Source organism: Scardinius erythrophthalmus (genome assembly GCF_964197995.2).
Source record: "Scardinius erythrophthalmus genome assembly, chromosome: 7".
Classification (NCBI taxonomy): Eukaryota; Metazoa; Chordata; class Actinopteri; order Cypriniformes; family Leuciscidae; genus Scardinius; species Scardinius erythrophthalmus.
In genome coordinates, this window is record NC_138227.1 from 30474380 (window position 1) to 30618558 (window position 144179).

The window sequence follows — 144179 nt, forward strand, 5'->3', positions numbered from 1 at the left end:
CTGAAATATAAATCTTTTGTAACATCATAAATATCTTAACTGTTATTTTTCATCAATTTAATGCATCCTTGCTTACAGTAACATAAATAATTTTACCTGTAAAGTTGTTCTAAACTTGTGATCCAGAACTTTTCTCCAAAACTCTCCAACAACAAAGAACCATTAAAACAGTCCATAAGACTTTTGCCTGATATTACAGGTCTTATGAAGCCATATAGCAGGTTTAAATTATGGAAAAACAGTACTAAATGTGTCATATATAACAGAACTTTAATTTCAGGTGAACTACTCCTTCAAAGCTGCTTGTATGTATCTGTGTGTAGATTTGACTCGGGTAAAGACGGCTTCATTGATCTGATGGAGCTGAAGCTGATGATGGAGAAACTTGGAGCTCCACAGACTCATCTGGGGTTGAAGAACATGATCAAGGAGGTGGATGAAGATTATGACGGCAAACTCAGCTACAGAGAGGTGTGCATGTGTCTTTTTCATGCTATAGTTACAGTTTTGTTAAGTCTATCATCATCCCTACATTATATGACCTATATTAATACAAAATCGAGGTTTTGTATTAACAACTATGTCTCTATTTGTACAAAATGCTGCACATTCATTTGATTCTGTATTTTGCACACACAAGTTGTATTGTAGCTATTAGTTTAAATGTAGTGACGCACATTTGTGAATTTGTCAAATAGATGGGTAGTTGTGCACACATTAATAATTAGCACCAGACCTTTTCATTTGTAGTTGTTTGTGTGTGGGTTGTGAAATGCTTAAAAACTGTGAAAATAAAGTCTCAAAATCCAAATTTTAAAGAAAAGATGTCAATGAATGCACGCGTGTCACCTGATCCACACATACACATCTTCTTTGTAGTCACTTGGACTATTTTAACGATCTCTTTACTAACTTTTCTGGGATGGCAGATATCGATTACATAGCAGCCTATGAAGAAGTGAGCCAGCTCTCAGATTTCATCATAAATATCTTTATTTGTGTTCCGAAGATGAACGAAAGTCTAACAGGGTTGGAACAACATGAGGGTGAGAAATTACTGACAGAATTGTCATTTTTGGGCGAACTAACCCTTTAATTAACCTTAGTTAGGATGATTATAAGGGCCCACGCACTTTTGCTCAAATAAGAGTTAATTTACATCACATTAACATTTATTTATATAGCAGAGTCTTTTATTCAAAGTGACTTACATACATGTGGAATACAAATGATAAAGTACAGACTCGAACACAGAGACACAATGTCAGTCTCTTGAACTTGATGAGCAGCGACTGGAAGCCAGTTAAGACGGATCAATATCTAGAACTACATTCATTAGAAATAACCCTTGCTCTAATATGTTTATTAAGGCAATATAAACGTTATTACCACAACATTGCAATATTTTAAACATTTCAATTGAATTATTCTGGTTTAAATGAACCAGTCTACATTAAAGATATGAATACATTCATTTTAAAATTATCATAAAAATAAACTATGACACAGATGTTTCACTTTTTGCAAAGTGATCGTCAGTTTGTTTTATCATGAATCGAGTCATTTACAAAACATCTTAATGAATCATCAGGATACGGTCCAGGATCTTCACCATATTTCAGATCTCTTGTCTCTGATGAACTGCTTTCTGTCTCTGACTTTGTTTCCGAACAGCCTGAACACACAAAATTGACCACAATATGATATAAAGTCATGTGATGTGAAAAAAGTCAGGACCTTCAGTCAACAAGTTAAAGTATTCATCATAAAGTATTCATTAAATTATATTTGGCTAAGATGTGCACAAAATATGTATTCTAAACTGAACCACTGACATTTATGTATATAACAAGTAATTTTAAATACGCATTTTTATATATCAAAACTACAGACTTAATCATATTTAAATGCTTCAAAAATGCTTATTTGGCCCTTCAACCATGTGGATCTAAAACGTACTCGGTTACTAACGTAACCTCGGTTCTCTCTAGAAGAGGGAACGAGTACTGCGTTTTATCAAAACGCTACGGGAAAAGTCTCTTTTCACGAAACACTGAAGCAAAAAATTATCCTTTAATTTTCATATATGTAAAACGCGTTGCGGCAGCAGCAGTCAGCTATGGCGAGACGGCTTGCTCGCTCATTGGCTGCTCTGCGGCAACTGCTTAAGCCTATCGAGCGAGGCCTGAGATGACATCAGGCCAATGAGGGCGCTTCGCGCCCTCCTCGCCACTTCCCGCCGAAATGGGCGTGGCTTACCTCTATAAAAGGAGCTCGAGAAGGCTGATTCACTTGATTTTGATCGCCGAAGCGAACCAGAGTGAACCGTACACACGGCAGAGAACGCAGTACTCATTCCCTCTTCTAGAGAGAACCGAGGTTACGTTAGTAACCGAGTACGTTCTCTTACGAGAGTCCTCTCGTACTGCGTTTTATCAAAACACTACGGGAACCCCTTGCAAAACGCCGTGCGTGCTGGGATAAAAACACTGATCACCGGAAGCTATTTCAGGCATACAGTGCATAATCACCAGATTGACTCACACAGAGTCAGGGAATAAGGGTGAGAGCCTTAATTCCCTATACTGTAGCGTCGTAGAATAGACATGTCCACAGACGCAAGTATAACATCACATAGACAGGGTAGGGAACCTGAACTAATGTGGAAAATGTGGGTCTTACACAGTTCTGCCCAAAATAGTCGGTAGCGCATTTCGCATGGGTTTCAGCGGTCTGACCAGATGGCTGAACAGGTTACACCGACAAAAGCTTAGCCTGTAAGGCGGGAACCTCTACGTTATAAAACCTGATAAATGTAGACGGAGAGGCCCAGCCCGACGCCGTATATATATTAGGGCTGAACGATATATCGTTATTGTATCTATATCGAGATATGAACTTTCAAGATATTATATCGAAAAAAGCAACGATATAGACGATATAGATTTTCCCTCTCCGCGCTCGCCCTGCATACAACTCTGGCAGTCACAACAAACATCAGTTTTACGAGTGCCCTTGAATGCACCGCTAAAGCCAGCGCGCGCACACTACCAGGGACGTGGGAACTATATTGTGAGAGGGGGGGTGGCGTTTCCATGGTGACGCGTCATTGCTTGTCACGTGACACACCGCAGCAGCAACAGCGCTGAATGAATGATGATCTGCTTTTATGTCATTTTTCCTTTTTTATTCAGAATATTCACAAATGTGTTAGCTATGGCATGAAATATCTGATATTCCGATTGTCAAATACATGCAAGTGGAAGTATATTGTTGTTTAAACACCTTTATAACGATCGCGTTAGTTGAGCTGTATGCGCGATGGGCGCCGCCGTGCTAGTTTGTGCCGCAGACGCAGTTCAGAGAATCGGATCTGTTGGATTTACAACCTCTATGTTTACAACACGTGAATTCATCCACTTCTCCCGAAATACTGAAAAGTAAGTGGCTGGTGAACTGGGAATAGAATAGAGTAAACATTGAAGTTACTTACACAATGTGTATCTGATATGAATAAAACGTGTCGAATTATAATGGAAAGGATTATTATTACCTCTTCCATAGACATCAGTGTGTATTTTACAAACTCTAAATGTATTGTTTTTTTAGTACTTACGTAGTCATATCGTATTGTATCGATATCGAGATATCTGGCATGAAAATCGAGATATGAAATTTTGTCCATATCGTTCAGCCCTAATATATATCCTGTAGGGAAATCCCGCTGGACCAAGCCCACGAAGAAGCAACGTTTCTCGTAGAGTGCGCTCTGACTCCCAACGGGCATGGAATGCCCTGGGCAGTATAAGCCAGCGCTATGGCGTCAACTATCCATCTGGATAGACTTTGTTTCGAAACAGCCATTCCTTTGGAACGTCCGCTGAACGATACAAAGAGCTGCTCTGTCTGTCTGAAGACAGCAGAGCGGGACATATAAGCTCTTAAAGCCCTAACAGGGCAAAGAAAACTCGAGTCCCCTTCCTCACTCGATGCCGGCAGGGCAGCCAGGGAAATGACCTGAGCCCGAAAAGGCGTGTTGAGGGATTTCGGCACATAGCCGTGCTTAGGTTTGAGTATGACTTTAGAATCATTAGGACCAAACTCCAAGCACGCCGGGCTCACAGAGAGCGCGTGCAGGTCGCCTATGCGCTTCACTGAAGCGAGAGCCATCAAAAACACTGTTTTGAAAGACAAATGTTTGAGGCTAATAGACTGGATAGGCTCGAAAGGGGCACCTTTCATGGCCGCCAGGACCGTAGAAAGGTCCCACATAGGGACTGAAGGAGGTCTGGGTGGATTCAGTCTCCTAGCTCCCCTGAGGAAGCGGATGACTAAATCATTCCTTCCCAGCAACTGACCCAGCGTTGAACCAGAGAACGCTAAAATAGCCGCCACATACACTTTGAGCGTGGAAGGGGATCTGCCCTTATCCAACAGCTCTTGTAGGAAGGACAGAACCTCCGTTACCTCACATTCGAGGGGTGAAAGGCTCCGAGCTGTACACCAGCAGGAGAAAACCGACCACTTCGAAGCATAAAGCTGCCGAGTCGACGGCGCACTAGCCTGAGTGATGGTATTCACGACTCCCTCTGCGAGACCAACGGGTATCCGTTGAGCGCCCACACATGAAGGGACCACAGTTCCGGGTGTGGGTGCCAAATCGAGCCCCCGGCCTGCGAGAGGAGATCTCTCCTCAACGGCAGTGGCCATGGAGCGATATTTGCCAACTGCATCAGAACTGGGAACCATGTCTGGTTCTCCCAGAACGGAGCTACAAGCAGCACTGGGCATTTTGTTTTCCTGACCCGTTCCAACACCTGTGGCAGGAGGGAGACGGGGGGAAAAGCGTATAACGGGCAGCGCGGCCACCTTCGGGACAGCGCGCTGTCGGTCTTTGAAAAGAACGCGGGGCAGTGCGCGTTTTCGTGGGACGCGAAAAGGTCCACCTCCGCTCTGCCGAATCTCTCCCACAACAGCTGGACTGTTTGTGGGTGTAGAGACCATTCGCCCGGGGGAACATTGTTCCTGGACAGTCTGTCTGGGCCCACATTCTGAAGCCCAGGTACATGCACTGCTCTCAGCGAGCGTAAGTTTTGCTGAGCCCATAATAGGAGGCGTTTCGCCAGCCTGTACAGGGATATGGATTTCAGACCGCCCTGGCGATTTATGTAGGACACCACAGCCATGTTGTCCGAACGGACTATGACGTGTTCGTCCTTGATGTGGGACAAAAACGCGTCATCGCGTTGTGCACTGCCAGCATTTCTAGGCAGTTTATGTGTTGGAGCTTTTCTCGTTCCGACCACAGGCCGAAGAACGGTCTGCCCTCGAGCAGCGCTCCCCATCCCGAGGTGGATGCGTCTGTCGACACTATCCTCACTCTCGAGGAAGTCCCCAGGCTTACACCTGATCGGTACCAGTCGTCCGCCGTCCAAGGCGCCAGGGCTGAAACACAGCTTTGATCGACCTTGAGGCGTAATCGACCGGTCGCCCACGCTCTGCGCGGTACCCGCGCTTTCAACCAGAACTGCAGTGGGCGCATGCGGAGCAAGCCCAGCCGGAGAACTGACGATGTTGAGGCCATGAGACCCAGCATCCTTTGACACTTCCTGAGCGGGGTGACAGCGCCGCGGCGGAAAGATCTCGCCGCGCGCTGAATGATCAACACGCGCTGTGGTGACAGCCGCGCTGTCATAGACTGTGAGTCCAGAACGACGCCCAGAAACAAAATCGTTTGACTGGGGTTCAATGAACTCTTTGTCCAGTTGACTGTGATACCAAGATTCTAGAGGTGATCGAGTAGAATGGTTCTGTGCTCCACGAGCTGTGATCGTGATTGAGCTAGGATCAACTAGTCGTCCAAATAGTTCAGCACTCGCATGCCTCTGAGTCTGAGAGGAGCGAGCGCTGCGTCCATGCATTTCGTAAATGTACGAGGTGCCAGGGACAAGCCGAATGGCAGGACTGTATACTGGTATGTCTGACCCTCGAAGGCGAATCTCAAGTATCGCCTGTGATGTGACGCTATCTGTATTTGAAAATACGCGTCCTTCAGATCTATCGACATGAACCAGTCTTCTCGGCGAACATGCGCGAGAATTTTGCTGGTTGTGAGCATTTTGAAACTGCGTTTCACTAATACTCTGTTCAGCCGTCTTAGATCCAGTATGGGTCTGATACCGCCGTCCTTTTTGGGGACTAGAAAGTATCTGCTGTATAGCCCCCCTTCGCTTAGAGCTGGGGGAACGCGCTCTATCGCCCCTTTGCTTATCAGTTTTGATATTTCGGCTCGAAGTAGGTGAGCTACTTCCAACGAAACCGTAGTTTCGACGCGCGCTATGAAGCGGGGAGGGCGTCGACAAAACTGTAGCGAGAAGCCTCTCTTTATAATGCCTAGCACCCAGTCCGAAACCCCTGGAAGCGCTGCCCATGCTTCTGCATGGCTGGCTAGGGGCTGGATACGGAGCGCGCTCTGATCGCCGTGCGACAGAGGCGCTTCGGGGGATACAAACATAGGCGTTATGCCTGTGGCATTTGAGGCGGGGCGCGCGCTTAATACAGCGGGCGAAACGCTCGTCCTCGACCTTACTACAGTGCTTAGCTGAGTGAGGGAGGACTGAGAAAGTCTCATAGGACCCATGTGAGCGAGTAGATGTGGGCTGGGAGCGGGCACATTTACTGCTTTGGGCGCGGCGTCTGCCTCAGCAGAGCGCGCGCTCACAGTTCTCGTTTTTACAGAGAGCCTGTGATCTGTTAGACATAGTGTTCGTGGGCACTGGGAAGTGGGCACTCTCACTATGCTGGAAGCGCAACTGACCTGAGTCGATTTTATGTGCGCGGGCCCTAAGTGTAGGGCTGTGCTTGTGTGTAGTGATGGGCACTGAGGAGTGGGCATCGAGACTACATTTATAGCACCATCGGCCGTGGCCGGGAATCTCTCCCACAACAGCTGGACTGTTTGTGGGTGTAGAGACCATTCGCCCGGGGGAACATTGTTCCTGGACAGTCTGTCTGGGCCCACATTCTGAAGCCCAGGTACATGCACTGCTCTCAGCGAGCGTAAGTTGTGCTGAGCCCATAATAGGAGGCGTTTCACCAGCCTGTACAGGGATATGGATTTCAGACCGCCCTGGCGATTTATGTAGGACACCACAGCCATGTTGTCCGAACGGACTATGACGTGTTCGTCCTTGATGTGGGGACAAAAACGCGTCATCGCGTTGTGCACTGCCAGCATTTCTAGGCAGTTTATGTGTTGGAGCTTTTCTTGTTCCGACCACAGGCCGAAGAACGGTCTGCCCTCGAGCAGCGCTCCCCATCCCGAGGTGGATGCGTCTGTCGACACTATCCTCACTCTCGAGGAAGTCCCCAGGCTTACACCTGATCGGTACCAGTCGTCCGCCGTCCAAGGCGCCAGGGCTGAAACACAGCTTTGATCGACCTTGAGGCGTAATCGACCGGTCGCCCACGCTCTGCGCGGTACCCGCGCTTTCAACCAGAACTGCAGTGGGCGCATGCGGAGCAAGCCCAGCCGGAGAACTGACGATGTTGAGGCCATGAGACCCAGCATTCTTTGACACTTCCTGAGCGGGGTGACAGCGCCGCGGCGGAAAGATCTCGCCGCGCGCTGAATGATCAACACGCGCTGTGGTGACAGCCGCGCTGTCATAGACTGTGAGTCCAGAACGACGCCCAGAAACAAAATCGTTTGACTGGGGTTCAATGAACTCTTTGTCCAGTTGACTGTGATACCAAGATTCTAGAGGTGATCGAGTAGAATGGTTCTGTGCTCCACGAGCTGTGATCGTGATTGAGCTAGGATCAACTAGTCGTCCAAATAGTTCAGCACTCGCATGCCTCTGAGTCTGAGAGGAGCGAGCGCTGCGTCCATGCATTTCGTAAATGTACGAGGTGCCAGGGACAAGCCGAATGGCAGGACTGTATACTGGTATGTCTGACCCTCGAAGGCGAATCTCAAGTATCGCCTGTGATGTGACGCTATCTGTATTTGAAAATACGCGTCCTTCAGATCTATCGACATGAACCAGTCTTCTCGGCGAACATGCGCGAGAATTTTGCTGGTTGTGAGCATTTTGAAACTGCGTTTCACGAATACTCTGTTCAGCCGTCTTAGATCCAGTATGGGTCTGATACCGCCGTCCTTTTTGGGGACTAGAAAGTATCTGCTGTATAGCCCCCCTTCGCTTAGAGCTGGGGGAACGCGCTCTATCGCCCCTTTGCTTATCAGTTTTGATATTTCGGCTCGAAGTAGGTGAGCTACTTCCAACGAAACCGTAGTTTCGACGCGCGCTATGAAGCGGGGAGGGCGTCGACAAAACTGTAGCGAGAAGCCTCTCTTTATAATGCCTAGCACCCAGTCCGAAACCCCTGGAAGCGCTGCCCATGCTTCTGCATGGCTGGCTAGGGGCTGGATACGGAGCGCGCTCTGATCGCCGTGCGACAGAGGCGCTTCGGGGGATACAAACATAGGCGTTATGCCTGTGGCATTTGAGGCGGGGCGCGCGCTTAATACAGCGGGCGAAACGCTCGTCCTCGACCTTACTACAGTGCTTAGCTGAGTGAGGGAGGACTGAGAAAGTCTCATAGGACCCATGTGAGCGAGTAGATGTGGGCTGGGAGCGGGCACATTTACTGCTTTGGGCGCGGCGTCTGCCTGAGCAGAGCGCGCGCTCACAGTTCTCGTTTTTACAGAGAGCCTGTGATCTGTTAGACATAGTGTTCGTGGGCACTGGGAAGTGGGCACTCTCACTATGCTGGAAGCGCAACTGACCTGAGTCGATTTTATGTGCGCGGGCCCTAAGTGTAGGGCTGTGCTTGTGTGTAGTGATGGGCACTGAGGAGTGGGCATCGAGACTACATTTATAGCACCATCGGCCGTGGCCGGGACACCAGTAAATACACTCTTTTTGAGATTTATCTGGGTAGCCGTGAGAACGGCTTTTGTGTGCAGGCAAGCGGGCAGCAGTGCGGACTTGCTCTCCGCAGAAAACGCTGGAACAGTCGCAAATCTTGGGACTGAAACAGCGGGGCGCTTGGGTGAGAGGCCGGCCGCAACGGGACTCACACACCTGCGCTTTCCTAGGCTTGCTAGGACTTCTTCGGGACTTCCGGTTTTACCACAATCCTCGATCGCGGCCCGCGCGAAGAGGGGCGCCGGGTGCTGGGCCGAGAGCGGGGCCTCGAGCTGTGCTGTTGTGGCTGCTGCGAAGAGGCGGCCGAAGGTGGGGGCTGAGGCTGAGAGCTCCGCGGAGTCCGTTTGTCACGACCCGCTGCAGAACCGGAGCGCTTCGGCAGGAAGTGCTTGAAGGCTTGAGACGCTTTCTGGGCCTCGGTAAATCTCTCCACGAACTCGGAGAGAGAAGAACCAAAAAGGCCAGCGGAGGACAGCGGGGCATCGAGAAACGCGGTGCGCTCGGAATCGGCCATCTCCGTGAGCGTCAGCCATAAGTGCCTCTCAGCGACAGTGGCGGAAGCCATACACCGTCCCATGGCTTGTGCGGCGGCTTTAGTAGCTCGGAGCGTGAGATCTGAAACGCTCCTTAAGTCCGCGATGCAGATAGCGTCAGGTCCCATCTCGTCCAGCTTACGGAGGAGATCACCCTGGTAAATCTGCAGCGTAGCCATGGTGTGTAGCGATGACGCGGCCTGCCCAGCGGCGGAGAAAATTCGCGCGAGCAGCGTCGACGTCATGCGGCAGGCTTTCGAAGGCAACACCGGTTTAGTCCGCCGTCCAGCAGAGGGCGGGCAAAGGTGGGTCGCTATCGCCTGTTCCACCGGCGGAAGAGAGAGGTAGCCTCGGTCTTTGGCATTATCCAGAGAGGAAAATGCTGGTGACACAGATGAGCGCGTCCGCGCAGAGTAGGGCGCGTTCCAGGCCTTCGCAACTTCTTCATGCAAGGAGCGGGCTTAGATTCCGGAGAAGTGCGCTCACCAGGGAGGAAGCTACCATCCAGCCGGGTTCGAGAGGGGGGCTCCGGTGCAGACCACTCGAGGCCGAGGCTCGCCGCGGCCAGCGCGAGTACTCGTATGAGCTCCGTCTCGATGTTGGCTCTCGTTGAGGGCTTGCGGGCAGGAGGCGCGAGATCCTCAGAGCTCGCCCAATCCTCGCTGCCTGAAGCTAGCAGAGAGCAGGAATCCTTCTCCCCCGACGCGGCCTCTGAAACGACTTCCTCTGATGAAGCGGCGGCAGACTGCGGGCGCTGAGCATCAGGAAGTGATTCGAGAGAGGCCGGTGAAGCTGGCGGGCGAACCGGCGAGCTTGGTCGGGCTGGAGCGGGTTCCGGGACCCGCTGCGAGCGGCGCTTTTTACGGCGCGGCATCGCGGCGGTGAATGCAGGCTTAGAGAAGGATGCCAGGCGAGTCCTCAGAGTCACCATCGGCAAAAGCTCGCAGTGAGGGCAGCCGCCGTCAGCGAGCGCGAGCGCTGCATGGTCCTCACCCAGGCAGGAGACACAGATGACGTGCTTGTCTCCCTCGGTGAGTGGGGCTCGGCACGAGCCGCAGGAAGGCATCTTTGAAAAGACGCAGCTCTTTTAGGGGTGAGTGTTGCAGCGAACACACACACACACACACAGAAAAGCAATAGTAATAAAGGATATAGGCGTCGGAAAGCGCAGCAGGTACGGCTGTAGAAGGCGGCGTTGGCCAGCGGCTTCGAGGGCTCGTCCCGCTGAAGTGCTTGCTTCAAACGACGCTGCTTCCGTGATCCAGCGATGCGTGCGCTTCGCTGAAGAGATTAAAATCAAGTGAATCAGCCTTCTCGAGCTCCTTTTATAGAGGTAAGCCACGCCCGTTTCGGCGGGAAGTGGCGAGGAGGGTGCGAAGCGCCCTCATTGGCCTGATGTCATCTCAGGCCTCGCTCGATAGGCTTAAGCAGTTGCCGCAGAGCAGCCAATGAGCAGTGTTGGGGCTAGTTACTCAAAAAAGTAATATATTACATATTACATATTACTCTCAAAAATAGTAATGCCTTACTTTACTTTATTACTCCCTGGAGAAAGTAACTAGTTATATTACTAGTTATATTACTAGTTACATTTTTTTTCTTAATTGCTCTATAATTGCCTGAGATGCATCAGATGGAGGGAGAACATACAAAGGAGGAGTGTTCTTTAGGGTCTTTATTACGCCAACAACAGACTGGCACTGTCTAGCACAAATAACTACAAACAACTGTACTTGTACTTGCCGTTGTTGACGCTTCCATTTTTCCCCATCTGTCCCAATAATATCTGTCTGCAGAGCCGCAGAGCCACAGTTTCACCACAGCAGTTTTACCCGCGCATGCGCAGTTTCAGGTTGTAATTCAAGCCCTATAAATAGTCATTTATATGCAAAATTGTCTATAAAACACAACCGGTCTTCCGACCTTTTACTATATGCGCGAGGGAGAGAGAGCAATACAGCGCTCGTGTTGTTTGAAGGCGGTGAGAGTGAACGGGCTGCGCGCGCGCGTCCGGGGCGCTATATTTTTTTTCCCAGGATGGTAGGGGAAGACTCATGAATATTCATTAGGGAAGTCATCCCTGATTGGCCTTAACTTCCGCGTGTCGACCAATCGGTGATGGTAAATGATAGCTCGTGCCAAACCCAGACCAATCACTGTTCCATTCACGCCCTCCTCCCCTTCCCTTCTGTTCTCTGTGTTGTGTGCCTTGTGTGTGATGAAGGTGCTACTGGCAAATGTAACGCAAGTAACTAGCTCGGGAAAACTGTAATAATATTACTATTTTCAGACGAGTAATGCCTTACACTACTAGTTACTGAAAAAAGTAATATTATTACAGTAACGCGTTACTTTGTAATTTTTTACTTTGTAACGCGTTACACCCAACACTGCCAATGAGCGAGCAAGCCGTCTCGCCATAGCTGACGCAACGCGTTTTACATCTATGAAAATTAAAGGATAATTTTTTGCTTCAGTGTTTCGTGAAAAGAGACTTTTCCCGTAGCGTTTTGATAAAACGCAGTACGAGAGGACTTTCGTAAGAGAACTAGCATTGCTTGCATTTTTTTAAACTGGTAATTTAATAATTAATTTAATCAGATTAACAGAAAACAGATATTTTATATAACTTTATAACGTAAAAATCTAATGATTTATGTTTTGTTTAGTTAAATCACTAAAACTTCCCTGTTTTATTAATAAATGATGTGGGCCCATAGAGGGTTAATAAACATACAGAAATAAAACACTGATCACACACACACACTTACCGCACAGTCTGGATATTGCTGTGAGTGGAGACGAGTCGACGCTGTGGATTCTCTCTGCTGATTCATCTGTGATATTATTGTGACTCACACTATAAGAAGAAATGAGACAGAAACAATAAAATGACAGAAATAAACACGTTTAGTGTTTGTCTATTGCTGCCGTGTCTCTGTAACTCACTCCAGAGTCTGAGTTTTGTGCAGATGTGGCATCAGCGGCTTCATGCAGTGATCAGTGAGTTTGCAGTGACTGAGATCCAGTTCTTTCAGCCCTTCAGAATATTCCAGAAACAGCGCCAGCTGTTCACAAGCGCTCGGGTCCATCTGAGTGTGACTGAGGTCCATCTCTCCTCCCAAGGCCTGTGAAAGAGCCTCAGTTGTCCTCGAAGAGCCTCTCTGAGATCCATCTTTAATACAAGCCAGAAACTGCAGCAGCAAAGCTTTACTACAGCTGATGAGAGACAGGAGAACACAACGACAAACATGACAATAATATACAGGGAGTTTATATGGAGATACATAATTGGACTGTGTGATATCAGTAATGAAAGGGATCTGTCAGGTTTCTCACCTCAGCCGGACTCGAGGCAGGATTGACCAAAGTTGTTTCAGGGCCGTATCAGAGATCTCACAGTCCTGTAAAATCAACTTCACAACACTTTGGGTTTTCTGAAGCACAGATGAGATTATTTTACAGTCTCTATCGGTGAGTATCAGATGTTGTTGATTTTCCAGTGTGTGTGTTAAATCCAGAGCCGAGCAGCAGGAGAAGTCCAGTGTGTTGTGAAGAGCAGAGAGCAGAACAGATGCTGTCTCCTGCTGGAGATCAGAGGAACTGCAGCAATGAAGCAGCTTCAGCAGCAGCAGCCTGTCAACACTACACACACACACACACACACACACACACACACACACACACACACACACACACACACACACACAGTTAACAAAGAGATTCTTGAGCAAAACAACAGCCATTATAATACCAGTGCTTTAAATCTGCTAACCTGAGTTGTGTGACTCTGCTGAGCAAAGGCAGAAAGCTCTCCAGCTCCTCCTCTGGTACGGAGGTCCAGAGCAGATTGAGTTTAACAGTGTTGCAGTTCTCGAGAGTGAAGCGCAGGGCAGCGCAGTGAACAGAGTCCAACACTCTGCCGCTCAGATTGATGTCATTTCCTGCTGAACTCATCAGACTGGACACATACTGAGGAGAGCGAGGCTCATAAATCTCCATAATGATGGACAGAGTAAAGCTGGGGCTCAACCTGTGGAGAATAAGATCATCAGTAAAATCGTCAGCCATAAGTGCCTCTCAGCGACAGTGGCGGAAGCCATACACCGTCCCATGGCTTGTGCGGCGGCTTTAGTAGCTCGGAGCGTGAGATCTGAAGCGCTCCTTAAATCCGCGATGCAGATAGCGTCAGGTCCCATCTCGTCCAGCTTACGGAGGAGATCACCCTGGTAAATCTGCAGCGTAGCCATGGTGTGTAGCGATGACGCGGCCTGCCCAGCGGCGGAGAAGATTCGCGCGAGCAGCGTCGACGTCATGCGGCAGGCTCTGGAAGGCAACACCGGTTTAGTCCGCCGTCCAGCAGAGGGCGGGCAAAGGTGGGTCGCTATCGCCTGTTCCACCGGCGGAAGAGAGAGGTAGCCTCGGTCACTGGCATTATCCAGAGAGGAAAATGCGGGTGACACAGATGAGCACGTCCGCGCAGAGTAGGGCGCGTTCCAAGCCTTCGCAACTTCTTCGTTTAGCTCAGGAAGAAAAGGAGCGGGCTTAGATTCCGGGGAAGTGCGCTCACCAGGGAGGAAACTACCATCCAGCCGGGTTCGAGAGGGGGGCTCCGGTGCAGACCACTCGAGGCCGAGGCTCGCCGCGGCCAGTGCGAGTACCCGCATGAGCTCCGTCTCAATGTTGGCTCTCGTTGAGGGCTTGCGGGCAGGAGGCGCGAGATCCTCAAAGCTCGCCCAATCCTCGCTGCCTGAAGCTAGCAGAGAGCAGGAATCCTTCTCCCCCGACGCGGCCTCTGAACCGACTTCCTCTGATGAAGCGGCGGCAGACTGCGGGCGCTGAGCATCAGGAAGTGATTCGAGAGAGGCCGGTGAAGCTGGCGGGCGAACCGGCGAGCTTGGTCGGGCTGGAGCGGGTTCCGGGACCCGCTGCGAGCGGCGCTTCTTACGGCGCGGCATCGCGGCGGTGAATGCAGGCTTGGAAATGGATGCCAGGCGAGTCCTCAGAGTCACCATCGGCAAAAGCTCGCAGTGAGGGCATCCGCCGTCAGCGAGCGCGAGCGCTGCATGGTCCTCACCCAGGCAGGAAACACAGATGACGTGCTTGTCTCCCTCGGTGAGTGGGGCTCGGCACGAGCCGCAGGAAGGCATCTTGAAAAAGACGCAGCTCTTTTAGGGGTGAGTGTTGCGAAGAACACACACACACACACACAGAAAAGCAATAGTATGAAAAGGATATAGGCGTCGGAAAGCGCAGCAGGTACGGCTGTAGAAGGCGGCGTTGGCCAGCGGCTTCGAGGGCTCGTCCCGCTGATGTGCTTGCTTCAACGACGCTGCTTCCGTGATCCAGCGATGCGTGCGCTTCGCTGAAGAGATTAAAATCAAATGAGTCAGCCTTCTCGAGCTCCTTTTATAGAGGTAAGCCACGCCCGTTTCGGCGGGAAGTGGCGAGGAGGGCGCGAAGCGCCCTCATTGGCCTGATGTCATCCCAGGCCTCGCTCGATAGGCTTAAGCAGTTGCCGCAGAGCAGCCAATGAGCGAGCAAGCCGTCTCGCCATAGCTGTCTGCTGCTGCCGCAACGCGTTTTACATATATGAAAATTAAAGGATAATTTTTTGCTTCAGTGTTTCGTGAAAAGAGACTTTTCCCGTAGCGTTTTGATAAAACGCAGTACGAGAGGACTCTCGTAAGAGAACTGAAGGTTCTACGAGCTGAGCGGACTATAAATATCTCCGAAACCAAGTTATTGTTTGTAAAAACTTTAGATTTCGATTGTAAAACTAATTAAAATATAAACTAATGTTTTAAAAATGTGTTATTTGGCAAGTGACCATGGTATAAGCGGGTTAATGCCCTTCGAGGTGACCATTGTCAGGTATTAATGGACTTCGGCGGAGGCAACTGTCCTCCGCTGTTCGCCGTCGTCCATTAATACCTGACAATGGACACCTCGAAGGGCATTAACCCTTACTTATTTAATAAAGCAGCAACATAGAAAAATGAAAATAAAGGCTGTATTTTCAGCCGCTATATGATCTGGGCTTCTCCATCTTCAGACAAAGCCAGCTTGCTGCGTTGGTGAAGTCATGAGCGCACACACACCACAACGATTATGAAAATGGATAGTGATGATTGGATTTTTGAATTTCAAATCATTAGCAATTGTGACAAAAAAAAGAAGATATTAGTTACACTACTAGTTACCAGAGAAAGTAATATTACTGTAACGCATCACTAGTAGGCTAACTAGTTACTGCCCAACACTGCACAAGAACTAGTCTGACTCTGAACAACTAGCAGTTAGTTAGGGCTAATCAGATTTACTTTTCAGATTCAAATTACATAAATATACATCTTTATTAAACTCTTTTAAAACAGTTATGATCAGCCTTAATTAAAAAAATTATTAGATGACTAACTTGTAAGACTAGTCTAAGAAGTTCATGCAACTTAGTGTTTTCAATTCTGGTTCACATATATATTGTCTTACTAACATACACTTTACATTCATTTCATTAATTTATTGTGAGCGCTGAATACAATAATCAAGTATGGTTGGTCTGTTCCTCATGAGACTCTCACCTGAGCTGTGAGATGTAGGGCAGACACTGGAGGAATCCCCTCACTTCACTCTCTTCATCTGTCCAGTCTCTCAGCTCTACTGGTTTCTTCTCTGTTTGGAGTTTCAGCACTTCTAGGAGGATGGAGCTCTTTCTCTCTGAGAGCTTTATTCTCCAGACTGCAGGAGCTGACTGATAAACTGGCTGTAATGCTGGAAGGACACTCCTGCCTGTTTGAGTCTCATAGTCCTTCACATGTGAACACAGATCCAGCAGGAAATCACACTGATCAATCTGATACTCAATTTCTTCATAATAATCCTCATCACAGGGGAAAGATGTGTAGCTGCACACAGATGTTAATAGTTCAGTGTAATTTTCTTCTGTATTTGCATCAAACTCTGATGCTGAAACAAACAGATTCAGCAGAAACTTTACAGCAGCTTCTCTCTTCATGTAGTCAATGTCCCAAAATCTGTGGAGGCACACATAATTATCACTTTATTGTCCAGTGTAGGAGAATAAAAATGAACTGGTATGACTATTACCATACAGCATAATTGAGTCAGAAGACTGAAATAAGAGGTTGAAATGAGATCAGATCTAGATGGATTAAGCTGTGATAAAGCATTCCTGTTAATTTTTGTACATTTTTTATTGAATTTGAATGTTACGCGTAACAAAATGCTTTCTCTGTATTCAGGTTTGACTGTAGTAAAAATATGTACACTTCACACCAAAATTTAGTTGTATTTTTTTATAAACCTAGACAAAAAGTATTATTTGAGAATTTAAAAAAAATACATTCAAATCCACATCTTAAAAGTAAGTAATTTTGTCCAAAAACAACTAGAGAATTCACAAGCCTCTCCATAGAGCTATACAGGCATCTAGTGGTAACACCATGAAATTACACGTTTTATTTTATATTCTATCAACAGATGGCGCTAATCTGACTTAAAGAATTGGATTTAAAAGGTCTAGTCTCTATATTAATCTGAAATACTGCTTTAATTGAAAAACATATTTTAAATAATTAGATTTTTAAAATTACATTCAATGGCAAAAATTAACCATAATTATTGCATAAATATTAATAGTACCATCAAATCCTCTCAAAATTCAAAAGAAAAAAATATTATTGCATTCAATTTTATATGTACATATTACATTGGTTTTACTGGGGTGGAAAAAGTTTCATTTTCAGGTGTCCGGTCACTTATAACCGTGAAGATAACAAGTGTGACTACCAGATGAGCACCAGAGGGCTAGTTCATGTTCACATATAAATTATCTACCCAACATATACATTCATTTCATTCATTTTATTGTGAGCACTGAATACAATAATCAAGCATGTTTGGTCTGTTCCTCATGAGACTCTCACCTGAGCTGTGAGATGTAGGGCAGACACTGGAGGAATCCCCTCACTTCACTCTCTTCATCTGTCCAGTCTATCAGCTCTACTGGTTTCTTCTCTGTTTGGAGTTTCAGCACTTCTAGGAGGATGGAGCTCTTTCTCTCTGAGAGCTTTATTCTCCAGACTGCAGGAGCTGACTGATAAACTGGCTGTAATGCTGGAAGGACACTCCTGCCTGTTTGAGTCTCATAGTCCTTCACATGTGAACACAGATCCAGCAGGAAATCACAGTGTTCATCCTGATACTCATCATCATCATCATCATCATCATCATCATCATCATAACAGAGAAATGATCTGTAGCTGCACACAGATGTTAAAAGCTCAATGAAATTCTCTCCTGTAGTTGTAACACACTTTGAAGCTGCAACAGTCAGATCCAGCAGAAACTGGACAGCAGATTCTTTTTTCTCAGAAGAATATTCATGAATTCTGTGGACAGAGACAAAATGAGAATGTTAATGTCCAGAGCTGGATAAAATAAAATACTGCATGTGATCCACCATATAAATCACCTTATTTCTTTTAGACATACTTTCAAAATGATTTAAGCCATTGAGTTTTTACACTGTGCTTGTCTGCTGACTATCATGACAGTAAATGCTTTATCTAGAGCTTTGTTAAAGTCAAGTGTTTGTCCTGTGTATGATCACATCAGTAATCACGTTCACATGTACTTTACATGTTTGATTTCAGGCGGACTAAAACTATTATTCATCTTCTAATGTCATGCAAATGTCTTAGTCTGAATAAAATTGCACCAGTTCGGTTTTTCTAAAGACAAACTAACAAACCTAGATAATTTGATTGTAGTTTTTCTTCATGTTACAGTAATCACACTACAATTGGCTTCATCATTGTACACATTCTCTGAAAGACAGAGGTAATGTACTATGTGTATTTAATTCTGCAAATATATGATTATGTATTGCGTCAGGTTTATTTGGATGGAGAGATGAAGATTGTAGTTTGACTATGGAAAACCACACGTCAATGTAGTGTTTTCTTTTTTTGTGTGATGACGTGTAGCAGGGTGACTGAATCCACTAATGAGGATTTCATTCACCTGTGCTTAATTTAAGCCCCTGCCCCTTTCTTGTTTGATATAAGGGATGTGTGGTTGCCACATGGCATGCGTCTTGGTATCGGCCTTGTGACGTCATCCGTGGTTGCTGCAGGCTTGGACTGTAAGCTGGCTTCCTCGTCTGCTGTGTGCTGGCTGCCCACGCCTCACAGGTATGAGTAGATGTTTTTATATAACAAGAAGAAATTGACCGCGGCTGATTATTTACATTTTTTTTTCGGTGGCATTGATAGCATGTCATTGATAGCATGTGTTCCTGACTGAGCTGCTGTACTGCAATATGGTGCGCGACTGCGACGCGGTTTGTGCGCCGGGATCATTCTGCGGTAGGTAAGATTAGTTATGTGTGTTAATTTGTTTCTGTTTTTAACATTATCTTTTGGCTCGGCAGGCCCCCCCCCCTGCATAACTGAGGGTCTCTTGGGCTATTCGTGAGAATCAAGTATTAATGCTGAACTGTGATTGTGTATAATTGCGACTGCGTCGCTGTTTTGCCTCGACATCCATCAGGATAGTAACTTTTAGTTGCTGTGTTTCTGTTGCACGTACGTTGCTTGTGAAGACCATGCAATTCGACTGACTGCGGGCGGGCTGTCTTCTCTGGCTGCCACCTATTGAACTCCATTGATTCATATCTACATGTATGATTATTTGTTTTCGTTCTTTCTTTTTGTTTATTTCGTGTTGTATTTTTGATCACCAAAACCGAGTGAACTTGTTTTCAGGAGGGATTGTGTGTCCTAATTCTAGGTCAAGTGGTTTAAATCCTTGACGTATTTGACATCTTATCATCTTGGATTGTGTTTATGTTTGTGTTTCTCATTGTTTTCTTTGTTGCAGGAGCTGGGGGTTTCTGGAGGGTGAAAGCGAAGCTGCCATTCGTGTGGTGTTTACACCTAGTGCTGTGTCTTCTGGCATTTAACCTTCACGTGTGTGTTTGGGTATTTGTAGTGGACTATTGGGGGGTTTATTTTCCAATTTGGCAGCTAGCCCTTACCTCCAGATACCTCTGCTCTTGGTTGAGTTTCTTTACATTGAGTGTTATTTGTTGTGTGTGTATTTGAGTAGATTCTTATTGATGGTGTTCATCATATCATATGCCAGTGTAAGAGTTTTAACTTTGAATTCCCAACTATTTATTCAACATTGACAAAGAAAATAAAACTATTTATATGCCTCGTGTCCTCTCACCCACCCACTCAAAACGAACCTGTGTGCCCTTAGGACTATTTCTCTGGTTTTCTGGGGTGGCGTAGTTGAGCATATATTGCCATTTCTGTTAAAAGTGTGGTAAATCTTTCTCAACTCTATTACCCTCGCACTGCCAACGCTACACATGCAATTCAATTCTGGTTCACATTCATGTTGTTAATTAATTATGGTCATTACATTAATTCTATTGTGAGTACAATAAAACAAGCATGGTTGGTCTGTTCCCCATGAGACTCTCACCTGAGCTGTGAGATGTAGGGCAGACACTGGAGGAATCCCCTCACTTCACTCTCTTCATCTGTCCAGTCTATCAGCTCTACTGGTTTCTTCTCTGTTTGGAGTTTCAGCACTTCTAGGAGGATGGAGCTCTTTCTCTCTGAGAGCTTTATTCTCCAGACTGCAGACACTGACTGATAAACTGGCTGTAATGCTGGAAGGACACTCCTGCCTGTTTGAGTCTCATAGTCCTTCACATGTGAACACAGATCCAGCAGGAGATCACATCTCTCATAATTCACAGATGACAGCAGTTTCTTCACAGTTTCTTCTATTGTCTCTTTCTGGTTAACAGCAGCTTGCAGACACAAATCCAGTATTAATAATCTCTTTCTTTTCTCCCATGATTCAGATGATTTATTCTGTGGTTCAACAAATCTAAAGAAATAATGAACAAGATTCAGTTAGAGATGACAAAGGAGACAAATAAAGATTCTTGAAATTAATCAGAGTTTGTCATATAATACCTAAGGTCAGTGTAATTGAACAGTGAAAAGTGATGAACAGATGTTTTTATAATTATCCTTAGTTTTGCTCTGAGGTGATATTGCCTTTTTTTCTGGCAAAATATAAAAAATGATATGGGTAAGTGGAGCCACACTGGTTAAAATCAATTAAATTTAAAAATAAATAAAAAAACAACAACTGTGAAACATTGAAACAAATATAGTAATTGAAATTTTTTTCTGAAACCACAAAATGTAAATGGTGGTTAATTTAATTAACAGATTCAGTTGCTGTAAATGTAAATCTTTGTCAGACTTTGGCTGCATTTACACTTTCAACCAATTCCATTTTTTCCCCAGATATCTATAGAAACCAAATATATTCACGTATCAGTTGTCAGTCTCGTTGTGTGAAAAAAACAAAACAAACAAAAAAAAAAAAACATTTTGAACAGAGGCACGCTTAACCGCTGATCACAAACAGACGTGAAGGGGTGCACTGGCCAGATGCAGTTGTTAGTCACCACAACACAAGACCAACACGTTTCAGAAGAGGTATTGCCTAGCTGAGACTTCTTGTCTAAATCATACATTTCTAGTTACCAAAGTCGATATTAGTAGGGCCACATTTTTCCCTTTTCTCTGGTGAATCAGCCACAGTATTATGTTTGTTGACCAATAAAGCATTTATGGAATGAGGAATCACATTTTCTTTGATCTTTTGACATATAAGATAAAACTTATAATAAAAAAATAATAAAACTTTTCAGACCCCACAAAAATTGTCATAAGTTGAAATCAAGCTGCCAAATGACTTGTTTTCTACTTCCTCCACATTGTGACATTAGACTCTAGAAGATATTTTCATCTGACCAACTCCACAACAACACATCAATGCCTACTTTACCATTTTGGTAACCTGTCCAGCAGTGGAGAACAATGGAGAGACAAGAGAAAGAGAGAGCCGGTCACGCAAGGCTATAGAGGTGCTCATGTTAACAGGCTCCTGAAGCTTCCTGCAAGTTTTAAACTAGTTCAATATTAAGATGTTAGGGAAGATCTGCACAGCCTTCTGAAGGACTCCAGCATTAGGAACAAATGGATGGTTTATTATTAAACAATGTCTAGGGTCATGTTGGAAGATTATGTTTGTTCTGACCATTTCACTGCAGACTTGATTTTGTAATCAGGCACAATTTAATGTAGAGTTTACAAAGAAACTTTTATTGAAATATAGAGCAATGCTAACTCTACAGGATTAGTTCTGACAGCAGCACATCACAAAGCGCAAGTAAACAATTTCATAAAACAAATGTAAACAAATTCATAATGCTTTGCCTGTAAATGACAGTTTTATATTTACGGATAATGTTTTTGACTCAAGTGCAATATTGGAGGCTCTGATACTTTTTCTTATTAAATGATCTTAGCCAATCATAACAGTGGCCGTTTATTGACAAGCCTTAAAGAGATGTAGCACTTAAACCGAATGTGTGTGACAAAAGGTGGAAATAATCTTTTTAAACATATGACTGTATTTAAAAGTTAACCTGAGTGAAAATATAAAAATAATTACAAACATCATGTCAAGACCACCTAAATCTACAGTGTGGTCAAGTGCACAAACATGAAATATAAAATTGGTTGGTTTAATTACTTTTCTGCTCTCAGAATCAGTGTGTTTTGGCTCAGTATTAATGTAAATGCAGTCAGTTCCATCTCAAGTGAACGTAAACAGTAGGAACAAAAACAAATCTGTCTCTGGATCAGTCTTACAGTATAAATGCAGCCAAGATCTTCAGCTACTATATTAAAACAACAAAAAATAAGCTTACATCACTAATGGATCTGACATAAATATATTTCAAATTAATCTAAATTAACAACATTATTTATTAATGCATATAAATGACATTATTAAAATAAACTGAATCAAACTATGAGGGGAAAATAAGTGAAATATGAAAATGATCAACTGACACTGATCTACTGAAACAGCTTGTCAAATATAATCTGATACGATATGTGATCAGCAGGAGACAGAAGAGTATTTCAACCTCTGAAGTTTGTGGTGAGAATCAGCATGTCACTCTGTCAGGTTTATTTTGTGATAATGACCAGCTGACTGTACATTATCTCTTACAATTTAATTATGCAAGGCTTAGTAGTAAATATAGTAAATATATAAAATTGTGCTGTTGTAATAATGCTCCAAATCTTTGATGTAATTTGTTCAGGTCAAAGTTCACACTGTATGAAGTATGTTTACAAAATATATTTGTCAAAGTAAGCCTAAATTAAAATTTGTCTTAAAATATATATATTTTTTTTAAGACTGTGACGAATTTGATATATGATATATATATATATATATATATATATATATATATATATATATATATATATATATATATATATTATATTGTAGCTTTTGTGCTATCAAAAATACACAGAGGCAGGATTGAAGTGTCAGAACAACAACAGTTGTGTTTTCTATGCGTCAGAAAAACGTGCATTAACCCAACCCCCAAACTCTCATGAACATCTTCTTAAAGGGGACATGTCCAACATGCGTGCGCCTTGGTGATATGTGAATTATGTCATTAGATCAGTGATGTGTGAGCTTGTATCTGCCGCTACACAGCTCCCCCCAGAATTCACAAGCACCGGCAAAAGCAGTTTGGTTGGAGCTCGAACTAGTCTCCCTGAATGTGTAAAGTGATGCGAATTGGCAGAATCTTGAACCTCCTGAGCAGTCAGAGATTCGTTTTTGGAGGCTGATTCCTTGTTGGTCGGTGGACGACCTCTCCTTGGAGCCTGTGCCGGAACCAGGGCCGGATTAACAATTTCCTGTGCCCTGGGCAACAAGACTCAAGGCCCCCCGTAGTTAGGCCTTAGGGGGGTTCGGGGGCATGCTCCCCCGAGAAAATTTGGATTTCTCTGACCTACATATGTGCAATTTAGGACTTTTGAAGGCCAAAAAATTATAAGAAATAGGCTAGCTTTAAAACCTTGTCATTAAATTATTTGTCTGCTCTCTCCTCATCTTCATATTTCTTATTCTAGCCATTATACTGGCCTATTTCTACCTCTCCTAAAGCTGAACTTTGACTGATAGTCTTTTCATTTTCGTATGTGTCAATGACGAAAATAAACATCTCAACTGATATTTATACGTTTTATGAATCATTTTCTTAGACATGTTAATTTACTCAAGGCTACCAGGAAAGCTGTATAGCTGTAAAGTCAGTATTGACATTAGGAACCTTCTGCAAGCTTTGGAATTTGAAAACGTCTGTTTTTAAATGTGCGCTGTGGAAACGCGTCAAAACATTCTCAGGTATAATTATGCAGCATTATCGCACGAATGATTTTGAACGAATATTTCATCATGTCGATATACAATGGTCACATAATGTTAAAACTAATCTTGCTATTGATATCTTTGTTAGACTACCGACCCTATAGAACAAATGTCCGGCTAATATCGAAACTGAAACGAACTTTACCGCGCTCAACCAGCGGGAGTGCATTTCACGAATCTCTGGCGTTCAGCGGGGAGGGAGGAAAGTCGCGTGAACCCGCGTAGATGCACTTTATGCAGTGAAGAAGATCGTAAAGAGTTTGATAACTTTATTACATTTCTGTGTATTTCCTACCTGTCAGGGCCCCCTAGATGTCATGGGCCCCTGGGCAAGTGCCCAGTTGCCCTAATGGTTAATCCGGCCCTGGCCGGAACCATCGGCTGACCAAGCTCCACATGAGCAGCTTTGAGTCGATCGACAGTGACTCGTTCTGGGCGTCCACCTATATCGACCAGAAAGGTTTTGGCTCCAGCTTCCAGAACCCGAAACGGTCCATCATATGGGGGTCTCAGAGAATGCTGATGAGCATCATGACGAATGAATACAAACTTAGCCTCAGATAGGTCTTTCGGTACCCAAGCCCCGGCCAGCCTATGTTGAGAGGAAGGAAACGGTTTAAAAGCCTTGACTTTGTCTAAGAGCGCAGAACGGTCAGAAGATGGACTCCAGGGCTTTGTGCTGTCTAGAATGAAATCTCCAGGGACGCACAGACTCTGACCGTATACTAATTCTGCCGAAGAAGTTTGCAGATCCTCCTTGGGAGCTGTCCGCAGGCCCAGCAGAACCCAAGGTAGCCGTTCGGTCCATCTGTCATCCGTCAAACTGGCCCTGAGTGCAGCTTTAAGAGAGCGATGGAAACGCTCACAGAGGCCATTTGCTTGTGGATGAAATGCTGTTATGTATGATGAAGCTGCACCCCTAGTATCCGAGCCACCTCTGACCACAGTTCAGATGTAAATTGGGTGCCACGGTCTGAAGATATATCCGACGGTGTGCTAAAACGTGCAACCCAAGTATCAACAAAAGCCCGTGCTACATCTGCCGTTGTCGTTGAGGTCAAAGGTACTGCCTCTGGCCACCTGCTGGTTCGATCCACCATAGTTAGAAGATGGGTAAACCCCCGGGATGGCGGCAGTGGTCCAACTAGGTCGATATTGACATGGTCAAAACATCGCTCTGGTACCTCGAAAGTTTCCAGTGGTGCCTTGACGTGTCTTTGAACTTTAGCCCGCTGACATGCTACACAAGCTGAAACCCAGTTTCGGACATCCTTCTTGAATCCATGCCACACAAACTTTGACGAGACCAGTTTTTGTGAAGCTTTCCGTCCGGGGTGTTACAAACTGTGGACCTGGTCGAAAACAGCTCGCCTCCACTGTCCAGGCACCACTGGTCGCGGGTAGCCCATGGAAACGTCACACATCAGCGTAACTCCTGCTTCCGTAAAGCGGACATCGGCTATTTTCAGACTTGAAACGGCTGTTCTGTATGCCTGTACCCCAGGATCAGAGTGCTGGTCAGCTGCTAAACGAACAAAATCTATACCTAAGTGCACCGCTTGCACTGTGGCCCTGGAAAGACAATCTGCCACCACGTTGCTTTTCCCTTCGATGTGTCTGATATCTGTCGTGAACTCAGATATGTAAGCCAGGTGTCGCTTTTGTCGTGTTGACCAGGGTTCATAAACTTTAGACATGGCATGAACCAAGGGTTTGTGATCTACAAATGCTGTGAACACACGTCCCTCCAAAAAGAAACGGAAGTGTCTCACTGCCAGGTACAGTGCGAGTAACTCTCTGTCGAATGCGCTGTACTTTTGTTCATTCGGGCGTAGCTGGCGACTAAAAAATGCAAGTGGCTGCCAAACCCCGCCAACCAGCTGTTCGTGTACAGCGCCAACAGCACGGTCTGAAGCATCGGAAGTGAGAGCAATAGGGGCACCTGGAACTGGATGAGACAGCAATGTGGCTTGTGCCAAAGCGAGTTTAGCGCCTTCAAATGACCTAGACATCTCCTCGGACCAGGAAATCGTTTTGTTTTTGCCCTGTCCTTTGAGGGCCTTGTACAAAGGATGCATGAGCTCAGCTGCTCGAGGAATGAAACGGTGATAGAAATTCACCATCCCCACAAACTCTTGTAGCCCTTTGGTTGTCTGTGGAACAGGGAATCGTGTAATGCTGTCGACTTTGTCCGGTAAGGGAACTGCCCCTTCGCCTGTGATTCTATGACCAAGAAAGTCGATAACGGCCAAGCCAAACTGACACTTGGCAGGGTTAATTATCAAGCCATGCTGGCTGAGGCGAGCAAACAGCAATCTCAGATGCGCCAGGTGTTCTGATCTAGAGGTACTGGCAACTAAAATGTCATCTAAGTACACAAATAAAAAGTCCAGATCCCGTAGGATTGAGTCCATCATGCGCTGAAATGTTTGTGCCGCATTTTTGAGTCCAAAAGGCATCCGCAAAAATTAAAAAAGGCCAAATGGTGTTATCACAGCTGTTTTCGGGATGTCTTCGTGGAATACTGGCACCTGATCACTGGAACAAGATCCACCTTCGAGAAAATAGTTTTCCCAGCCAGGCGGGCCGAAAAATCCTGAATGTGTGGAACCGGGTATCGATCAGGGGTTGTGATATCGTTGAGTCTACGAAAATCCCCACAAGGGCGGCAACCACCGTCTGCTTTGGGAACCATGTGGAGGGGTGAGGCCCAAGGACTGTTGGAGCGTTGCACTATACCCAGTTTTTCCATGTTAGTGAACTCTTCTTTGGCAACTGCCAGTTTAAATGGATCCAGTCGACGGGGCCGGGCATGTACTGGCGGTCCAGATGTAGAGATATGATGCACGACCCCATGGCTGGCCAGTGCTGAGGAGAAAGTGGGCTTGGTGAGGCTGGGAAATTCACCGAGCAGCTGGGAAAACCTGCACTCGCCTGTCAATGCGCTAGACAGTGTGGTTGTGGGAAAAGTGCTCCTCGAACAGGGTAAGACATTAAAATCTTCTGCAGTGACTAAACAGCTATTTTTGACATCAACCAACAGTCCATTAGTGCACAGGAAGTCTGCACCCAGGAGGGGTCTACTCACATCTGCTAAGACATACTCCCATGTATAACGCTGTCCATTAAAGCAAAGCGGTACTAGCCGTTTCCCATAGGTGCGTATCTTGCCCTGGTTGGCCGCCTCGAGCGGTAAGCCGGTTTCGCCCAGGCGTCTGTCCACTGGGGAAGCGGGGAGGACACTAACCTGTGCCCCTGTATCACAGAGGAAATGTCGGCCAGATAATGAGTCCGTGACAAACAGTAGATAAGCGTTGTCATTAGCCACTATGCTACTAACTGTTGGCGTGTTGTGGCTCCCCTTGAATGTACATGGTGGACGGCACCTTTTGGCTTTTGCCCCGAAACGGGCATGAAAGAAACATAGCCCTTGTTCTGCCGACTGTCGTGCAGCAAAAGTTGGCCGTTCGTCTGAACCTTGTGCAGCAGCTTTCATAACCGGATACACAGATGCAGCCACTGAGTCAGTAGTTGTACACTGGTGTGATGCTGCCTGATAAACATCTGCCAGTTGTGCTAGTTCTCTGTAGTCAGTCACTGTACTATTTGCAAGAGGGGTACTCTACACTCTTTGGCAATTGTTGTAAGAACAACTCTTTAAACAGAAAACATGGTTTATGCTCACCCAGCAGCGCTAGCATGTGATCCATTAACTCAGACGGCCGGGAATCTCCGAGGCCCGGCAGTGAGAGCAAACGACGTGCTCTTTCAGTCTCTGATAAATTGAAAGTCTTTAATAGATACGCCTTTAGTGTATCATATTTATCCCGAGCTGGGTGATTTTCCAGAATGCTGATCGCTCGCGCGGCCGTGGAGTTGCCAAGGGCGGCAACAACATAATAATATCTCGTGTCGTCCGCGGTTATTTCCCGCAATGCAAACTGAGCTTCGGCTTGAGCGAACCACACGGTCGCTTGTTGCTCCCAAAACTCCGGCAGCTTCAGAGATACAGCATTCGTCGACATCATGCATTAATTGTTCTGCATCGGGGTCACCAATGTAGCTTTTGTGCTATCAAAAATACACAGAGGCAGGATTGCAGTGTCAGAACAACAACAGTTGTGTTTTTTATTAACTCTATGCGTCAGAAAAACGTGCATTAACCCAACCCCCAAACTCTCATGAACATCTTCTTAAAGGGGACATGTTCAACATGCGTGCGCCTTGGTGATATGTGAATTATGTCATTAGATCAGTGATGTGTGAGCTTGTATCTGCCGCTACAATATATATATATATATATATATATATATATATATATATATATATATATATATATATTAGGGTGCATCAAATTTGAATGGGAAATTTTAATTTCAAAATATCAATTTGGCTGGCATTGCATTTTGTTCCAATTAACATAAAAATGACTTTTGCAAAGTTTTGAGGAATTCCATTGAGATTTAGGGGTGCCACCTAACACATGAACTTTGGCGAAATTTCAAAAAATGTGCAATTTTTAGTCTAATTGCCAAAAGGTTGACCTGGAAATGTTGAGTACAGTGAACTTTTATACAGTAACATGTTCTATAGGGTTATCAAAGTAAAAGTTGTTTGTTTGAACCCTTTGGGCAACTTGGGCATTTCTCAGAATTCAACTTTCAAGATTCTCCATTCATTTGTCCTATAGACAAAATGAATGGAGGTCAATGGGACATGTTCACGTGGCATTACCCTGTTAATTTACTGTAACAATTACAATGCTACTCTCAATACACATGAGACATCTACAGTGGGGAGAACAAGTATTTGATACACTTCAGATTTATCAGGTTTTCCCACTTACAAAGCATGTAGAAGTCTGTAATTTTTATCATAGGTACTCTTCAACTGTGAGTGATGGAATCTAAAACAGAAATCCAGAAAATCACATTGTATGATTTTTAAGTAATTAATTTGCATTTTATTGCATGTCATAAGTATTTGATACATCAGAAAAGCAGAACTTTGGTACAGAAACCTTTGTTTGCAATTACAGAGATCATACATTTCCTGTAGTTCTTGACCAGGTTTGCACACACTGCAGGAATTTTGTCCCACTCCTCCATACAGACCTTCTCCAGATCCTTCAGGTATCGGGGCTGTCGTTGGGCAATACAGACTTTCAGCTCCCTCCAAACATTTTGTATTGGGTTCAGGTCTGGAGGCTGGCTTGGCCACTCCAGGACCTTGAGATGCTTCCTACGGAGCCACTCCTTAGTTGCCCTGGCTGTGTGTTTCGGCCCATCTTCAATGCTCTTACTGAGGGAAGGAGGTTGTTGACCAAGATGTCGCGATACATGGCCCCATCCATCCTCCCCTCAATACGGTGCAGTCGTCCTGTCCCCTTTGCAGAAAAGCATCCCCAAAGAATGATGTTTCCACCTCCATGCTTCACGGTTGGGATGGTGTTCTTGGGGTTGTACTCATCCTTCTTCTTCATCCAAACACAGCGAGTGGAGTTTAGACCAAAAAGCTCTATTTCTGTCTCATTAGACCACATGACCTTCTCCCATTCCTCCTCTGGATCATCCAGATGGTCATTGACAAACTTCAGACGGGCCTGGACATGCGCTGGCTTGAGCAGGGGGACCTTGTGTGCGCTGCAGGATTTTAATCCATGACGGCGTAGTGTGTTACTAATGGTTTTCTTTGAGACTGTGGTCCCAGCTCTCTTCAGGTCATTGACCAGGTCCTGCCGTGTAGTTCTGGGCTGATCCCTCACCTTCCTCATGATCATTGATGCCCCACGAGGTGAGATCTTGCATGGTGCCCCAGACCGAGGGAGATTGACCGTCACCTAGAACTTATTCCATTTTCTAATAATTGCGCCCAGCCTAGCATCCCAGCCTTGTGCAGGTCTACAATTTTATCCCTGATGTCCTTACACAGCTCTCTGGTCTTGGCCATTGTGGAGAGGTTGGAGTCTGTTTGATTGAGTGTGTGGATGGGTGTCTTTTATACAGGTTCTGAATTTTTGTTTTAGATTCCGTCTCTCACAGTTGAAGTGTACCTATGATAAAAATTACAGACCTCTACATGCTTTGTAAGTGGGAAAACATGCATAATCGCCAGTGTATCAAATACTTGTTCTCCCCACTGTATACTCTGACTCTGAATATGTCATTGTCCACTCTAGAATACTGTTGATGTTAAGCTTAATAGTTTAGCTAACATAGATAGCTAACTGTGGTTAGCAAACTGTTGCTAGCTAATGTTAGCTAGATGTAATGAGCACCAAATACCTATAAATATGACTTAAATGACTTATGATAAATAAGTATACAAAGACAAAATTACAGATAATTATGTAATAATACATACCCAACACAGAAAGATCACCTCAAACAGAAAGATAATCTCAGTTTTCTTGAGCTGTAGTATTGTTTACCTCAGATCTGCATTGTGACCATTGAGCACTGTTAAGCACTTTATCCAACGAAACCAGATGTGCGGTGGCACCCCTAAATCATCATGTACTGGAAAAATATTTTGCATGTGTTGTTTCTACATATATTGGAACATTTTTAGCACCCAGCCATATCAAAATTCAAGAATTGTGTTTTTTGATGCACCCTAATATATATATATATATATATATATATATATCAAATCATATTTAGGTCACAACTGTCAAAAGTAAAAGGGCTATTTAAACCCACTGTAATGCTTGAATGTGAACATGTCCACATCACCGTCTCAATGGGGTAGGTTTTAGGTAACCCTCCTCCCCCATAAAATAATATTACATTAAAATAACGCAAATTAATGCCCATGCATCTTCCCCGCTGCCACAATTGTTCAAATTATATAAAACTAGCATGTTTGCATAGCGTTCATTTTAAAATGTTATGCATTTAGCCCTATGTGAAGTCTGTTTTTTATAAGTCTGTCTTTGTCAGCAGGCATTTTGTTTTTCTTCATTTTTAAATACATTTAGTTTGTTTCTCCTCATTTGTTTGCGCACATGAAGTAGCCTATATCAGTGACCTACATTGATTATTTAATATATTTAATGTTTTGATAGAAAATGAAAAGTAAAAATAAAACGTTTCGGTTACTCACGTAACCTCTGTTCTCTCTAGAAGAGGGAACGAGTATTGCGTAGTTGCTTACGCTACGGGAAAGCCTTTCTTTCTCGAGATACTGAAGCCAAAAATTATCCTTAATTTTTATAATCTTGTCAACGCAGTGCGGCAGCCTGCAGACCTAGGGCAAGCTAACTAGCGTGCCCATTGGCTGCCCTGCGGCAACTGCAGCAGCCTACCGCTGAGCCCTTGGCGTGACGTCACGACCAATGAGCGCGCTTGGCGCGCTTAATGCGTCACAGCCCGCGAAAAGGGGTGTGGCTTAGCGTATATAAACAGGGCTCGGAGGCTGCTTCTCTGGTTTCTGTCGCATGAAGCGAAATGAGCTCGTGGCGCGAGCACGGCGGGCTACGCAATACTCGTTCCCTCTTCTAGAGAGAACAGAGGTTACGTGAGTAACCGAAACGTTCTCTTACGAGAGGTTCTCTCGTATTGCGTAGTTGCTTACGCTACGGGAACGCCCTTGTCAACGCCGTGCGCGCCCAGCATCCACTGAATGAGTCCCAGGGAGAGCCCGGGGAACGTGATAGCGGAGAGCCGGGCAGCCCGAAGAGGGCTAGCGCCGTACATAAGCACACTCTAGGGGGTTAGGAGCGGCACGGCCGGTCCTAACTGACAATTCCCTGTATAGTGCAGCTCAACCAGTAGAGCTAAATCACACAACGTAGCCCGCGCACAGATAGTGGGCTGGCATACGCGAGACTTAGACTGATAAGACTTTCGCCTTCAAGGCGGGAACATCCAGGTTGTAAAACCTAACAAACGTGGAGGGGGAGGCCCAGCCTGCCGCTGCACAAATGTCATGAATGGGAATCCCGCTGGACCATGCCCACGACGAGGCCATGCCTCTAGTGGAATGAGCTCGAACGCCCAATGGGCACTGCAGGTCTTTAGACGCATAAGCAGCAGCAATAGCGTCCACTATCCATCTGGACAGGCTGTGTTTCGAGGCGGCGAGACCCTTGGTGCGCCCACCAAACGAAACAAAGAGCTGATCCGAGCGCCTGAAAGCGGCGGACCGTGAAATGTAGTTTCTCAACGCCCTGACCGGGCAGAGGAGATTACTATCGGCCTCGCTGCCGTGCGTCGGCAGGGCTGAGAGGGAAATGACCTGTGCTCTGAAGGGAGTGCCCAAAATCTTTGGAACGTACCCATGCCTCGGTCTGAGAATGACTTTGGAGTCATTAGGTCCAAACTCGAGGCACGCGGCGTTAACAGATAACGCGTGAAGGTCTCCCACTCGTTTGACTGACGACAGAGCTATCAGAAAAACGGTTTTGAGCGTGAGGTATTTCATATCCACAGATTCCAAGGGTTCGAAGGGATGCGCTCTCAGGGCCTCCAAGACCAGAGAGAGATCCCACATAGGAACCGAGGGGGGTCGCGGGGGGTTCATCCTCCTGGCTCCCCTAAGGAAGCGGATGACGAGCTCGTTCCTTCCTAATGCGCGGCCCTGCTCAGAAACCGAGAGCGCTGAAATGGCCGCAACATAGACTTTGAGCGTGGAGGGGGACCTGCCCGCGTCCAGTAGCTCTTGAAGGAAACACAGTACTCGCGATACCCCACATGTCTGTGGATCGAGCCCCTTAGCAGTGCACCATGTGTTAAACACTGACCATTTCGACATGTAGAGCCGCCTCGTAGAGGGGGCTCTAGATTGTATGATCGTGTTCATGACCCCGTCTGGCAGATTAGCGTGTAATCGTTGAGGCTCCACGCATGCAGAGACCAGCGCTCTGGATGGGGATGCCATATCGATCCGCGTGCTTGAGAGAGGAGGTCTCTCCTCACCGGTATCGGCCAGGGGGCTGAGTCTGCCAGCTGTATTAGATCCGGGAACCAAGCTTGGTTCTCCCAGCATGGGGCTATGAGGAGCACTGAGTGGCGCGCTTCCCTGATTCTCTCGATGACCTGAGGCAGCAGAGAGACCGGGGGAAAAGCGTACAACGGGCCGCTGGGCCAGATCTGGGCCAGCGCGTCCTCGTTCTTCGAGAAGAACTCTGGGCAGTGAGCGTTGTCTTTTGACGCAAAAAGGTCGACTTTCGCTTTGCTGAACCGTCGCCACAGTGACTGGACTGTTTGGGGGTGTAGAGACCACTCCCCAGGGGGAACGTTGTCCCTGGACAGTCTGTCGGGGCCCTCGTTCAGGTGGCCAGGCACATGCGCGGCTCTCAGCGAGCGCAGAGAGTGCTGAGCCCACACGAGGAGGCGTTCCGCCAGGGTGCAGAGCATCTTTGATCTGACACCGCCCTGGTGATTCACGTAGGCCACTACCGATGTATTGTCCGTGCGGACTAGAACATGGTGACCGTGGAGGAATGGGAGGAAGTGTTTGAGCGCTTTCTCGACCGCGAGCATCTCTAGACAGTTTATGTGTAGGAGATTCTCCTGGTCTGACCAGCGGCCATAGACCGGTCTGCCTTCGAAGAGCGCTCCCCAACCTAGGTTGGAAGCGTCTGTCGAGACAACTTTCCGGTGTGAAATCACTCCCATAGTCACTCCTGTGTGATACCATTCGGCTGCCAGCCAGGGCTGCAGGGCTGAAATGCATCCCTGATTCACTCTGACTCGCAAGCCGCCGGCCGCTCAGGCTCGGTGGGGCACGCGCATTTTCAGCCAGCGTTGGAGCGGGCGCATGCGCAGTAAACCCAGCTGGAGCACTGCCGCAGCTGAGGCCATATGCCCCAGGATACGCTGGAATGTCCTCAGCGGAACCCGGCTGCCTATTTGGAGGGATGCGGCGAGGAGGCGGATGCGGCGCGCGCGCTGCTCCGACAGTCTGGCCGTCATAGCCACCGAGTCCAGTTCTATTCCAAGAAAGGAAATTGACTGACGGGGTGATAGCGAGCTCTTGGTCCAGTTGACCGAGAGACCCAGCTCCTCCAGATGGCTGAGAAGCGCTGTTCTGTGAGACACAAGTTCCGTCTCTGACTGCGCTAGAATAAGCCAATCGTCCAGATAATTCAGTATTCGCATTCCCTGTTTCCTCAGGGGAGCGAGGGCCGTGTCCATGCATTTCGTAAATGTACGGGGTGCCAAAGACAGGCCGAACGGCAGGACTGTGTACTGATATACTCGACCCTCGAAGGCGAATCTCAAGAATGGCCTGTGACGGGGAGTTATCTGGATCTGAAAGTATGCGTCCTTTAGATCGAGAGAGATAAACCAGTCTCCTGGGCGAATCTGCGCGAGGATTTTTCTGGTTGTGATCATTTTGAACGGCCGTCTCATGAGGGCTTTGTTCAGATGTCTCAGATCTAAAATAGGTCTGAACGCTCCGTCCTTCTTGGGCACGAGGAAGTAGCGGCTGTAAAAGCCCGACTCGCTCAAAGAAGGATGAACCTGTTCTATAGCCCCTTTGCGCAGCAGCTTCGCTATTTCTGCTTGAAGCAAGTGCGCAGCTTCTGAACTCACTCTCGTCTCCGTCTGTGCTGTATAGCGCGGAGGGCGACGAGCGAATTGAAGCGAATAGCCGTGTTTTATAGTTTTCAGCACCCATTCTGACGCGCCCTGAATCGCTTCCCATGCTTCCGCATGCATAGCTAGGGGTCGAATGGTCTCTGGGCTCAGATCGCCGCGCTGCGCGGGATGGGGAGCCTGTATCAGAGAGAAAGGCGCGGCGCGCGCGCCGCTGGTGCTCGAACACGGGGGCTGGTAAACAGTATTGGCCGACTGTACAGCGTTCAGTAGCTCGGTCCCATCGGATGGAGCGTGATTTGCTGTCAAACATCCCAGGCGCGAGAGAGGCGTGGGGATTATAATGTCTACAAGTGAGTGCGCGTGCTCGTGAGCGGGCGCAGGGTTTACACTTATGACACGGCCAGTGTTTGGGAGCTTTAGAGGGTCCGTGACCCAAGGTAACTGGCTGGCAGAGCGAGCAGCGGGTAGGTGTGAGCACAAGGCTGTGGGCACATTTCCTACATTTAATACTCGAGCGGCTTGCGACCGCTTCATGAGAGAGCGCTCTGTACGCGTTACCATGGGGACCCTGTTTGTGTGAAGCAGTGAGCACATGGGAGTGGGCACATTTTCTACACTTATAACACCCTCGGCTTGAGCCGCTGTTGCCCGGGGTAACAGAGTGGCAGAGCGAGTTACAGGTAGATGTGAGCACAGAGTTGTGGGCACATTTACTACACTTATTACTCGAGCGGCGTGTGACCGCTTTATGAGAGAGCGCTCTGAACGCGTTACCATGGGGACCGTGTTTGTGTGAAGCAGTGAGCACGTGGGAGTGGGCACATTTTCTACACTTACAACACCTTCGGCCGGAGCCGGAAAGCCCGAATTTACACTCTTCCCGAGATTTATTTGGGCCGCCGTAAAAACGGCGTTAGTGTGCAGGCGAGCGAGTGGTATTACTGGCTCGTTGGCTGCGGTGTAAGCTGCTGCAGTAGCCTGCACTGAGGGGACTGACAGAGCTGGGCGTTTTGATGGCGGTCCGGCCGCAGCGGGACTCAGCCATCTCTTCCTCCCTGCGGGTGCTAGGAGGACTTCGCGGGCTCAGACTTCAGCGTTATCTTGGGACGCGGACCCCGGGGGGGCGGCGGTCTGTGACGGCTGGTCGAGCGCGACCTAGGGCGGCCGCCCTGGCGTCGCTGCGAAGTGGTTGGTGGCCGAGACGAGCGCTGTGTGGAGCTGCGCGCAGGAGGCTGAGCTTGAGAGCGGCCTGCGGCTGGGCTCGAGCGGCGAGGCAGGAAGAGATTCATAGCCTGCGACGCCTTCTGCACTTCAGAGAAGCGGTCCACAATCCCGCTGACCGCAGGGCCGAAGAGGCCGGTGGGCGAGAGCGGGGCGTTGAGGAAAACAGCGCGTTCTGACTCACTCATATCCGCCAGCGTCAACCATAAGTGTCTGTCGATGACGGTGAGCGCGGCCATAGATCTGCCGATGGCTTGTGCAGCGGTCTTGGTAGCACGGAGCGAAAGGTCCGTCGCGCTGCGCAGATCTGTTAAGGCTGTATGATCCGAGCCCTTCTCGTCCAATTCGCGGAGGAGGTCGGCTTGCAGGATCTGAAGAACAGCCATCGAGTGCAGGGCAGAAGCAGCTTGGCCGGAGGCGGCGAATGCGCGGCCGGCGAGAGCTGATGTGGTCCTGCAGGCTTTAGACGGCAGGGCAGACTTTGAGCGCCATCTAGCAGACGGCGGGCAAAGGTGCGTTGCCACCGCTTCCTCAACGGAAGGGATGCCGGTATAGCCTTTCTCGGCGGCCCCGTCCACCTGGGAGAGAGCCGAGGAGACAGACGAGCGGAGTCTAGCGGAGAAGGGCGCGTTCCACGACTTCGATAGCTCCTGGTGGAGCTCAGGCAGGAAGGGTGCTGACCTAGAGGCTGGCGCTTGGCGGCGGCTAGGCAGAAAACACCCGTCGAGTCGGTTAGGCGCGGGCTCCTTGGGTGGGGACCAGTCCAATCCCAGTCGGTCGACCGCTTTGGTGAGGAGGCGGATAAGCTCCGCGTCGACACTGGAGCGGGACCTGCCAGACTCAGGAGTCGAGGAGGCGGAGCGGTGAGAGCCCGACCACTCCTCGCTGTCCGAAGCAAGCAGAGAGCAGCTGTCAGCGGCGTCATCTGCTTCATCCCCTGAGGCGACGGCAGTGCGGGCAGTAGCCGGCCGCTGCGCGTCGGTGAAGGGCGGGGGAGAAGGAGAAAGCGAGGCTCGCGGGAGGGGCTCCGGCGAGCGCTCAGCTATAACCACCGGCTCGGGAGGCCTTTGAGAGCGGCGTTTCTTCTTACGCGGCCCTGAAGAGGCAGCCGGGGAAGGTGGAGGATCGTCAAACATGGCGAGTCGAGCCCGCAGGGTCGACATCGGCAAGTCCTCACACTGTTCGCAGCCGCCCGAGGAGAGGGCGCGGGCTGCGTGGTCGAAGCCCAGGCAGAGAGCGCAAATCACGTGGCGGTCTCCATCGCTGAGCGGGGCTCTGCACGAGCCACAGGATGAGCGAGGCATTTGCAACAACGCCTCGCGCTCTTTTAGATGCAAAAGTGTGTCGCGGGGCGAACACACAAACACATGCAACACAGAGCAGTAAAGGATATGATCGCCGGATAGCGAAGCAGGCAGGGAAGGCTGAAGGCGGCGAAGGCGGCCGGCGTCCTCAGGCTGAGATCCTCGGCGTGCTGGTCGCTTGTTTCGACGGCGGCTTCCTCAGAGAGCAGCGATGCGAAGAGCTTCGCTGAAAAGACAGAAATCAGAGAAGCAGCCTCCGAGCCCTGTTTATATACGCTAAGCCACACCCCTTTTCGCGGGCTGTGACGCATTAAGCGCGCCAAGCGCGCTCATTGGTCGTGACGTCACGCCAAGGGCTCAGCGGTAGGCTGCTGCAGTTGCCGCAGGGCAGCCAATGGGCACGCTAGTTAGCTTGCCCTAGGTCTGCAGGCTGCCGCACTGCGTTGACAAGATTATAAAAATTAAGGATAATTTTTGGCTTCAGTATCTCGAGAAAGAAAGGCTTTCCCGTAGCGTAAGCAACTACGCAATACGAGAGAACCTCTCGTAAGAGAACGTTAATTTTCTTACTTGTAGATCAATACATATGCATCTGCATCCACTAATATTCCATACTGACTAGTGCTGGCTACGTGACAATTCATTGTGATGTTAGACCCAGTCTATGAAGGTATTTTTGGTGCAAATCAACTGAGCGCCTGTGAAAGTGGAATTTGTAGTTGTAGAAAATTGCCACACATGAGTATCAGTAAATTTGAAGTCACAGAGAAAAATGTTTTAAGAGTAGAACTTGTAGATTTTTTTTTCTCTTCCACAAACACAACACAACACAACAGTTACACCTTCTCAAATACATCATTGCATGTGCACAAATCCTATTCTACAAATCACTAATTAAGAAACTCGTACGCTCACATTTTTGCTACAGTTGCTGCAGTGAATATGGTGCAAAACACATTCAAACACCCGCATCAAAAAATGTGAAGTCACGGACTAATTTTGCTCAGCAGCAAATCAGTATGTGAATTCATCCAATGAAAGTTGCACACTTCTACTTGTAGAATATTTTCTCACAAATGTCTTTTTTTTTCTAGCACAAACACAAGTACATAACTATAACTGTTTGAATCAGCTGCGAAGAGTCTCAAACACCGTTTTTTGTTTTCAAGTGAAAAGTTTTGCACGCTCTCACTTTTGCACCATTGATCTATGTGAAATTTGGAGCAAAAGTGACTTGTGCATCTGTAGAGGCAGTGGGCGGAGCCTACATGAATATTCATGAGTTTCCCAGACATGCGCGTAGAACTGATAAATTTAGTTCACGCTCCTCGTTTCTCAGCAGGGTAAATTAATTATTTCAAAAATGTAAGTATGTAAGTATAAAGCAGCAAATGTTAGTATAATGTTAGTATAAAGCAGCAAACTTCAACGAAATGAATGAGAAATTATATCTGACTTATAACAAAAAACAGAACAATGTCTAAAAGCTGCAATGTGACAGGGTGTACAGCAAACAAGCTAAAAAACCCAGAACTAAGTTTTTAAAAGCAGTCGACCCAAAAAAATGAGCGTATAAGGACACAAAAGTGAATACAGGCAATTGAGACAGAGCACAATGTGTCATATTACTCTGAGAACTACAACCCCAAATCAGAAAATCAGAAGTTGGGACACTGTACAAATTGTGAGTAAAAAAGGAATGGAATAATTTACAAATCTCATAAACTTACAATAGAAACAATAGAATATAGATAACATATCAAATGTTGAAAGTGAGACATTTTGAAATGTCATGCCAAATATTGGCTCATTTTGGATTTCATGAGAGCCACACATTCCAAAAAAGATGGGACAGGTAGCAATAAGAGGCCGGAAAAGTTAAATGTACATATAAGGAACAGCTGGAGGACCAATTTGCAACTTATTAGGTCAATTGGCAACATGATTGGGTATAAAAAGAGCCTCTCAGAGAGGCAGTGTCTCTCAGAAGTTAAGATGGGGTAGAGGATCACCAATTCCCCCATGCTGCGGCGAAAAATAGTGGAGCAATATCAGAAAGGAGTTTCTCAGAGAAAAATTGCAAAGAGTTTGAAGTTATCATCATCTACAGTGCATAATATCATCCAAAGATTCAGAGAATCTGGAACAATCTCTGTGCGTAACGGTCAAGGCCGGAAAACCATACTGGATGCCTGTGATCTTCGGGCCCTTGGTTACTTACTGTAATGGAAAACACAACATGGGCTCAGGAATACTTCACTTGTCGGTGAACACAATCCACCGTGCCATTCGCCGTTGCCGGCTAAAAAAGAAGCCATATCTAAACAGGATCCAGAAGCGTAGACATTTTCTCTGGGCCAAGGCTCATTTAAAATGGACTGTGGCAAAGTGGAAAACTGTTCTGTGGTCAGACGAATCAAAATTTGAAGTTCTTTTTGGAAAACTGGGACACGGGGGGCGCAAGTGAGCAATGGGTCGATAGGTCGCACTCCCCTGCAGCTCCCGCAAAATCATTAAAAAATCATTATAAAATTGACTTTTTAACAATAACTTCTACATAAAAAGAGTTTTTCCTGCAAGCTGGATTTGCTGAAGCTTCTTTGATACTCTTCGGCTACATGATGAAAGCGAGCTCGAAGTCACAAGCCGCAAAAAGCAAAAAGCAGAACGAAGCAGGCCTTATCGCACCGACCTCTCCTCACGACGATGTTCCGCCGGGCGAAGCTTCACAACGGTCGGCAGATGCTAACGTTACAGTCCTGGAAGCCATTAACTTGTTACGTTCGGATCTACGAGCTACCAAAGTTGAGATTTGTCAGACGATTGACACGCGCATTGAAGAGATGGCTACAACTATCAGAGGTGAAATATCTGCTCTCAAAACTGAAACTCAAGTCGCCATTCTGGCCTTGCAGACTACGTCCACGCAACATAGTTCTACTCTGGCCGACCTAGAACGCTCAGCAAATCACTCTTCAGATGCCATAACCAAACTTCAAGCGGAGGTGAAACGCCTATGTACTGAAGTGAATCTTCTTACAGACAAGTGCATGGATCTAGAGGGGCGATCTAGAAGACAAAATGTGCGAGTAGCCGGGCTGAAAGAGGGATCTGAGAAGGGCAGAGAGATGAACACTTTTGTTTCAGAACTCTTGAAAGACGCGTTGTCACTAGAGGATTGCCCGCTAGTTGATCGTGCTCACAGGGCTTTACGTAAGCGCCCGGATGGTACTGAGCCGCCGCGGTCGCTTATAGTGCGGCTGCATTACTTTCGGGATGTGACAACGATCCTTAGGAAAGCTGTTGAACGAAAGGATCTTACTTTTCACGGTCAGAGGATTCGAATTTTCCCTGATTTTACGCCTGAGGTGGCAAAGCGCAGAGCTGCGTTTAACAGAGCCAGAGCATTACTTCGAGACAAGCCAGGAGTGCGGTATGGGACAGTTTTTCCAGCGAAATTGAGAGTGACTTTTAATGGCACAGAGACAGTGTTCACAGATGCGAAGAAAGCCGAGGAGTTTGCCGAGCTCCACTTTGGTACGGGCCGTGAGGATGCTGAAGACGGAGGCTGCTGATAATGGCACTGCCGTGCTGGGTAATGAATAACGTTTAATGTTGAACGCTCAAATGTTTACATTTACGGACTGCCTTTAATTTAAGTTTTTGTTCATCTTTATCGAAGTTGGCTTATGGTTTATTTTAAAACAAATAGATGGTCCGTCCTTCCAGATTTTTATTTATCTCTTTTTATATTTTTAATTTGTTAATAAGCTTTCTCAAATCTTTATTATTTCATATTTACATTCTTTTTACTTCAAAATATATGCCTTTTGCGGGGCTGTTCTAAACTTCTAGTGTTAGAAGTGTTTAGTGAGGGAAGTTAGTATGGTACATGTTTATTTTTTTGTATCTTGTTATTGCTGTTCTGTGTTTTGTTTTGTTTTCTCTTGTAACTTCCTTAGTGGGATCGCGCCTTACTTTGAGGGTTCTCCTAGTATAGGCAAGAGTATGTCAAAGGGAGGGTTGCTCTGGGACATCTATACTCAGTATATGATCTTATATGTCACATTGATAGGGTTTATATACATATTGTATGAGCCTACACCATGCAGGATAACTTAACGCAGCGGGATAAGGGGAGGCAACTTACTATGGTCACTTGGAATGTTAAGGGATTAAATCATCCCGTTAAAAGGGGCAAAGTTTTGGCACACCTAAAGATGCTCTCTAGTGACATAATTTTTCTTCAAGAAACACACCTTAATAAAAATGAATATATCAAACTAAGATGTAGATGGATCGGTCAAACTTATCATGCTACGTGTGCAGTTAGATCAAGAGGGGTGGCCATACTCTTCAGAAAGGGCACACCATTCATCCATAAGACTACAATTGCAGATAAGGAAGGAAGATATCTAATTGTTATTGGAGATTTATATACATTACCCATAACACTGGTTAATATTTATGGTCCTAATACAGACTCGCCTTCTTTTTTTAAACATGTTTTCAATCAGGTCCCTGACATCTCGCAAACTAATTTACTCATTGCAGGTGACTTAAATTTAGTTTTAGATCCTTATTTGGACAGATCTTCATCCCGTAGAGCACCACCTTCTAATTCCAGCATTTTCATGAAGGAATATTGTAATAATTCAAATTTGTTTGACATCTGGAGAATTTTTAACCCTCAAGACAGAGCATACTCTTTCCACTCCAATGTTCATAATGTATATACTAGAATTGACTATTTTTTGGCTGATGCTAAATTGGTGCCAATGGCCAGTAAGGTTGCGTATAATGATATAGTGATTTCAGATCATGCCCCTCTTTCATTCTCTTTAAATCTAGCTAACTTGCCTCATTGTGATAGGATATGGAAACTGGACCCACAGCTGTTAAAGGAACCACAATTTTGTAATTTTTTAAGCGAACAAATTTCTTTTTTCTTTGAGATGAATGATCTTCCTGGAACGTCCCCCTCAATACTCTGGGAGACCATGAAAGCTTATATCAGGGGTTGTATTATTTCTTTTCAGGCTGCTAGAAAGAAAAGGAAAAGGGCTGAGTTGGCAGATCTGGAACAACAAATCAATAGATTGGATAAAGAAAATGCAGTGCATCCATCCACAGGGATTTATAAGAAGATCCTCTTATTAAGATTTAGATACAATCAGATTCTTTCAGATCGTATAGCTAAGGGCTTTTTATTTACGCAACAAAACTTTTTTGAATTTGGTGAAAAACCTCATAAATTACTGGCGAGACAAATTAGGAAAATGGAAAGCGATCATACTATAAGTAAAGTCAAGTCGGAAAATGGAGTCATATTAACATCTCATACGGACATTAATAGCAGATTCAAACAGTTCTATGAGGAATTATACTCCTCCAGGGCCTCAATCAATGTCCTGGCTGCTGAAAATTTCTTGGATAGTTGTGACCTCCCCACTCTAGGAGGTCACAACTATCTAACCTGATCCACTTGTGGTAATATTCGGATTCTCAGATGACATTACTTTTCAAAAATCTCAACAACAGTTGTTGTCTTATGGATTCCTTATTGCAAAGAAACTAATACTTAAGTTTTGGAAGGACACCAAAGTCCCTACTGTTAAAATGTGGTTGGACGAAATGGTTAGGTTATTACATCTGGAAAGAATTCGTTTTTCTTTATCAAACAGACTGGATAAGTTCGATAAGATTTGGTCTTCCCTTCTCCGCTACCTTGATAGCGTAAATTAAGTTGGCATGCTTATGTAGGCTGAGTGTGTAGCACTGATTGTCCCATTAGTGTGATATGTTTTTGTCCCTAGGGTGGGGTGGGTGGCAATGGGAACTGTTCTTTCTTTTTGTTTATTGTGTTTTCTTTTTGTTTATTTTATTATTATATGTATATTATTATTATTTTTTATTTTATTTTTATTTTTTTTTATTTTTTTGTCTTATGTTTAAAAGGAGGAATCATCAAAGCGATGTAACAATGATTGTCAAATTGTTGGATTCCCTAATAAATATATTTTAAACGGAAAACTGGGACACCATGTCATCCGGACTAAAGAGGACAAGGACAACCCAAGTTGTTATCAGCGCTCAGTTCAGAAGCCTGCATCTCTGATGGTACGGGGTTGCATGAGTGCGTGTGGCATGGGCAGCTTACACATCTGGAAAGGCACCATCAATGCTGAAAGGTATATCCAAGTTCTATAACAACATATGCTCCCATCCAGACGTCGTCTCTTTCAGGGAAGACCTTGCATTTTCCAACATGACAATGCCAGACCACATACTGCATCAATTACAATATCATGGCTGCGTATAAGGATCCGGGTACTGAAATGGCCAGCCTGCAGTCCAGATCTTTCACCCATAGAAACATTTGGTGCATCATAAAGAGGAAGATGCGGCAAAGAAGACCTAAGACAGTTGAGCAACTAGAAGTCTGTATTAGACAAGAATGGGACAACATTCCTATTCCTAAACTTGGGCAACTTGTCTCCTCAGTCCCCAGACGTTTGCAGACTGTTATAAAAAGAAGAGGGGATGCCACACAGTGGTAAACATGGCCTTGTCCCAACTTTTTTGAGATGTGTTGATGCCATGAAATTTAAAATCAACTTAATTTTCCCTTAACCCTTTCACGCATAGTGGTCATTACAGTGGACAGCTATTAAAAAAACATTTTCTTGAATTTGCACGGGTTTTTATGGCAAAGTTGCACATCAATCTCTTCATTGGACCCTGGTGCATCATCCTATAAATTGCAACCAAGTGGCAAGACTTTGTGTTTCGATTTTTTCCCCCTCCAAACCAAGATTGCCAAGGGTCAGTCAGACATGCCAAGTTGCTCAGGAATATCCACCCATTCCTTCTATCCTAGGAGACTCTTGTAGGTAAAAAAAATATTGCAGCATAAAGCAATATCTAATGAGTCATATCACAGTAAAATTTTCCAAGTTTTGATTTTAGATTGAGAGAAAACTCTGATTAATCACATGTCGACTGTAGTGGACGTCATGCATGCAATGGCTATATTTCAGCTACAATTCATAATTATAATGTGAATATGGTTTTTGAAATTTAAAACTTAAAAACTTAATATGCATTGACTTTTTCTACTGTAAATAAATGTATTTGTATTATTAGAATGTAATTTTCATTGACATCGAAAAAAGTCATGTGATTACATAATGTATGACACTTGTAATGTATTTCTTTACTCATAACATCAAAAAGTAATCTGATTTTATAATGCATGTTATTGTAATGCATTTTTTTACTAATAACATCAAAAAGTAATCTGATTACGTAATGCATGTTACTTTTAATGCGTTTCTTTACTCATAACATCAAAAAGTAATCTGATTACATAATGAATGTTAATTGTAATGTGTTTCCTTTCTCATAACATCAAAAGGTAATCTGATTATGTAATGTGCGTCATTGTAATGCGTTTTTTTACTCATAACATCAAAAAGTAATCTGATTACGTATTGCATGTTACTTGTAGTTAATTACTTGTTAGATCAAAAATTAATCTGATTAGGTAATGCACATTACTTGTAGTTAATTACTTGTTAGATCAAAAAGTAATCTGATTAGGTAATGCATGTTACTTGTAACACATTACTTTACTTGTAACATAAAAAAGTAATCTGAATGGGTTATGCATGTTACTTGTAATGCGTTACCCCCAACACTGATCATTTCAGATGAGATTGAAAAAAACGTATCGCTAGGTTTTCTCAGAGGAGGGCTATGATAGAAATGTGCATGTCCATCTTGAACATAATCAGAATTATCAGCTAATAAGGGTAAATCTCCATACTCTGGTGCACTGGAGGGAGCATCTGAGTGGTTTCCACAGTTGTACCTTGACAGGCTGTAGAAAATTCTGATGGAATCACGTCCTCATGTTCTGATATCATAGATACGCGAAGTGCAACTTGTATGAAGTTGTATGAAGCCTTTGCAATATTTTGCATTCATATTTTTTGTATATATTTTATAGTTTTCACATTATTTGATATAATTGCATTGATTAGTTTGTTAAATTCACATACTTTATCTGTTTGATTATTGTCTTATATTTAATACAGTATATCTTCAGTTTAAACCATAACCGCATACTGTCCACTCAAGTGGACATCTGAAGATCTCTTTGAAAAATTTGTAAAAAAATAAAATAAAAAATCAATTCTTGTTTTTCATGCCCTAAGAGCAATAAAAACACATAGGAAAAAAATCCGGACTGAGGTTATCATAATTCATGCATGAAAGGGTTAAAATGATACATTTTCTCAGTTTAAACATTTGATATGTCATCTATGTTGTATTCTGAATAAAATATTGAAATTTGAAACTTCCACATCATTGCATTCTGTTTTTATTCACAATTTGTACAGTGTCCCAACTTTTTCTGATTTGGGGTTATACGTCCACTGGAGGGGAACGTAATCGGCGACAGGGATAGCTTAGCTTACAGAAATATAATACATAAAACTGACATTTGGATATTTGACTTACCAGTGACAAAACGTTTATGCCACACATAGGCATACTGAGTGTCAGCATCCCACAATTTGCCAATTCTTCTTGCTGATGCTTCACGTATTATTGCCTGTATCCACTTTTGTCTCCTTAAAGGCTGGCTTTTACAGTTCAGTAGCTTATAAAACTTAGTTCTGGGTTTTTTTTTTTACTTGTTCGCTGTACACCCTGTCACATAGCAGCTTTTAGACAGTGTTCTGTTTTTTTGTTATAAGTCAAAAATGACAAGGAGGCAGCTTCACACAGTACAAAGTCAGATTTGTATTGGTTTTCAGATTATGTGGCTCTGTCTCTATGTGGTTGTTTTTGTTTTGTTGGCGTGAGCACATGGCTTGCCCCACCTGTCCTCCCTCATTACTTGCCTTGTTTGCTCCCATTATATTTAATAAATATTCTCCTTGTGTTTGCAGTCTTGTGCGAGTTCGTCGTCAAATGTACCCCTGGTGTCCTGTCCTGCCAGAGCCAAGTCTAGCCTTGTCCAGTTGCTGGTCTTGTTTCCCCCCCACAGGGTAGTTTTAGTTTGTTTTATTTTTATTTTACAATTAATAAAAGCCCTTAACCTCTCGCTTTATCCCTTCACCCTAACTATGACACCCTCCCCCTGTTTTTTGTTTTGTTTGTTTTTTTTTAGCAGTAGGATTATATAAAACATTTAATACAAAATTGGTAACACTATATAATAAGGTTTCAATATTAACATTAATAAACTACATTAGTTAACATGAACTAATAATGAATTGCACTTCTACAGCATATATTAATCTTTGTTAAAGAGGCTATTCACCTTATTTTCCATGACAACAAGGGCGGCGCCATTACGCTCATTTTGTCATTTTACTTCCGGCTGAGCGGGACTTCAACTTCCGGCTGAAAGGACCTACGCTAGTTTCTATGGGGCGCCGTTTGTAAAGAGGCTCACGCTGAAAATAACAGCAACATTTTGTCACATTTAGCTTCAAACAATGTTTAAAAACTGGTATGAATTTTTGACGGTCACTTTTTACCACATTTACAACAATATTTATCAACTTAGAGATATTTTAAATAGTTAAATCTAAATATTAAATGTTACACCTAAATGTTAAATATTAAATATAAATGCTAAATATAAATCTAAATGTTAAATCCAAATCTAAATGTTAAATCTAAATGTTAAATCTAAATGTTAAATATAAATATTAAATCTAAATCTAAATGTTACATCTAAATCTAAATGTTAAATCTAAATGTTAAATCTAAATCTAAATGTTAAATCTAAATCTAAATCTAAATGTTGAATCTAAATGTTTCGGGTGAAACTAAATATTTAACTAATATGCAAATTCAAAATGCCGGTAAGCGGAAGTGCCAAAATAAAAGCTTGAGGTGGTCAGTGTGTGTTTATAGCATGGTTTATAGTGTCAAATAACGAATAAAAACCATCTCATAATAATAACTATAACGATAATAACTACCTAAAATAATAAACACGTTTGGAGAAACTGTAGAGTTTCGTGATGAGAGTAATGAGTTGACATTCAGTCAAAGTGAGCCCCCTAGTGGCTGGCTATTATGGCTCCAGGTCATAAGTCCCGCACTTTTCATAAAAGTGACACTAGCCTACTCTTCAAATACAGTTTCTCCAAACATGTTTATTATTTTAGGTAGTTATTATCACGATAATCCATGTCCAAGAGTCCATTTCCTCGGATGAGATTTTTTTTATTTATTATTTCTTGACACTATAAACCATGCTATAAACACACACTGAACACCTCGAGCTTTTATTTTGGCACTTCCTGTTACCGGCATTTTGAATTTGCATATTAGTTAAATATTTAATTTCACCCGAAACATTTAGATTCAACATTTAGATTTAGATTTAAATTCAACATTTAGATTTAGATTTAGATTTAACATTTATATTTAACATTTATATTTAACATTTAGATTTAACATTTAGATTTAGATTTAACATTTAACATTTAGATTTATATTTATATTTATATTTAGCATTTAGATTTAACATTTAGATTTAGATTTAACATTTAGATTTAGATTTAACATTTAGATTTATATTTAGCATTTAGATTTAACATTTAACATTTAGGTGTAACATTTAATATTTAGATTTAACTATTTAAAATATCTCTAAGTTGACAAATATTGTTGTAAATGTGGTAAAAAGTGACGTCAAAAATTCGTACCAGTTTTTTAAACATTGTTTGAAGCTAAATGTGACAAAATGTTGCTGTTATTTTCAGCGTGAGTCGCTTTACAAACGGCGCCCCATAAGTTTCTAGCATAATTCTATAGTTGTAACGGTAAAATATGTTAAGTATTATATGCTCAGTTAGGGGCTGACATAACAATTGGATTAAGAGGATAAAACAATTTAACCAACGGTGTTACGAACACAATGTAGGCTAAAGCGATCGGAATGTTGTGGTGTACTTTACGATTTACACGTGGAGCACCTGAGGCAATGGCGGAAGGCGCTAAACTTGAAGTGCTCACCCAAGCGCTGTGTGTTCGTACCATGTGTGTTATATGTGTGTTCGTACCATTTTATGGACGGGGAGCAGACTGACGAACGAACACCCTTTTACCCCGAGTAAAGGTTCGGCTACGATGTTCTGGTAAAGAAGTCCCGCCGGGTGCTGAACAGGTTGTCAGATTCAGGTAAGCTACCTAACTGTTGTTACCTAACTTACCTATCTATGTGCTTGTTAGCCTAACGTTAGATGAAGTCCGTTCTATGAATACATTTAAGATTAGTAACGAGCCGTTCACAAAATACAACGAATCTTGCATGATTACCATTGGCCACCTAGGCTATATGTCATATTTCTTATATTTTGTTTACTTTGTTATATGGACCTAAGGGTCTGAAATAAAGAATGAATGAATATTCACGATAGTACAATATATTATGGTACATTACATTCTTACAATAGCTCTCATTATTCCTGTTAGGAGGCCAGCTAGCTACATCTCTCATTCAGATATTGATATTGACCTACATAGAGTTAGGAGATTGTGTGTATACTGTCTCGTTTTTAATGCATCTCTCTTTTTCACACTGTTCTAAGTATGAGTGCCATCATAAATTAATTAATTCTCATGATCTATTTTAAGTACTAATGTAATAATGTTTATGGTTATATTATTTCCATAGATGCATTGATGAGAGTCAGTGTTGCAGTGGACAACTGTGAGGATGATCACAGCCACAGGCCCCAGACCTGTGATGCAGAAACACAATGGGAGGATCCATCTGTCTCTGACCACAACTACGCTCCAAAATCTCAACTCAACCTGAAGCCACCTACATCTGAAATGGTCACACAATGCGTTGAGCCAGTGCCATAGTACATAACTCTGCTGAGAAACGACCACCTTTGTCAGCTCTACACAGGGTCGACATTGATGCATTCCACTCAGTTGCCGAGCACCTTCCCAGTTCACACACCAACAGCTTTCAGCTACACACTTGGTATCAGCTCCTGATGACTCTGATGAAGCTGCGTCTTAAAGGGTTAGTTCACCCAAAAATGAAAATTCTGTCAGTAATTACTCACCCTCATGTTGTTCCAACCCCGTAAGACCTTCGTTCATCTTCGAAACACAAATTAAGATATTTTTGATTAAACTGAGAGCTGTCTCACTCCGAAGATGAACGAAGGTCTTACGGGGTTGGAACAACATGAGGGTGAGTAATTACTGACAGAATTTTCATTTTTGGGTGAACTATCCCTTTAATTTATTGCAGGGTGATCTTGCTGAAAGGTTTGGTGTTTCTCAGTCCATTGTAAGCAAGGTGATTTCGTGTTGGCTTGACATCATGGAGGAGAAGTGTTTCAGAGAGCAGTTTCCAAACACAACATGTAGAGCACAATATATCAAAATATCGCAAATGTATATATTGCAATATGCATAATATATATTTTTTTGCTTTAATAAGCTTTAATATGTTTATATAATTCATACAGTGAAAAACTAAGCAGTGTTTTACTTTTACATTTGATTATTCAGTTTCTGTTGTTAAATAGACCTAATGTTAGCCTAGAAATCTAGACGCACCCTAGCGGCAGCAAAATGTATTTCGCAGCCAGGTTGGTCTAGACACTCTCAATACACCTTCTAGCTGCAAAAACCCAAATTGGGTCAGGCCAATCACAACGCGTTTAGAGTAGGCGGGGCGGGCTTAACATATGACGACAGAGTTGCGACGGCTGCCACTTGAAAACAAAGAATGGCGGCTGCAGCTGGCGAACAGCGGTCCTTCGAATCTGCTTTGGCCGCGACTGGAGGACTTGGAGTTAAGTTTTTCTTTAAGAAAAGAGCAAAGAACGGCACTTCAGTCATTTTTAAAAAAGGAAGATGTGTTTGGAGTTTTGCCGACTGGATACGGGAAAAGTTTAATATACCAATTAGCTCCGCTGGTGGGAAAACGCATGGGACTCAGCCACAACCCGCTTGTGATTGTTGTTTCACCATTGATAGCGCTTATGGAGGACCAGTTAAAGGAGGCTACAAAATTTGGACTTAAGGCCATGCAACTTGGCAAAGGCGACCAGGGGGACATTCGAAGCGGCCGGTGTCAGTTGCTATACGGGAGTCCTGAATCCTGGATTCTTCAAAAGCAATGGCGAGATATGTCAGTAGCACCTCAATGCAGTACACAAGATCCGAGGGGAGGAGTCGGATCTTATATAAGGGGTGGAGATTGGTAGGTTTAGGGGTGGAGATGGGTAGGTTTAGGGGTGGGTTTAGGGATCAGGGGGTGGAGACGGGTAGGTTTAGGTATATGTAAGGTGGGAGGAGTTGGATTTTATCCAACTCCTCCCCCTGGATTTTATGCTCTGCATTGAGGACCATCTCAGATATGTTGTCCACCAAGTTCTTTCAAGACAACATTTTGGGAATTGTGGTGGATGAAGCACATCTCACGTACAAATGGTAAATATGTTTTTGCGTACATAGCATACAGTAATTACAATATAACAACATTGCAATAATAAAAAAATTCCAGACTCACATATCAATGTTATAAATGTCTATTTAAAATTTTGACAGCAGTTGGCACAAAAAATGAGTTTTTATAACGATTGGACTTAAATATCAATAACAAATAAAGTCCAAATTAAAATTCATATGTCAAATGTGTTTATCTTCAGAGGCAAATGCTTGATCTTAATTTAAAATAAAAATGTAAAATAAATAAAAATATGCCTTGGACATCTCTTGTATGGTTTGTTTTTTCCTGTCAACCTACAATTTTTAAAGAGTCTGATGTTACATTACAGCAGTGACATCACATAACAATGAACTAATGGAATAGTTTTATCAGACCTAAAAAAAAAATCAGAAATCTCTTCATCAAACTTTACCACGAAACACTTCCCCATCAACTCTTTTCCGTCGCTCTGACTACGTCACCTTCTTCATTGCTCTGATTGGTTGAAGCGCTATCCTATTGCGTGCAGAGGGATTTTGAGAGACAACCATTTATCCCGCCCCTAGGAGTAAGCCGCGTCTATGGAGAGTTTCCAGACTAAACATCTTGATGTAAGTCTGGCTCGCCAGGCTAACCTAATGTTGGATAACCTGAACCCTGTGGTTTACACTGATGTTAAAATAACACATCTTATATACAGTAAAACACTGATGTTCACTTTCACAAGTTGAAGGGATGTTTTCTTGTTACAAAAAGAATGTGAAACACATATGTAGGTTATATAATTTTAAATCTAATTTAAGTTAATTTTATATACTTTAAGCATTATCGTATCGCATATCGAATATCGCATTGTTTAATGAGTTATCGCATATCGCATTTTTCTTCAATAACTTAATAACTTCGTCCAGGCAATGAAGTAATGGCAGACAGAGGCTTCACCATTACCGATCTCCTCTATGAAAGGAAGGTGAAACTTGTCCTCCTTGTGAATCTTTTTAAACAGATGTTACCTGTTTTGAATGTAGTTATTTTTATAAACCTTTACAATGTGCCCAGATGTTACCTGTTATGAAGTTTTTTTATAAACCTTTACAATGTGACCAGATTTTACCTGTCAGTTATTTATTATAAAACAATATAATGTGAGCTCTGTAGATTCCCCTTAAAACTTAAATGAATTAAGTCTTATAGTTAGAAGGAATAAGTCACGTCAAGTTTGCAAATGAATACCATCTTGGTTTATTACTTATGAAATTTAAATGGTAAAATGTTTCTATACATGAAGGTCAGTAGAAGGTGTCTCTAGCTTCCTGAAAACATCAAACACTTCTTACAACTGATTTTACTCAACTTTAATCGTTCATATAACCAATTACCTAATCTCCTATCCTTAACCCTAAATATTCTAATTCCTTATTATTTACAAATATTTTTTTATTGCTGCTCCATCAACTCCTTCTGACAGGAGGACGTAGTTAAATATTCCCATAGGTTAACGTTACCTCTGGCAACGTTAACAATGACGATGGATGAGACAATGTGAGACGAACTGATAGCTACGAAGTTCCCTTTCAAGGGAACTCCCGTTGCGTCGAAAAGTACGCTATGGGGAACGCTATGCGTGATGACGTCTTGAAGCACATGTAAAATCAGTCCAATGGTGTGGCGGAACGTCAGAGGCGGGTGACGTCACGTACCAGGAAGCTATAAAAGCCGGCCCGAAACAGAAAACGAAAGCTTTCTGAGTCTTCAGTTGCGCTCTGTGTTGAAATCTGTCCTTGTTATTTGGTGTTGTCTGTCTATATATATATATATTCAGTTATGGCGAGCAAGCAGCAGTATCGAGTGTGTGTCCATCCCTGCCCGCGTTATTTAACGGGAGGTGACACACACACTCTTTGTGTTGTTTGTTTGGGAGAGGAGCATGCCCAGTCAGCACTCAAGGGTGGTGACTGTGTGCATTGCTGTGCACTTCCATTGCGTACACTCCGATCCCGTTTGGCTCGGTTCAATCCCGACCACGTTCCCCAGGGCTCTGGTCCCGCTGTTGCCGAGGCACAGCGGCGATCTCAGACCTGGGGTTCGCAAATGGATCTGTCAGTGGATGTTGAGACGGGCTCTGCCTTATCTCAGCAACCGTCTGATAGATCCAGTGCCTCTCATCAGGGTGTGGAAGCACGCGCTGCGGTTTCTTCCCCCCCGATGGAGGCACCAATGCTGCAATTGTCCAGCTCTGAGGAGGTGGACGTTGTTAGTGTTGACGCTGGGTCTGAGGATTCGCCACCTCAGTCTCATGCATTTGAGGAACTGCTCGAAGTAGTTACTAGAGCGGTCGACAGATTATGTATTGAGTGGCCAGAAGATAGGCAGGACGTTCGCTCGAAAAGTAAGCTCGACGAACGCTTCCTGCCATCTCGTGCACAGCCTCAGCGCAGAAGCCTTCCGTTTTTCCCCGATCTCCACACCGAGGTGTCGAGATCGTGGGGGAAACCCATGTCATCCAGAGTTTATAGTGCACAAACATCACACTATTCATCTATCTCTAACTATAAGCAGCATGGTTACGGGGAGATGCCGAAGGTGGAAGAGACGCTCGCGAGCTATCTCTCTCCAGCAACGGCATCCTCCCTGAAGGCATCTGTATTACCCACCAAGCCAGTTAGAATGACTTCATCCCTGGTTAATAAAGCTTATTCCGCCGCTGGCCAAGCTGCAGCATGTTTACATACTATGTCCTTGATGCAAGCATACCAGGCAGAATTATTGGGTGATTTAGATGAGGGCGGGGGAATTGGTCCTGATACAGTCTCTGAACTGTGTAGAGCCACAGATTTGTCTCTCAGGGCCACCAAGGAGACGGCTAAATCCATCGGCCGCTCTATGGCAGCCCTGGTGACCACTGAGAGGCATCTGTGGCTCAATTTGAGCGAAATTAAGGACAGAGAAAAACATTTTCTTCTAGATGCTCCGGTTTCTACATCAGGTTTATTTGGTGATGCTGTAAATAGTGCTGTTATTAAGTCACAAGAAGCTTCTAAGCAGGCAGCCGCACTTCAAAAGCTTCTCCCCCGTCGTTCTTTCTATGAGGCTGCTGAGTGGGAGCAGCCTCACTCATCTAAAAAGAGTGCTGAACACCGTGCCACTCAAAAACAGAGTGTGTCCTCCCGTGCTCCCCCACAAAAATCACAGGGACACGGAGGGCGCGCTCAAACCCAGCAGTCTTCGAGGGGTAAGACGGATCTGCGGACCGTCATTATCGCCAAGAAGGCTGCTGGGAAAAAGTCCTGACGTCCGAGGGCTCAGGAAAAATGAGGGTAGTCCCCCCCGAAGCAGAGCGGTTAACACCTCTTTCTACGGTGCCCGTCTCTCTTCGGTACCCTCAGGGGACCGTTCTGCCAACCCTGCCACCTCCGGTGTTACAGGGCGCAGCGGTCTCCGGCGAGCACATATCTCAAGGACCACCCGGAAACGTAGTGGCCTCGGGATGCCCGCCCCCTCTGAGGAGGGTGTCAGAGCAGTCTGTTCGGTCGTTCCCTGCCGGTGCGCCGTTACAGGGCGACGAATTGACTACTCAACAACAACAAAATCCAGAAACCAGTCTCGAGAGGCTGGTACCTCTAGTAGAATCTTTGACAGCGTGGAAGCTACTGTCAAATGTTTCTCGTTGGGTCCTGCAGACCGTGGAAAAAGAGTATCAAATTCAATCCAAAAGACGCCCACCTCGGTTTATGGGGGTCCTGCCCACAGTGGTGGGCCCCGAGCAGGTTCTGGTTATGGAACAGGAAGTGAACACTCTGTTAGAGAAAGGGGCCATAGAATATGTACCTCCCTCCAACAGGGAAACCGGGTTTTACAGCCGGTATTTCATAGTTCCGAAAAAGGACGGGGGATTGCGTCCCATTTTAGATCTTCGAGTTCTGAACGAGTCAGTCATGCAGCTCAAGTTCAAAATGTTAACATTGAGACAGATCGTGCCACAGATCAGGTCCGAGGACTGGTTTGTCACGATAGACCTCAAGGACGCGTATTTCCATATTTCCATCCGTCCGTGTCATTGGAAGTTCCTGAGGTTTGCTTTCGGGGGCAAAGCATACCAATATCGAGTTTTTCCATTCGGCCTGGCTTTATCACCCCGCACTTTCACCAAATGCGTGGATGCAGCTCTGGCGCCCCTGCGCCTTCAGGGTATTCGCATCATGAACTACATCGACGATTGGTTGATTTTAGCTCAGTCGCATCAGATGGCGGTTCAACATCGAGATGTTGTTCTCACCCATATGAAAGAGTTGGGGTTACGGCTGAACGCCAAGAAGAGTGTGCTTTCTCCACTCCAGAGGACCACTTTCTTAGGCGTGGTTTGGGATTCAGTGTCGATGCAGGCGCGCCTGTCACCGCCACGTATAGAGTCCATCCTTGCAGCTGTGAAAAGTGTAAAGCTAGGCCAGCTACTCACTGTCAAACAGTTCCAGAGACTGTTGGGTCTCATGGCAGCGGCTTCCAACGTGATACCTTTTGGACTGCTGCACATGAGGCCCCTGCAGTGGTGGCTCAGGACCAGGGGGTTTTCCCCGAGGGGCAACCCATTTCGCACAATCATGGTCACGCGCGATGCTTACGTGCCCTGGTTATGTGGAAGAAACCTTGGTTCCTGTCCCAGGGCCCAGTGTTGGGAGCTCCTTGTCGTCGCAAACTGCTAACGACGGATGCTTCCCTCATGGGTTGGGGAGCGATCCTGGAGGGTCGCTCATCTCAAGGTCTGTGGGAAGACCATCATCGTTCCTGGCATATCAATCGCCTAGAGATGTTAGCTGTGTTCCGGGCTCTGAGGAGCTTTATCACAGATCTCAGGGGACACCATGTGCTAGTACATACGGACAACACGTCGGTAGTCGCCTATATCAACCACCAAGGGGGTTTGCGCTCGCGCCAGTTATCCAACTTGGCACGCCATATCCTCTTGTGGTCCCAGGGGAAGTTACTGTCACTCAGGGCAGCTTACATCCCCGGGGTCCAGAATATAGGAGCAGACACTCTGTCGAGGCAGGGGCCGAGGCCCGGGGAATGGAGGCTCCACCCCGAGGTGGTGGAGCTGATATGGAGGGAGTTCGGCCAAGCACAAGTGGATCTGTTTGCGTCTCGAGAGACGTCTCACTGTCCACTTTGGTTCTCCCTCATGCATCCAGCTCCTCTGGGACTGGATGCTATGGTTCAGACGTGGCCGAGGCTACGTCTGTACGCCTTTCCCCCAGTTGCTCTGCTCCCGGGAGTTCTGGAGAGAGTTCGCAGGGACCGGGTTTGCCTGCTTCTTATAGCCCCGCGTTGGCCGGGCAGTGTATGGTTTTCCGATCTGGTCTCCCTCCTCGACGGGAATCCTCTGGAGTTACCCGTCAGGAGAGACCTTCTGTCCCAGGCAGGGGGCTCAATATTTCACCCCCGCCCAGAACTGTGGAACCTGTGGGCTTGGCCTCTGAGGGGGCCCAGCTCATAGAGTCAGGTCTCTCAACTGAGGTTGTTGAGACCATTCTACAATCCAGAGCTCCCTCCACGAGGAAACTTTATGCCCTGAAGTGGAGAGTCTTCACTTCTTGGTGTAGTGACCGTCGGTTGGACCCAGTTAACTGCCCGATTGGTACAGTGCTGGAGTTCCTGCAGGACCGGCTCACAGCAGGTCTAACCCCGTCCACTTTAAAGGTTTATGTGGCGGCCATAGGTGCTTACCACATTCCTTTGGGTGGAATGTCTGTGGGGAAAGACCCTTTAATATCCCGTTTCCTTCGTGGCACTTGGAGGCTGAGGCCTGCAGTTCGCTCTAGGGTTCCGCCATGGGACTTGTCCATTGCATTACAAGGCTTGTCCCTGGCCCCCTTTGAGCCCATTGAGGAGGTTCCTGAGAAGTTTTTAACGCTGAAAGCTCTTTTCCTTCTTGCTATTTCCTCTCTCAAGAGAATAGGGGATCTCCAAGCATTGTCGGTGGCTCCGTCATGCTTAGAGTTTGCTCCGGGTATGGTTAAAGCGTTTCTTCATCCAAGACCGGGTTATATTCCCAAGGTCCCCACTAATGTGGCTAGACCTATTGTTCTGCAGGCCTTCTGTCCTCCTCCCTTTCAAAATGCTGACCAGGAGGCTAATAATTTGCTTTGCCCTGTGCGGGCGTTAGACGCGTATGTCCACAGAGCTGCCCTGTGGCGAAAAAGTGATCAATTATTTGTGTGCTTTGGGTCCCCTAACAAGGGAGGTCCAGTGTCTAAGCAAAGGATGAGCAAGTGGGTGGTCGAGGCTATCTCACTTGCTTATGAGGCGGCCGGGCAGCCTTCTCCTTTGGCTGTCCGGTCGCACTCTACTAGGAGTATGGCGGCCTCTAAGGCTCTTATATCAGGAGTGTCTTTACAGGACGTCTGTGATGCGGCGGGCTGGTCCTCACCGCACACTTTCGTCAGGTTTTACTCTCTGGATCTAGACTCTGCTCCAGGGTCTCATGTTTTGTCTTCCTAGTGCTGCTCTCCAGATTACACACAGGACAGACATTCGTAGCTATGGAGGCGTTGGTATAGACGTTCCCCATAGCGTACTTTTCGACGCAACGGGAGTTCCCTTGAAAGGGAACGCCTCGGTTACGACTGTAACCTCAGTTCCCTGAAGAGGGAACGAGCGTTGCGTCGCCTTGCCATATCTCCTTCATGCCTGTCAGCTCGACTTCAGACTTGTACGAAGCTTTCGTTTTCTGTTTCGGGCCGGCTTTTATAGCTTCCTGGTACGTGACGTCACCCGCCTCTGACGTTCCGCCACACCATTGGACTGATTTTACATGTGCTTCAAGACGTCATCACGCATAGCGTTCCCCATAGCGTACTTTTCGACGCAACGCTCGTTCCCTCTTCAGGGAACCGAGGTTACAGTCGTAACCGAGGCGTTTTCTCCGTGCTCCCAATTTAAAACATTTACGGTATTAACGTTATTAGTCATTTTGATAAAGTTTTGGCTAACTATAAACAATCTTCTAACGACTGAAATAGCTACCGGATGTGCCGTGTCAGTTTAGCGGAAGTCGGATGACAAAATGCGGAAGCGCGAAGTATTAAAAGTGGGCGGAGCGGAATAAGGTGAATATGCAGCTTTTGAAATTTAAACTCGCGACTGACACCTGTGGCCAAAAAACGGAACTGCTCTTCCTTTCTGCTCGCTCTCGTACGTTTCCAACAGAAAATAGGAAAAATAGGATACAGGCTTATAGGTGCACCCACTGTGAGCTGACAATGTGTCAGTATGCTCATCAGGAGATGTTTGAGTCATAAATGAAAAAAAAAAAGGCTATTGTTACGTTTATTTCTGGGAAAAAGTTGCATATAGCCTCTTTAATGTTAATTTCAACTTTTACTAATATATTATTAAAATCAAGTTGTATTTGTTAATATTAGTTAATCCACTGTGAACTAACATGAACAAACAATGAAGAGCTGTATTTGAATTAACTAATGTTAACAAAGATGAACAAATACAGTAACAAATGTATTGCTCATTGTTAGTTCATGTTAGTTGTTAGTTCATGTTAGTTCATGTCACTTATGTTAACAAATTAAACCTTATTGTAAAGTGTTACCCTAAAATTTATATAAATTATAAAGTATACAATTATAGAAAATTGCAAAAAAAAACATTCATCAATTAGTACATTTTTAAAAGAGTATAAAAATTGAGTGACTATAGTGTATTTAATCTTCAAAAAACACAGCTCATTAATTCCTACCGGGACGAAACAAGTGATTGGCTTGCGCGACTGTCACTCTCCGTCGCCATGACTACCGCCGCTATTACTGGCTCTGCCCACGTGCGCGCAGTCGCGCACCCGTTTTTAGGTGGGAGTGAATGGAATTAATGAGCTGTGTTTATTGAAGATTAAATACATTAGAGTCACTAAATTTTGTATACTCTCTATTTCAGAGTACTTGCATTTTAATTATGTATTGGTATATAAAGACAGTTTAAACAAATTTGAATAAAAGTTTTTTTTAGACAATTCTGACCTACCCTACCTTTAAGTCAAGTACTTAAAAAAACTAAGTACTTTTGTAATTGTACTCTAGTAAAATTGGAAAAAAGAGTACTTAATATTTCACTGGATAAATATTTTAATAAGAGTATCTACTTTTACTCAAGTACTTGATGTGTATACTTCGTCCACCACTGGTAATGAATTAGCCTGGTTAAAACCAGACCATTCTCAGTAGTAACTGAGTTATGGTCTGGCAAAGCTCCATAGACAAATCATTTCCAAAGGGGCGTCACCAACGGACGTCGCTTAAATGTGTCTGTCTGGGTGCAGTTGGATAGACCTAAAACCAATCAGAGCGATCGTCATCGTGTAAAGCCATATGCTGCATCCCAATTCGCCTAAGTTACACTACGCCATAAAAGTATGTACTTTTTTTGTGAAGAAAAGGTATTTACTTTTGAATGTGTAGCAAAAAAGTAGGCAAGCTTTGGGACATAACTTCGTCATCTTTATCAGACGGATCTGTCGCGTGCATTCTCTCACTTAAACTGCCCTGTCAATCATCGTGTCACAGTTAAAATCCTCTATTAAATCGAATTTAATTTCCTACCGTTTCGGAGAGAAATGTAGTAGCACGTTCATCTGCCAGTGGGTCTTTCATGGAGACTGTCCTCATGTGTTTGCAATTTGAATATAATAATGCATTTAAAAGTTGAACGGACTTCGCTCAAATGCCTCTGGCCGCGGATACACTTAAAACCAATCAGAGCGATCGTCATTGTGTAAAGCCCGCCTTAACTTTTCTATTTGGTGCCGTGATTTCTTGGCCATGGAAATGGGCTTGAATGAGCTCTTTGCCAGACTACTGCTCGAAGAAAATCTGAATTTGCCGGAAGTTGTCTGGGTTTTTCCCGGCTAGTAATGAATAGTAATCTGACCAACTTTTTTACGGAGTGTCTATTTACACTAAATGCAAATAGCCCACCTTGTTGGCAGAGGCTATTTACACTAACTCCGATGTACTAAGATGTACAGTATGAAGGGCTTTATTGTCCCAATAAGGCGGAATCTATTTAATAATATTAATTAATTTACACTCTTTATCATTATTGCATACAGTTTAATGTACAACAACACTCAGGTGCAAATAGTATGTGCCACTATTTTTTAAGTATAAATAGCATCTAACTACTATTTACACTCATTGCAAAGAAAATACTGCTATTTTACTTACTGTAGTGTAAATATAATCTATTGCTATTTGTACTTAGTGCAAATACTACTTAATGCACTTAGTGCAAATTCTACTTAATGCACTTAGTGCAAATAGCTGCTGTCTTTTTTTTTTTTATCTTTGTTCAAAAGCTGTTGTGAACATAATGTCGACCCAATTTTTTTTCAGAGGCTGTATCTCAGCCAAACTTTGATCAATCAATATGAAACTCAGTAGGCTTAAACACCATGATCTGAGGGTGATCTAATCTGAATGTATTAAATATAACATGCGGTGCAATTAAATACAAAAATCTTAATAGCATTTTGTGTTTTGAGATTCACATTGTAGAGCCTTTTACTGTTCTTAATTTTTCTCTTGTGGCCTATACGTATAGTGAAAAAACAAGAAGAGAAGTATTTTGTGTTAAACAAGTTGTTTTTTAAATGGGGAGTAAGCTAATCTAATATCTTTTATTATCATCGCAGCCATCAGTTATGTGGTGATGCGCTATGAAATTATTGCGGGGCAAAGTAATTGTAGGTAGTATTTAATAATACAATTTAATAATAAAATTAGCATAATAATAATCATTCAGATCATCGCAGGAAGGGTGACGCCAGGCCTCACACTGTTTTTGGAAATGAAAACCACATTTATTTCTCAAAATGTTTTGGTTATACAGCAGCTTACAGTAGCGACTCAAATACTTTCTGTAAAGTAGGATGTACGCAAATGAATCTCACCTGAGCTGTGAGATGTAGGGCAGACACTGGAGGAATCCCCTCACTTCACTCTCTTCATCTGTCCAGTCTATCAGCTCTACTGGTTTCTTCTCTGTTTGGAGTTTCAGCACTTCTAGGAGGATGGAGCTCTTTCTCTCTGAGAGCTTTATAGACCAAACTATTGATGACAATGGAATCAGATGCAGAAAGATCAGCAAAAAAAAAAAAAAAAAAAAAAAGTTGATAACTATATTGATTTAAAAGTGTCACTCATGTCTCACCGTCAACCGGTACTGGTGTTTCCTCACTAGGTTTGCTGGTGACGTCCTCATAGACAGCAGAGACTCTGGCTCTATAGCAGGTGCTGTGAGGAACAGTTAAAGTACATTCACACTGAGGTCCTTGTGTTGGTACTGATGACCAGCCCTCCAGTCCTGCTTCTTTATACTCAACCAAATACCGCAGCACTGGACAATCTTCATTAGCTTCAGCTCTCAGCCAGTCAAATCTGAGAGTGTTTCTGTTCAGTTTATTCACTAAGGGTTTCCCAGGAGTTGCTGCAAGTGCTGTATGAAAGTTCATAATCTTGCTAAAGTTACTCATACAGCCCTTCTCAATAACCAAATACCTCAGCTGAAATTGTTTGCCTGATGTAAGTCCTGAAATAATGAAGGTTTCCTCAACAGATTTGGCATCATAAAAGATCTGTTTCCAAGTGTTCTTGTTCATTCCATCATCACCCAGAGCTCTGTACTCCACCAAATACCTCTCAATGCTTCTGTTTTGTCTATTATTCATTTTTAGGGATATGCTACAGTGTTTTATGTGAGATATTTGGATAAGATTTGGCTTTGTCTGAAGTTTCATATTTCGGCTCATGATCGTTCCAGCATGGTAGAACTGCACACAGTGTTCTGGAAAACCATCATCAGGTACAAATGCAGCAATGAACTTGGTTTGCTTTGTATCTTCATTTGTGTTTTTGGCATCAATGAACACTTTTAAGTCAGAAAATACTTTCTGACTTACACAAACGTGCTTTAATGACTGAACTGAATCTTCTAGCTTTATGCAATCAGACTCTTTCTTTAATTGAATGTGCTCCTTCAGTGCTCTGAGAAAATCTTCAGCCTCCATTGATGAAATAGTGAAGCAGAACACACTGCTCATCGAAGGATCATTAATGACATGCTGAAGCTCCTCCTGTGATCTCACAATAGTAATGTTCACTGCTCTGCACTCATTTAAAACTGCCAGCTCAGTTTTCTTCTTTTCAAGCCAATGATGTGTGTTCTCTGGATTGAATGGAGACTGAACACAGTTACTGATGAGTTCTTGAAAACTCTTCTCTCCTTCACCTTCCTTGACATTTATGGATTTAATAATCTCAGCAGCTTTTCTCTGAAACTCTGTCATGTACTCTTGTAGAAATTCTGAAAAGTTTTGAAATTGTTCTTTCAAAGCAGGAAACACAGTCAGATTATCATAGTCTGTTATCATGTCCTGACACACCCTGATCTGTTTTCTCAGATGTTCCAGAATGTTCTCAGCTCGATGCACCAAGTTTTCACTGACTCCACTCAGAGCAGCACACACTGAGCTCTTGTCCAGTTTCTTCAGAGGATACAGCCAGACCTTCAGAGGAACTGCTCTCTCACCTTTAGATCCAAGCAGTGTTGGCAGAGAACCGTAGATCTCCACAGCCTTATCAAAAGACACTGGACTCTTCCAATCACCCACATCAATGTACAGACTGCAGTCATATAAAATGCTGTTTGCCTTTTCAGTTTCATTAAGACTTGAGAGCACATCTCTTGCACTGAGGGTGGTGGTGAGCTTCTTGATAACATTCTCCATTTCTGTATTTTTCCCTGTGCTGATTCTCTCATTATCAAAAACGAAGAAAGCTTGGGCTCCATAGAACACAGCGATGATCACATGTGTTGCTGTGGTTGCATTAATCACTGAGGTAGGAGCTCCTTCCTGTAACAGTATTTGGCTGATCATGTCCAGTCTGGTGGTGGTTTTATAGTGTAGTGTAAATCTGTCCTGATGTTGAGACTGAACTGGGTGATTCAGAAAGGCTGCAGCTCCATTTAGCTCCATCAGTCCACACAGAGCACTTACTCGTAACACAGGTGACATTTCAAATACTTTGCATCTCTCCGGAAGGGAGTCATCTTCCAAAACCTTTAGATGTGTTTTCGGTAGGGGCCAAGATATTCTGTTACTTGTTACAGTGTGGTTATCCCAAAGATTACCGTCTGTAAACACATTCACAGCACATTCTACTTTAATTTGACTTATTCGAAAAAATATTCAGTCCATCTACACATACAATATCAATTTACATCACAGAAGCCTAAGAGGAGGGAGTATGGAATAGTTTGAAAAAAATCATAAAGTCAAAGAACAAAGCACTTTTATTTAGCAAATTTATTAGTTGCATCTATTATTAAAGGACAAAATAAAAAATAAAAAATAGCACTGCAAATTGTAGGATGGAAAAGGGAAAATAACATGAACATGTACTTACAACATTTGAGCTTTTAAAATGATATCTGTTTTAAAATAGTATTATAATATTATATATTATAATAAGCTAATAGTCAGGGTAAATTAGTAGGATAGACCAACCTGAAATAAATGATTCATTCCGATAGTCATACAACATTCCAAGATCCAAAGGACGACTAAGCGCCGTAATCTCAGTTACATCCATAGGCAAATCTGTGAGTAATTTGGGGGGGAAAGTGCACACTATTACATTTAGATCACAGCTATTTTAGAAAAGCCCTTGAAAAGCATTATTAAATATATTGAACCATGATATATACAGAAAGATTAAAGCACATCTCTTTGACTGGATTACAAGACACCATAGTAAACATTACACCCTCTTTCCCAGTAATATTTCACAAACTATATGTTTAAACTCATAACAACAAACAAATTTAAAACAAATAAAAGATACTGTACAAACTTTTAAAATATAGCATGTTTTCTGGAATTTCCAAATTGTGCGGCCATTCACTGATTTCCACATAAGAAGCAAATCATAATACTCAGTAAAAAATAATTAATCTGAGGTAATGTCATGAAGTCGAGCCAAGATTTAATTTCAAATTATACTATTTATATTTACTCATTAAGAGATGCTTTTATCCAAAGTTACTTACAAATAGAAGCTATTTCTATTTTTTTACTTGAAATGATGTCGAACACCAAGGTAGCTAAATCAAGTTACTGCTAAAGAGGAGTGCCAGTCATACCATTAGAGGAAAATCCACTGTAGAAGCACTTAGTGGGATTAAAATTTTCAGCCTTTTCATCCCTTGAAATCTAAGCAAAAAAAAAAGATATTTGAATATTGTCAGAAAAACTAGTAAAATGTTTGTGTTTGTGCTGCAAATATCTCTTTGAGGTAACCACCACATTCAGAAAATGTTCTCAACGCTCTGATTTCTTCATTTACCTCTTCGATGACTCTGACTTGAAGCTCTTTGATCTCCTTGATGTCCTTACTGACTTGTATTGACATAGTAGCCTAAACAAAGAAGCATCAGTAGTTTAAGCTAATTTACAAAACAAACTCAGCAAATAAAGTTATAATAAAAATAAAATACACATTCAAAAGTCAATACAACTCCAAGGTCACCTGTGTAAACAAAAAAATGAAACACTCTCACTAATCAATGAAGTGGTCTGCACTGCATAATAAATATATTATTCGCACTTTGTCTATGCTATGTTGATTCGGCGGGGACTAGTTTAACATGGAGAGGTGGGGTACAGTAATAATTACCAGAGCTTCTCAGTGATTTTAGTCCCGTCCGAACGTGTTTCAGTAATCATTATGGACAATGTCAGTAAAGATATCGGCGACTTTTATCTCAGTAAAATGGTCTGGAAAAATTACCTCAGGTAATACTAATCCCGTGCAAATAGACCCACTGTAAATATGTACGTAAATATTTAGTCATTTCCTGTTTAAAAGTAGTTTTCAGTTTTTTCAAGTATGGAGACACTTGAAAAAGCATTCAGTTGCGTTCTAGACGCTGGGACAAGTCTGTGGCAAAACTCAAGAGTTTTCCACATACCATTCAGATCAGAAATAAGATCAAAAGCAGTTGTTGGAGACACAAAACATCTTTTAGCGTTAGGTAAGTGCCAATTACCAACACAATCCAGTCTCAAGTTAATTAATACATTGTTCGACATAGCGGTATAAATGTAGGCTATGTTTTTGCACACGTGATATCAGGAATCAACGTAATACGCACATGACGACAGGAGGGTGACGGCGATGTGCAAATCAAGTTACTCCTCCCACTTCTGCTAGTTTTACTGAGATATCTTATCCCGTGCAAATTGGCCATTAATATTACAGACATCCTGTGGTAAAATTACATTACTCCATCTACCCTTTTAAAGTTAATCCCGTCCGAATCGGTCTTTAGATTGCAGAACACTGCATGAACAAACAGTCATTCAGCTTGCATTAAAAAACTCTGGTGATTTGATTTCTCAGAGCCTGTGGACATGTATCATGATGCTTCTTTTTGAGTATGAGGTGATGTTTCTTCAGCTGTTTTAATGTGCCACCATCCCACCGTCAGGCTGCTTAAACCTAAATTATTAGGAATGCTTTGTCATTACTGATTGGCTTATGGACTCGGATTAGATATTGCTCTGATTGTTCATTGCATTCATGCACTCAACAACCAAGTCTGTGACTGGTTACAATCTAAAATGTTTTCAATAGAAACCGTTTACGTAGATAAAAGATCAAAATCAGAATGCAGTAATCCGCATGTTTCGCGATTAGTTAATCAAGGACCTGTAACTGTAATCACAATTATTTTTAATTTAAATATGCAGCCCCTGTAGCTATTTATTATGCCATAAATTTCTATGTAATTTTACAATCACCTCCACCAGGTTGTGCCTCTGCAGTGCTGGTACTGTGTAGTGTTGTCTGATGTGGGTCTCACAGTAAGACACAGTGCAGGTCAAACAGGATTTAACAGCTTTGAGCTTCTTCTCAGTGCAGATATCACAGGGCACATCTTCAGGTCCAGCGTAACAGGGAGCAGGAAGGGCAGGACTAAATCCTGCCTTCTGGAGTTCCTCAATCAGTTTAGACAAAGCAACATTTACACTCAACACTGGACGACTTCTGAACCTCTTTCTGCACTGAGGACAAGCGTAACCTCCAGCTTGAGTCGGTTTGCTCCAGTAGATCTCAATGCAGTGTTTGCAGTAACTGTGTCCACAGGGGATGGAAACTGGATCTTTAAAGACCTCTGTGCACACTGGGCACTTGTAGTGATCCTCTTTCAGCAGAGTGGCTGAAAGTGTGCTGTGGAAACATCTGTGGTTATTACTTTCAACAGTAATGCAAAGATTGTAAAATTTAAAAGTAAAATTAAAGCTGCAAGCAGCATTTATCGGGGTTCAAGCTATTAAGGCCTTTAAGGGGTTTTAAGCACAAAAGCATCAAAAGTTATCAGGTTTTATTTAGCATGTAACCACTGACATAATAGATGGAAAAGACCATTTACAGCCAATACAGGCAATGTACCATAGGAAATATATGGTTTTAAAGCTTTTTAACAGTTATAGCGCCACCTATTGTCCGATCTCCATAAAATTTGGAATGCTTGTTAATGATGTTATGTCACATATGCTCACCGATTTTTGTGAACTTCTGAGTTTTCATTTAGGATTTATAGGATTTTTAATGTATTTTGCCATGCCCATTTTATAAATGACCCTATTAGAGCCATCCAAATGCAAAATTTCTACTTTTTTTTGATAGTTTTTGATCTAGAGAGTCCAGAGAATTGTCCTAGACTGGTCTGGTTCCGATCGGGCGAAAAACCTAGGACTAGTTTGCAAAAGTAGGTTTTTATCATGTTTGCGAATATTTAATGAACGGTTTGATTGACAGCAATGGTTCTTGAGGCAAAGTTGTTCAGGATGAGGAGATCTATCAAATGATATGCATATTGTGTGGATATTTGTAACACCACGTGATTACAGAGCCTTAAAACTCGTTAGCACCAACTAGTGGCCGATTTCTTTCAAAATTCTTACAGACCTCTAGGGCCTTGAGTCGAACATGCCCATCGAGTTTCGTTCCGATCGGCCTCCGTTAACCTTGTCTAATAGGTGCTCAAATTTCATTGGCCGATGGCGGCCATGTTTTTTGAGGTACGCCAATGTCCTCATACACATACATGGCGCCTTGGACCAAGACACTGCATACCAATTTTCAAGTCAATCGGACTAACGGTCAGGTGGTTATAGCCTGTTTTATGTTTTTTTCATGTTATAGCGCCACCATGTGGTCAATCGCCGCGGTTTTTTTACTGTGACCTCAGATTGACCTCTTACACATGTGTACCAAGTTTGGTGAAGATACCTCATTTAAAATGAAATCGGAGATATACGTTTTGTTCGTCAGACGTCCAGCTTTCCAATGATATAAGACACTTGAGTCTACGTCATACGGTCTAGTAGTTATGAGCAGTTTTGCGCTTTTGGTTGCTATAGCGCCACCTATGGGCCAATCGGGGTCATACTTTTATAGGTTCTCCCCAAATTGAGGACTACCATTTGGCCAAGTTTCAAGGTTCCAGCTCTTACGGTTTGGTCTGCACAATGCGTTTTAGGGGAAAATAATAATAATAATAATAATAATAAAAATCAGTACAATTACAATAGGGTTTCAGCACTTCGTGCTTGAACCCCTAAAAAGTAAAAACATGAAGATATTGGTGTGCCTAAACCTTCAGTGTATAGTGCCTACAATTTGATATTACAAAATGAGACACTTTTAAAACAACATTGTAAATGAAAAAAAGATATGCTACAAAAACAAGCACAGTACAGCAAGAAAGCTGACTTTAATCCCCAGACAGAGTAAGTTCTCATACTTCTCTCCCATGTAACTTTGTGCTCCACTGTTGAACGCAATGGGTCTACCCATTGACTGTTCACTCTTTACAGACAGGAGTGAGGGTGCTGGAGATGCTGCCTCATCTGGTCTCAGACTGTAAGAGTAAAAACATAGTTGTTTGATTTGTTAATAGGACCTCTAATGTACACACAAGCTCATAGTGTTGTAATAAGTACAGTACTTCAGTACAAAGTTGATACTGAAAATGTAACAAAATGTAACGATGGCAGTCTTTCTGCAGTACCGATTCAACACATACAATTACAATTCTTATACAGATTCAGATACAATTCTTTAAATTGACAGCTTCAGTGATTGTAAAAGGAATGCTCTTTGCTCACGGTTTTGCTTATATCACACTTACATTTTGAATAAAAGTTTTATTTTTCATGTTGCTAAGAGGATATGTGTATAGCAAAATTTCAGGAGTGACAACCAAATTTAATTATTAGAGTTAATCTGTTAACCCTTGTGTGGTGTTCATATTTTTGTTACTCAGCCAGTGTTCGTGGGTCTGGTGGACCCGCTGCATTTTTGGGTTTTTAATTCAACACAATCAAAAATGTTATGTTAAAATACTCAACAGATGTTTACTTCATCCCAATTAGAAGCAATATAAACAGTTTTTATGGTTAATATTTTCTCTTTACCTTTGTTAGATCACATTTAAGAATTGCAACCTCGTGTGGGAATGGCAGGAGTAGAAACACTAAACTCACTCTTGCACTCTTTCACACTTACACCCAATCTATCTCTCACACGCACGCACACACACACTCATGCACACACATACACACACCCACAACAGACACACACAAAACACCCCCCCCCCATACACACACACACACACCCTAAACCTACCAATCACAGAAAACTTTTGGCATTTTTTTGAATTTCAAAAAACACCATTTTAGTATGTTTTAGTATGAGGACACAGATGTCGTCATAAACCATGTTTACGTTGTAATACCCATGTCATTATACACATTTTTGTCCTCATAAACCATATACAAGAACATACACACACTAACAGCAGGCCCTGACAGGAGGAGGACAGAGTAAAGGTACACAGGACCTACAATTTCCACACTTTTATTAGCCCCGGGTCCAGTGGACCCGAACATCCTGTGTGTAAAATAAATGTGTAGGGGGGGTGTACAGTGTGTTTTCATTGAAAATGTGTTCTGATATATTCCTCACAGAAAATGAGCCAAGGCCAATGAGTCTCAGTTTGAAAAAATAATTAGTTGTATCATTTTTCTTTTGATAAAAAATGAAAACGGGTCCAACAGACCCGAACACCATACAAGGGTTAAATTATAATTTTGTGAGTCTCTATTTTAAATAAAAGTTAAATCGTTAAAGACAGTGTGTTAATCTTTTTTAAAAAAGACAACTGGTAGAGAATCATGACATTTTTGTGGTATTGGTAGCGAAGTACTGAATTTTTATATTGCAGCCACGCTACTTTGAATAGACAATCACATGCATATCTGATCAAAGAATGCAAATTCTCATACCGTTTAACACTGTAAGGCTGAGTTCTGTCTTTGAATGCAATCGGTCGACCCATTGATTGGTTGCTTTTTAAAGAGAAGTATGAAGTTACAGGAGATGCTGCCTCATCTGGTCTTAGACTGTCGGGATGAGACAGTTTGTTGAGATTGTTAAATTCAACTTTAACAATGTAAAAGAGTCATACAACATATGTGACCCTGGATCACAAAACCAGTCTTATGTTGCACGGGTATATTTGTGGCAATAGCCAACAAAACATTGTATGGGTCAAAATGATAGATCTTTCTTTTATGCCAAAAATCATTAGGATATTAAGTAAAGATCATGTTCCATGAAGATATTTTGTAAATTTCCCACCTTAAATATATAAAACATTTATTTTTGTGAATGGATGCAGCACTATCGCCAATAGAAATGGGCAACTTTAAAGGCGATTTTCTCAGTGTTTCGATTTTTCTGTACCCTCAGATTCCAGATATTCAAAGAGTTGTATCTCGGCCAAATATTGTCCTATCCTAACAAACCTTACATCAATGGAAAGATTATGTATTCAGCTTTCAGATGATGTATAAATCTCAATTTTTAAAAAATTACACATAAGACTGGTTTTGTGGTCCAGGGTCACATATGAAAAGGAGTCATACAACAAGAAAAGGATAGTTGTATGTTTAATAAAAAAATTCACACAACAAACACACCATTTAAAACAAAGTCAATTACCCATTGTAATTTGGGGTTTCGTTGCTGAACGCAATTGGCCGATCCATTGACTGATCACTTTTCATAGAAAGGTGTGAGAGTGCTGGAGATGCTGCTTCATCTGGTCTCAGACTATGAGAGTATAAAAGAGGTTATAAACAACTATCTCAATGACATACAAAACACATAAAATTACCAGTCATGCTCAGAATCTTTTGAAAAGAAAACATGATTAAAATATATATTTCAGGCCTGGATTGGTCTGGCTACTTGTTTTCATCCACTGCTCTGCTTGGTTTATTCATTCATTTACTTATTCACTATAATGTGACATTTTTCCTGCACAAGGAACCCAAATGATTTCCGAATTCGACATTCGATAATCCATCAAATAAATCGGATACTGCTCTTGACTGCGGTGTCGGTTTGTTTGCAATTTTAGACCTTTGAAACATGCATTTTAATGCTAATAAAGTTTTTATTTTTATTTATTTATTACCTTTATTTAACCAGAAGGAAAAAACTCATTGAGATTAAAAATCTCTTTTCCAAGAGCATCCTGGCCAAGACAGGCAGCAGCACAATTAACAAGGTTGCAGACATAAAAACATATAACATCATCATATAACATATAACAATTTATGCCTGTAATAAATAGTGAGTTACAAGATAATAAAATATCAAAGTTTCATATATATTTATCACAAGCGATAAACAACAGCAAGGATCATCCGAATAGTAAGTCATAACATCTACAGCCATTTTGTGTAGCTTCCATGTCATTTAAAAGTAATTTAAAATCAAGCAATGAAACCGGCTCCTGAAGATTCAGGACATTTTGCAGCTGATTCCAAGCGCAGGGGGCCGCATACTTAAACGCCCCTTTTCCCAATTCAGTCCGGACTTGAGGGACAGATAAAAATAATTAAGTCCTCAGAACGAAGACAATATCTTCCTGTACCTTTCTTTTTGATGCAAGATTGAAGGTATGGGGGAAGCAGACCAAGAATAGCTTTGTAGATAAAAATGTACCAATGATTAAGTCTACGGGTGGACAATGCAGACCAACCAACCCGATCATACAAAGAACAGTGATGAGTAAGTGCTCTAAAACATTAACAAATTAAGACGTTTTAGTCTGGTTTCACAGACGGGGTTTAGATTAAGCTAGGATTAGGTCTTAGTTTAATTAGGACAATTGAGTAGCTTTTATAAATGTGCCTTGTAATAAAACATTACTTATGTGCATCTACAATGGCACTGACATATTGTGCTCTTCAGTCTGCTTTAGAAATGTTCACAGCTTCATCGGAATGGTACAAAACTTGGTAACTTTTATGGCATTTGTAATGTGAACACGTCTCATGACCACCTTTACTATAATTTATCAAGTTCTATTGTTTTTATTGAAGTAGGCTACACTTTAACTAACTTGTAGAATTTATAATAAATAATCTGTTAAGGGAATAGACTTAAAAAAGAAAGAAAAAGTTCAAATGTGAGCCATCAATGGTCTACCTGTAATGATATCCTTATTGTAATAAATGCTATATTAAACAATTAAACAATTACAAGATCTACTTTTTTACAAGGCCAAGTAAAAGATAGAATCAAGAGGTTTAAAGTATGGACCTTCTTGAATTATTGACTAAACAAATGGTTTTCCTCATGTGTAAAATGTGTTCTGCTTATATGACAGATATGCCTATTGGGAGACAACCAGTTCCCCCATCTCAAACAAAAGCGAACAAAATAGAGTAAATAATCTTTTGAAAGTAACTTGATGCTTCAAATAAAGATAGTATCGATTACATTGTTACACCAGTAGGTGGAGACAAGTGACTGTTAAAAAATGTACTTGTCATTGAATCATTCATTCAAAAGATTTGTTCAAAAACACTGATTCATCCAGTAACGAAATAAGTGACATCTTTATAATTGAGTCCTTGGACCATGTATTCAAACAGATTAAAAAAAAAATAAAATTAAAATTAAAATTAAAATTAATTAAAAATGTTTTTGTAAATAGACTGCAGCAACTAACATTATACCAGACCCTCTAGTAAATTATTTTTTCCCCTTTTTTTTTTTTTAGTTGTCTATTCAGAATTGTGGGAGAAATTGTGACCTTTTTTTTTTTTTTTTACTGTGATTGTCTGTTTCCAGAATCTTGCAGCTCAATGAGTAAAAACAGCATCAACAGTTTCATGTGATGAAACGGGTTGTGAGAAGGAGGGGGAGAACAACTCATTAATAGGATACTCTTTAAATTGTGGGTTGGGGAATTGAATTAGTTGTTTAAGTTATTTCAGATAATTCAATTAGAATAGAATAACATGTTTAAGTAGCAACGTTTTAAAAAAAAAACTTTGCGCAACTTGCATCATTAAGCCAGTTGGAAGAGACAAGTGACTGTCTTCATGAGTGAACAATTGAACCATTAAATGAACAAATTAGTCCAAAAACATTGATTAATTTAGGAAAGAAAAAGTAGGCTAGCTGAAACTGATCTTTGATGCTCATACTAATTGCTCATATATGCGTCTGGACACAGAAGAATTGCATTGGCATTTGATTGAAATGTAACATCTATGCAAAATAACCATTGAATCGTTTATTTAAGGCCATTCCCATTTCGAATATGTGATTGTGTATTGCCAACAATAAGCATAAAAAAATTCTGCATTTCCATTTTGTAGTGTGGATCATTCATTGCAACATTTAAACTGATTCTCATGTTTAAGAATCTGTTATACAGTATGCTTGACAAAATAATATATGCTACTGCCCACTGACATGCTTTTAAAGCTACTGTCGTCCTTTTTTTTTTGGACTTTAAACACCTTAAAATGCACATGTCTAGATCAGGAAAATCTAAATTATCGCAGGGAGCATGCCCCCGAACCCCCCTAGCAACATCATTTTTGGGATCTCTGTATTTATAAAACCCTGCGAATGGCCCTGATGGTAACATCCTCAAAACAAAAAGTTTTATAAAATGATACATATCACATTTCAACCCTTTTAAACCCTTTTAAACAATGTTTTATATAAAAAGGTTTATCCAAATTATTTTGCATTTTAGAATGCACATCAGCTTCCCTTCCCTTAAAACTGGATTCACCTTTAAATGTTTAATAATTGTTGATTTTAAGTGCTAAACTGAAAGGCTGCCATCCAAATATTCCTCAGTTTTCTTTAACCCGAGGACAAATGTATTTAAAAGGTTTGTATATTTTTATTTTTTTATTTAATCAGGAACAGTACACATTAATAATACATAACCGTAAAATGCGACAGATTTAGCCAACACTGGCTAATTTTCATCCGTTGTCCCTTCTGCAGGTTGATGTTAAGGACATATACAGCACAATGCAGAAAAATAACAAATAAAAAATTACCATACCATAATACCTATAAATGTTCATAATTTTGATTTAACATTAAACATCTTTTCAGCTTTTTTGAGAAACCACAATGACCTGTTATTTGTTTTAATTCTTTCAACTCCGTTGGAAGTCTATTCCATTCATGTGTTCCTCTAAAAGCCAAAGATAGCTGACCAAAGGTAGTTTTTCTTAATGGCACCTTACAATCACCCCTAATACCAGCTCGTGTATACCGTCCTGTTAGCTGATCAATATAATCCTTAACAACCGGAGGAGTAATGCCATTCAGAATTTTAAAAACAAGTATCAAATCAGCATATTGAATCAAATGTTCCCAACTTAAAAGGGAATACTCTGCTAAAATACTACAATGATGAAAACTATTTTGCTTTTAATCTAGAACCTTGAGAGTTTGTTTATATATGTTTTCAATGGGCTTAAGAAATGACTTGAATGTTTTTGTCCAGGTAGTCATACAGTATGTAATATGTGGAACAATCATTGAGTTCATAAATAAGACTGCTGCCTCTGTAGTCAAGCAATTTCTAATAAATCTAAAATTTGCTAAATTAAATTTCACTGTATTTATTACTTCCTTCACATGTTTTTAAAAGAAAGCTGAGAATCTATTATTATTCCTAAATATTTAAATTTGTGTACTACCTCAATTTTCTGCCCCTAGATAAATACTGCTTTTGCGTCATGATCTGGCCTTGTAAACTGTAAACTGTAAACTGTAAACTGTAAACATGTAAACTGTTCAATTATATATGAATCACATATGCTGATTCCTAGACAATGTATCTTTAATTTGGCCAAAATCAAAGCAGAGATTCTGTTGAATAAACATGTTTGTGCCACACACAATTAATACATGTTGTTCATTGACCTTTCACGTGCCTGTCTTGATGATAATTAAGAAAATATTGTTTGGAGGAAACATGGAATTGGCCGTTTTAATGCTATTATAGATTAATCAATAAAATCCAATAAATCCAATATGGGATCCTTTAAGCACTTTGCATTCAGTTCAGAGATTCTGGAGTCACCTTTTCATTACCATGAGATCTCGAAGTGCTTTGGGGGAAATTAGAGGAACTTGAATGCTATAAAAGGGTTATTGTGAGATTTCTTTAACATTTACAGTGGTTCCTGGAAGATCTCTTATGTTAAAGCCAGCATCTGGAGGAACCCAATGGTTCAGTGAGGCCAGAATAAGATTATTATCCTATTATTATTATTATACTTAAGTTTGATTCAGTATACATGCTTACATTTATTATAGGCCTATTTTATTGGATTCTTATTGAAATGACTGGAATTCACCAGTGAACATTCACAGAACAACAGATAATTTTACTGCACCTGAACTCTGTTGAAATGGAAAATGTTTTCTGCTTGTTGTGACATATAAGGTGTAACGATCACCAGCTGGAGTGCCTCTGAGAGTCACCAGAGGGCACTCCACACCAGATTGATCACTTCACAAAACTACAATTCCCATAATGCTTCATACCTGGGACTGATTGCGCACTCACCTGCATCTCATTCAGACATTCCATATAAACCACACTCAAACAGAAGATCACTGCGAAGTATTGCATTGCCATGGACTGTAATCACTGAGCGTTTTCCCCTATTCTACTGTTCTGTTTATTGACCTTGGATTGTTATCTCGTTTCTGTCTGTTTGCTGCCTGTCTCGACTTGGATTGATCTTGGATTGTCTCTTGCTGCCTGCCCTGAACTTCTGCCTGTGACCTGACTACTCTGTGTCTGTTCTCTGATCACCCTGTTTTGCTGTTGCCTGACCCTTGCCTGTTTTGATGTTCCTTCATTAAAAACTGCAAATGAATCCTACTGAGTCTTCCAATTTATAATACTAATACTACCAATACTTCGCCGCTTCAGATCCAGCAGCCGAGAAAGAACCGAGACCCACCATGGACCCACTAATCAGTCTCTTCCGCCTCAGCCAAGGTAACCGATCTATAGAGGAATATGTTGAAGAATTTTGTGAGCTCTGCCATGGGGTAGACTTGGACGATGCAGTCTTAAAGGATAGTTTCCGATATGGGCTTGAGGACATGTTAAATTATCTCATGCCTGACAACACCCCTCAATGGTCTTTATGTCAATATATTGAATTCGCCCTAAGGATAAGCGGTTCATCCTTTTTAGAGTTCTCAACGGGCCTGAAAATTACAACCCGATCCGACCCGGCCTGTGGCTTTTAAAGCCCGGACCCGATGTAACCCGACACATAAACATGAATTATCTGCCCGAACCAGGCCCGCGGCCCGACGCCGCGTCGGATTTTTTTTTCTCTTATACAAGTATTATCATGACCAGCAGATGGGAATTCAAATCAACCTTTAATGTTCACGCCTTTTAACAATACAAACAATACAAACAACTGAAACAATAAACTTTAAATATATAAAAAGGCTGTAGTAGTGACGGTGAATTCACCTGCGACAAGTTTACTTCTCACCAACTCCATCTTCTTCTCCAGGCTAAAGGCGTGCACGCACCGGCGTCAGGTCTGCCCCCGCCCCTCTCCATGATGCACGTTATACGCAGCAGCCAGACATTCTTTACGGTGAACGGCAGCGATGATTAATAGCCTAAATGTTTTTTTTTTTTAGATAACGCCCGAGGTCCGACCCGACCCGACCCGAGTCATTTGATTATATTTTCGACCCGAACCCGGCCCGAACCCGCGGGTCCCGTCGGGTTTGTCGGGCCGACCCGACCCGTTGAGAACTCTAATCCTTTTCTATGGGACCTGTGGATGAGGGTTCCCATGAACTTATCACACCCATTGAACCAGAGTTCTGCTACACCTCAACTGATTCCCCGGACTCTCGTTACATCTTAGCAGAATTCCCCGAGCCCTCTACTGCTGAGGGGGCGTTTCCAGAGACCGTGCCTGTCACGTCTGCCGATCCAGAGACTTTTCACGTCACGTCTGCCGATCCAGAGACTTTTCACGTCACGTCTGCCGATCCAGAGACTGTTCACGTCACGTCTGCCGATCCAGAGACTGTTCACGTCACGTCTGCCGATCCAGAGACTGTTCACGTCACTTCTGCCGATCCAGAGACTGTTCACGTCACTTCTGCCGATCCAGAGACTGTTCACGTCACGCCCGCCGAGCCAGTGTCTCCAGACAAAATGGCCGCCGCCGAGCCAGTGTCTCCGGACAAGATGGCCTCCGCCGAGCCAGTGTCTCCGGACAAGATGTCTGTCACCGAGCCAGTGTCTCCGGACAAGATGGTCTCCTCCGAGCCAGTGTTTCAGGACAAGATGGTCTCCGCCGAGCCAGTGTCTCAGGACAAGATGGCCTCCCTCGAGCCAGTGTCTCCGGACAAGATGGCCGTCGCCGAGCCAGTGTCTCCGGACAAGATGGTCTCCACCGAGCCAGTGTCTCCGGACAAGATGGCCTTCTGCAGGTTGATGTTAAGGACATATACAGCACAATGCAGAAAAATAACAAATAAAAAATTACCATACCATAATACCTATAAATGTTCATAATTTTGATTTAACATTAAACATCTTTTCAGCTTTTTTGAGAAACCACAATGACCTGTTATTTGTTTTAATTCTTTCAACTCCGTTGGAAGTCTATTCCATTCATGTGTTCCTCTAAAAGCCAAAGATAGCTGACCAAAGGTAGTTTTTCTTAATGGCACCTTACAATCACCCCTAATACCAGCTCGTGTATACCGTCCTGTTAGCTGATCAATATAATCCTTAACAACCGGAGGAGTAATGCCATTCAGAATTTTAAAAACAAGTATCAAATCAGCATATTGAATCAAATGTTCCCAACTTAAAAGGGAATACTCTGCTAAAATACTACAATGATGAAAACTATTTTGCTTTTAATCTAGAACCTTGAGAGTTTGTTTATATATGTTTTCAATGGGCTTAAGAAATGACTTGAATGTTTTTGTCCAGGTAGTCATACAGTATGTAATATGTGGAACAATCATTGAGTTCATAAATAAGACTGCTGCCTCTGTAGTCAAGCAATTTCTAATAAATCTAAAATTTGCTAAATTAAATTTCACTGTATTTATTACTTCCTTCACATGTTTTTAAAAGAAAGCTGAGAATCTATTATTATTCCTAAATATTTAAATTTGTGTACTACCTCAATTTTCTGCCCCTAGATAAATACTGCTTTTGCGTCATGATCTGGCCTTGTAAACTGTAAACTGTAAACTGTAAACTGTAAACATGTAAACTGTTCAATTATATATGAATCACATATGCTGATTCCTAGACAATGTATCTTTAATTTGGCCAAAATCAAAGCAGAGATTCTGTTGAATAAACATGTTTGTGCCACACACAATTAATACATGTTGTTCATTGACCTTTCACGTGCCTGTCTTGATGATAATTAAGAAAATATTGTTTGGAGGAAACATGGAATTGGCCGTTTTAATGCTATTATAGATTAATCAATAAAATCCAATAAATCCAATATGGGATCCTTTAAGCACTTTGCATTCAGTTCAGAGATTCTGGAGTCACCTTTTCATTACCATGAGATCTCGAAGTGCTTTGGGGGAAATTAGAGGAACTTGAATGCTATAAAAGGGTTATTGTGAGATTTCTTTAACATTTACAGTGGTTCCTGGAAGATCTCTTATGTTAAAGCCAGCATCTGGAGGAACCCAATGGTTCAGTGAGGCCAGAATAAGATTATTATCCTATTATTATTATTATACTTAAGTTTGATTCAGTATACATGCTTACATTTATTATAGGCCTATTTTATTGGATTCTTATTGAAATGACTGGAATTCACCAGTGAACATTCACAGAACAACAGATAATTTTACTGCACCTGAACTCTGTTGAAATGGAAAATGTTTTCTGCTTGTTGTGACATATAAGGTGTAACGATCACCAGCTGGAGTGCCTCTGAGAGTCACCAGAGGGCACTCCACACCAGATTGATCACTTCACAAAACTACAATTCCCATAATGCTTCATACCTGGGACTGATTGCGCACTCACCTGCATCTCATTCAGACATTCCATATAAACCACACTCAAACAGAAGATCACTGCGAAGTATTGCATTGCCATGGACTGTAATCACTGAGCGTTTTCCCCTATTCTACTGTTCTGTTTATTGACCTTGGATTGTTATCTCGTTTCTGTCTGTTTGCTGCCTGTCTCGACTTGGATTGATCTTGGATTGTCTCTTGCTGCCTGCCCTGAACTTCTGCCTGTGACCTGACTACTCTGTGTCTGTTCTCTGATCACCCTGTTTTGCTGTTGCCTGACCCTTGCCTGTTTTGATGTTCCTTCATTAAAAACTGCAAATGAATCCTACTGAGTCTTCCAATTTATAATACTAATACTACCAATACTTCGCCGCTTCAGATCCAGCAGCCGAGAAAGAACCGAGACCCACCATGGACCCACTAATCAGTCTCTTCCGCCTCAGCCAAGGTAACCGATCTATAGAGGAATATGTTGAAGAATTTTGTGAGCTCTGCCATGGGGTAGACTTGGACGATGCAGTCTTAAAGGATAGTTTCCGATATGGGCTTGAGGACATGTTAAATTATCTCATGCCTGACAACACCCCTCAATGGTCTTTATGTCAATATATTGAATTCGCCCTAAGGATAAGCGGTTCATCCTTTTTAGAGTTCTCAACGGGCCTGAAAATTACAACCCGATCCGACCCGGCCTGTGGCTTTTAAAGCCCGGACCCGATGTAACCCGACACATAAACATGAATTATCTGCCCGAACCAGGCCCGCGGCCCGACGCCGCGTCGGATTTTTTTTTCTCTTATACAAGTATTATCATGACCAGCAGATGGGAATTCAAATCAACCTTTAATGTTCACGCCTTTTAACAATACAAACAATACAAACAACTGAAACAATAAACTTTAAATATATAAAAAGGCTGTAGTAGTGACGGTGAATTCACCTGCGACAAGTTTACTTCTCACCAACTCCATCTTCTTCTCCAGGCTAAAGGCGTGCACGCACCGGCGTCAGGTCTGCCCCCGCCCCTCTCCATGATGCACGTTATACGCAGCAGCCAGACATTCTTTACGGTGAACGGCAGCGATGATTAATAGCCTAAATGTTTTTTTTTTTTAGATAACGCCCGAGGTCCGACCCGACCCGACCCGAGTCATTTGATTATATTTTCGACCCGAACCCGGCCCGAACCCGCGGGTCCCGTCGGGTTTGTCGGGCCGACCCGACCCGTTGAGAACTCTAATCCTTTTCTATGGGACCTGTGGATGAGGGTTCCCATGAACTTATCACACCCATTGAACCAGAGTTCTGCTACACCTCAACTGATTCCCCGGACTCTCGTTACATCTTAGCAGAATTCCCCGAGCCCTCTACTGCTGAGGGGGCGTTTCCAGAGACCGTGCCTGTCACGTCTGCCGATCCAGAGACTTTTCACGTCACGTCTGCCGATCCAGAGACTTTTCACGTCACGTCTGCCGATCCAGAGACTGTTCACGTCACGTCTGCCGATCCAGAGACTGTTCACGTCACGTCTGCCGATCCAGAGACTGTTCACGTCACTTCTGCCGATCCAGAGACTGTTCACGTCACTTCTGCCGATCCAGAGACTGTTCACGTCACGCCCGCCGAGCCAGTGTCTCCAGACAAAATGGCCGCCGCCGAGCCAGTGTCTCCGGACAAGATGGCCTCCGCCGAGCCAGTGTCTCCGGACAAGATGTCTGTCACCGAGCCAGTGTCTCCGGACAAGATGGTCTCCTCCGAGCCAGTGTTTCAGGACAAGATGGTCTCCGCCGAGCCAGTGTCTCAGGACAAGATGGCCTCCCTCGAGCCAGTGTCTCCGGACAAGATGGCCGTCGCCGAGCCAGTGTCTCCGGACAAGATGGTCTCCACCGAGCCAGTGTCTCCGGACAAGATGGCCTCCGCCGAGCCAGTGTCTCAGTACAAGATGGCCGCCGCCGAGCCAGTGTCTCCGACGAGATGGCCGCTGCCACGTCGCCTGAGCCCTCAGCAGAGATGGCCGCCGACACACCTGAACCTGAGTCCTCAGCAGAGATGGCCGCCGACACGCCTGAACCTGAGACCTCAGCAGAGATAGCCGCTGCCACTGTGTCTGTCCCTGTCCCTGAGCCGGTGTCTGTCCCTGTTCCTGAGCCGGTGTCTGTCCCTGTCCCTGAGCCGGTGTCTGTCCCTGTCCCTGAGCCGGTGTCTGCCCCTGTTCCTGAGCCGGTGTCTGTTCCTGTGCCATGGTCGCCTGAAGGGTAGTCTCCGCCCTGGCCGCCTGAAGGGTCATCTCCGCCCTAGCCGCCTGAAGGGTCGTCTCCGCCCTGGCCGCCTGAAGGGTCGTCTCCGCCCTGGCCGCCTGAAGGGTCGTCTCCGCCCTGGCCGCCTGAAGGGTCGTCTCCGCCCTGGCCGCCTGAAGGGTCGTCTCCGCCCTGGCCGCCTGAAGGGTCGTCTCCTCCCTGGCCTCCTGAAGGGTCGTCTCCTCCCTGGCCTCCTGAAGGGTCGTCTCCTCCCTGGCCTCCTGAAGGGTCGTCTCCTCCCTGGCCTCATGAAGGGTCGTCTCCTCCCTGGCCGCATGAAGGGTCGTCTCCTCCCTAGCCTCCTGAAGGGTCGTCTCCTCCCTGGCCTCCTGAAGGGTTGTCTCCTCCCTGGCCACATGAAGGGTCGTCTCCTCCCTAGCCTCCTGAAGGGTCGTCTCCTCCCTGGCCGCATGAAGGGTCGTCTCCTCCCTGGCCGCATGAAGGGTCGTCTCCTCCCTGGCCTCCTGAACCGTCTGCTCCGCCCTGGCCGCTAGAAGGGTCGTCTCCTCCCTGGTCGCCTGCACAGCCGCTCCGCCTTGGCCATCCATTCTGCCGCAGTCTGCAGGTCCTTTTCTGCTCCACGGACCTGGCCCTCCATCCCACCCCCGGATCCGCCTCCGCTCCACCTCCCTCCTGGACTGTTATGGCTATGTAACGATCACCAGCTGGAGTGCCTCTGAGAGTCACCAGAGGGCACTCCACACCAGATTGATCACTTCACAAAACTACAATTCCCATAATGCTTCATACCTGGGACTGATTGCGCACTCACCTGCATCTCATTCAGACACTCCATATAAACCACACTCAAACAGAAGATCACTGCGAAGTATTGCATTGCCACGGACTGTAATCACTGAGTGTTTTTCCCTATTCTACTGTTCTGTTTATTGACCTTGGATTGTTATCTCGTTTCTGTCTGTTTGCTGCCTGTCTCGACTTGGATTGATCTTGGATTGTCTCTTTCTGCCTGCCCTGAACTTCTGCCTGTGACCTGACTACTCTGTGTCTGTTCTCTGATCACCCTGTTTTGCTGTTGCCTGACCCTTGCCTGTTTTGACGTTCCTTCATTAAAAACTGCAAATGGATCCTACTGAGTCTTCCAATTCATAACATAAGGAATACTGTTTCCGGGTCGAAGCCTCTACCTCTACTTCCTCTATCTTGTTTCTATTGAGAATACTCAACAACCATTTATGAGCAATGTTGATTCAAGTCACACATTTAAGCTTTTCGAAAGCCATAGTGTACATTACAGTCTCCAGTCTCACGGCATCCCAGACTTCAACATTTTATGATTCAAAATAGCTGAAAAACTAACCATCTGAGATTTCGGTATAGAGATAAAGGTTAGGATCATAATTATCAGGAATATTACAGCACAATGAGTGTATATTAGCACCGTTTGTTTTTTGGCATCTGATAGAGCTTTTAGACTTGGAAACAGGGACATCAGACTTAACAAGCGGACTGAGACACAAATGTTTTGGACTCGACAGTAATGCGACAACATGTAAGTAGCTGTGTTAATTCAAAAGTCTGATCTGTGACCAGTGATTTCTGATAATGATTCATGTACAGTCAGATGTTCTTTGTCTATGTGCCAGTAAATCAAACCAGTGAGTGACTTAACGGTCAACTTCACATTGTTTCTCTTAGTAGCTTAGAGGTTTGCGGTGTGGCGCCATGCAAAAGTATAAACAAGGCTTAACAGAGGTGGGTTTGCTGACTTACACATATGAAGAACCGATCATATTAGAGAAAATAATGTAATGAATGTTATATCACCTTTGCCATGCACTTATAAAACGGTTGTTCTCTTTTGGTTGGGGGGGGTGCTCTCTGAAATTGGTCTAAGATCCTCCTGGCAGTGATTAAAGCATATTCAAAGCATTGTCTGGAGTCTGTCTGGTTACTGCTGTGCAGCAAGTTAGTGGAACACTAGAGCCCTTTATTCCCAAGTGATAGTGTTCATAGTGGGCGAGGCGTCGTCTGACTCAGAGCGAGGATTTTAGGCATCCGGGGTTACCAATGCATTCAGGTAGCTGTAATTATTAAGCGTTTGAAACGGTCAGAGTAGCTATAGTCTTAGGCGTCTTATGCGGTCATAATATTAATCTTCGGCATCTGGTTTTTCATGTGGTCAGAGTAGCTATTCTTAGGCATCAGGGGTTACATTATATTGCATCTGCAGCAGCATTGTGAACTTTTGTGAAGATATGTTAAATTTTAAATGCATCATTACATTCAAATTGCAAACACATGAGGAGAGTCTCCGCATGAAAGACTCACGACTGGCAGATGAACGTGCAACTACATTTCTCTCCGAAACGGTAGGAAATTAAATTAGATTGAATGGAGGATTTTAAGTGTGATGAGATGATTGACAGGGCAGTTTATGGCGACAGGATGCACGCAACAGATTTGTCCGTTAAAGATGACGAAGTAGTTTGTCCCAAAGCTTGCCTACTCTTTTGCTACAAAGAAACTCAAAAGTACTTTTTCTTCACAAAAAGAGTACATACTTTTAGGGCGTAGTAGAAGTAGGCGAATTGGGACTCATCGTCAGTTCCTGGAGAGTTCAGCTCCAACCCTAATTAAACTGATCCCACTAATCAAGGTCTAAAAGTTTCATAAAAACTTCTAGGCAGGAGAGTTAAAGCTGGTTACACTTTTTTTATTTTTTTCTATTAAAATGAATAGAGGATCATGACATTTTACTGGTATAGGTAGCGACTACTAAATCTTTATATTACAGCCACACTACAATTACATGTTTATCTGATCAAAGAATGCAAATTCTCATACCGTTTAACACTGTAAGGCTGAGTTCTGTCTTTGAATGCAATCGGTCGATCCATTGACTGGTTGCTTTTTAAAGAGAAGTATGAAGTTACCGGAGATGCTGCCTCATCTGGTCTTAGACTGTCAGGATGACACAGAAAATTCAACTTTAACAATGTAAAAGAGACATACAACATATGCTAGAAAAAGGATATATGTATGTCTAATAATTTTTTTTAATTTCCTTTATCATGCTACAAGAACACTATTTAAAAGTAAATTCTCATACTTTTCATACCCATGGTAATTTGGGGTTTCATTGCTGAACGCAATTGGCCGATCCATTGACTGATCACTTTTCATAGAAAGGTGTGAGAGTGCTGGAGATGCTGCTTCATCTGGTCTCGCCCTTTGGTACATGGAGAACAATGAGAGATTATTATTAATTATTACAGATTCTAACAGCTTAGAAAGCAGAAGGAGAAACAAATCCAGTTTAACATTGGACAAGAGATATGCAAAGCCAAACAAGAAGTTTTGTAGCTAATAAATTGTTTTCTTTATTGTACAATAAGTGCAATATATTCAACCTCCTGAGCTGACACTGTAAATCATCATACTTCTCTCCCATGTAGATTTGTGCTGCATGGTTGAAGGCAATGGGTCTATCCATTGACTGATCACTCTTTGCAGACAAGAGTGAGAGTGCTGGAGAGGGTGCCTCATCTGGTCTCGCCCTTTAGTACATGGAGACAAAAGTGTCAAGTAAACATTGAAATGGTTGAGTCCATTAAATGCAAACATAACTATTATTGTAATTGAAGGTTCTACAAATCCTCTGCATATACTAAAAAAACATCTATTCATAAACTAGCATATTTCTAGTATTTAAAGCTACACCATGTACATTTTGTATTGTTAGAAATTGACAACATCTCCTTAATTCCAAACCGTGTTTTTGCCTTTCCTTGAGTCACTATGGTAAGCCTTTAATAATGATTTATATATTAGAGGTGTCGGGACATATTGCACAGATTTGGCAACGTGTGAATTAAAAAATGGTTACTGGCTACTGTAGGTGGAGGGTGTGAGGATATTCATCCTTTTCATTTTCCTTTGGAGAGTGAGGGGTGGATGTAATAGGCTAGTTGTTAGTAACATTCACTCTGATAAGATGATCACCTGTAACCATGGCCATACAGGCACGCCTTAAACCTTCAGATTCATCCACGTAGAATTGCAGCGCTGAAGTCCAACTAACACAATTATTACCAAAAGATAATTAACTGCTAGAGGGCCAAAACTTACACAGTGTAGCTTTAAAACTCTTTAAAACTTGTCATAACAACTTAGGCAAGGCCATAGTATAAAGGTTCTAGAGTGTTGTGTCATTTGATCTCAAACTTGAGAGAAAACTGGTTTATCAATCTAAATTGTCATACTTCTCTTCCATATATCTAGAAGTTCCATTTTGAACACAATCGAGCGATCCATCTTCTGATTGCTTGTTAGAGACAGATATTGCAGTGCTGGGGGGCTTCATCTGGTTTCACCCTTTGATACAGGAAAAAAAGTGAGATTATTCTTATGTAATAATGGATGTTTGTACACAGCACACAATGGTAACAAACAGTTATTTTATTACATGAGATACAAACATGAAACTAATAAGAGTGGATATTTGTAAAATAAACACACAAAGGTCCTGAAAATCCAGTTAAAGTACTGTAAACACATCTGTTATATAAACACATATTATTTAAAGTGAATTGCAATACATCATGAATTGAACAAAATAAAAAAAGGTAGTTTATAGTTTACCAGACAACTAGGCTCTGGACTAATCAATTTTAGAGAAAAATAATCAATTTTTAAAACTGTCCAATCTTATAGCCTATATTTATTTAGTTATCTAGTGCAAAAGTAGTTTGCTACTACAAAGTACAGCCTACTGAAAGCCAAATGCAAAACTTAACTGCGTTTGTAAATAATGGCTTCACGAAAACAAGGAAGTATGCCTATCTGTAGGCTGTCAACTACTTCATTTTGACTAGGCACAATTGAAAGAAAAGATTACAAATCAAATTTTATCCACACAAATATTGTTACCTAAAAACATATTGCTCTCTGAAAACACCCAAAAGAATGGATTGGGGGAAGTGTCGAAGCATGTCAAGTTTCTAATGACGAAAAATTAAGGCATAACATTGTAGAAAAGGCCCCAAAGTTATGTTTGTGTTCATATTATTTAGTCCAGTTGACCATATTGTGAGCTATGTTTTGACGTTTACTGCCGTTTATTCAGTGCTTGTAATAGGATAGCGGACGCGCGCGCTGGTTTGTATATTGTATGTGATGTCACGCAGTTAGTATGCAGTATGAAAGATAGTCGGTCGGTTGTCAAAGTTAGTACGCAGTACGATAGAGATCGTCAGTCAGTTGGATTCTCATTGTGAGCGACATTTTCCTCGGGAGTGTGCGTGAATGAGAAAAGTAAGTATTTCTGCTGTATTACTCGTGATATTGCATTTCTTTGTTAGCTGTTATTTCTGTTATTTGATATGGATGAGAGTTGGGAGTTTGAGGGTCGCTACGCGAGCGTTGTGTACATTTGCGTTCGGACGTTACTTAGCTTCGGTTCACCTGATTTATACTTTATTACTTATCAGTACTTTGTGGTTGAGTAAAATCTGAAGCAAGTTGTGTTAAATATTATTATCTGGACCATTATAGGCTATTTAGGCTATTGAGTATATCATAGATGACAGAAAGTTCGTTATTGGTGACTTAATGCATAGAAAATCTGAGAATCCTATGTAAGTGTTTGAATCTTTCTCTGCCTACATTTTAGAGTTTAAGATATATATATAGTCATATTCTGACTATTGTTTATTTATATTGTAATGTATATTAGTGCTTAAGGAGAAATTATGTGTATGCATATGTTTCCTTTATTCATTTGTATTTTATTTCTCTCTGTATAGAAACCACACTCAAATTACACACTGAAAATTACTGACACAAGAAAGAGGAAAGAATAAACAGAATAATAAGAACTATCTCTCAGCTCGTCATTTCATACTCTGGAATATTTGGCCTTAAGTGGTGTTCTGGCCGACACTCCTGAGTGAACTTGGTGATAAACCCAGAATTAGCACCTAGACTGAGCGTCTACCTATTATCTTCACTTCATTGATGGTCCTTCGAGCCGGATCACTGGGTTTACGACAGAGATGGAATTACATCCAGAGTATGATGCTTGTGGTGCACGTCCCAAGCGGCACATTCGCCCACCTGTGCGCTATGCAGATTATGAGGTCGATTATCGAGGCTACATCGATGAGAGGTACAGAGAGGAATTAGAGAGTACTCACCAGGAGGGAAATGCCAGGATGACACCCCTCACCTCCTCTTATGACTCTCCCCTTCGCCTGCAGAGGCGGGATGCTATTCTTCAGGAGATGGACCTGGGCTATAGGGCGGAGAACCAACAGCACAGCCAGAAGGATCAGCTAGCCCCCCAGCGGTTTCCGGAGAGAGAGTTTAGGGAACAGCTACGAGATTACTCTACTCCCCTACCTTCAGCGCTGCACCCCATTCATCCACAGGAGGAGTGCCGAGTTGAGTTAGATGATATTCGTCATGAAAGACACCTCCTGCAGCAGACACAGCGGCACATGGCATCAGACTTAGTTGAGCTTAGAGCGTTGCGAGCAGACATGAGACAGTTAGTAGATGCTGTTCGCAACATGCAGAGTCCTACCTCTATTCATACCAGAAAGCCAGAGTTAACGGTGATGTCGCCACGGCCATCTGTTGTAAGCGAATCTAGAGTTGAGGATGAGGATGATTGGCCTGCACCACCACCATGGCCAGACCCAGTAATGGACGAGCTTCCGCCAGATCCACCTATGGCACCATCTCTTATTAGGAGAATAGATGAGGTTCCAAGAATTATGGAAGAAGCACTGCCAGCCCCAGCTCCTGACATGTATGTGGGTCAGCCACAAGTTAATCACTCAGCACGTGGGGCCCTTCCTACTGCAAAGCCATGGGATGACACTGCCCGTCATCTATCGCCCTGGCTCAAGCCCGTTCAGTTTCCTCCGCAGCCACACAGATTACCTCCAGCTGAGCCCAAGTACCCTACGGCTTATGGTGGTCAACGGAGTGAGCTTGGCTGCAACCTAACGCCCCAACAACGACATCTGGGCATGGCACGGACACAGCCCCTGCCCTTTAGCTCACCTCAGGGTCATAACTACGTCTCAGAGCCAAGTTACCGGGGGCCACGCCCAACAATCCGCAACTTCTCAAGTCGGGACCCAAGTGAGTTCGCACGGCTCAAGATCTCATTGGAGAACCTCTTACCACATGATGCATCTGAGTTATTTAAATACCAAGTGTTGGTTGATCACCTACAACTAGAAGAAGCCAGGTTAATAGCAGATGCTTACCTTAACTCCCCAACACCCTTCTCAGACACAATGGTTGCCCTGAATGACAAGTTTGGCCAACCACATCAGAAAGCGCTGAGACGTATTGCTGCTGTGATGGACTCACCAGACATAAGGCGGGGAGACTTTGTTGCATTTGAGAAGTTTGCACTCCAGATACAGTCACTGGTGGGGATGCTGAAGACACTAGGCCACGAGGGTGAAGTAGAACTACAGTGTGGCTCACATGTTGCTCGTCTGCTGAGCAAGCTGCCGCCTGAGCAGAGAGCGGAGTTTCGTCGCTGCATGTACCATCAGAGCACACAAACCCACACCTTAACTAATCTTTCAGATTGGTTGAAATACGAGTCTTGGTGCCATGATTCTGAAGGACAGTTAGCTGTGAGAGGAGCTCGAGAGAAGCCGGTGTCCAGATATGAGGGTAGGAAGGGTAAGCAACCTACCACTGTCCTCCATGGTGCGAAGGATACAGCTAAGAAACCTGAGACTTCAGTGCCAAGCCGCTCCTTCAAAGGGAACAAGAGCAAGCCATATTGTCCATTCTGCAATAATGAGGAACACTACCTTAGCCAGTGTACAGAGGTATCCAGGCTAACGAAGGATCAGCTGACTGAATGGATAAGGAGCAACAAGAGGTGTTGGCGATGTGCACGGCCACACCAAGCGGCCCAGTGCAACTTAAAGAAGACATGTAGCCTCTGCCAAGGGAAACATCTTCAGGTTCTGCATGAGGTGAATATGAGGTTACCCAAGGAGGCAGTGTCAACACCGGCAGCGGAAAGCCAAGGCCCAACAGAGGTTCTGTATCTGGACAGACCCACTGAAGGCAGTCGGGTCCTTCTGAAAGTTGTCAAAGTCCGCATTCACCATGGTGACCAATCAATCAACACTTATGCCATACTTGATGACGGTTCGGAGAGAACTATGCTGTTGTCAGATGCTGCAGAGAAGCTAGGTATGCTGGGGATTCAGGAGGATCTACCACTACGCACAATTAGAGATGATGTGCAGACCCTCCGTGGTGCATCAGTGTCATTCTCTATTTCTTCGCCGTCAAAGCCAAAGACCAAGTTCAAGATTGTAGGTGCCTTCACCAGTGGCCGTATTGGACTAGCTGCCCATACTTACCCCATGGATCAACTGCGGAAAACCTACAAGCACCTCACTGGCCTTCCCATACGGACTCTTATAGATATCAAGCCCCTGTTTCTCATTGGGAGTGACCATCCCCATCTCGTCACTCCCATTGAACCTGTCAGATTGGGACCTCCAGGTGGGCCTGCTGCCATCCGCACAAGGCTGGGCTGGACTCTACAGGGCCCAGCGAGTGTAGTCCGTCACCTCGCCCAACCACAGCAGTGTCTATTTACAACCGTAACACCCCAGGTGAGCGAGCTGATGAAACATGTTGAGAGATTATGGCAGGTCGACACTATCCCATTCAGAAGCGAGAAACTAGTTACTCGTTCAAGGCAGGACCAAGAGGCCATCAGCATCCTGGAGACCAAAACCATCAGGGTGAAGGTTGATGGCATTCTCCGTTACGCCACCCCACTGCTCTGCCGGAAAGACATGCCGCTCTTTCAGGCTACTAAAGAAGCCGTCATGCCCAGTTTACGGAGTGTAGAGAGGCGACTTACCAGAGATCCTGCACGGGCTGAAGCCTACAGAGTGGAGATGGAGAAACTTATAAAGGCGGGCTCTGTCATCAAGTGTGAACCGAAAGTTTCAGACGAGGAAGGTTGTGAGGAATGGTATATCCCTCACCATATGGTGAGCCATAATGGCAAGAATAGGTTGGTTTTCAACTGCTCCTATAAGTATCGAGGGCAGAACCACAACAATCATCTACTGCCTGGTCCGACTTTAGGAGCATCACTACTGGGAGTTCTGCTAAGATTCCGAGAGCATGCGGTTGCAGTTAGCGGCGACATTAGAGGCATGTTCCACCAAGTTCGCCTCCTCCCAGAGGATCATGCTCTGCTCAGATTTCTTTGGCGTGACATCAGTCAAGAAGGACCTCCTGCAGTGTATGAGTGGCAAGTGCTACCGTTTGGTACAACATGTAGCCCTTGCTGTACCACATTCGCCTTACAACGCCATGTCTCGGACAATAGCCAGCCAGATGAAGATGTGAGGATATCCGTTCTGAAATGTTTTTATGTGGATAACTGCCTCCAGAGTGTCCCCACAATTGCTGAGGCGAGGCATCTAGTCGACAAACTACGAGCCCTTCTTGCGTCTACAGGCTTCGATTTACGTCAGTGGGCCAGCAACGAACCAGGTGTAATAAGTCACCTACCAGAAGAGAGCTGCTCGGCTAGTGTTGAGCTATGGCTGGCTCAGAACAAGACAGATACCCCAGAATCTACTCTAGGGCTAAGCTGGCTCTTCCACACTGATGTCCTTGGTTACAAGCATCGTCATGTGGAGTACGGTGTCCCCACGATGCGTAATATCTACAAGGTGCTGGCGAGTCAGTACGACCCCTTGGGCTTCATCTTACCCTACACCACCAGGGCTAAGATAATTGTCCGACACCTTTGGGACAAACACAGGGGATGGGATGATCCACTACTACCGGAGAAGCTTCTGCAGCAGTGGAAAGACGGGAAGAAGAACTTCAAGTCTTACCTCAAATCACTCTGCCCCGACCGTACTTGTCAAAGTCCGTGGACATCTCCGGTCTCCAGAGAGAGGTGCATGTATTTTGCGACGCCTCAGAAGAGGCTTATGGTTCAGTGGCGTACCTCCGGACCACTGACAGACACGGTGAAGTGTATCTGTCATTCCTGATGGCCCGTTCCAGAGTCGCGCCTAAGCGATTTCACTCTATGCCCCGATTAGAGCTCTGTGCTGCCCTTACTGGTGCACAGCTCTCACAGGTGTTGAAGAGGGAGCTTACCATCCACATTGATCGGACAACCCTTTGGTCAGATTCCACAACGGTGCTGACATGGCTGAGGTCTGAATCCTGCCGGTTTAAGGTCTTTGTGGGCACCCGCGTGGCCGAGATACAGGAGCTGACTGACGGGCATGCCTGGAGATATGTTGATAGCGCTAGAAACCCTGCTGATGATTTAAGTGGTCCGGAGGAAAGAAGCTGCAAGAGCTTGTTCAGCCAAATAGATGGAGCCTGGGACCTGCCTTCCTCCTGAACAGTCCAGACTCATGGCCAGAGGACCGCACTGTTGACCAAGCAGAAGATACCTTAGAGCTGCGCAAGTCTATCTTCTGTGGGGTCACCGCAGTTGACTTCAAGCCAGTCGACTTCAGACGTGGGCCAATACAGCTCGTGGAAGGAGTTGCTGGAAGTGACAGTGCAGAAGCTGCATGGGGCGGCCAACTCTAATGATCAGCCCACAACTGAAGATTACCGACAGGCTGAACAGTTGATACTTCAGAGGGCTCAGAGGGATAGTTTTCAGCAGGAGTACAGCCTCCTGAAAGCTGGTAAACCCGTTCCCAGCAGCAGTCGACTTCGCACGCTGTCTCCAGAGCTGGATGAAAAGGGAGAGCTCATCCGTGTTGGAGGACGACTCCGTCGAGCAGAAGGCCTAGAACTGACCACTCTTCATCCAGTCATCTTAGACCCAGGTCATCGGGTGACTACGCTCTTGATCCAAGACTTTGATAACCGCCTCCACCACCCAGGCTCAGAGCGGGTGTTCGCTGAGCTTCGACGCTCCTTCTGGATCCTTCGAGGGCGTGAGGCTGTTCGGCGCTACCAGTATAGCTGCGCTGACTGTCGACGATGGAGGGCAAAACCTGCAGTGCCGAAGATGGCAGACCTGCCATCAGCCCGTCTGCGCCTTTTCAAGCCTGCCTTCTATTCTACGGGGATGGACTGCTTTGGGCCATTTGAGATCAAAGTGGGCCGGCGCCGGGAGAAGAGATGGGGGATCATTTTCAAGTGCCTCACAACTAGGGCGGTGCACTTAGACCTCCTTACCTCTATTGATACAGATGCTTTTTTAATTTGTCCCTTCGTCGGTTTATTGCCCGTAGAGGAACGCCTGCAGAGCTGTTCTCCGATCAGGGGACAAATTTCAAGGGAGGTGAGCGAGAACTCCGTGAGACCTTCGTTGGAATGTCTAACGAATTACAACGTCTACTTGCACCACAGAAGATCTCCTTTCGCTTTAACCCCCCAGCAGCTCCCCACTTCGGAGGGGTGTGGGAGAGGGAGATACGCTCAGTTAAGAGTGCACTCTATGCCACAGTCGGTGCTCAGCCTGTTCCAGAAGAAGTGCTTCGCACCGTTCTTACTGAGGTGGAAGCGATCCTTAACAGTAAGCCCTTGGGTTATGTGTCTTCAGATGCCAGTGACCCAGATCCAGTGACTCCCAGTGTTCTTCTTATGGGGCGGCCTGATGGTTCGCTACCTCAAGTAGTCTACCCCGAAAGTGAGCTCATCTCTCGCCTCCGTTGGAAACACTCCCAAATCTTGTCTGATCACTTTTGGGCCCGTTTCATCCGACTCTATGTGCCGAGTCTGCAAGCTCGCCAGAAGTGGCAGGCTACACCAGCTGACATTGCAGAGGACTGTGTAGTGATGATCGCTGATCCACATCTTCCAAGAGCCCTCTGGCCCATTGGAAAAGTAGTCAAGACTCATCCCAGCCCTGACGGGCACTTCAGGTCCGCTGATGTAAAGGTGAAGGAGAGAATCTACACCCGGCCAGTTGCCAGGCTGGTTGTCCTACCTGCACTTCCTTCTGGAGAAGATGGAGACGGTTCCACTCCTGCCTCTAGACCCCAGCTATAGAACTTTGTTGCCTTTAATGATGAGCGAATATATTACATACATTCGGGGGCGGCTGTAGAAAAGGCCCCAAAGTTATGTTTGTGTTCATATTATTTAGTCCAGTTGACCATATTGTGAGCTATGTTTTGACGTTTACTGCCGTTTATTCAGTGCTTGTAATAGGATAGCGGACGCGCGCGCTGGTTTGTATATTGTATGTGATGTCACGCAGTTAGTATGCAGTATGAAAGATAGTCGGTCGGTTGTCAAAGTTAGTACGCAGTACGATAGAGATCGTCAGTCAGTTGGATTCTCATTGTGAGCGACATTTTCCTCGGGAGTGTGCGTGAATGAGAAAAGTAAGTATTTCTGCTGTATTACTCGTGATATTGCATTTCTTTGTTAGCTGTTATTTCTGTTATTTGATATGGATGAGAGTTGGGAGTTTGAGGGTCGCTACGCGAGCGTTGTGTATATTTGCGTTCGGACGTTACTTAGCTTCGGTTCACCTGATTTATACTTTATTACTTATCAGTACTTTGTGGTTGAGTAAAATCTGAAGCAAGTTGTGTTAAATATTATTATCTGGACCATTATAGGCTATTTAGGCTATTGAGTATATCATAGATGACAGAAAGTTCGTTATTGGTGACTTAATGCATAGAAAATCTGAGAATCCTATGTAAGTGTTTGAATCTTTCTCTGCCTACATTTTAGAGTTTAAGATATATATATAGTCATATTCTGACTATTGTTTATTTATATTGTAATGTATATTAGTGCTTAAGGAGAAATTATGTGTATGCATATGTTTCCTTTATTCATTTGTATTTTATTTCTCTCTGTATAGAAACCACACTCAAATTACACACTGAAAATTACTGACACAAGAAGGAGGAAAGAATAAACAGAATAATAAGAACTATCTCTCAGCTCGTCATTTCATACTCTGGAATATTTGGCCTTAAGTGGTGTTCTGGCCGACACTCCTGAGTGAACTTGGTGATAAACCCAGAATTAGCACCTAGACTGAGCGTCTACCTATTATCTTCACTTCATTGACTCTCATTACTAGCATAATTCACTTGCCTCAGGTAAAAATGATTAAATAAATAAAAGTCAGAGTGAAGCACACTTACCAGCTTAATCTATTTTGCTCCTATTCTGAATTGTGTGAGTAATTCAGCAATGGAAATCATTGTTGTTGGCGACTTACACAGAGCTGTTGGCGCGAAAAATGTTGCAAAGCCTAAATCGAAAACCAATCAAATCCAAACCAATCCTTGGTAAGCTGATAATTTTAGACGCGTAAAGGACCTGAGCTGACAAATAATACTCGACAGAGTACAGAAATAAATGAAGGTGCGTCAAATGAACACGTGTGTAAGCCGTCTGCGCTGTGGCACTTTTACTTTCGTTTTCTCTTAAAGGAGAAATTTTGGTTTTCGACTGGTAGTAACGTAAGTGAACTTAACTTAGTGAAGATCACATGGACTAAATCTTAAAATCTAAATTTTAAATCGCATTTTATTGAAAGTAGTGTTATTATATTTCTTTTATTAAAACAATAATCGGAATTTGGCCACAGGAGAACCAATGCCAATGTGATTTTTTTTTTTTTTTATTATTGAAGTTTTTATTGATTTTTCTGGAAGGTTGATATACAAACAAACAAACAAAACAGGCAGGGGTCAGAGGCACAAGAGTAATCCACGGAACAGGCAAGAAATCCAAAAAACCAAGAGACATATGAAACCAGGGAAACTGCTCAGAAATGCAGTGCAACCAGAGTGCGAATTACTGCTCCTTCACTTCTTCTATGACCATCATGGTCCACTATATCAATCCCCACCGTGATCGCCAAGTGCAACATGTATTGTGCAACACACATACAAGGTCTAAACATGCGACAAACTGATAACCAGTAGGCTACAGAATATCTCATTGTTATTATATCCAAAAGAGAACTGTTTTGATCAACTCCCAAAAGTTAGAAGTTAAGTGCACTAAAATACCATTCTAATTACTAGTAAAAGTAATACCTTTACAAGAAGCCTGTTGCCTATTTCAGGGTTTCCCCTGGCTCAAAATGAGGCGGAGTTGGTTAAATCATAATAATGTACTTTAATAATAATATAATTTTGAAGGAGTTACACCGCACTCACGATCACCAAGGTGCCAGACAAACAAGACTGAAGATCTCAAAAAATAATAAACTGTCTGCACACTTAAATCCTTAAAGCAAATTTAATCACCAAGCTTTCGGTCAAACGACCATCCTCAGGGCATACCCAAAATAGGGCATAAGATAATTAAATTTGTATATTTTTGTAATCATCATAGCCTAATGTGTTCTGTTCCCCACATTTTTTTTTGTTGGTGGAGCTCGAAAATATTTTATTTTACATTTTAAAAATAAATTCATTAATCTGGTGCACTTTGAGTCACCCGAATCCACTATTAAAAATAAATAACCCACCCGCAAACCGCCTATATTCTTTGATTTATATCTGCATCTCAGGCCCGGCTCCAGATATGAGATGAAAGGTGGGCCAAGTCATGTTCCAGGAGGGCCGGGTGTAATTTTTTTTTGTTTGTTTGCTTGTTTGTTTGTATATATTTTGCTACTATTTAGTAACTCTATATATAGAGAGATAAAAATGTTTAACAGGTTTATTTTTACATTCTCTCTTTTTGCGTTTGTAATATTTATATATTTTTTTTACCCAACAGATCCTGTATCAATTAAGTAACTTTAGATTTGATAAAAGGGACAGGTCTTTTAAAATAACTATTTACATCACTATACCATTTACAACATCAGCTTTTTGCTCATTTTAGAAAATTGTTACAAACTAAAAATGTTAATTTTATCTGAAATGCTGTTTTTCTTGAGAATTATTCTCACGTCTGTTAATGTAGTATAATATTACAGATTTTTGGCCTTTGTTATTTTTTTCATTTTTATTTTTACATTCTTATGTATATTTAGAATCTTTTTTCTTTTTTACCACACAACAGATCTTGTATCAGTTTAGTAACTTTAGATTTGAAGAAAACGGGGCAGGTCTTGAAAAATATACTTACATCACTATAATTTACAACATTAGCTTTCTACTCATTTTAGAGAATTCTGTTACAAACTTAACCATGTCCATTTCATTTGTTATTGCTTTTTCATGAGCTAAAAACGTACTCGGTTACTAACATAACCTCGGTTCTCTCTAGAGAGGGAACAAGTACTGCGTAATATCTTACGCTAGGGGAAAACCTCTTTTCCACGAGATACTGAAGCCAAAAAATTATCCTTAATTTTGCAATAATGTAAAACGCATTGCAGCAGCATGCAGACATGGGCGAGACAGCTCGCGCGTCCATTGGCTGCTCTGCGGCAACTGCACCAGCCTATCAAGAGAGGCCCCTCATGACGTCAGAACCAATGAGGGCGCTTCGCACCCAATACGTCATGTCCCGCCAAAAGAGGCTATATGTCCCGCTATATATAAATATAGCCTCGAGAGGCTGGTTTGACCAGTTTTTTTTTTTTGACCAGAACCGAGGTTACGTTAGTAACCGAGTACATTCTCTTACGAGAGGTTCTCTCGTACTGCGTAATATCTTACGCTAGGGGAACACAGTGTAAAACGGTGTGCGTGCTTGAGATACAACACTAAAGTCCCAAGGGCAGGTGCCCGGGGCTCACACAGTGCCTAATCACACGGGACTCACAGAGAATCCGGGAGGAGGGGGTAGAATAGCATCATTCCTGTAATATAGAGCTCTAATAAGAGCAGATTATATCAAGTGTTCCACACAGCCAGGGCGAACTCGGCCTGGACTGATGAATATGGGGGACTTACGCACTGCCCACAGAAGTATACAGACGATCAGTGATCGACGCTCTAGTAGTTTCAGCATCCTGAGCCGATAGCATCGGGCAAGCAATACTGAAAATTTAGACCGAGAGCAACTTAGCTTGTAAAGCGGGAACCTCGAGGTTATAAAACCTTATAAATGTAGACGGGGAGGCCCAGCCTGCCGCCATACAGATATCTTGCAAGGCAATCCCACTAGACCATGCCCACGACGAGGCCATGCCTCTCGTGGAGTGCGCTTTGACACCTAACGGGCATTGCAGGCCCTTAGATGTATAAGCTAGCGCTATAGCATCGACTATCCATCTGGATAAACTCTGTTTTGACGTCGCTAGTCCCTTAGAACGTCCGCTGAACAAAACAAAGAGCTGCTCCGTCTGTCTGAAAACGGATGAGCGAGACACATAGGCTCTTAACGCCCTGACCGGGCAAAGGAAGTCTGCGTCCCCTTCCTCTTCAGATACCGGCAGGGCCGATAGGGAGATTACCTGTGCCTTAAACAGTGTATTGAGGGATTTAGGAACATATCCGTGCTTTGGTTTGAGTATGACTCTCGAGTCATTAGGTCCAAACTCCATACACGTCACGCTCACTGAGAGTGCTTGCAAGTCCCCTATGCGCTTCACTGAAGCGAGAGCCAAAAGAAACACTGTTTTGAGAGATGAGTGTTTTAGGTCTATTGATTGTATTGGCTCGAATGGGGCACCTTTCATGGCTTCCAGAACCGTGGAAAGGTCCCAAACGGGAACGGAGGGATGTCTGGGAGGATTCAGCCTCTTAGCTCCTCTAAGGAAGCGAATGACCAAATCGTTCCTTCTTAATGAGTGGCCAAGCATTGGTTCAGCGAACGCTGCTATGGCCGCCACATAAACTTTGAGCGTGGATGGGGCTCTGACCTTATCCAGAAGCTCTTGTAAAAAGGAAAGAACCTCCGACACCCCACAGTGTGAGGGTGAAGTGTCACGCGCTGTACACCAGCTAGTGAACACAGACCATTTTGAGGAATAGAGCCGTCTTGTAGATGGAGCTCTAGCCTGCGTGATCGTGTTTAACACTCCCGCTGGGAGGTTAACGGGTACCCGTTGATGGCCCACACGTGTAGGGACCAAAGCTCCGGGCAAGGATGCCAGATCGAGCCGTTTGCCTGCGAGAGGAGATCCCTCCTCACCGGTATCAGCCACGGGGCAGGACTCGTCAGCTGCATCAGGACTGGAAACCAGGCTTGGTTCGTCCATAATGGGGCGACGAGTAGCACTGGGCATCCGCTTTCCCTGATTCGCTCTAACACCTGGGGTAGAAGCGTGACAGGGGGAAACGCATAGAGCGGGCAGCGGGGCCAGACGTGGGCCAGCGCATCCCTGCTCTTGGAGAAAAATTCCTGAAAGTGAGCATTCTCTTGAGACGCAAGTAGGTCTATTTTCGCTCTGCCAAATGTCCTCCACAGCAGTTTGACTGTCTGCGGGTCTAAAGACCATTCTCCTGCCGGAAGATTGTTTCTGGATAGTCTGTCTGGTCCCACATTCAGGTGGCCGGGCACATGCGCTGCTCTGAGCGAGCGCAGATTGTGCTGAGCCCAGACCAGGAGGCGTTCCGTCAGCCTGTGAAGGGTTCTGGATCTGATACCTCCTTGGTGATTTATATAAGCCACCACTGACATGTTGTCCGAACGGACCAGGACGTGGTGTCCTATATTATATGGGGACAAAAGCGCCTCAGCGCGTTGTCGACTGCCATCATTTCCAGGCAGTTTATGTGTAGAAGCTTCTCCCGTTCTGACCACTGGCCGAAGAATGGTCTGCCCTTTAGCAGCACTCCCCATCCCGAGGTTGAGGTGTCCGTAGACACCACCTTCACACTCGAGGAAGTCCCCAGGCTTACACCTGACCGGTACCAATCGGTCACTGTCCAAGGTTTCAGAGCTGCGATGCATTTCTGATCGACCTTGAGGCGCAAGAGACCGGAGGTCCACGCTCTGCGCGAAATGCGCGGTTTTAACCAGTACTGCATCGGGCGCATGCGAAGCAGACCCAGCTGAAGCACTGAAGATGCTGAAGCCATGAGACCCAGCATTTTCTGAAACTTTTTCAGTGGGACTAAAGTGCCATGGCGAAAAGTTTCTGTCATGCGCTGAATACTCAGCCTGCGCTGCGGTGACAGTTGTGCTGTCATAGACAGCGAGTCCAGTTCTGTACCCAGAAAAGATATTTTCTGACTGGGAGACAGCGAACTCTTCGCCCAATTGACTTTGAGACCAAAATTCTCGAGGTGATCGAGTAATATGGTCCTGTATTCTATGAGCTCTGACTGTGATCGAGCTAGAATCAGCCAATCGTCCAAATAATTCAGCACTCGTATGCCTCGGAGCTTGAGGGGTATGAGCTCTGCGTCCATGCACATCGTGAATGCACGAGGTGCCAGGGATAGGCCAAACGGCAGGACTGTGTACTGATATGCCTGGCCCTCGAAGGCGAATCTCAAAAATCGCCTGTGACGTGACGCTATTTGTATTTGAAAATAAGCGTCTTTCAGATCTATCGACATGAACCAGTCCCCTTGGCAAATTTGCGAGAGGATTTTCCTGGTCGTGAGCATTCTGAACAATCGTTTCAGAAGTGCTTTGTTTAGTCATCTTAGATCTAGAATGGGTCTGAGACCCCCGTCTCTTTTGGGTACCAGAAAATATCTGCTGTACATGCCCCCTTCGCTCTGAGCTTGTGATAAGGGTTCTATAGCCCCTTTGCTCAGTAACTTCACTATTTTGGCTCAAAGTAGGTGTGCTACTTCCTTTTTCACCGTAGTTTCGATTCGTGCCGCATGGCGTTGCGGGCGTCGACCAAACTGTAGCGAATAGCCTCTTTCTATAATGTTCAGCACCCACTCTGATACCCCGGGAAGCTCTGCCCACGCTTTCGCGTGAGTGGCTAAGGGTAGAATGATATCTGGGCACTGGTCCCGACCTAGTGGCGAGCGGAGAGCATCGGTGTGCTGTAACATGAGCGCCGCGCTTGCAGCGTGTGAGACTGGGGGCGCGCTGATCACAGCGGGCAGCCTGCCCGCGCTCAGTTCTCCTACAGCGGTGTGCTGAGAGAGAGCGAGCGGGGCGAACCCCGTGGGGTTTATTATGTCTGTGAGCGAATGAGGGCGCGGGACATTGGGCCCATGCAAAACGCTGAGAACACCGTCTGTTTGTGCAGACTGTATGTGCGTTGTTTTCGTTTTTACAGAAACCGTGAGACATGTAGTGTGTAGTGTTTGCGGGCACCGGGACGTGGGCACAATCACTACATTTGGTGCACAATCGACATGAGTCGATTTTATTTGTGCGGGCCGTGTGTGGCGGGCCGTATTTGTGTGTAGGAATGGGCAGTGGGCATTTTTTACTACACTCATAACACCATCGGCCGTGGCCGGAATACCAGAAAATACACTCTTTATGGGATTTATCTGGGTCACCGTAAAAACGGCGTTTGTGTGCAGGCAAGCGGGCTGTGTTGCCGACTTGTTTACTGCAGAATACGCTGGAACAGTCGCAATTACTGGAACTGAGCGAGCGAGAAGTTTTGGTGGGAGTCCGACCGCAGCGGCTAGGAATACTTTGTGTTGCCATAGAAACAGTGTTTGGGCGCAGGCGAGCGGGTTGTACAACGTGCTCGTTGGCTGCAAAATACACATCTGCAGTCGCCTTTTAAGGGAACTGACAGAGCGAAGCATTGACGACATAATTTTATGTGCCGGTATACCCGGGATTCGAACACGGGCTCTCGTGCGAAAGCCTTAGATTCCGCCGCTGAGCCACAGGGGGGAACACATAAGCTTTCAGTTAGCACGAGCATTTATGAAAAATGGAGGTTAAGTCCAGCCTCGGCGGGACAAAAAACACTCTTTTCTCATTTCGCCGGTAAATGGGGCGCAACTAGGACGGGGTAGCTTTTCTTATAATGTAAAGAAAAAACTAACCCCATGACCGTCCGCTTCCGGTCTCCCTTGTGAACGGTGCAGTTTGCGCGGCTCGAACAGAGGGAGAGAGAAAGCTAGCCCCGTGACCTTCCGCTCCTGACATCCCCTGTGAACGGCGCAGTTTGCGCGGCTCGAACAGAGGGAGAGCAGATATCATCCCCCCCAGACGCAGCTTCTGGTTTACATCCACGACGGAAGCGGCGGCACGCGGCGGCCGCTGTCCATCAGGAAGAGACTCAGCGAAGCAGGTGAAGCAAGCAGGCGCACTGGCGAGCTTTGCAGGCTGGGGGAGGTTCCGGGACCCGTTGAGTACGTCGCTTTTTACGACGCGGTACCGCGGCGGGCGGAAGTGCAGTCTCGGAGAAGGATGCCAGGCGAGTCCTCAGAGTCACCGTAGGCATTAGCTCGCTGAGGGCAGCGCCGTCAGCCAGCGCGAGAGCTGCGTGATCCTTACCAGGAAAAGGGGTGTCTTGAAAAAGACGCCCGGCTCTTTTAGTGCAATGTCGCGGCGGCGAACACGCACATACACAAAACACAGTAGCAGAGAAAAGGATATGTACGCCGGAAAGCGTGAGCAGGAACGGCGACTAAAGGCGGCGAGATGTCGACCAGCAGCTTCAGATGCAGCACTAATCCCGCTGAGTGCTTCTATCAGACAACGCGGCTTCTTCCTCTCGGGATCCAGCGATGCGTGAGCTTCGCTGAAGAGATAAAAAATTGGTCAAACCAGCCTCTCGAGGCTATATTTATAGCCGGGCCCCACCCTCTTTTGGCTGGACATGACGTATTGGGCGCGAAGCGCCCTCATTGGTTCTGACGTCATGAGGGGCCTCTCTCAATAGGCTGGTGCAGTTGCCGCAGAGCAGCCAATGGGCGCGCGAGCTGTCTCGCCCATGTCTGCATGCTGCTGCAATGCGTTTTACATTATTACAAAATTAAGGATAATTTTTTGGCTTCAGTATCTCGTGGAAAAGAGGTTTTCCCCTAGCGTAAAAGATATTACGCAGTACGAGAGAACCTCTCATAAGAGAACGTAATGTACCTAATGTACCTAAAGTCGGTTACCTAATGTAACCTCGGTTCTCTCTAGAAGAGGGAACGAGTATTGCGTAAGTTGCTTACGCTACGGGAAAGTCTTCTTTCTTCGAGATCTGAAGCCAAAAATTATCCTTATCCTTAATTTATCCTAAATTATCCTTAATTTTGTATTCATTGTCAACGCAGTGCGGCAGCCGGCAAACCAAGGCAGGCTGTATAAGCGTACTCATTGGCTGCTCGGCGGCAACTGCTTAAGGCTATCAATGAGCCTCGTGAAACATGGCCTCCAATGAGGGCGCTTCGCGCCCTCCACACCCTTCTAACCGTCAAGAGGGGTGTGGCCATTGTGTATATAACGAGGGCTCACAGGCTGAATATCTGGTTTTCGTAGTCTGAAGCGCAAAAGCTCGTGGCGCGACACGGCAGGTTACGCAATACTCGTTCCCTCTTCTAGAGAGAACCGAGGTTACATTAGGTAACCGAGTACGTTCTCTTACGAGAGGTTCTCTCGTATTGCGTAAGTTGCTTACGCTACGGGAACCCCTTGTCAACGCTGTGGGCGCCGAGCATCCAGCACATGAATCCCAGGGAGACCGGGGAAAAACATTCTGCTGGAACAGGTGGCCGGTCGGAGAGACGGGCCAACACAGTACAAAGCACTTCACTCAGTGTATAAAATAGAGCGGCGCGGCCGTCTATAAGTATATATCAGTGCAAAACAGTGGGGCCGGCAGCGCGAGACCACACAGTACATAAGCACACATTAGGGTAAGAAAAGAGCGACAGCGTCGGTCTTTTATGAAGAGAATAACCCCCGCGCAACAGAGTGGAAGACGGGCGGCCAGCAGCGCGGGCCAGCACCAGTAAACAGCGCGTAACGGGGAATGAGAAACAGAGCGGCCCAGCCGGTCTGAGTATAAAACACTTCACCCTAAGTACCATACCAAAAATATCGCCAGCATGTGAACGTAGTCTGCACATAAGCGACTGGGCAGAGCATACATGTCACTTATACTGACAGCAATTTAGCCTGTAAGGTGGGAACTTCCAGGTTATAAAACCTCACAGGCTCTGTTTCGAGGCGGCGAGACCCTTGGTGCGTCCGCCGAAGGAAACAAAGAGCTGCTCGGAATGCCTGAAAGCAGCGGAGCGCGTGATGTAAACTCTCAGCGCCCTGACAGGGCATAGGAGGTTATCACTGTCCCCATTATCGGATGCTGGCAGAGCCGAAAGGGAAATGATTTGTGCCCTAAAAGGGGTTCCAATCGCTTTGGGGATGTAACCGTGTCTCGGTCTGAGAATGACTTTTGAGTCGTTCGGTCCGAACTCAAGACATGCAGGGCTAACAGATAGCGCGTGCAAATCCCCCACACGTTTTACTGAAGACAGAGCTATCAGAAAATCGGTTTTGAGCGACAGGTACTTTAAATCCACGGATTCAAGCGGTTCAAAGGGAAAAGCCTTCAGGGCCTCCAGGACCAAGGACAGATCCCAAATAGGAACCTCTGAGGAAGCAGATAATAAGCTCGTTCCTTCCTATTGCCTGGCCGCGCGTCGTCTCAGCGAACGCTGCAATAGCCGCCACATACACTTTGAGCGTGGAAGGGGACCTGCCCTTGTCCAACAGCTCTTGTAGGAAGGAGAGCACCCGTGGGACCCCACATGCACGCCGATCCAAGCTCTTAGTAGTGCACCATTTAGAAAACACCGACCATTTAGACGTGTAGAGCCGTCTCGTGGAGGGAGCTCTAGACTGCGTGATCGTATTCACGACCCCTTCAGTCAGGTCAACGGGTATCCGTTGATTACCCATGCATGCAGAGACCATCGTTCTGGATGGGGATGCCAGATCGATCCACTGGCTTGAGAGAGGAGATCCTTTCTCACCAGGATCGGCCATGGGGATGAGTGCGACAGCCTCACTAGCTCTGGGTACCAGGTTTGGTTCTCCCAACGCGGGGCTATAAGAAGCACTGGGTGGTGCATTTCCCTGATCCTCATAATGACCTGTGGTAACAGGGAGATCGGGGGAAAAGCGTACTGCGGGAGGCTGGGCCATGTCTGGGACAGCGCGTCCTCGCTTTTCGAGAAAAATTTCGGGCAGTGAGCGTTGTCTCTCGACGCAAAGAGGTCGACCTCCGTTCTGCCGAATAGGCGCCAGAGAAACTGGACTGTCTGGGGGTGCAGGGACCATTCTCCCGGGGGAATGATGTCTCTGGACAGTCTGTCTGGACCGACATTCAGGTGGCCCGGCACGTGCGCAGCTCTCAGCGAGCGAAACGCAGCTCTGAGTCACTGATGCGAATACCGCCGGAAGCCCAGGCTCTGTGAGGCACTCGAGCATTCAGTCCTTCTTGGGAATGAGGAAATAACGGCTGTAAAAGCCTGACTCGCTCATAGAAGGGGAAACCGGTTCTATAGCCCCTTTGCACAGAAGTGTAGCTATTTCTGCTCGAAGTAGATGTGCTACTTCTCCATTCACTCTCATCTCGGTACGCGCCTGAAAGCGCAGGGGGGCGGCGAGCGAACTGCAGAGTATAGCCCTTTTTTACTGTGCTTAGCACCCATTCTGATGCGCCTGGAATAGCTTCCCACGCTTTTGAGTGTGAAGCCAGGGGCAGAATGGCCTCCGGGCTCTGATTGCCGCGCGTCGCGGGCTCGAGAGCTCGAAACGGAGGGGTGGGCGCTCTTGGTGCTTAGATACTGTGGATCGCACGCAGCGATAGCTGGCCGTTTTACACACAGTTTTACACACACCCGGTGGCTTGGACGGGGAACATATAGTGTAAGGCGCGATGCGCGAGGGCGGCATCGGGGGCGAAATGTTCGTTAGTATGTGTGAGCGCTCGAGGGCGGGCACAGGACTTACATTTAAAACATGACCGGTCGTGAGAGGCCGTGTGACAGAGCGGGCAGTGAGTAGGTGTGGGCACGGTGAGGTGGACATGTGACCTACTTTTAACACTCAAGCGGCTTCTGCCTGCTTTATGAGAGTGGGCTCTGTGAGAGACACGGGATTTACAGTGCTTGTGTGCAGGGGTGAACACGGAAACGTGGGCACATTCACTGCATTTAAAACACACAGCGTGAGCCGTGCAACCAGACATTATGCTCATTTGAGATTTCTCTGGGTCGCCGTGAGAACGGTGGTTGCGCGCAGGCGAGCGGGTAGATATACCGGCTCGTTGACTGCGAGGTAAACGTTTCACGAGGCTCACTGATAGGCTTAAGCAGTTGCCGCCGAGCAGCCAATGAGCACGCTTACAGCCTGCCTTGGTCTGCCGGCTGCCGCACTGCGTTGACAATGAATACAAATTAAGGATAATTTTTGGCTTCAGATCTCGAAGAATGAAGACTTTCCCGTAGCGTAAGCAACTTACGCAATACTCGTTCCCTCTTCTAGAGAGAACCGAGGTTAAATTAGGTAACCGAGTACGTTTTGTCATTCAACGTTGACACTTGCTTGAGAAGTTGAAGTCATTCTATCTCCGTTGCTTCTAGCCACGGTGGTTAAAAATGGTACAGTCCAAAATAGGGGTGTCTGAAATCGATACGTTTTACGTTTTCTCTTGTTTGGTGGGTGTGTCAGAACTGCAGTCCAATCAGCAGCAACATGTATATAAAGCATGCGGTATTAAAGTGAACTCGCACAATGGGTTCAAGGAAAGTAATTTACAAATGTGTTCGATGCAGCTCGGTATACTCAACAACTGAGGATATTAGAAGACATGTTTGTCGTAAGTTTTATTGTAAAAATATAGGATATCAACATAATGATGTAGTTGTTTATATTTTTAGCTTCATTGCAAGTGTATGACATAGGCTATAGAAATAAACAATGGTAATTAAGTGCTTTTCCTAAAAATGAGAAAGAAAATACAGAGTATTAAAACAGTATGAACTACAAATAAAGTCAAATAAAGTATGTGAGGCTAAATAGATGTGTTTTAGTCTGAATTAGGTAAGATGTGTGCTTGAGTTTCAGCAAACCCTTCACTCGACTGGGATGTTCTCTTTTGTTCTGGGCGGCAAGTGCATTCACTTTAACATCGGGCATATTTTGTAGTATTAAACACATATTTATACCGACTTCATCAGTCTCCGAAAATTCTTCACAAAGAACACAAAGAATGGCCTTCTCAGCTGCCATAGCTGCAACTCTTGCGTCATCAGAACAGTGTGTTCAACGCATCACCGTTTCTGTTTAAAAAACGTTGTAAAACATTTTGTCGGGGCTGAACGCAGCCCAGGCTTATATGGGGTGAACTAAACAAGATAATGAGACACAGGTGAATGTGATAATGAGTGCTATGAGTTCAGGCAGAGAATGATGGGAGATGTAGTTTGTGAGTGAAACAGGATAGTCTGGTGTGGAGTGCCCTCTGGTGACTCTCAAGGGCACTCCAGCTGGTGACCGTTACAATTACATTGTATATTACAATATTTCAGACATTAATTCAATAGTTTAAATATTTCATATACTTATAATTTATCAAACATTTTTTATCAATTTATCAACAATTTATTAAATATTTTCTTGAATTTACAAAGTGAACTAGACATTTTTAATTCCTTGTCACAATTCCACAGGTTTACCCCTTTGACAGATAGGCTATACATCTGTTTTTTGTATTAGTTCTTGCCCTTATTTTTTGAACATAGGCTCTACAGTTTATACTGACTTTCTTGAACAGCCTCCGAATACAATTTTGAAGTAAATTACCCCACACCTCCACACAGTAAGTATAATGTATGGACCTATAAGTGAACAATATATTTCACGAGTTTTCATTCAAAATATATTTTGTTTTACTTGTTTCTAAAATATATTAGATTTAGACATTTTTGTTTTCACATTATATGTGGTTTCCAGCATGATCTATTAACATCCAGAAATGTATTTTATTTATATTTCCTCATTATTAGGCCTAATCCTAATTTTAGCTTTGTTATTACTTTGCTGATTATTAAATATTATGAACTTTGTTTTACTTATCCAATGAAAGTCTATGATCACCAATTCAAACCAATTTTTTACGACTATCAATTCAATTTCCACTGTGTTCAGAAGCTGTTCCAAATTTTTGCCCAAACAATCTCCATAACTTGTATCCAAAATGGTTTGACCAGAATACATTCCCAAATACAGTGTAGAAAAAGTAACTTGTTTCCAGCTGGCATTTCCAACATAAATTATTGTTCATCAATTTGAACCACTGTGATTTTAATTATTTAAATAAAAAGTACTGTACCAGTAATATCCTGCATGGAAATCACAAATTTGGGTATGAAATAATATTGGTTTAGACAGACATGAGAGTGAGTAAATGACAAGGTATAAGATGAGATTGTAAATTTTTGCTTCTTTACTCGGCTATTTTGCATGGTTATTGCATTAGGCTACTGTATTTAACAGGAATGACACTTCAGCTGAGCTGTGGATAGACGGTAATGAAAACTGTGACCACTAGAGGTCGCAATTAGGCTTATAAAGCTTCAGAAACGCAAGGTCGATGCTGATGTGCGATGCATGCGATCCTCGTATAGCTTAAATGTAGTTTAACGATTGGTGTAGGCCTACTTCAGATTCACTTAATTTTAACACAGAAATGTTTATCAAGAATAAATATGAGTGATCGATTCAGTCGTAAAAATCTGTAAAGGCAAAAAGTCAGGACTGTATGACTAGGAGTGTATGTTGACTAGCAAGCCTTCTTACCAGTACGCGTTGGTGGTATAGTGGTGAGCATAGCTGCCTTCCAAGCAGTTGACCCGGGTTCGATTCCCGGCCAACGCAAGACTTTTTCTCTATAAGTCTATATATAAAATATAGAACCTCAATATCTACACTAATCTATTGTGTAAAAAGGCAACATAATGCCATCAGAGCTCTATTATCAGACGCTTATAGCGTCACTTTTTACACTATTCCCATTGGACTTGAAAGATCACGTTTAAAGATACTCTCCGCAGCCCCGCCTCTCTCCCACCTCGAGACTAGTGTTCAGAAACAGCTGATCGTGCGAGGCAGAGCATCACATTCACAGTCCGCAATGTCATCCGAGGAGCTCGCACTGAAGCTGCAGCGCAGTCTGGACACCAAACCCGAGTCACCGGTGCACACAGGAGCGGACGAGGAGAAGGAGAGACCCGCTCCCGCTCCCGCTGCCGTGAACGGCGACGCCACCTCTGAACTGACGGAGAAACTCAACCGCAGGCTGGACATCCATGACGGCACGACGAAACCCAAGCAGATGAAGGTCTTCAACCCTTACACCGAGTTTAAAGAGTTCTCCCGCAAACAGATCAAAGACATGGAGAAAATGTTCAAGAGGTCAGTTCACTATCACTTCATCAAAGCTCAACCGTTATTAAATATATTTATCTCAATTAAGATTTCTTCAGGTTAATCAAGTTATGGGTGTATTGAACATTATTATAACAAGAGTGAAGTTTGTGTGTGTGTGTGTGTGTGTGAGAGAGAGAGAGAGAGAGAGAGAGAGAGAGAGAGAGAGAGAGATTTGGGATCATTGTGTTCTTGAGCAGAGGGAATGTTGATGCATCACTCAAATTAAATCCCTGATTGATTATTCTTTATCTTTTGTTTATAATTTTCTTTATTAGTTATTTTCTAAATCATCTTATTAATTTTATATTCCAATTCACTGTGCTTTAATGACATAAAAACTGTATTTCTAAATGTTATAAAATGAAATAACATAAAAAACTAGTGTAAATTCAATGGATAGTATTGGCATATATTAAAAAAATCTATGCAGGGTACAAATTGCCATGTTAAAAATAAGTGAATCTGAAGACCAACAATCGTTTAATGACATTTAAGCCACTCAATTGTGATCAAAACCAGAAACAATATGGAGGATTTTTTTTTTTTTTATCAAAAATGAACAATTATGAATGGAATATTAAACATGAGGTAAAATAATTCTCCCTTGCAGCTTTAGGGGAATTTGCATTGCAAAAACACACATACAAAAGTGAAATAATAGAATGTTATTTTAAAGAAAGAATAGTAAGATAGCAAGAAATAAACATTCTGAAGCTCACATTAAATTAACAAGAATTCTCGTACTGTGCCAAAATAATGTTTTTCTGTGGCGTCTCTCTCTCTGAACAGCCATTGTCCTGGTTTCCCTCATTATTTCAGTACAAGGGTCCACTCACAAACCCTGCGTCCCCATGGAACCCACTCCATGAGCAACAATGCCATCTTTGTCTGTTTGTGCGTGTGTTTGGAGGAGTCTGTGATGAGAGAGGGTCTCTTTGGTTTCATGCAGAGTTGTGAAATGGATAAAGTAAAAAAAAAAAAAAAAATCCCTTCAATCATTTTCATCCTATTATTAGATATTTTTGTTTGTTTAATCACATCAAATTCAGAACCGGATCTCTGCTAGTGCAACAATAACAAGCAAACTATCCAGTGTTTGATGTGAGGAGAATCCTGGGATGTGTTTCACCTCAAAGACTTTGTTTCTGCGTGTCGACCTCTGCTGCCAGATCATGGTTTTGCCAGAAATATGCACACATAAAGATGTTAATAGATTGTTTTAGAGAATCCCAATGTTAATTTAGCCTTACGGCAACTTTAAGATCAGAGAGATGATTTATTATATAAAATAGTTCTAGAAATGTGCTCTAGAAGCATCAATAACTTTGAGGTTCATTCGACATGATTATATTGTGTTGAAGGAAACCAACCCAAAGTGTGTAGTGTATAAAACAATGATAACTAAGTGTGCATGTCCCGTAGGACTAGGTTACGTCAGGACTGCGAGGTGTGTCAGTTTAAGTCATAGAAGTGCGTACTCTGGCCCACTTCAGATCAGCTCAGCCCAGTTTCAGCAGATGAAAAAAGATGTCATGTATAAGAGGAAAATGGGTCAAAAGCAAGATACAGCAGAGTTAACATTCATAAACACAACTCACACCTACTTATGAATTAGCACAGTGTACTAGATAGATAGATAGATAGATAGATAGATAGATAGATAGATAGATAGATAGATAGATAGATAGATAGATAGATAGATAGATAGATTACAGTATATATTCACATTATCTAGATTCATATTTTGTGAGGTTCCACAAATTTCACATTTAATTTATATACCATATAAGCATATATACACTATGGTTCAAAAGTTTTTTTTTAAAGAAATGAATAATTTTATACAGCGAGGACAAATTAAACAGACCAAAAGTGACAATAAAGACATTTATAATGTCACAAAAACATTTAGAATGTTTCCAATGAATGCTTTATCTTCATAAAAAAATCCTGAATAAAATGCATCACAGTTTCCACAAAAATATGAAGCAGCATAACTGTTTCCAACACTGATAATAATAAATGTTTCTTGAGCATCAGATCAATATATTATTATGATTTCTGAAGGATCATGTGACACTGAAGACTGGAGTAATGATGCTGGAAATTCAGCTTTGATCACAGGAATAAATTACATTTTTAAATACAGTATATTCAAATAGAAAACGGTTAATTTAAATAGTACAAATATTTCACAATATTACTATTTTTACTGTATTTTTGATCAAATAAATGCAGTCTTGGTGAGCATAAGACTTTACAAAATGTTTTACCATCCCCAAACTTTTGAACTGTGATGTATAATCTCTATGTATAAATGTGCATATTTTTGATCCTCTCCACCCGTGCCACTTCAGCGCAGGGAGGGGTGTTGACCTGGAATGTGGCCGGCATGCAGGCGGCAGGACCAACATGCCAATCTCATCCTCCTCTTTCTCTTTGTTATTCTCTCTCTCTCTCTCTCTCACGCTCATACTGCGGGTCATCTTGTTAACCCTGACCTGCTTCAAGTAGTTCATAATGGCAGCTCTAAGCACATCTGCAGTCAGCAGCAGATCCCAGATCAGCCTGAGTCCCGTTGCTGGACTGCAGCGCTCTGAATGCCAGGCTCTATAGTTGAATCTCTGCCCCGAGCTTTGGCATCTATAAATACCAGCAGGAAACCAGAGAGGACAAAGAAAACGTCCACACACAAACACATGCCATGCACCCGCAATTACGTCAGGGCAGTTTGTGTTTTCATGCATCCACACACATTTTTCGAGCCGTGTGTGTAGGAGTGTGTGCTGCCAGTTGCTGAAAGCAGTTGTTGTTCTGGTCAGCAGATTCCCAGTTGTCTTTTAATCAGGACAGGCAAGTGTGAGCACGTCTCGGTGGAGGCTGTTGAAGCAATATCCAGCAAAGAAAGAAAGTGAGGATATTGCGTGAAACGGTTAAATTGAAAGGCTTTTATGCAGCAATTCAACGACGAAGGTTGAGCTGTCAATGGCCTTCCAGAAACAATGTTTGAAGGAGACGAGATTAGACGGCCGTTCAGAGGAACGATATGAAACAGCCTGATAAACATTCACATCGTCTCAGAGCTTTCTCTTTAAAATACCTTAGGAGAAATTAAAACATGAATATGAGAATTATATATAGTAATAGTATAGAAATCTAAAATGAATATGGACTGCAGCTCAGATAGCACTACAATAAGGTTTCTTTAGTTACCGTTATTTAATACATTAACTAACAATACATTTGTTACAGTATTTTTTAATATTTGTTAACATTAGTTATTTATTGTCCCAGTTAAGAAACATGTTCTAAGAACGTTTTGCAAACGTTCTGCTAAAGTTATAAAAACTTTATTTCTTAACGTTCAAAACGTCATGTTTTTTCAAATGTTTGAAACATTTATTTTTTGGGTTATACAAACGATAAGGGAACATTTGATCACTTTGCAGACATTATGGGAACGTTGCTTCTGAATATTCTTTGAACGTTCTGAAACTAGTCGTAACTTTTAAAAACGTTAGATAGCTAAAACGTCTCAGAGTTCCATGAACAATGTCTAAATAATGTCTTTGTGCTAACGTTTTGAGAACAGTATTAAAGACCATATAACTTGGAACAAACATTATATTAATGTTACTGGTGGAACGTTTGTTCATTGCTTTGTGAAAACCTTGTCAAAACGTTTTCTGAGAACATCCCCTCCTATCTGGGATGTTAGTTCATAATGACATTTGACTTTGATTTCGTTAAGTCTCTTGAGCAGAGTTTGAGATGTTATTGAGATCACTTTTAACAATCAAGTGAGTTTTTTGAGAAAAAAAAATATCTCTCTCTCTCTGGTGGAAAATCTGTGACGCATTCAACTTTCTCCATTTTGCTGTCTAGGTGAATAAAATGGCCTCTCATTCATGATTTTCTTTTCCTCTGCGGAGAGGGAGAGAGGGAGAGATGAGACGATGCTCACCTGTACTTTTCTGCCACCAAGAGCCTGTTCTTTCTAAAAGCATCACTCAAACCAAAATAGAAACACGTGCACACTCCTTCAATCTCAGCCTCTCCTCTTTCACACAGTGTTCAAGACAAATACTCTCTCTCTCTCTCTCTCTCTCTCTCTCTCTCTCTCTCTCTCTCTCTCTCTCTCTCTCTCTCTCTCTCTCTCTCTCTCTCGCACACACATGCGATCCTGCTGGTTGGTGTGGCAACAGCTGGGTGAGACTCTATAAATACACTCCTCCGTTAGATCCTCTTTTTCCTGCTGTTTCTGCCGTCACTCTCCACCTGCGGTTCTGCTGCGGGCTGCTGGATATCTTCATGTCAACGGGCACTTCTGAGTGTCAGTAGAAGCTTGATATGATCCATATGACGCTAGAATGCAATTAGCATTGATAAAAGTTCAAAAGTTTGAGGTTGATAAGATTTTTTCAGGTTTTTGAAAGAAGTCTCTTCTGCTCAACAAGGTGGCATTTATTCAAAAATACCGAAAAAACAGTAATATTGTGATATATTATTATGATTTTAACATAACTGGTTTCTATTTGAGTATATTTTTTAAATGTAATTTATTCCTGTGATCAAAGCTGAATTTTCAGCATCATTACTCCTTCAGTGAGTCTTCAGTGTCTTATGATCCTTCAGAAATCATTCTAATATGATGATTTGATGTTCAAGAAACATTTCTGATTATTATCAATGTTGAAAACAGTTGTGCTGCTTTATATTTGTGTGGAAACTGTGATAAATGTGTTTTAGACAAATGTGAATAGAAAATAATAGTATTTATCTGAAATAGAAATATTTTATAACATTATAAATATCTTAACTGTTATTTTTGATTAATTTAATGCATCCTTGCTTATTAAAATGATTCATTCTTAAAAACAAAACAAATTCTGATCCCAAACCTTTGACAAGTAACATAAATCATTAAGTTGTTCTAAACTTATAATCCAGAACTTTTCTCCAAAACTCTCCAACAACAAAGAACCATTAAAACAGTCCATAAGACTTTTGCCCTATATTACAGGTCTTATGAAGCCATATAACAGGTTTAAATTATGATCAAAATTGTAGTTTCACTGATGATGCTCATTGTTATTTCCCGATAATGGAGAGATATATCATCGTCATAAATGGAAAAACAGTACAAAATGTGTGTCATTTATAACAGAACTTTAATTCCAGGTGAACTACTCCTTCAAAGCTGTTTGTATATGTGTCTGTGTGTAGATTTGACTCGGGTAAAGACGGCTTCATTGATCTGATGGAGCTGAAGCTGATGATGGAGAAACTTGGAGCTCCACAGACTCATCTGGGGTTGAAGAACATGATCAAGGAGGTGGATGAAGATTATGACGGCAAACTCAGCTACAGAGAGGTGTGCATGTGTCTTTTTCATGCTATAGTTACAGCTCTGTTTAGTCTATCGTCGTCCCTGATGATGGCTGATTTAATCTGGTGATTAAATCTTTTCAGAGATTACCCTCCATGGAAACCACTTTAGACTCTTCTACTTAAATGATACGATCACAGCACATTTTTTGAGAGGTCTGTAAGAGATAAAATCTCTATCTCTGAATGCAGCTCTGATGTGGCTTCATTTAAATGTCAATAAGATTTAATCAATGTTCACCTGGCAGAGGATGAAATGGGCCAAATAATCCTATAGACTTACATGGAAAAGGGGCCACACACACGTAGCAATCAGAATATCATAGGCCCTGTTTACAGCTGGTATTAAGATGTGTTTTGGTTGATCGGATCACAAGTGGACGAGGGAGACACATTCCCGTTTACACCTGGTGTTTAAATCCGTCTCTTTCGTCCACTTTCAACCACTTCTGTCCTGATTTCTTCGAGGTGAGGGTCTATGGCCAGGTAAATGTATGGGCTTTTTCAGATCTTTCAATCTAATGGAGGAATTAAGCTCATGCAGTTTACATAAACGCGACCAAAGGCGACTGAAAAACATATTGAGAGCAGCAGGTGTTGCTTGTGCTCTGAGAGCCGCAAGACGACACTAAACGCTGTGAGTGTGTGTTAGAAATCAGGAATGGTGAGAGAACATTGTGCTTGGTACATTTTTCCTCTTTAAACCAAACTTGAGTCTTCAGCCGACAAAGTCTAAATCCCGTCTGGCCAGTGCGCTTCCCATAATGTTTACACATTAAGTCAGAGGCGGAGAATAGGTGTTGTTTTTTTTTTTGTGGCCGTTTGAACAGATTCGACCACATGAACATTTACACAACAAAAGCAATCTGGTCGAATGCGTTTTTGACTACCTCTGGAATTGGTCGAAAGTTGACAAGCTCATAATGTTTTAGACCCCGTTTACACCTGTATTATATAGTGTCGTCCACTTGTGATCCGATCGACCAAAGCCCATCGTAATTCCAGGTGTAAACACGGCCATAGGCAGCCTAGCAACCACTAGAACACACACATAATGGTCTCTATGATATTCTAATATATAACTTTTTAAGGATTTAAGTAATACTTACTACTGCAAAACTGACTTCCATACATATTTAATGACTTAAAATATATTTTATATGGAATCGACAAATAATACCTATAATCGACAAATACACCTTCTGAGTATTGTAAGTTTTCAAACTGGGGGCCGCAAGGGGGTGACAGGGGCTCTTGAGAAAAACTGTATACAAATAAATAAGATTAAAATAAATAAGCACATACAGTAAATGAATTAGATTAAAATAAATGTGATGAATGAATAATAAAAATAATAAAAATGTTATTATAATAAAAATTGTGTAACAACTGTACATTACAATAGTGAGTAGAACACACACACACACACACACACACACACACACACACACACACACACACACACACACACACACACACACACACACACATAGTTTCTCACAAAAGTAAACACCCCTCACACTTTTGTACATATTTTATAATATCTTTTCATGGGACAACACTGAAGAAATTACACTTTGCTACAATGTAAAGTAGTGAGTGTACAGCTTGTACAACTGTGTAAATTTGCTGTCCCCTCAAAATAACTCGACACACAGCCGTTAATGTCTAAACCGCTGGCAACAAAAGTGAGTACACACCTAAGTGAAAATGTCCAAATTGGGCCCAAAGTGTCAATATTTTGTGTGGCCAGCATTATTTTCCAGCAGTGCCTGAACCCTCCTGGGCATGGTGTTCACCAGAGCTGCACAGGTTACCACTGGAGTCCTCTTCCACTCCTCCATGAAGACTTGCGTTGCGTTAGAGACCTTGCGCTCCTCCACCTTCCGCTTGAGGACGTCCCACAGGTGCTCAATAGGGTTCAGGTCTGGAGACATGCTTGGCCACTCCATCACCTTCACCCTCAGCTTCTTTAGCAAGGCGCTGGTCATCTTGGAGGTGTGTTTGGGGTCGTTATCATGCTGGAACACTGCCCTGCGGCCCATTTTCCGAAGGGATCATGCTCTGCTTCAGTATGTCACAGTACATGTTGGCATTCATGTTTCCCTCAGTGAAGCACAGCTCCCCAGTGCCGACAGCACTGATGCAGCCCCAGACCATGATGCTACCACCACCATGCTTGACTGTAGGCAAGACACACACACTAGACACCATCTGAACCAAATACGTTTATCTTGGGCTCATCAGACCACAGGACATGGTTCCAGTAATCCATATCTTTAGTCTGCTTGTCTTCAGCAAACTGTTTGCGGGCTTTCTTGTGCATCATCTTTAGAAGAGGCTTCCTTCTGGGACGACAGCCATGCGGACTAATTTGATGCAGTGTGTGGCGTATGGTCTGAGCACTGACAGACCCCTCACCCGTTCGACCTCTGCAGCAATGCTGGCAGCGCTCATACGGATATGATGCTGAGCACGTGCACTCAACTTCTTTGGTCGACCATGGCGAGGCCTGTTCTGAGGGGAACCTGTCCTGTTAAACCGCTGTATGGTCTTGGTCACCGTGCTGCAGCTCAGATTCAGAGTGTTGGCAATCTTCTTATAGCCTAGGCCATCTTTATGTAGAGCAACAATTCTCTTTTTCAGATCCTCAGAGAGGTCTTTGCCATGAGGTGCCATGATGAACTTCCAGTAACCAGAATGAGAGAGTGTGTGAGCAATAACACCAAACGTAACACACCTGCTCCCCATTCACACCTGAGACCTTGTAACACTAACAAGTCACATGACACCGGGGAGAGAACATGGCTAATTGGGCCAAATTTGGACATGCTCACTTTTGTTGCCAGCGGTTTAGACATTAACGGCTGTGTGTCGAGTTATTTTGAGGGGACAGCAAATTTACACAGTTGTACAAGCTGTACACTCACTACCTTACATTGTAGCAAAGTGTAAATTTTTTTTCAGTGTTGTCCCATGAACATATATAATAAAATATGTACAAAAATGTGAGGGGTGTACTCACTTTTGTGAGATAATGCATATATAATATTTATTTTAATCCAATTTAGAATAGATGAACAACTAGCTATTTATTTATATATATATATAGTATAATTTATCTGGTCCCTTTCTATATCTATAGTGTATAAGTTGGTTGTAAGTAAAAGATAGATGCCCTTTATATTTTAAAACGGGGGCCCCTCACATGAGGTTAATGATATTTGGGGTCTGTGGCATCTAAAAGATAAAAACAAAAAAAACCTGAGTTAAGACATTATTTAGTACCATTTTTATTTTAACTCGTGGGGCTGTCATATCCACATCAAGACCCCCCCCAACCCTCTCTAACACACACACACACACACACACACACACACACACACACACACACACACACACACACACACACACACACACACACACACACACACACACTCAAACAGGTGATAGTGCAGCTGTGTCTTAAGTACAGTGAGTCTGTTGTCTGTCAGATGTTGCTCTGACTCTTGTGATTGGACAGACATTCCAAATGGATAAGATTACATACACACACACACACACACACACACACACACACACACACACACACACACACACACACACACACACAGATTGTGCAGAGAAAGGGGGGGAACCTGATATAGGGTCATTCTTTTGACCTCCCCCTTCCCCCTCAATGAAATCAGTTGTGTGTGGATATGATCTAAAGATCAATTAAATAAAAAGGGCTTATTGCTTATCATTTAAAGCGAAATATCTGCAGTGCCTTTCATTTTGTGGTAAATAAAAACAGCTGAACTTTTAGTGTATGTGCTGACATGCCAACTGATGTCATATGCTTTTGTGTTTATTTTTAGAATTGAATAGAAATGCACCCTCCCATGATTTACTGATAACCTTTAAAGCTATTGAAACTTCCCTATAATCCAAATGTCTGGATCTGTGTGCCAGTTCCTGCTGATCTTCCGGAGGGCCGCGGCAGGTGAGCTGCAGGAGGAGAGCGGGCTGATGGCTCTGGCTCGACTCTCAGAGATCGACGTCTCGACTGAGGGCGTTCTTGGAGCGAGGGACTTCTTTGAGGCCAAGGTTTGTGGGATTTTATATCTTTTCATGTGAAAGAGAGTTTTCATGCATGGGAAAGCACTACTATTCCCATGTTCTTCAGACTGGCCTCAGTCTCCCCCTTGCGTTCATATAATGTAAGTACATGAAAGGTTGTAATCTATAAACACACACTCAGTTAAAGAGGGTTACATTATATAGATCATGGATTTGTGAATATTTTTGACAATTGAATTCCCATGTCCTAAATTGACTCTGACAAAGGCAAATAGCCGGAACATTTACACTATTCTTATCTCCTGCTTGAACCTTTTAAAAGTATTTTTAGAGTGCAGACCTTTTTGCATTTTCTAAAATTTTTAGCTAAACAAATTCTATTTTAATTAATGTTAACCTTTTAAAATATTATTATTCATTGTATTAAATATAATGTATAAATATATGTATAAATTTGTGAAGCGTCTTGTCCAGATTTAAACGATAAGTTCCATTCAACATTACATTTCAGTGTACTTTTCTATTGTTGTATTTTAATATTATATATATATATACTTTATATTATATTATATATTATTTCTCATAATTATTTAGACTATTACTATAGTATTTATAAATATTTTTAAATTAGCTTTTATTTTAATATTTTCATTTTTCATTTTTATTTTAGTTTGTTTTAGTCATTTTCTCGTGTTCTTTTTTCATTTTCAACAGTTTTTTTAAATATACATATATTTCTATTTAGATTTAATTGATATTAATTTCAGTTGTAGTTTCAGTGATTTTATTCATTTAAAACGTATTAATTTCAGTTCATTCCTAAGGCAAAATTCTATTTGTCTTAATTTTTCTAATTCTAATTTCTAATTTTCTAAGTTATTGAGAGTTTTTTACCTTTAAATCTTTCTTCTAATATTTATATATTTTTTTCATTTAAGCTTTATTTCAGTTAATGACATTTTTTAAAAGTTTAAGTTTGAATTTTTCAGCTTCAGATTTGGGGCACACACCTAAAAGATGAATAATACCTCAAACGAATAAGCCTGCACTACACAATTGGCATTTTACTGATTTAAAAGTGTTTTAGCACGACTACAGCAATAGCAATGCATTCATTTTAATGTTGTAAACATATGAGACACATAATTGAAATGTTTTTTATCTGTGTGTTTGTGGTAGGTTCAGGCTCTGTCTGTGCGCAGTAAGTTCGAGGCGGAGATACGAGAGGAACAAGAAGAGAAGAAGAGGATGGAGCTTGAAAGAAAAGAACGGCGTGCCGCATTTAAAGAGCTGCAGTCGACATTCTGTTCATAAAACTCCTAAGATCACAAACAAAGATCTATGCCTTTTAGAGAGCACATTTGACTTGCACACAAGCACAAGCACGCATGCACACACACACACACACTGCTTCTTGTACCTCACACCTATGTGTAATCAAAACCACAGCGTAACACTGAACAAGTATCATTAGCGTTATTAGTGGCTTACAGCCATCCTGAAATATGCATGAGGAATTAGTTTCACTGGTGACGGCCGAAGCGAGAGATGAAGCGAGTGAAATTTCAGGAGTCTTGTAATGTAGGACATAAACAGAATAAACTCTTATAGACTATTTTAATCATCTAAGCAACTATATATTTTTAGAAACAAGAAGTTTATTGTAAAGTGCTAATCATAATTTTAAATAGTTGGTGTCGTGGACTAAATAATGATTATGACCAATGGATGAAACAAAGGGTCAAGAAATGTGTTTATTTTTTTATAGATTTGAATCATGCCTTTTGTTCCTTTTTCTTTTTTTGTTTGCTTTTTTTTTCTACATATGTCACCTAAATATATGTTTGTTGTTAAGTTTTGGTAAATTGTATTTTATCAGATGTTCATAATATCTACCTGTAACTCTCTTGTTTTTGCCAATTACATAAAGCCTATTAAAGCCTGTATTTTTCAACAAAACAAATATATATTTTTTTATCTGTTTTATTCCAAATGTCCAAAATGGAAAAACTGTTATATCCCTGACATTTATTCTGTCTGAAGTGTCTAGTGTATGCCAGTAGGTGGCAGCACTTAAATGAAGGAAGGCTGTTAGGATAAAAAAAACACAAAACAATATTTTCACAGATATTTTAATCCAGTTTTTGTGCTCCACATATCAAAATAAAGGCATATCTTTTACAGATCAGTTGCCACTCAGTGTAGCTTTAATAGTGGCCTGTATGCAGAAAACTAAACAACTACAGTTCTTTTCCAGCCTTCCAGAGTTTAACAATCAAGCTTTATAATATACATATAATAGTAATCAGCCTTTTCTGAGTGACAGACAGTACATGTGCTATATAATTTCCTACAGTAAAAAATCATACAGTGTTGTGCCACCAATACGATTGATCTAATGTATTTTGTTTTACTGCATAGATTGCATTGCAATGATAATATTAAGATTTTTATTTCCCAAAAATAATCTAGTAAATAATCTATTTATTTATGTATATACTTTATTATTTACATCATTGTTAATGTTCAGTACAGTGTTTGATCTCTCGATCCAAATGTCCATTTCATGACTTGGTTTTGTATTAGGCACTTAATAGGGGTGTTAATGAACATGAAACAAGGCAAAGTAAAGATTTTTTTACTTTTGAGTGAATATCTGTAACATTCATGTATTTTGATAAAAAATACTTTATGGACAAGGAGGAAACCTGTCCATGTAGGGCTTTACTCAGACAGATAATGCAATGACAATATCCAGGTGCCAAATAAATAAGGGCTCAAACATGATGGTCTTGTGGTCTGTCATCTGTCATGTTCAGAAGTACTGAAGGATGCAAGTGTGAATCATTATGTCCATAGCAGCAAAAAATGGTTTCCTATTGGGACGGAGTGACATAACAGATCATAACTAACTGAGGTTGTCTTTTAGGATAAAAAAAAGTCATACATTGGAGGTTGTGTTATGAAATGAAATGGACTTTTATAAACGGAGAATTCCTATGGAATCATACACTCTCGCATAAAAACACAACCACTGCTACTCCACCCGGTCACTGCCTTCCCCGTTAATCTGGACCACCACGTGTTCTTTCTCCAGCGTGTCTGTGGTGTGTGTGTTGGGGAGTGTGAGCGGACAGGGCTGCGTGTCAAAATAACGCATGCCTTCGGTTTTGTTCCGGCCTTTTCCGTGCAGAGACGTCACCCTGGTGAAGCAACTGCCGTACTGGATCTCGTCAGGCAGGTAGGACGTCCTCTTGAGGTAGCCAGAACCCGTGCTCTCCTGAGAGGCGGTGAGGAACACCACTAACTCGAAGTGTGATTGGTTGGTTGGGGCGTTGTTTAGGGGGCTGGAGGGAGATATGGGGTGAAAAAAGGTCAAGGGCGACAGAAAAAGAGGGCAAGGTCGTGACCCCAGGTTATCGACGCTGAATTCCATTGCGGTTTGGTGGAGTTCGTGATCGTCACGTTCTTCGTAGAGAACGGCGCTCACATACACGTCCACCAGCGGCCTTGGAAGCAGGTTACACACGCGGAACATCAAACAGCGCCGACCTCTGACCTCGCACACTACGGCCTGAGGGCTGAACAGGATCCCGCCACAGCGCTTCTGAGGGCGGGAGAACTTCGCCACAAATGCACCTGATGGAGCAAAGAAAGAATTTGAATTTAAGGAAATAGAATGAAAAGGAACAGAAATTAAAAAAAGCTAAATAAATAAGTTTTTAAATTATTAATAATAATAATAACAAAACTGCAAAACATTTTTTATTAAATAAAGTAAATTAATAATAATAATTGCTTGAAGTCTTGTCTGATAGTTTATAGGTGTTTTAAAAAGTCCTTACAGATAGAGTTGTTAGAAATGTCACCTATAGAAATTTGTATCTGTGTTATATACTTATTTCTAATACATTTATGGTTGAGGATGAGAAAAACACTTTAAAAAAATTCCACAATGCAATTATCTGTTGGATTTCTCTGAATTGCGTTTCCAGTTCTTTTTTCCTGTGGGGCAGTTCATTTCAAATTCACACTCATCTGGTGTCTTTGATGACAAATCACAGGATAGTTGAGTCACATGAATCACATGGCATTTGCAGCTCAGCTGATTGGCTGGCTAACAAACCTGTATTCAGAGCTGAGTGCAATTGAGGCAAGATGGCAGCATGCAGATTGTGTTCTTCACCCCTGGGCAACTAGTCAAGGAACTGCCATCAAGAGGAACGTTTTAGGAAGTGTGCCCACGTGTCCCAGGTTTTTGAAACCTGAGGACATACAACCTGTGCGGTTATTGCTTGGGAGAGGATCATGCACATTCAGTGCTTGAGAGTTCTGAATGTGCCCATTGTGAGAAATTCACAATGAGAATGCTCTGTTCAGGTTTGTCCCTATTCTCGAGGCTTCGGTCGTTGGGGATCACAGGTCGAGCTGGCTGAGGAGTTAGAGAAAGGGTTGGCTCTTTCTCGCGCCTCGATCGTGGGCTCGAGCGATCAGGACGTGCTTTCTCTCAAGTCATCCGATCCAGCAGATAGCATGTTGTTGGTACCATCCAGCCAAGAGGAAGCGGATGTGGTTTAAGAAGGCAAGGAAAGTGTGTACTGAGCCTTCTCAATCTGCCAGCCCCGCTTACGAGGGATGGCTGGATATCATGGCCCGCACCGCAGCCAGATTGGACCTGGTTTGCGGGTGTGAAAAACGGGAAGTCGCTCGCGGTAGGGTGAAGAGTAGTATCAATCAATCAATCAATCAATCAATCAATCAATCGAAGTCATGGAAGAAGCAATATTCAGTCCGGATTTATATACTCTTGCAAGCTATCTCTCCATTGCGGTGTTGCAGGCCTACCAGGCAGATCTGCTAAAAGATCTGGATCAAGGCCAACGAGTGTCCTCTGAAGCACTTGCTGCCGCACCATGGATCTAGCTCTCTGGGCCACTAAACAAACAGCCGCTGCTATCGGTCGCTCGATGGCAGCGATCGTGGTCATGGAGAGGCATCTGTGGCTGAACTTGGTAGACATCAGGGAGAAAGGAAAGAATTTTCTCCTCGATGCCCCAGTCTCGTCCACTGACCTTTTTGGCATATCTGTTGAGAAAGTTTTTGGAAAGTTAAGAGAGGAGAGGGCTCATTCGGCAGCATTCAGGAAATACATCCCGCACCCGAGGACTGGAGGCAGGGCCTGAGGGAGAGCGCAAAGGAGGAGAGATGCGAGTAAGAAAAGACAAGATCTCAGGGAAGTGATTAATAAGAAGCACTTTTGGTTTGGACACGAATGCTGATGATAAATAACATCATTCCTCCTTCTTCTCTGTAGAAGTTAGCTGGTAGCCTGATATAACAAAATGGGAAATGAGCTCCTGACTCAGGTAAACTCTGCATTTGTTCATGACCACTCCTCAAGCCCCAGTTGGCCTGCTTTGGACCAAGGTATCAGGCAGGTCAAAAAACCCTGGCCGTTTGCCCCGAGGAAGCCTGGACGAGGCTCGATCAAGCCCCGATAGTGACAGTGGAAACGCGAGTGGCCCTGGCACGCACTAGCACACCTGCTTTTGGCCCAGTGGACAGAAACAGTGGAAACACGGCTATTGAGAGGTAAGCACTCTCTTTCCTTCCCCAGATAAATTGGGTGTTTAAGTAAGGAAATATTACAGGTGTTGGATCCTGGCTACAGAAAAGCTGAATACAATCCGGGCGGTTGTGGCTCTTGTCTTATACTAGTCTTATTAACAGGTTCCCACTACATGAATTACTGCTCCCTCTGGTGGCCGCCTACACATTCTGATAGGGTAGAGAAGATGAAGCATGTTGATACAGTATATATACTCTGTTCATCGTCCCCTCTCAAGCTAAAGGCTCAGTACTCCCCTATGGTGGCACAATTAATGTTTTCCCTTTGGGTTGAGTATACTGAACAAATTGTTCGTTTCTAAACATAGTTGGGTTCGCTCCCCTTTTTGATTTCTCTCTTCAGGTTAATTTAAAAGGAAACTAAATATGATCATGGCCATTTGTATTCCTGCTATTTATTTTGCTCCACCTCCTCAACTATTGCAATGGGTTACTAGGGGTTTGCTTCCCTGAAAAGTGGGTTATTAAATGCCTGACTGACCTGTTTATCTCTCATGAGAGTTGACAACACTAATGAGTTGAGGAAGTTCACCTAGGGGCCGTCCCTCCTTGTTATCTGTCACTCACTGTGGTCCAGCGCTTTAAGAAAGAATAGGAGCTGTGTCTAGCCGGCGTTGTATCTCTAGCTAGCCTTTTTCTTCTAATTCGGCAGTGCTAATGAGTTGAGAAAGTTCACCTAAGGAGCACCCTCCTCGTTACCTGTCTCTTACTAAGACAGGTAAAAAACCTGCAAGTTTTTTGTAAGTGCAAAAAAAACAAAAGAATAATGCAAACCTTTTTAGGTCCTAGACAATTATTTTACATTGAGCAGTTTGATTTGCCTCCCCAGATTTCAAGAGTCTTAAAGTAAGGCTAGATCCACTGTGGCTCTCGGGGTGGAGCCTCTCTCTACTCAAGGCTCCCCTTTGGAGAAGCGGCACTATCAGAGAAGGTAAAAAAAAAGACAGCGTGGCTCCCTTAGGTAAGCTGCCCTTTGAGCCCTAGGATTGAATGAGGTGTCCCTCCCCATCTTCTTTGGGTATTTAAGTAGGGTCCCTTACCCTCCTTTATCTCAGTTATCCAGGTTAGCGAGTAGAGGTTTTGCAAGAATCTGTTGCATTTAAGTATTTTGCCATTCTTGTGCCATAGCCTACTATATGAAAATTAAGATGCATTTTCCTCAGAAGTACTGGTGCAGTACTAGGTTGATAGTTGAATATTGGGAAAAAAGAAAAGAAAGAAAAAACTCCCTGTGGAGGGGCATTTCCTAAGAGCTGTCTCAGATGAGAAAAGGCTGTCACAACCTGCCCATTTCTTTCTGTAGAGCTCTGCCTTTAGGGATAAAGTAGCCCGCTGGGGACGGAGGAAGTTTCCAGTGAGACCGGGACTTCCCCTACTGTAGAGGCATAGCAGCTAAGGGATCTTCTATTTTTTTGGAAGATAATGGCTTAGGGAACGCTACGACTAGACGGTCTGTGTACATATTTGCCCTGGATGGATGGTTGAGTCAGTGTATGCTATGCCCACTGAAATATTTTCACCTAGTGAGGAAGGCATCCCTGCGGCATGGCAGAGTGGGTATTTGTTCCCCATAGCGTCCATCCAAGACGCAATGTCTCGTTTCCCTTCTCAAACCTCAGTGACAGTCATCATCATCTGAGACGTTCATCAGAGGTTAATAACTAATCAACCAGTTGTTGCGGCATGACAAAAATGAAGAATGATCTGTTAATTCACTTGCTTGTTATTATGGATGGTTTTAACGTTTCCAATGTGGCGGATATGTTGATGTACTTTTGTTAATGAACTGCAATCTAGGTATTTAATATCTACAATATGACCCTAAAAAGCTGGACTTAGAACACAAGTACCATTTATATTTTAGTTCAATAGCAGGACATCTACAGGTCATTCTACATTTCCTCTGAGGGCTTTAGTACCAGGCATTTACATTAATTACTCCATTGTTCAGAGGCAAAGTTCTCATGATGATTTTATCTTTGAATAGATATATTGATCAATGACTCTTTTATTTGTATTTCTCTTTGTCCTTAAATCATGTGAACTCAGGATTCACATGACTTACTGTACATTCACCTAAAGTCTTTAGCTAAGTCTTTGTGAGATTCTAAAGTTTGGTAAACACACACACACACACACACACACACACACACACACACACACACACACACACACACACACACACACACACACACACACACAAATATATGAATTATTAATTAGTGGGAATATGCATGTTAACATGATATTAGTGGGCAAGAAATGTTTACCAAACTTTCTGTGTAATGTTAAATCAGCAAAAGTGCTTTTTAAAGCTTGTAACATGTGCTTTTTAAAATCAACATCTTAAATGTCTTACCTTAAACTCTATTTTTTATGCGGCCTTAATTTTTATATTAGAACATTATCCCAAATTTTGATTGAGTTTAACTTGTGCTGAACCTGGAACATCCTTTTAACCTAACCTAAACTTGACTCATTTGAAATCTTCATTTCCAAAGGAAAGGTATATCTCCTATATAGACCTGGTGCATATTTCTACAGTAAAATAGAAGACTGTAGTGTGTACCGGTGATGAAGGCCTCCAGCATGAGTCCCAGCAGCATCTGCAGGGCGAGCAGCGCTATGGCGGTTGGACAGTCAGCGTTGGGGTACATGGTGCCGTACCCGATGGTCAGCTGCGTCTCGAGGGCAAAAGAGAAGGCGGCGGTGAATCCCGTCACGTGTTTGACACACAGCACGTGTCCGGGCGGTGGGGAGTCGTGGTTGGGCACATCCAGGTCCCCGTTGACACGGGCGAGCAGGTACCACAACACTGCGAACAGCAGCCAGTGAAGCAGGAAGGAGCCGCAGAACGCCAGCACCACCCATCGCCACCGCAGCGCCAGCCACGTCCCCCACATGTCCCGCAGCGCCCCGAACCACGTCTCTCTGTAGCCTGGAGCACTGCCTTGCATCAGGCTCCGCCCGTCCTTGTTGACCAGACGCTGGCGATGAGGTTTGGCCATCAGGGGGCAGGAGACGGCCTTTTGGTCACTGGTGGTGCTTGTCATGGTGACGGAAAGTTGGCAAGTGGCTAGCACCTGGAAAGATGAGCAAAGAGCACCTGATTTCAGCTACAAATTTCTACACATTTACATATGAAAATCTGATGTTCTTCAGGGGATAGTTCAACCTCCAAAAAATACAAATTCTGTCTGTGAAAATTAATTCCAAACCTGTATGCTAACCTGATATTTAGTCCTGTGAAACAAAAAGGAGACATTTTGAAGGATTTGAACCAGGTTGGCTGTTGGGCTCCAAATGTTTTTGCGAGGCACAGACTTCATTTTAAGCTTTTAAAATGAAAAGCCTTCCACTGATTATCCTTAATTCTCCATTAAAGCTCTAAAATTTAATTTGCAGATTAAAAATGGTGCCAGATTTGATGTAATTAACAGAAAACTGTGTTGTTCTCAACAAGCTAGGTCTAATGTACGAAATGAAGATTAATGGGAGATTTTTAGTGAATATCAACCTAAATTTCTTCCTGTTCCAGTGTTGCTATTGCTAACTAAAAGTGTTCATCTTCACTTTTGGTATGTGGCAATAGGTTAAAATAAATTGAAATATAAATGTTACATGGAAAAACTTAAACTTGAAAAAATTCAATAAAAAAATTTAAATGAAAATTAGAAATGTTGCCCAGTCAACTAAGTCTAACTAAAACAAGTTTAAGTTGAAGTACTAAAATTACTTAAACTGAAATAAAAATGAATTAAAGCTTATAAAATAATTAGAATATAATTATATATCTTATAATATATACAAAAAACTAATAAAAATGGACAAACGCGCATTTATCTAAAGTTTACTGATGTAAGCATGATGAAAGTAAATGTTTTAAAATTAAAATAAGAACTGAACATATAAAAATAAAAGCAAAATATTAATAATTACTATAATAGTATATAAATAATATTGAAATAACACTATTCTGTTCGGTTAAAGCTAATTGATTGCTTCAAGAAACTTATATATAGTGCATAAGTTGTGATAGCAACTTTTATGTTGTATTTATTATTATTATTTTACACTTTTTTGGCCTTGACAGCTGTCTCAATGGGGGGAAAAAGAGTCTCCTTTTGGGTTTGTAACTTCATGAGGCATGATAATGACAGATTTTCGGGTGAACTATTCCTTTAACATTTCTAAAAAATCTACCATTTCAACTGCCAGGTGATTTAATTGGTGATGTTTCTCAGTGGGGTGTGTGTGTGGAAGGGACAGCAGGAATGTGTGTTTAATCCACTCTTTTTTTTCGCTGTCTCTCTCTCTCTCTCTCTACCAGACGACTGCAAGTAATTAGTCTGACACTAAAAAGCAAAGCACTGAAATAATAATAAAAAAGAAAAAAGAACTTCAGTAGCACAATGTTTTTTCATCATGTCACATTAATTAATTATATTAGATTGTGTGCTAGAGAACCTGACGAAGAATAGGGTTTCAGTCCCTTTGTGTCTGTAAATATTATGCAGACACACGAAATGTAAGTGCTTGAGCGTGTTTGGATGCCAGAGCTTGAGGTTAAACTGTAAAGAAGAAGACAGTGTCACATTTTAATTTAACAAAATGTTAACTTGCCCTCCGGGTTCTCCCCGGTGAGGAGAGGGAATGTTCCATTTCAGGATGTGTGTGTGTGTGTGTGTTTTAAATATTTTAAAAACTACTGGGTCAGTAAGATTTTTATTTAGAGAAATTAATACTTTTTTTCTGCAAGGATGCATGAAATGGACAGTAACGACATTTATAATAATACAAAAGAATAGTTATTTTGCTTTCCTTTCATTAAAGAATCATGAAAAAACTTATGGTCCCCCCCCCCCCAAAAAAAAATAAATAAATTAAGCAGCACTACTGTTTTTAACATTAATAATAATCATAAATGTTTCTTGAGCAGCAAATCATCATATTAGATCAGATTTCCGAAGGATCATGTGACTGAAGACTGGAATAATGACGCTGAAAATTCAGCTTTGCATCACAGGAATAAATACATTTTTTCACAATCTCAAATTAATGCAGCTTTGGTAAACATAAACATTTCTTTCAAAACATTAAAAAAAAACTTACTGATAGAAACTTTTGAAATAAAATATAAGTAAAATTATATATATATATATAAATAAATAAAAGATAAAGTTTATATATACAGTATATAAATGATAATAAATAAATATAAATAAAATTATATATATATATATATATATATACATACAATTTTATTTATATTTTTTTATATTTATTTAATATCATTTCTATACTGTATATATAAACTTTATCTTTTATGTATTACCATATATATATATATATATATATATATACACACACACACACACACATATTATTTGCTTCATCACAGTTAATGTCTATGAGAAATAGGGGTGCATTTGATTATAAATTATTAGATTATTAGATTGACAAAATGCTTATTGCTACTTTTTGGTACTTTAATTGAAGGTTCTAGTTGTCACAGGGTGTTTGCAGGCAGGCAGAAAAGGACAGATGAATAAAGTTCTCAATAAAGTTCCAGGTATACTCAAAAACCAGCATCAGCAAACACCAACCAAAAGTGACCGTGACCAGACAAATAGTGAAGACAGGAGTACAACTATATAGATAACTAAACAAAGTGATTAATAGAGCACAGCTTGAACAAATAAACCAATAATGACGTGACCATGGTAACTAAAGAGTGGCAGGAAATCAAACAAAGGAAGGCATGAACTGAAGAAATACAAACTAGAAGTCCCTGAACTGAATTAAACTGAACATACTGGTGACACTAGTTCATTCTGGATCAGTTCATCCAGTGTAACCTCGGGTCCCTCTCCATGAAGTACACTTTTGATTAGACAAGGCCATGAATCTTTCCTGTACGTCATGACCTAAACTTCATGAGAAAATTCATCACATGATGAATCACGGTAGACTGTCTGTGAGTTACATCTTGTAGCTTAGTGCGTGTTTGCGGCGCATGTTATTCATGTGATTGTGTCTGGCCACAGGGCGATAAAACACATCTCTCTTTATGTATTGTGTTCCACAGATTATATGTATTAATAAATTAACTCCATATATGTATTAATGCCATTCACTTACACAAACACTTTGCAGATGTGAAATGAGTCATTGCCACTTAACCATATTGTTTTATTAATCATAATAATTTATTTTAATGCAAAAAATGCTAATGCTTGTCTTCACTAGATTTCATTAGTTTATGAATTATGGGCTTTCAGTTGAAAGTGTGACGCTGGTCAAATTTACAGACTGGACTGAGTTAGTGTGAAAAATTGCTTTTTATAAGCATGCATATAAATGTTTTTTCATATTGTTTCTTTAATGCCAAAAAATGTCATATCCAGGCATGTTTTAGACGATACCATGTGATTTTACACAGGATCATGATACATATTAGCAAACAGGGCTTTTTCCCAAATATATTTATGTCAGGATACTTCTGTTTGCTGTGATGTCTAGGTTAAACATTTATAAATTACTTAAATTTGATTTTTAAAAATTAAATACTTGATTGAAATCTAACTAAGTACATCATTTTCTTTGTATTTCAGGATTGGTTTTCTAGCAGTTCTTTATTTTCTTTGATTCCCCCCCTTTCATCAGTCATATCTTTGATTGACATCTCACCGGGCTCTGCAATTATTAAGCTATACCTCAATGGCATCTCACCTTGTGAATGCTTACTTCGACACAGAAACAATGAGTAGCTGATTCCTGGATATAAGATTAACCTGGACCTTTGCTTGTGTGTGTGTGTGTGTGTGTGTGTTTGTGTGTGTGTGTGTGTGTGTGTGTGTGTGTGTGTGTGTGTGTACGGTACAACTATCTTTGTGAGAACCAGTTTGAGATTTAGACCATCGAAGTGAGGACACAGAGAGTAGAGTGAGAATTTAGTAAAGTGTTTAAGGGTCAAGACTTGGTTTTAGGGATAAGGTTATAATCAGGTTAAAGTAAGGTAAGGGTTCGGGTTAGGCATTTAGGCTACGTTCACACTGTCACTCCAAATCCGATTTTTTGTGTATCCGATTCGAATCTGATCTAAAATGATTGACTGTCCACACTGTGTATCCCAGCTGTGTTTTCTGTCAAATCTGCATTGGTTTCTATGGCAATTGGTAGGTATACGCCAAAAACAACAACAACAACCACAACATGGAGGGGTTTGCAAAACAGAAGTTTCCTTAATTACAACATGACAAAGTGTAGCCACTGCGCTGGACTCCTATGTCCTCTGAGGCAGCGGCAGAACCGGCTTTGGCCCGTGCTGTCGTCTCCGCCGGTTTGCAAAACATGTCTCCAATACAGTATATTGTCATTTTCTGCTCATCTGGCACTTTGCAACAACACAACCTTGTTTCTGCAGCGACTTTCAAAACAACGTCTGGCGCACGAAACACATTTATAAACATCGCATTTATTGCCGTTCACACTTGCTAAATCTGATCGGATATGCATAAAAAACGGATTTGGACTGACAGTCTGAACGTAGCCATAGTTATGATGGGTAAGATTAGGGAAAGGAGCTAGAGATTGCATTGTGTCAATGAATGTCCTCACAAAGATAGATGTGAAAGAATGTGTGTGTGAGTTTGATATGATTGGCTTTGCTGTCAGTTACTGTAAGCACTGTAACTGCTGAACTTTAGCACGTGTTGTGCTTGGGTTACTTATGTGAGCTTCAAGATGAATTAGAATGGAAAAAATGTGTTTTGTTTTGGTGACTTTAGTTACGAGTTTAACCAGAGATTTGGTCTGATTAAAACTGAGTGACTCTCCACTGCACACAGTTCAATGTGTCAGAGTGCAAATGAGTCTGGTGTGCTCATGGGTAAATGATTATTTCAAGTGTTCTGTGTGTGTGTGTGTGTGTGTGTGTGTGTGTGTGTGTGTGTGTGTGTGTGTGTGTGTGTGTGTGTGTGTGTGTGTGTGTGTGTGTGTGTGTGTGTGTGTGTGTGTGTGAAAAAGGGGCCCGGTTCATGGACAAAAAGCACCATAAAAGTATTATAAATTCTCCTAAAATAGTCCATATGATAGCTTTGTGTGAGGAATATAGTGAAATAAAAAAATAAAGCAATGCTATTTGGTGTCAAATGACATCAATAATATTTTTGTTGATTTGACGGAAAGAGAGACATACATTTCAGTCTTAATAGAGTCATATTGGCTACTTTTATGGTGCTATTTTTGTCATTTTGGATCTTGCCAGACCCGCTCCTCATTGCCTTTCATTTCTGGCCTGGATATATATTCTTTTAAATCATCTTTTGTGCTCCATGGAAGAAGAAAAGTCATATTGCAATGACATGATGGTTAGTAAATGATAACAATTTTTGTTTTGGGTGAACTATTCCTTTAAGACAAAAACATAGATGACCCGAAATGCATCCTTTATGAATAAACAATGATTCACTAACACATGCAAACACAAACACTGCCCTGTGCTGATCCGGATGCTGATTTGTTTTCAATAGAGAGTTTGTCTTCTGAGACTGTGATTGGTCATGGTCACCCATGGAAAAATATCTTCTATTTTTCTTTTCTTGCTATAAATCTTATCTAATAATATCTCTAACAGAGCATAGAATATCCTGTTTTACTCACCAAATTTCTCTCTTTGGGGTTTATTAAGGACTCCTCAGAGTTTTCAGACGAAGTGTGAAATCTTCTGAAAAGTTCAAGCGGGATCTAGAGTGTGAGGAACCGTAGATCCTCGGGGCCAGGGTGTAAAACCAATCCAGATACTTCTGTAGGAGACACCAAAGAGTCAGATGCACTGAGGAACTCCAACAAACCCACACATTCAATGAAGAGAGCCGGCCCTGAAACTCATTGGTCACATTACTCAGCATGTGTCCAATTAGGAGAGCTTTAGAGAGGAGGAGAACACCTAGAGTAACTCTCTCTCTCTCTCTCTCTCTCTCTCTGTGTGTCTGTTTGTGTGTGTGTGTGTGTGTGTGTGTGTGTGTGTGTGTGTGTGTGTTTGTGTGTGTGTGTGTGTGTGTGTGTGTGTGTGTGTGTGTGTGTGTGTGTGTGTGTGTGTGTGTGTGTGATGAAAGTAACAGAACAGTAGCTTTTCGTTCTCACCCATCTTTCTGAAGTTGCTTTGACTGCTAAACGTCTTGCAACAACCGTTTCTCTTTCGGCTGAAGCACGAAAACAGATTTTGTCCTGTTTTTGTTGGTCATTGTGAGTGTTTCTGCCTGAGAGCTTGTGTTAATGCTTACGTAATATCTCTCATTTACAGGAAAGGGTCACCGCATTGCTGATAATAGTTTTTGTGATCACATTTAATTAAGTTCTCGGTTATGTTTAAAATGAGACACTTGTGAGATTACTGGGGTCTTTTTCCCCAGGAGTGAAATGTAAGAAGCACCAAAGTCTCCATTTAATCTCAGTGCCGTTTTGGAGAAACCTTGAGATTAAAGAGATCTTGTTTGTGGTTTTACTTTCCAGTGGGCAATGCCACACTTGTAAAATGTATCACTTGTGTAGCCATACTCTGTTAGGATTGTGCTTTGCACAGCACTAAAATGCTAATAAATGTTATTTCTAGTAATGATGTGAGGCTAATTGACAAATTTGCGAAGGAAAATAGCTGCTTGTGGGAAACTTTTGCATTGTAACAGGTCCAGCTTAACAGAATGAGAGCTCCACATAAAATAATGCATTGAAATATCAACAAATAAAAATGCTTTTATGGTGATTTATGAACAGCTTCCTCAGGTAGGCTCATCATTTTCTGTGACATGACATTTGAATACAGAATGGTTGCATCACACAGCTGATGGTCTCAGTTCATTTCAATGATAAGAAATCTAAATAATAGATAACAGCTAACAGCTAGCTAGATTATGTAGTAAAGAGCAAACAATGTTGTTAATTTACTAATGCCATGCAGGCAAACAGCATTACATATTTATATATGAATAACTTGTGTGTTAATTTATTTGTTGGATTGTCATTCTTTCTCCATTTTCCCCAACATTTATTTATGATAAAATAGATTTTTTTCCCCAAAATTGCTGCCATCTACTCACCTCATGTCGTTTCAAACTTAGAACATCACAGGAAAACTTCAGAAGATCGTCTTCCTTGAAAGCCATCGGCCATACAAAAGACAAATGGGTGAGAAAAAGATATTAACCTATATATTATAAAACAAAATTATTGCATACTTTATCTTGTTCAAAAGTTCACATACCACATTTGCTCCTCGAGCATTAATGACCATTCGCAGCCTTTGTGGAAGTTGTGCAGTCTCTCAATTGTCCTGAGGCAAAGCTGGGCCTCAACATCTTTGAGAACTGTGTGCAGAACTCAGACGTGCAGCGCATGCAAGGCACTAAAGAACTTATGACCTGGAGGCTTTTTCGTCAACAGCGCTAACTTATGAACTTTACTGCTCATTCATGTAGTCAAAAGATAAGTAAATGGATGTCTGAAGGATTTGGGGATATTTGATCTTCAGCTAAGTCAGAACAGAGGAGTCACATTTGGTAGATATCGTTTAGAGATCAAGGACGAATTACAAATTAGACATTTTGTTCTCTGTTAAGGAATTAATAATAAAAGTACAATATCAGTATGTTGGTTTTTTTCATTATGAAAATTTTCACGACAATTAAGCTTATTCTGCAAAAAAATTGACTTATTTTATTACAGTAATGAGTGACTAATCCAACACCCTGATGAAGGCCAGTGGGCCGATACGCGTTGGTGTTTTAATGCTTTAGCCCTTTTAAATAATAAAGGCTTTTTAACTTTTGCATCCTACTGAGTGCCTGGACCTGGAATTTTTTCCAAATTCTTTTTAATGAGTGACTAATAGTTGACTAATGAAAATCATAATTGAGAATAATCGTGATCAGGCTTTAACCTGCTTGACGTGTTTCTCCATAACAAGAATGAACCTCATTAGTTTTTGCAATAGCTCAAACGTGCTGAGTGTAACACGAGAATGAACCTCATTGGTTCTTGCAGAAGTTCAAACGTGCTGTGTAACACGAGAATGAACCTCATAGGTTCTTGAGGAAGCTCAAATGTTCTGCGTAACACGAGAATGAACCTCATTGGTTCTTGAGAAAGCTCAAATGTTCTGCGTAACAAGAGAATGAACCTCATTGGTTCTTGCAGAAGCTCAAACGTGATGCGTAACACGAGAATGAACCTCATTGGTTCTTGCAGAAGCTCAAACGTGCAGTGTAACACGAGAATGAACCTCATTGGTTCTTGAGGAAGCTCAAACGTGATGCGTAACACGAGAATGAACCTCAATGGTTCTTGCTGAAGCTCAAACGTGATGCGTAACACGAGAATGAACCTCATTGGTTCTTGCAGAAGCTCAAACGTGCAGTGTAACACGAGAATGAACCTCATTGGTTCTTGAGGAAGCTCAAACGTGATGCGTAACACGAGAATGAACCTCATTGGTTCTTGCTGAAGCTCAAACGTGATGCGTAACACGAGAATGAACCTCATTGGTTCTTGCTGAAGCTCAAACGTGATGCGTAACACGAGAATTAACCTCATTGGTTCTTGAGGAAGCTCAAACGTGATGCGTAACACGAGAATGAACCTCAATGGTTCTTGCTGAAGCTCAAACGTGATGCGTAACAAGAGAATGAACCTCATTGGTTCTTGCAGAAGCTCAAACGTGATGCGTAACTAGAGAATGAACCTCATTGGTTCTTGCAGAAGCTCAAACGTGCAGTGTAACACGAGAATGAACCTCATTGGTTCTTGAGGAAGCTCAAACGTGATGCGTAACACGAGAATGAACCTCATTGGTTCTTGCTGAAGCTCAAACGTGATGCGTAACACGAGAATGAACCTCATAGGTTCTTGAGGAAGCTCAAATGTTCTGCGTAACACGAGAATGAACCTCATTGGTTCTTGCAGAAGCTCAAACGTGATGCTTAACACGAGAATGAACCTCATTGGTTCTTGCGGAAGCTCAAACGTGCAGTGTAACACGAGAATGAACCTCATTGGTTCTTGCAGAAGCTCAAACGTGATGCTTAACACGAGAATGAACCTCATTGGTTCTTGCAGAAGCTCAAACGTCCAGTGTAACACGAGAATGAACCTCATTGGTTCTTGCAGAAGTTCAAACGTGCTGTGTAACACGAGAATGAACCTCATAGGTTCTTGAGGAAGCTCAAATGTTCTGCGTAACACGAGAATGAACCTCATTGGTTCTTGAGAAAGATCAAATGTTCTGCGTAACAAGAGAATGAACCTCATTGGTTCTTGCAGAAGCTCAAACGTGATGCGTAACACGAGAATGAACCTCATTGGTTCTTGCAGAAGCTCAAACGTGCAGTGTAACACGAGAATGAACCTCATTGGTTCTTGAGGAAGCTCAAACGTGATGCGTAACACGAGAATGAACCTCAATGGTTCTTGCAGAAGCTCAAACGTGCAGTGTAACACGAGAATGAACCTCATTGGTTCTTGAGGAAGCTCAAACGTGATGCGTAACACGAGAATGAACCTCATTGGTTCTTGCTGAAGCTCAAACGTGATGCGTAACACGAGAATGAACCTCAATGGTTCTTGCAGAAGCTCAAACGTGATGCGTAACACGAGAATGAACCTCATTGGTTCTTGCAGAAGCTCAAACGTGCAGTGTAACACAAGAATGAACCTCATTGGTTCTTGAGGAAGCTCAAACGTGATGCGTAACACGAGAATGAACCTCAATGGTTCTTGCAGAAGCTCAAACGTGCAGTGTAACACGAGAATGAACCTCATTGGTTCTTGAGGAAGCTCAAACGTGATGCGTAACACGAGAATGAACCTCATTGGTTCTTGCAGAAGCTCAAACGTGCAGTGTAACACGAGAATGAACCTCATTGGTTCTTGAGGAAGCTCAAACGTGATGCGTAACACGAGAATGAACCTCATTGGTTCTTGCAGAAGCTCAAACGTGCAGTGTAACACGAGAATGAACATCATTGGTTCTTGAGGAAGCTCAAACGTGATGCGTAACACGAGAATGAACCTCATTGGTTCTTGCAGAAGCTCAAACGTGCAGTGTAACACGAGAATGAACATCATTGGTTCTTGAGGAAGCTCAAACGTGATGCGTAACACGAGAATGAACCTCATTGGTTCTTGCTGAAGCTCAAACATGATGCGTAACAAGAGAATGAACCTCATTGGTTCTTGCAGAAGCTCAAACGTGATGCGTAACACGAGAATGAACCTCATTGGTTCTTGCAGAAGCTCAAACGTGCAGTGTAACACGAGAATGAACCTCATTGGTTCTTGAGGAAGCTCAAACGTGATGCGTAACACGAGAATGAACCTCATTGGTTCTTGCTGAAGCTCAAACGTGATGCGTAACACGAGAATGAACCTCATTGGTTCTTGCTGAAGCTCAAACGTGATGCGTAACACGAGAATGAACCTCATTGGTTCTTGAGGAAGCTCAAACGTGATGCGTAACACGAGAATGAACCTCAATGGTTCTTGCTGAAGCTCAAACGTGATGCGTAACAAGAGAATGAACCTCATTGGTTCTTGCAGAAGCTCAAACGTGATGCGTAACTAGAGAATGAACCTCATTGGTTCTTGCAGAAGCTCAAACGTGCAGTGTAACACGAGAATGAACCTCATTGGTTCTTGAGGAAGCTCAAACGTGATGCGTAACACGAGAATGAACCTCATTGGTTCTTGCAGAAGCTCAAACGTGATGCTTAACACGAGAATGAACCTCATTGGTTCTTGCGGAAGCTCAAACGTGCAGTGTAACACGAGAATGAACCTCATTGGTTCTTGCAGAAGCTCAAACGTCCAGTGTAACACGAGAATGAACCTCATTGGTTCTTGCTGAAGCTCAAACGTGATGCGTAACACGAGAATGAACCTCATTGGTTCTTGCAGAAGCTCAAACGTGATGCGTAACACGAGAATGAACCTCATTGGTTCTTGCTGAAGCTCAAACGTGATGCGTAACACGAGAATGAACCTCATTGGTTCTTGCGGAAGCTCAAACGTGATGCGTAACACAAGAATGAACCTCATTGGTTCTTGAGGAAGGTCAAATGTGATGCGTAACACGAGAATGAACCTCATTGGTTCTTGAGGAAGGTCAAATGTGATGCGTAACACGAGAATGAACCTCATTGGTTCTTGCGGAAGCTCAAACGTGATGCGTAACACGAGAATGAACCTCATTGGTTCTTGCTGAAGCTCAAACGTGATGCGTAACACAAGAATGAACCTCATTGGTTCTTGCTGAAGCTCAAACGTGATGCGTAACACGAGAATGAACCTCATTGGTTCTTGCTGAAGCTCAAACGTGATGCGTAACACGAGAATGAACCTCAATGGTTCTTGCTGAAGCTCAAACGTGATGCGTAACAAGAGAATGAACCTCATTGGTTCTTGCAGAAGCTCAAACGTGATGCGTAACTAGAGAATGAACCTCATTGGTTCTTGCAGAAGCTCAAACGTGCAGTGTAACACGAGAATGAACCTCATTGGTTCTTGAGGAAGCTCAAACGTGATGCGTAACACGAGAATGAACCTCATTGGTTCTTGCTGAAGCTCAAACGTGATGCGTAACACGAGAATGAACCTCATAGGTTCTTGAGGAAGCTCAAATGTTCTGCGTAACACGAGAATGAACCTCATTGGTTCTTGCAGAAGCTCAAACGTGATGCTTAACACGAGAATGAACCTCATTGGTTCTTGCAGAAGCTCAAACGTCCAGTGTAACACGAGAATGAACCTCATTGGTTCTTGCTGAAGCTCAAACGTGATGCGTAACACGAGAATGAACCTCATTGGTTCTTGCGGAAGCTCAAACGTGATGCGTAACACGAGAATGAACCTCATTGGTTCTTGCTGAAGCTCAAACGTGATGCGTAACACGAGAATGAACCTCATTGGTTCTTGCGGAAGCTCAAACGTGATGCGTAACACAAGAATGAACCTCATTGGTTCTTGAGGAAGGTCAAATGTGATGCGTAACACGAGAATGAACCTCATTGGTTCTTGCGGAAGCTCAAACGTGATGCGTAACACGAGAATGAACCTCATTGGTTCTTGCTGAAGCTCAAACGTGATGCGTAACACGAGAATGAACCTCATTGGTTCTTGCTAAAGCTCAAACGTGCAGTGTAACACGAGAATGAACCTCATTGGTTCTTGCGGAAGCTCAAACGTGATGCGTAACACGAGAATGAACCTCATTGGTTCTTGCGGAAGCTCAAACGTGATGCGTAACACGAGAATGAACCTCATTGGTTCTTGAAGAAGCTCAAACGTGCAGTGTAACACGACAATGAACCCCATTGGTTCTTGCGGAAGCTCAAACGTGATGCGTAACACGAGAATGAACCTCATTGGTTCTTGCGGAAGCTCAAACGTGATGCGTAACACGAGAATGAACCTCACTGGTTCTTGCAGAAACTCAAATGTGATGCGTAACACACAAAAAATCATCATTTGTGTTTCGAAGATGACGGAAAGTCTTACATTTTTGGGCAAACTATCCCTTTAAAGAGGGCATCTTCTCCCATGTTACCCTACCAATTGTCCTTTGGCTGCACAATATTAGAGAACACATTTTTTATATTTTTTTGGGTCAAGAAAAAGTCTAGAGTTTGTGATATATTTTTCCTCCCCTACCCCGAAACACTCGCTGTGGCTGGATGCCGTACAGACCTCATTCAGAGCAGAGCCATGACAGGTCTGAAAGCGAGGCTGCGAGGGTGTAAAAAGAAGCTCTTAGATCAATAACATGCTACATGTCGGCGCACTTGCCCACGAGGCTATGGGCATACTACAGAGTGCACACTTTGTCTTCAATAACAAATGCACAGATAAATAATACTTAGCTATACTTTGTACAAAATACTATTGTATACTATAATGTATTTTGAAAGTATACTTTCAATGCATTGTTACAATTTCCTAGCCTGGCTAACGTCAGACCAAGTCTCATTTGCGTGAATAAAATCGCGCTGCGAGCAAGGCAGTATGGGGAAACCCAGGCTAACAATTTCCAGCACACAGTTAAAATATACCTAAAATATATTTTGAATAAAGTGCAAATAAATATACTTTTAAAAAATAAACAGAATTTTCACTTCAAGTATATTTTTCTAAAATATATTTTGTAGAAAATATACTAAAGTACAATTATTTTAAAGTGTGTTAAAAATTGTATTTTGATAAAAAGGTAAAAGCATGATGCTGATATACTTTTAATATATTTAAAGATAGTAACAGTTTTTTTCTTTTTTTTGTATATTTGCAATGTACTATTGAAAAGGGGAATATATTTCAAATATAATAAAATATACTTTTTTTTCACTAGGGTGGCGCTGTCACAAGAAACTAGGGTCCTAGAACTGCGGTCCTGAAACTGCAGCCTCCAGTATTGCAGGAATATAATCGAAGACAAGGAACGTGCATATAAACACACTCAATGAGAATAAAAAAGGTAAAACATTATTCGGTATTTAATTTATACTGGTTTTAATGTTTAAAAAAAATCTTGGTTTCTAGACTTTTATTATTGTGTTACAGTAATTATAGACTAATGAAAAGGATCATTGAAAATAATCGTGGTCATTGAGAATAAAAAGATAAAACATCCAGACATATGGTAGTGGAAGTGCAGGGAAATGTGCTTAATTGAGAAAAAATGTCACATAATGTCACGTAATTTGATCTATTGAATTTGAGGTGATGATGATCATAATAATAAGAACTAGATGGCAGGCAGACATATATCAGTCATTATTCAGTATTAAATATTTGATTTGCTCGTTGTGCAATGCAATACATTACACACTGAATTCAAGCATAGGCCTACTAGTGTTTTGTTTTGTTTACACTGTATACCAGCAGATGGCGCACTGTAGCCACAAACCAAATCTAACCAATATTCAATCTGTACTGCAAGAACAGTGGTTAATAAAACACCCCCTTCACTGTCACTTATTGCCCCCACACAGCAAATGTTTCACAGACGCTCTAAAGCACATATTGCACCATTTTAGCAGAGACAAATGTGTGAATACACACACATACCTATGAAAAGACTTTCAGAATGAAGAAAGATCAAAGGATGAGAAAATGAGAGGGTTTTTTTGTTCGCTGTCTGACAACTGCAAATTATATTCAGTTACATTCTGCACATACAGGCAGATACATTATACACAAAAATATTCATTTTGATGTAGATAAAAAAACTGATTTGGCATTAGTAAATGGACTTAGATGTTGAAATCTAAAGCTATTATAAGATTTCTATAACTTATAATCAATAATTCATGTTGTCACTGGTCTGATGAATAGGCCTGCTGCACAATAACTGTGCATGGTTTCACGTCTGGCCACATCAAATGAATTTGGGGATAGTTTAACTTATTGTTGACAGTGTGCTGTCTGGCAGGAGAAAGAACAGAAACTCATCCCCACACCTTTCCTGTATTTAATCATCTTTGGAGAATTCTGTAATGTTAACAGTTTGATTAGGGTTGTGAATCTTAGTCCACTGTACAGATTAGATATGAGGCTTATCAAACTCATTTCCTCATCACATTCCTCAACAAACACCATTGGGCTTGGTATGTGTGTGAATGTTAAATAAATCCAAATTATTGGACAAATTATTGCTCAGTGGCTCTTTCAAAGTTCAAATGGAGATTTTGGTGGTTTTATTTGTTTTAACTTTATCTCAGATGTTTCTCCTAAAATTCCTCAGGAGAAATAAAAGCTACAAATATGACAATTGTTGGAAATATAATGGAAATAAATGTGGGTACCAGCTCAGATCATTTTGCCTCGGAAGATTTGATGAGAAGTTTTGTGTGTTAATGTGAATATTTGTGTGAATCTGAGCACACTTTAAGATGTATTTTCTCCAGTCTCAATTTGCACTTCATTTAATTGCATTGATGTCTTAGAGGAACAGTTGAGATCTCATTTGGGATTTTTCTTCCCTTTGGTCAGGCACAGGGTCCAATGTGAAACCATATTTGTTTTGTTTGCACTATAATGTACATGCAATAGCATGAAAATACATTTCAGTGCTGTGATAACATTGCAGACGAGTATTGTACTAACATGAGGATGTTAATAAAACAATGTTTGAGTAGCATTTGCCTGCTTCCTGAGATATAGTGTACACATACTTGACAAGAACAATAACAAACTCCTAGTGAAAATGCAAATGTTGTCAGTTGACTTGTCCAAACAAACGTAGACACACGCACACGCACACACACACACACACACACACACACACACACACACACACACACACACACACACACACACACACACACACACACACACACACACACACACACACACACACACACACAGAGGCAGGTTTTGTTTTAGCTTCGTTCTACTGTTACTGTGAAACCAGGTCACAACACAGAAGGAACACTGTCCGACCGAGAGCGAGAAAGACTGAGACGAAGGGAAAGAGAATGAGAGAAAAACAAAGAATGGAAAAAAAAAAATGTCCGTGAGCCAAAGAGAATGGAAAGAGAGATCAGAGATGTCAACCAGTAGATAACTTAAAGTAAACTAGATTGTCTGAGAAAAATGTGAGCACTGCTTGTAAAACTCAATGCTAGGGTGTTGCTATGGGGTTGCTATTTTTAGTGCTTTGCTATGAGGTTGCTAAGGTGCTCTGGGTGATTGATAGGGTGTTCTAGCTGGTTGCTTATTGAGGTCAAAAGAGCCTCTAATATTCAGAGTCTTCAGAGTGGTCTAACCAACACAGGCAGTAAGCGGTAACACTTTATTTCGATAGTCCACTTTAGGCATTCTACAAACTATAAGTAACTCTGAAACTACATGTCAACTTATCCTACAAACCTGAACCAACCCTACCCAAACATACTAATTATCTAATGAGAGTTTGTTGACATAGTTAGAAATTCAAGAGAGTTAGTTGACATTAGGCTGCAAAGTTAGGTAGCAGAATGTCTATAGTGGATTATCATAATTAAGTGTAACCCAGTAAGCTAAGAAGTAGTCTTACTTTTTTATTCAAATTAGAACAATCTACGTTTTTATGTAACTTGCTTAAAAAAAGTTATGCTCATTTTTAAATAATTGACTAGATGACTAACTTGTAAGTTGGTCTAAGCAGCTTATGCAACTGACCACCTGATCTCTATGTCTCAGGTGTCTGTTGTCTTCAGTGTAAATCTATGGTAATTTTTGTCTATTTTATTGTCCGCCTCAGCCAGATAAAGATAGCAGACCTTGCCTCAACAAGCTGCTCACAAACAATAAACCCTATAAGCAATCCTAAAACCACCTTTTTACTATCTCAAACAAATGACAGACCATATGTCATTCATTTGCAGTGTAGAGAAACACAGGAGCTGCGTAATAATTTGCATATATGGAATTTTCTACCCCATTTTGAGCCCCGGTTGCATTAAAATATTTAAAGTTTTGCACCAGAACAGATGTGATGTATTCTAATCAAAAGTATGAGCACAAAGTGAGAATTACCTATATTTTTGTATTATACATTAACATTATTTCTGTGAATTGGGTGGTAATAATTATATCCAAAATAATGAATATTTTATAATTGTTTAAAATAAAATTGTTACATTGATTAGACATGGTGTGGATATATATTCATATGTTCATTATTCATTCATTTTAACAGATTGAATAAGCAGAAGGTAACGGTTGCTTCATGACAAGTTTGAAAGTTCAGTGCGACAGCAACTAGAGAGAAAAATGTGACAATCATATGCGATTGTCAGAGGCAGTGGACAGGCAGCTTCAAAGTGATATTCGCCTTAGCAAACCTCAAATAAATACTTTTCTGTAATATCAGTGAATGCTGTTTTTTCTGTCTTTTCCCTCTAGAAGTTTTGGTGTTCGCTTTCCTATCCACATTGAACAGAGGAGTCGCTTCACCCAGACTGAAAATGTTTCTGGTTGTTGCAGCAGTCATGTGCAACGTTTTTTTCCAAATTGTACCTGAATGCAGAATTGTTCCGGGAGGTCAGTTGTTTTTTTCAGTGTTCATTTTATTAGAAACAGTAATGTCAAGTGTGCCAGTCTGTTTCCTGCTCACAAGACAGATTCAGATGCGACTGCTCACTGGAAAACGTTCTCACAGGTTAGTGAAATCTTTAAAAACGAGTTAACATTTGCTTACAGGTTTTGTTTCGAGGAGCAGAATGACTCGCATGTTTATGATTGAGAGTCTCTGGCATTGTTTGAGCTGAATGGGCTTCGTCTGCCGCCGCAGAAGCCTGATCTCTAAAGTGGGTTCTTTAAATAGGCATCCAGACGTTATGAGATTCCCAAGAGGGTCGAAACGGGAACGTCGCCTCCTTAGTGACCGCTGACACTTTTTCTAATGATGACTTGACTCGCATGATGGAAAGAGAGAGAGAGAGAAGGTGAGATAAAAAAGGAGGGGTTGGGAATTTATTCCTCTGTTGGGGTCAGGAGGTTTATTAGTCTAAAATGACTAATTCTACGTGTGCAGAGCTGCACCAAATGTTCTGCATATACAGAAATCAAGAAGATGTGGAAAAGGACACATTTTCCTTCAAACAATTCACTCCTCAGAAATCATTGGGACTTTGTGTGTGTGTGTGTGTTTGCTGAGGCCCAGACAGTGCTGGCATTGTTTGAGCATTCAATAAAAGGAGTGAATCACCAAGAAGGCATAACAGACCACAAATACATAAACACACACACTAAGTCTCTGACTTCATTGCAAATAAAAAGTGAGTCTGATGGTCGTTTCCTTTCACATACCCAGTGTGTGTGTGTGTGTGTGTGTGAGTAAAAGAGTTTTTAAGGATAGTTCAACTGTGTTCTGCTTGACTAGGTCTGACTAGTCATTCTGTCATCTACCACTCGTAGACAGAACAACACAGAACACTGTCTCTTTCTGTTAGCAGTTACAGAGAGAACAGTTGCGTCACTAACTCGTGGTTTTGACCCAACAATTTAGTAGCACCATTGCTTCCCACAAGAAAAACAGTATATTCATCAGAGGTTGCTCTTTCATATCTGATGTAACATTAAATATGTTTCAATTAGATATCAACTTTGTCGAAGTTTTTTTTTCTTCTTCTAAGATTCCTTAGGCTAAATAAAAATATAAACAAATGAGATTGAAATTAATGTGGCTATAGACCTTATGTAGCCCCGCCCCTTTTCAGCGCTCCGCTTATTGTCTTTTGACTTCCGGTCTGTATTTTCACAGCGATCTTGCGTATTTATGAATGAACGGCTCATTTTAAAATCTTCCCGGTCTACTGACATTTGTTAAGACATCTGCTTTAAACATTACAATCCTCATGATAACTTTCGTTAACTTTACATTGAGTAAATCCACTTCAAAAGCAAATTACTCCTGGACAGCAATGCCATTGAAATATACAGAGTGACCGCAAAAACGGAAGTCCAAAGACAATATTCTAAAGATGGCGGCGCCCTCGTTTCTCTGGCACATAAGGTCTATAGTATGGCTGAAATAATTTGTCTAGAAGAATTTTACGAGAATTGTTTGAGCTTGTATTGAGATGTTTCACATTTGATTTTGATATCTTAGTAAGTCTGAGCACATGTAGAGTCTAGTGCAGGGTTTCTC

General features: G+C 42.6%; 3 protein-coding genes across 3 annotated transcripts; 1 reads left to right on the forward strand and 2 right to left on the reverse strand.

The window, feature by feature from the left end:
- Window positions 1-972: 972 nt before the first annotated feature.
- On the reverse strand, window positions 973-81053 carry LOC308693795 (uncharacterized protein; the record flags this gene model as incomplete). The annotated part of the gene is made up of 15 exons (XM_081370893.1): window positions 973-1675; window positions 12238-12326; window positions 12416-12685; window positions 12806-13111; window positions 13242-13499; window positions 16048-16500; window positions 17413-17877; window positions 19982-20395; window positions 60341-60497; window positions 60601-62583; window positions 63592-63661; window positions 63795-63866; window positions 65252-65681; window positions 80802-80911; window positions 80988-81053. 15 exons carry the CDS (start codon window positions 81051-81053, stop codon window positions 1536-1538), a joined length of 5283 nt encoding a protein of 1760 aa, XP_081227019.1. The 3' UTR covers window positions 973-1535.
- A 25518-nt stretch (window positions 81054-106571) lies between these two features.
- Window positions 106572-119066, forward strand: efhd1 (EF-hand domain family, member D1). The gene is made up of 4 exons (XM_081369806.1): window positions 106572-107407; window positions 112649-112796; window positions 116765-116899; window positions 118052-119066. The coding sequence occupies exons 1-4, from the start codon at window positions 107127-107129 to the stop codon at window positions 118184-118186; spliced, it is 699 nt and encodes a 232-aa protein (XP_081225932.1). The 5' UTR covers window positions 106572-107126; the 3' UTR covers window positions 118187-119066.
- An 843-nt stretch (window positions 119067-119909) lies between these two features.
- kcnj13 (potassium inwardly rectifying channel subfamily J member 13) lies at window positions 119910-132628 on the reverse strand (the record flags this gene model as incomplete). The annotated part of the gene is made up of 4 exons (XM_081371326.1): window positions 132601-132628; window positions 131165-131307; window positions 125070-125583; window positions 119910-120511 (listed from the first exon to the last, which is right to left on the reverse strand). Exons 3-4 carry the CDS (start codon window positions 125551-125553, stop codon window positions 119910-119912), a joined length of 1086 nt encoding a protein of 361 aa, XP_081227452.1. The 5' UTR covers window positions 125554-125583; window positions 131165-131307; window positions 132601-132628.
- Window positions 132629-144179: the final 11551 nt, after the last annotated feature.

Bases quoted from the DNA above. Each gene is read 5' to 3' on its own strand.
- efhd1 (XM_081369806.1), top strand. From the start codon at position 107,127: ATGTCATCCGAGGAGCTCGCACTGAAGCTGCAGCGCAGTCTGGACACC. The intron at 107,408-112,648 runs GTCAGTTCACTA...GTCTGTGTGTAG, and splicing joins ATGGAGAAAATGTTCAAGAG to ATTTGACTCGGGTAAAGACG. The intron at 112,797-116,764 runs GTGTGCATGTGT...TCTGTGTGCCAG, and splicing joins GCAAACTCAGCTACAGAGAG to TTCCTGCTGATCTTCCGGAG.